The 144179-nt window shown below is 43.9% G+C and overlaps 1 protein-coding gene across 4 annotated transcripts; it reads right to left on the bottom strand.

Moving 5' to 3' along the window:
• Positions 1-64423: 64423 nt before the first annotated feature.
• Positions 64424-132700, bottom strand: POD1 (POLLEN DEFECTIVE IN GUIDANCE-like protein). 4 transcript variants are annotated; one of them, XM_087370071.1, is made up of 13 exons: positions 132597-132700; positions 131404-132327; positions 130976-131302; positions 103658-103809; positions 99896-100002; positions 99555-99643; positions 99316-99389; positions 99053-99203; positions 98726-98893; positions 98521-98618; positions 98072-98194; positions 80877-80945; positions 64424-64914 (listed from the first exon to the last, which is right to left on the bottom strand). In XM_087370071.1, the coding sequence occupies exons 2-13, from the start codon at positions 132152-132154 to the stop codon at positions 64711-64713; spliced, it is 2313 nt and encodes a 770-aa protein (XP_087226197.1). In that variant the 5' UTR covers positions 132155-132327; positions 132597-132700; the 3' UTR covers positions 64424-64710. The 4 variants fall into 4 exon arrangements, with proteins under 4 accessions (XP_087226197.1, XP_087226196.1, XP_087226194.1 ...); XM_087370070.1 differs by lacking the exon at positions 132597-132700 and having other exon boundaries at positions 131404-131716; positions 131807-132563; XM_087370068.1 differs by lacking the exon at positions 132597-132700 and having other exon boundaries at positions 131404-132563.
• Between the last annotated feature and the right edge of the window lie 11479 nt (positions 132701-144179).

Here is a 144179-nt window from a genome sequence, read left to right as displayed (position 1 = left end):
CGAAGGGCGATGCGTGTTGACGATTGCACGCGCCCCGCTACAGATATTTTTGTAACAAAAGCCATGATTCAAGGGGTGGACGCAACTCGCCAGCTAAATCTGCGGCACGGGAATCTAGCGTTGAAGGACGTGAGTTTTGTAGGGTTAACGCACACTACCCAGCTGGGTCTCAAGGTGAGATCTGAAAATGTCTTTAATTTTAAGAAATTAAATTTCAATTTTCAAGACCCCTTACATAGTAGCCCGTGCTTGGTTTGGCTCACTCAATCTTGGTTACGAGACAACAAAGTGCTTTAGTGGGCGATTGCACGGTGCTATTTTTGGTTGCATGGGTACCTAGTGTAACAAGTCTCTCTCATGCTCCTTGCAGTCCGCGTGTTTGGTTTTGAACACTGCCTACCCCCAAGCAAATTCAAGAGCTAATGAATGTGGAAGGGCCCCTCGAGGTAAAGAGCCACCTGTAGGTAAGCCCAAACGTAGGACTTAGGAAGCCGTTATCTTGCTGTCGGTTCAGCACTTGTAAAATCCTCCAAATTTGTGCTTGTACACGCGATTGGGCTTGCCAAAAATCTCAATTGCACATACGCAGACCAAATCAGAGTTCACAGACGGACCTCGATCAAGGACATTGTTTTTGGGCGGATATGGATGGCTCCTGAGTATGGAAACTTGGAATCTACTTCCGAACGAGCAATAAAGCAAAGAAGATGGGTTGTAACTAACGAAAGCCATGATATAAGAAGTAGAGCACTCTTTGAGGTTAAGAATTACCATGTTAAAAATGACCTTGAATTGTTTTGCGATCAAATTTCGAAAGTTGACATGTAAAGCAATGAGCTATTTCAAAAGTGAAGGGTATCCTTGCGCTTATGGATGCGCCCTTGTTTCTCTTTGGTGAGAGCTACGAAATCACAGGGTGTGGAGAGGTGTATTATCACTGTCTGAAATCGAGTACTGTTCTACAATAGTATTGGATCATGGGTAGCAGAGGAGGCCATTGAAGTCAAGTTGAATGCCCGATGGCGCAATTCAATTTGCATGAATGGATAAGAAGATGAAGCTCTATCCCTTAACAATACAATCGGCTAGCCAATTTTGTAGTCTTAAATGATTGTAGAATTCAAGGTCATTTATCTTTTTTTATAGGGACAGCTGCACATCCTCCCTTGAAGTGTTTGTATATTTGTACAGGGAGCATAGGACCGAGCTTCTAGTTTTAAGCCTTCACACGGTGCAGCCTTGTGTGTCACTGCAATGTCAGTTTTCACGTGGCCAAGTGAGTGCTTATCCTTGTTATCTCTTTACATTAGCTTCCCCTTCTTCATTCTTGGTTGAGACTTGAGCAAAAGATTGTATGTGAAAAATGGCAAGACTATCTAGGGGTGCAGTTTACATTATCTTTGGGAGGACTATTTTTCTTATTTATTGTACTCGAAGTTCATGGTAGTTTGCATGCGAGCTAAAGGCGCATGTGTGGTTTATATCTCATGACGTGGTGCTTATCTGAAGGGGTTCTTCTAGTTATGGTAGGAAGGCATGGTATACATGCCTTTCTTTGTGAGTCACCATCTATCCAACATTTGTGAACTAGAGATAATTTAAGGGACTGGCCTTATGGAGGTGGAAGTTAGCTTTTGTTTATCTGAAACTGGTTTATGCTAATCATCACCAATTATCCAACATTTAGGAATTGGAAATTTCCCAGGCTCACAAGCTAATGGACAAATTTTAAAAAAAAAACACAAATTCATACAAACAAAAAATGTTGTTTACAAACTTTCTATCCAAACAAAGCTTTTGACTAGAAAAGCTATTTGCAAATAGGGAAAAAAACCACAAGACAAAATCCACAAAAAAGGCAAAAAAGCAAAGAGCATACTTTCTTTCCAAAAAAGCAAATTCGCAAAACTATGTACTATCAAAAAAACTATTTACCAGCTATCTTGCAAACTTACATATTGACAATGTGCGGTGGCCATCGTCCAACCCGTGTTTCCTACCATTCTTGGTATTAGGTATTGTTTGTTCTCGTTCTTTGCATATTTTCTGCCATTACTTTTACCGAGAAAGCTTCTTCTCCTGCCTTCCTCCAAATGGTGGGTTCTAAACTTCTATTTTGAATGTATTTTTTGATGCTTGTAGAAAGTCAAAGAAATGTACGCGATTGGTGCATGCAAGGTATTGATTTCTCAAATTGCAATACAAATATGACTATTGATATTCATGTAATATGCTATTGTCCTATCTATTCAAAATATTTCTTTGTGTCAATCTAAATTGTTACAATAGTCCTCTCTTTTGATGCATGTTCTCGATGCAAGGCAAGATTTGGAATCAACAAGAGAGATAGCCAACTTGTTGGATGCAAGGTTGAAGGATGAAGTTCATATTTTTGTAGTCCATGACACAATATTACATAGGTTGCAATTTAGGATAAATTATGAGCTATTGGGAATGTAATTTTGTTCATGTATTTGTTGGGATTCAATTGCCAAAAGGCGCAAATCTTTGGACAGAACCAAGACAGTAAGAAAAGATTACCCCTGACATTTGCAAGGAGGATCGGGTCATGATGGACCCTTTGACGTGTCTGATGTTCATATTTTTTCTAATTCCCTTTTTCCCTTTAGGAAAATTTCATTAAATGGTAGAATCCAAGTTCCATTTTAAAGTAGTAGTTATGTGCTCCATGGCAAAAATGAAACTCTGAAGTATAGTGAGTGAGCAATGAATGAATTAATAAATACATACCAAGGACTGTGAAACATAGAGAGCCATCAGTGGGGCAATAAGCAGATTTAATCATCTCTTAGAGTATTGTGCTATTCAAAAAAGGCACTTAAAGGGCCCTACTCTCACAACAAATTGTGCACTTCATGCAAGTTTTCTAAGAGGCTATAGGGCACTTGAGCTTGCTATAGCAACAAGCTACAAGTTCCATTTTAAAGTAGTAGTTATGTGTTCCATGGGAAAATGAAACTTTGAAGTATAGCGAGTGAGCAATGAATGAACTAATAAATACATACCAAGGACTATGAAACATAGAGAGCCATCAGTGGGGCAATAAGCGGATTTAATCATCTCTTAGAGTATTGTGCTATTCAAAAAAGCCATTTAAAGGGCCCTACTCTCGCACCAAACTGTGCACTTCATGCAAGTTTTCTAAGAGGCTATAGGGCATTTGAGCTTGCTATAGCAATAAGCTAGGGGAGATTTTTCTAAATCCCAAAGCCAAAGGGGAAAGACAAATTAAGAAATGGCCATACATACCAAGTACATAGGCAATGGGTGTTTGTTACTTCAATAAATTTCATCTTGTTACATGCATTGAATCAATGCACCCAACAAGATGAATAATAACTAGCCTAATGAAATATTTTATTCTTCTGACACATTGAGGAGCAAAATATTCTTTTGACACATTGAGAAGCAATATACCATTCCCGCAACACCAATCCAGAGGTGCACAACATCAAAGTGGTGCCCATCAACTCTTTAACTACAAATTGGATTAAGTAGAGGCTACCTGCTTTGAAGTAACCTTGAGTTCTTTCAACTGTATGGATGTAAAAATTGTCCTTAAATTTCTCTTGGAAGATCAATGACTGCATACTTTGATATCTCACTACCAGTATACAAATAGAACACATGATCAAGGAGGTGGACAGCAACAAGGAGCAACATGACACTAAAAGACACAAAAGTAAATTATATGCTATAGTTGTATAAAGTAACTACTAAAGGAATTATCACAGCTTTCTTATTAAACAAAAGGCAGTGCTTATGCACACTTGTGCTCTCTTGTTACATGGAATTTTGATTTACCACCACCTAGGCCAAGGGGAGAAGGTGAGAGAGAGAAAGAAAGAAAGAAAGAAAGAAAGTTTATTAAAGTCTTCGGGAGACCGTGAAGGTCTATGAGACTAAAGATAACTGATACAATGAGCATAACGGTGGTGGTCTCAAAACAGGCCAACCAGCCATTTCTACAAAAAAGAGGTTATGAAGGACTGTGTGTCTAGTCCTGATACAAAAAATATGTGTCTACCTCCAGATGATACAAAGAAGAAGAAGGGGGGGGCACCAAAAATGGGGCAGAGGGGGGAGATACAGTATACATGTGCAGGTGGTGATCGTCAGAGACCAATCATAGAGGGGCCGTCAAATGGGAAGTCGAAAAAAACCCTGCGATAGATGATTGGCCTCTGACGTCACGCGGCCTAGTCGAGCTCCGGTCGTCGGGGGCGGCGGGTGGCCCTGTGGATGAGGGCAACAGTAACCCTAGTGGGGCGGCGGGCTGAGAGCAGAGACGAGATGTCATGGACCTGGATGTGTGAGTCTGTCCGCTGACGCAGCTGTCGTGGCTCTGGCTCTCGCTCACATCCGCGTCGTCGGCTAGACTGAGAAGAGGTATCCTGTGACTGAAAGAAGTCAGTGATAGGCCATTGGGTGTCCTCACGCTGTGTGTGTTGCTCGTGTCATCGTGCTCGGAGAGAAGTATCTCGGTGGCAGGTCATCTCATGTAAGAAAGCGGCTAGGCATCGCTCATCCGGGAATTGCAGCATGTGTGGGAGGGAGCCGAATCTGTTGCGGAAGAGGCAGTGGTATCGGCCTCAAATGGCATAATAGATAGGACATATGAAAGCAAAGTGCTCCTCCGACTCGATCTCCTGCAAGTCGCAAAGTGGGCAAAGGCGGTCCTCTCGTGGGATACCCTCTGCGCGTCCACTCTCGATCCGTAATCGGTGTGACGAGACCCTGAACTGACCGAGGGAGATCCGGAGCGCATGTGGTAGATGAAGTTGTGTGTAACCCGGAGGTGTGATGAAGCCCTCCTATGAGATCTGGAGGCAGTGTCGGCGGTAGAAGTCGAGCTTCACAGGAAGCTCGGAGTGAAGAAACCATGTCCGCTAGGTGTGGAGCTAGAGCAGATCCGCCCGAATGAGCCGGTTGACCTCCTGGTCAGTGGGGGAGAGAGGAGATGGTGGAGCGTCGAGGCTGTACTAAAAAGGAGGCAACCGGTCTAAGTCGAGGCTGTACTAAAAAGGAGGCAACCGGGTGAACCAACTAGAAAGACGACTATACCAGCATCGCTGGTCCCCATCAACGGATAAGGCCATAGAGGAGGATAGGGCTAACCAAGGTAGGCGGAGGCGACCATCAGCGGAGGAGCCAAAATCCCTGACTCTGTGGAGGTAGGTGATAGCCTGAAAAGCCGCATCAAGCTGTAGGGGTGAGGCGCCGAACTCTGCTAGAATGATCTGGTGTGGTACCGATGGTTTGCTACAGATCATCCGAGCAAACATCAGTATCTGTAGGCGCTCAACTCGAGCCCACTCTCTGTCTGAAAGGTTGACTCCCCACCAAGGGCTACCGTACATGCCTGCTGGGCGGACCAAAGAATAAAAAAGGAGAGACTTGGTCCGCGGCTCCTGGAAGTGGGAGTGGTAGCACTGTCGCTCCATCCTGGCAAGAGCGGCGTATCCCCGGCTGATCCTGGCCTGCATGGCCAGGCGCATCGTGAAGATTGGGCTTGAGAAGACAACGCCCAAGTATGTGTAGGAGTCAACTATCTCAACAGGGTCGCCGACGAAGAGGAACTGCTCTCGGTGCATAGCGGGTCTGGAAGTGTTGAAGATCATCACCTTGGTTTTCCCAAGGTTGACCTTCAAGTCTTGTGTATCACAGAAGACCTGAAGTCCATCCAAGTGTCGCTGAAGACCAGTAGCAGAAGAGGATAGTAGTACTACATCGTCTCCGTATAGGAGAATCTGGATGGCAGTCTCCGCAAGAGAGCAGCCTGCACCTCTGAGTGTCCTAATGGTGGTCTCGAGCTCGTCGATGTAGAGGCCAAATAGAGTTGGTGACAAGGGACATCCTTGTTTGACTCCGATAGTGCTCGTGATCTCTGGGGTCCAGCTGGTACCAATCCTGACCTACCCCGTCACCTGCTCATAGAGAGCTACTACTGCCCAGATAATCGTCGAGTCGTAGCCTAACTCCTGCAGACGTCTGATGAGTCGGGCACGGGGAACGGTGTCGAAAGCCTTGCGAAAATCCACAAAGCAACAATATACTCTCTGTCTCCTGTGTCTGGCCTCCTCAATGATCCCTCTAAGTGTAAAAATGTGATCGTAAGTCGAGTGATCCGTCCTGGCCTGTCCGGATGCCCTGAGCCCCTGTACCTCTACGCGAGCACTGACCTCGCCATCTAACACTGATGCATAGATCTTGGACATAACATGTCCAACCATGATGGTCCTGTAATTCCCTGGATCCATGGGATCTCCTGCTTTGTGGATGGATGTGATAGTTTTCAGGGTCCAGGCTCTAAGGAACCCGTGGCAGACAGCTTCATTGAACATCATTGCCAGGATGGGGGCTAGAGTTTTGATGCCATAGGCAACAAACTCTGTGCATAGGCCCTCATGATCCTTAGCTCGACCGTTATGAAGCTTATGCACTGCGTGGGTGACTCCTTGGGTTGTGAAGAGGATACAAGAATTGGGGCGAGGGGTGGCTGAGAGGTCGGGAGGAGGCTGATCAGGGATATCATAGAGTGTGCGTGCGTAGGTGTGCCAGAGGGAAGTGTCCGTGAGGGGGGAGGGGGATCGGCGTTCTAGAAATTTCCTCCAGAAATCCTAGGAGTCGCTACGAAACAAAATGTTCAGTAGCGTATCCTCATTCTGGCGTAGGAAGGCTAGCTTCTTGCGATGGACTAGTCGGCGATAATCCCTGGTGAGACGTGGGTTGGCCCTAGCATTTCGCTGGGTCGTGAGTCGGACTGTGCGGCGTAATGCTTTGCACTCGTCATCATACCATCTGTTGCAAGGGGTGGAGCCAGCGGGTGGAGGGCGGGTGGACCGAGAGAGAGAGAAGAGAGAGAGAGAGAGAGAGAGAGAGAGAGAGAGAGAGAGAGAGAGAGAGAGAGAGAGAGAGAGAGAGAGAGGCTCATTATAGGAGTTCAATTCTACCATATTCATCAATTGTATCATGGTCAAAGTTGAGTTGCATGATTCGTTTAGGATGGGTTAGCGACCCACCTCCATCAAGTTTCCTTGAAATTCTAGGTTTTATTCACAAATCTCAATATTTGAATCCTTCTATTGAGAAAAACATTTTAATAACATAGCATACAGGTGTATGTGTGGCATATATACTATATCTGTGTATCTGTATTTTTTTTTAAAAAACCTCATTTGAAAGAAACTTTTTTTTTAAAGTGTTAAAAATGGACATCTTTGTCGATGTTGTCTTGTTCCTACGGCTTCCGTAGGAAGAGTAGGGTTTTCTCAGTGTGCAGGGTTCCGAGGCTCTTTGTCACCTACAGATATATTCAGGTTGTTGTTTGTAGTATACGTGTAGCTTAGGACCTCGAGTCGTGTTCCATTCAAAGATGTAGGCTTAAGTGTGGTAAGCAAACATAGTGCATGCATGTGTAAAAGGAACATGTATCATCATGGTTGAGGTAGTGAAGGCTTTCGCCTTCATTGGGGGTTGCAGGGTTTAGGAGGAGTTTAAGGGTTAGAAGGAGGTTCCAGGGTTAGAAGGAGGTTCCAAGGTTTAGAAGGGGTTCCAAGGTTAGAAGGAGGTTCCAAGGTTCAGAAGGGGTTCCAGGGTTAGAAGGAGTTCCAAAGTTTAGAAGGAGGTTCTAGGGTTAGAAGGAATTTTAAGGTTTAGAAGGAGGTTCCAGGGTTAGAAGGAGTTCCAAGGTTTAGAAGAGGTTCCAAGGTTTAGAGTAGAGTACATGGTGGAGAACTCGTCTCCCTTGTAGATCATGGAGATTAAGGGTTGAGGAACTAAGGGTTTAGGGGGAGCATAGGAGTGGGAGAGGAACAAGGTGTAAGAGCATGGGGGAAAGAGGAGAGAGGAGGGAGGAGGAGGAGGAGGAGGAGGAGGGAAGAGGAGGAGGGAGGAGGAGAGAGGAGGAGGAGGAGGGAGGAGGAGGAGGAGGAGGGAGGAGGAGAGGGAGAGGATGGATTGCAAGGTTTGAGGAGAGGGGAGGAGGAGTTGCAAGGTTAGGACATGCTTTTGGACGTGGAGTGCAAGGAAGCATGGATACTTGAGACAATTGCTTGGAATACCAAAGTAGAACTCAACACAATGCCCCAAAGAGTGTGGGCTTCATTCCATTATGGGGTATTTATACAAGTTAGAGAGCTTCTCTCTCTGCATGTAGGAATTGTAACACATTCTCTCTCTACATGTAGAACTTGCATATAGAACTCGCATGTACAAGTCGTATGTAGAACTTGCATGTAGAACTTGCATGTACAAGTCATATGTAAAACTTGCATGTAGAACTCGCATGTACAAGTCATATGTAGAACTTGCATGTAGAACTCGCATGTAGAACTTGCATTTAGGAGTTGTATGTAGAAGTTGTATGTAGAACTTGCATGTAGAACTCGCATGTACAAGTCGTATGTAGAACTTGCATGTAGAACTCACATGTACAGCTCGCATGTAGAACTTGCATGTAGAACTCGCATGTACAACTCGCATGTAGGAGTTGCATGTAGAACTTACATGTAAAACATCCAAGTACAACTCACACGTAGGAGTTGCATGTAGGAGTTGTATGTAGAAGTCGTATGTAGAACTCGCATGTAGAACTCGCATGTAGGAGTTGCATGTAGAACTTGCATGTAGAACATGCAAGTTCGATTTCTAAGAGGGATTATTTCTAGCCTTATGCAAGTATAAGTGGAGCTTTGCCACTACTCTACACACACATTCTGTTCTACCTAAGTCCATGTTGGCACAAAGTCAACATACTCTCGGATCCATTTTATTACCCATCCTCAGGTTATGGCTTATTTTTATTTTGGAGAAGACAAAATCATTTGCCAGTAGATAGTGCCAAATTTTCTTTACACTATAAGAGCACTATACACCATTGCTAGGGCTTCTCTTTCTGTGGTGGTATAGTTGATCTCTGCATCATTGAGTTGTCAACTGGTGAAGTAGAATGGGTAGTCTTTCTTATGTTCACCAGGTTGACAAAGCACACTCCCAATTGCATACTTGGATCCTCTTAATCTTCCTCCACCTCCTTCACCTCTCCAGAGCCTCGCCCATGTGGAGTCATTTTCCTTAGACCCTCTCCTTACAAAGAATGATCATCAAGATCGCGCTACCCCTAAGAGCTAGTGGCAGGTATTAAGGGAAAATATGGTGCACACAATGCATGCCTTGAATGTTTTGGCCAACAAATCGATCCCTCCCTAGGTACTAGAACACAATTTATTCCTAAAGAGGAAGTACCAGGACGAGGTGATGTGGTTCTTTAAGGAGCAAACTGTGAACCTGCATCGAGCCGAGGATGATTTGTCAGTAGAATGCAAGTCACTATAGGGGCAATTAGAGGGTAGGAACATGATCTTGCAGCCATAGAGAGTTTCAAGGAGGCTATATGGCTTGATCAACTAGTGGGAGATTTGGGGATTCATACAGGTGTACTGACATTGCATAGTGATTCCATGAGTGCTATTTAGCTAGCACGGAATTCGGTCTTTCATGCAAAGACCAAACACATTGAGGTTAGGTGCTATTTCATTAGGGAGGTACTTGAGGACAAGTATATAAAGCTTGTCAAGATTCATATAGATGAAAACCCTGCAGATATGCTGACAAAGAGTCTACCTAGTCAGCGGTTTGAGTATTGTCGTGTATTGATGGGAATTGGATAGTATGCTCACTGGTTGTTCTCCCTTAAAGGCACATTGGTTTTTAAGTGGGAGGTTGTGGGGGGTAAAAAGGCCACTGTACCTTAACCCCAGTTATGTACAATACTAAAACACATATATATATGGATGACATAGAAGATTAGGGTGTTTTGCACCTACCAAAAACTTGTGTGGCTCTCTCTTCTGGCTCTCCCTCTCTCTCACCTTCGTCCATTCCGCTTCTATTGTTGAAATCTCTTAGAGCAATGCTTGCACTGAGATCCCTTCTGTTGCCTTGGTTTGTGAAGAACCTGCCCCTTCATTGGAGTGTTGTTACAACGTGCCCACCTACTTGGTTGGATTTACAAATTTTGCGCACCAGACTGGCCATTTGTGCCATCGTTGTCAAGTGGTTGTCAGTGAGGTAGCTTATCCGAGTGTTTGTTAGGAACTTGGAGGAGACAGATCAAATGATTGAGTTGACTATACCTATCTAGCTTGGCCTGTAGGTGTGGATTCTCCTTTAATGCCTGGCTTTCTGTAGTAGCCTCCCTTAGGTGCACATTTTCCCATTCCAAGGCCTCAAGTGAGCCTAAGGTACCTGCTGTTGTCGAGCGTCCAAGGTCTTCTGTTGCATGCACTACAAGGCATGCTACAGTTTCATGTTCTTTCCAGGGAGGTTACATCTACTTTGTCCCTACTCAAGAGTGTCTTCAATCTTTCCACCTCATGTTGCAAGTTGCCATAGTCTATCTTCACTCTTTCCAACTCTCACTGGAGGTTGCCACAGTTTGTCTTCAATTCATTGTGAGCTTGTTGCAATTTCGAGTGTTTTGAAGCATCTCTGTAGTAAGAAGGCTCCCCACAATCAATAAGCATCACATAGTCCTCACATAGTCTCTCCCTGGAACAAATCTCTCAAGCGGTCTAGACACTCTAGATCATCTTCTCAAGGGCATTTCAGCTTGCTGTCCCACTTGCAAATCAACCACATTTGACTTATCATTTCCACTAATAGATGATCCATCATCTGCCCTTGATTGTTTACTTGTGGCAATACTTGGTGGCATCATTTCTAGCACATTTGATGCATGGACAATTTGCTGTCTATCAACATGTGCAGGTGGATTCACATCCTAAAAAATGATTCTCCTCATTTCCACATCTTTCATGGGTGTCTTATGCATCTTCTTCTCATTAAAGACCACATCATTACTTCATATGATCTTCTTTGCTTCTGGATCCTAGAGACAATAGCCCATCTCTCCACTTTCACCATAACCCAGATTACACCCAAATATATGCAAATGAGAGTAAGAGGGGTTCTTCCCACTCCATGCCCCTTCAAGAAAACTACCATCCAATTTCTTACTAGGTGATCTATTAATCACACACAGTGCAGTCTTCATCGCCTCAACCCAAAAAGCACCAGAAAGTCTTACATTGGAAAGCATACATTGTAACATTTCCTGAATGGTGCGGTTCATCTGTTCTGCAACTGGATTTTGCTCTGAAGTATGAGGGGACATGAGCTCCCTCTTGATCCCACATGTATCACAGAAATGCTCAAAGTCATGAGAGAGATACTATCTACCATTTTTAGTCTGTAGGCATTTAAGTGTTCTACCTGACTGCTTTTCAACCAAAGCCAACCATTTCTGAAATACTTGGAACACATCGCTCTTCCGAGCTACATACTTTTCTAATTGCATCATCAATGAATGTCACATAATATTCAGCCCTGCCTAATGATCGTGTAGGCATGGGAGCACATATATCTAAATGCACCAAATCAAGCTTTCAAGCTCTTTCTTTCCCCTTATTTTATGGGCTTATTTAGTCTGCTTCCCATAAAGACAATGCTCACAAAATTCAAAGTAAAAAAAACTCAAATGTGGTACATAACCCAAACGGATTAAGAGTTTCATTCCATTCTGGCTCATGTGCCCCAACCGGAAATGCCACAAAAAAGTACCTGGTTGCTCAGCTATTGCAACAACATGATCAGACACCCCTGATACATGTAAGGGATATAATGTCCCACACTTGGCACCCCTTGCCAAAACCATAGAGCCTTTCTGAATTTTCCAACTCTGAAAGCCAAAGGTGGTCAAAAAACCAGCATCATCTAGCTAACCCGCTTTAATAAGACTCTTGGTCAGCTTAGGAACATGTCTCACATTTTTCAAAACAAATGCAGAGCCATTTGCAAAAGAAAATTTTATGTCACCTGCTCCCACTATGTCACATACATAGTTATTTCCAAGATGCACACAACCTGTCTTTCCACTGTCATAAGTGGAGAACCATTACCTATGGGGAGTAACATGGAATGTAGCACCAAATCCAAAATCCAATCTTGGGAATATGCATCATCTGAAGTGGTAGGCAAGTCTGCATGTAGACTAGACATGAAGAGAATGTTATTGTCACTATTATTAGTGACTGCATTAATCTCCTCGATCTTCATTTTTCCAATGTCCTCTCTTGGACTCTCTTCCTTCTTATTTGCACCCCAATTTGCATTCTTTTTCTTATCCTTTTGCTCGCTTTTTAGGTTATAGCAATCCCTTTTCATGTTCATGTTCCCTTGTTGCCACAATCATAACACTCAATGTTATGTGCCCTAGATTTGCTACGAGACTTCCCTCTTTCTTGGGACTTCCCCCTGAACTGTGATCTGCCCTTTTGCACATTTAAGGCTGCATCCTACTTGTTTCCATCCATAGACTTCCGTCTAATCTCCTCGGCCAACAAGATACCCACAACATTATCAAACTTTAGTACTCCACCAGGTGTAGAGTTACTGACAATTGCATGGAAGGTATCCCATGAGGATGGCAATGAACATAAGAGGAATATTGCCTTAGTCTCCGCATCAAAATTCATCCTCTAAGCCTAAAGCTTGCTAAAAATAATATTGAATTCATTCAAGTGAGAAGCAATGGAGACCCCTTCCTTCATCTGTAGCTCAAACAACCTCTTCATGAGGTAAACTTATTAGAGGCAGTTTCCTTCTCATAAGTGGCACATAATTTCTTCCACAAATCTTTTGTAGTCTACTCATTTACTGTGAAATAAATTAACTCTGCAAGATGAAGTCTAATAGTAGACTTTGCAATGCATCCAACTCATTCCAATCATCCTCAGACATATTTGCAAGCTTAGCTTCAAGCCCTGCCAAGGGTTTAATCTGCTTCTTTTGAATAAGCACATCCCTTATCTATTCTTTTCACAAAGAATAAAACTTTTCTTTGCTAAAAATCTCCTTTTCAGACATGGAAGAGGATGCCATGATGCAAATGAAACAAATTCCCAAATGCTAGTACCTGCAAGAGAGAAATCACACCAAAAACCAGGTGCAGCCAAATATGTCTACCTTAATGAAGGATAGTGTCACCAAAACTCAAGGCTCAAAGCATCAAAATGCATTTGACTCATGTGCATATACTATGCATCCATATGAGAAAATCTGGCCCACAAGAAAATGTCAACCTACAATGACAAAACAATGGCAAGCCAAATGCCATAAGAGTAAAATGCCTCAAGCATAAACACCGTCCATGGACACAAGCATCAATAATGTCTCATCCAAGAGAGCATAGCACTATGAGTGCATCAACTACAATGTGTCGAAGCTTTCCCTTAGCATAAAATAGCATCTGTGTGCTAAACGTCCATCAATAAAGCATCCCACAAGGCAATTCGGGCCTATTAGCGCATCCAAAAAGGATCACAATGCATCCAAATGTCTTGTAAAGCATCCACTGCAACCCAATGCAAACCACAAATGAGCACACATGGCTCATATTGCAACCAAACTAATCTACATAAGGTATATCCAAGAAATTATGGCCCCACGGCAATGACCGCTAGTGAATATAGAACCTAGGATGCCTCAAAACATGGGTGTCATTGCATAATCGGACTCAGCAAGACAATATGCAAATATCTCTCTTTTGCTGGAGCTCCAAAATCCCAACCGATGAATGGGAAAGGGGGAGTCAACCCTTGCAATTGACCTATAATGAAAAACTCAAAGGTTTGAACCTTTGAATGGATTTTTGACAGAGAAACATACGATTCGATGCCTCAGAGAGATGGAGCTTCTCCAAATCTCTACGAAATCATGCTAATAGGTAGGGGTTTTTGGGCCTCTGAAATGCAATGGAACAAACAGTTTTGGAAACCGTGGTCCCAATCATCAAGTCCAACACTCGGACCAAAAGAGGCTTTTGCAAACAGATCTATTTGTAAACACCATCAAAGTGCAAATGATGAGCAAAATAGAAGTTATAGGATGTCCTAAGTCCACCAGAAGAACTAACAAATCTGCGAATGGTTACTTCAAAGTCAAGTTACAACACACCGGCAGAAAAACGTTAAAGCAGAGACAATGAGTCAAAAATCCAAAAAAATGATGCCACATTCAAGAATAAACGTGTTTTTGAACTCTCAAAGTGCAATGGACATAAAAGGTAGGCAATGGTTGCCTCGATAGGTCATTCTGGACTCTCAGTCGCGTCGAAAGGAATAGGGGAATCCTTTTTTTGCTCCAAAACCACCCAAAGAACTTTCCAAAGGTTTTTGCAAGGTCTTTGTACACCGCGATGCAGGTAAAGTCACCCAACAGAGCTTCTCCTACCTCCCATAGAGCTACAGTAGAGCAAACTTTGGGCTCAACACACACTCTCGGGCTCAGCTAGAACACCCACGCTTTGATACCAGTTGAGAGATCTCAATAACGGAAGCAGATTGAAAGAAGATGAGAGAGAGGGAGAGCCACACAAGTTTTTGGTGCATGCAGAACACCCTAATCTTCTATCTCATCCATATATATATATGTGTTTGAGTATTGTACATAACTGGGGTTAAGGTACAATGGCCTTTAACCCCCACATGCTAAATGTTACATTCAGTAGGCCGAATGGAGGGCACCAAGCAAGCTACGCAGATCGACTACAATTCTAAAGATGCCACAGTGCACGTCACAATTCGGCAGATACAATTGACGTAGGGGTTCAGATAGTACAAACATTGGAAGTCAAGCCCCTTTTGCCATCTCAGGGTTCCCCATTGCAGTTCCAACCACGAAAGTTTTGTGTTGAGTTCCAGGTGGGAAGGAGATGCTCATTCATCACAATTTTAAAGATGTCACAGTGCACGTCGCAATTTTGGTGGATATAATTGACGTAGGGGTTCACACAGAGCAAACATTGGAAGACAAGCCCATTTTGCCATCTTAGGGTCTCCCTATTGTAGTTCCAACCATGAAAGTTTTGCGCCGAGTTCCAAGTCGTAAGGAGATTCCCATTCGCTACCAAGTATATCGACAAACTGAAGAGATGAAAATCTTTGCTCCTCCCCATTCTATGCACCAAGGCATTCTGGAACCGATGCAACTGGTGGTCTCGGTAGATGATGACTGAGCAATAAAGGCGTTCAACCATTTTGTTGAGTAACATGCTCAACACCAACATAATATTTTCAAAATTGAGTGTAGGTTGATCCTCGCCAGTGTACGCCAGCTCTCAAAGCCATCTATGCCCGAGCTACCACAACAATATTTTGTGAGAGCTCACGAAGCTAAAAAGTAGCCATGTGATAGAAGCTAATTCCCCTCTAATTCCATGCATTACAACATACGTGATTTGTGTAAGGATACCGGCACGAAGTGGTAGGAGTGGATCAACCAGGTCTAGCACTACAAGACAAATTTTGCAATGGTACTGGACATCAAAATGCCATCTAAAGATCTAGTAGAGACAATGGATTGGCTGACCAACCTCGAGCAGCCTCCCATGGATATCACTAAGATTTATCCTTGGCCACCTTGGGGGCACCGTTTGAAGTCAAGCCACCACATTCCCCTCCCCATTCTTCTACCTAGACAAGGATGGTCCATCACAACAACCGATTCTCATCCCCGACCTCCATCCATTGAAGGCATCATTGAGTGACCACAAGGCTTCAACCCTTGAGCTTCCACATTCGAGTAGTGACTTGTCCCTGCTAGTCAATGAGGACATGGCCAAGGGTAGCCGAGGTGAGATGTTAGCCCTCGAGGTAGGTTAACATGGAGCCACACATGGTCAGCAAGCGTCGACCTCAGTTGGAAGCAGTGGAGTCAGTCGAGTGCCAATTTGTATGAAAGGTAGAGGTGATCATGGTGACAAAATATGAAGAGGGGAGAGGAGAAGAGTGGAGATGAGGAGAGAGGGCCCAGCTAGAGAGCACACCACAAATGACTAACTGTACACTAGATTTAGTTGAAAAAATAGAATATATACAAACCTTTTTAGGGTTAGGGTTAGGGGATCTAACTCTTTCCTTTATAGCACTCTATAAGGTTAGTGCTATGCACATATGATCACATGATGGTGCTATGCACACATGATCACATGATGTTGAGCATGAACTCTCAACACCTTCCCTCAAGATCAACATCATGAAGTAGGCCTTCCCTCAAGATGATGATTCTGGGGAATCGAAGAAGGACTCAGCATTACATTCCATCACACCCCTCTAATGGGAATGTCCTTCCTCTACATGAAACCAAGAGCTAGTCGGTGTTTCTGAATAGCTCTTTATCGAGTGGTTTGGTAAAGATGTCTGCAACATTTTCTTTGCTATCACAATGCTGCAGTGTGATGTCACTAAGTAACACTCTTTCTTTGATGAAGTGCTCTCTGACATCAATGTGCTTTGTCCTGGAGTGATATACTGGATTCTTGGCCAATGCTTGAGCCGATTGATTATCACAGTATATTGTTGTTGGCTTTGACTCATCAAAATAATCTGTTTCTGACAATAGTCTTTTGAGCCATATAGCCTCACATGCACTTGTAGTGAGTGCTCTATATTCTGCTTCAGTCGAAGACAAAGAAACAGTTGGCTGTTTGTTTGACAACCATGATATAGCACCTTGACCAAGGAAAAATGCATATCCCTGTGTCGATCTCCTGGTCTCATGATCTCCGGCATAGTCACTATCATAGTATGCAACCAAGGATGACTTCCTCTGTATTCTATCCCAAACTGTCTTGTACTTGTGATGTATCTCAAGACTCTTTTGGCTGCATTCCAATGAGACTGTTTTGGATTTGCCATAAGCTGTGCTAGTGAGCTTACTGCATAACAAATATCTGGCCGTGTGATTGTCAGATATATCAGAGATCCAATGAGCTGCCTGTAGTATCTGTCATTGACTGTAGGATTTTCTAAATCTTTAGTAAGTTTCAAACTCTAATCCATGGGAGTGGCTGCAATCTTGCAATCTTCCATATGAAACTTCTTCGGGAGACTGTCAACATACTTGAGCTGACTCATGAATGTGCTATCTGAATCTCTCCAGAACTCAATTCCAAGACAATAGTGCATAAGTCCAAGATCTTTCATGTTGAACTCTGCAGAAAGTCTTGTTTCAATTTTCTGATGAAGCTATCCTTGCTTCCTGTCACACTCAAATCATCTACGTACAAAAGTGCAATAGTAATGTCTTCCCCTTGAACTTTGTAGTAGAGAGTATGATCTGCATTGGATTTCATGTATCCTAGATCAGCAAAATACTTGTCAATTCTACTGTACCAACTTCTGGGGGCTTGTTTTAAGCCATAGAGACTTTTCTTGAGATAGCAAACCTTATTCTCTTTTCCTGGTTCAACATAACCTGCTGGTTGTTGCATGTAGACTTCCTCGTCTAGATAACCATTGAGAAATTCATTCTTGACATCGAGCTGATACACATTCCATTTACTGAGTGTCGCTAGTGATATCAAGAACTGTATGGAATCCATCTTTGCTACTGGAGCATAAGTCTCATCATAGTCTTGACCATATTGTTGTGCAAATCCTTTTGCAACTAATCTGGCTTTGTATCTCTGAATACTTCCATCTGGATTGTACTTCACTTTGTATACCCATTTGTTTGCTATGGCCTTCTTTCCTAGTGGAAGGTCACATAATTCCCAAGTATTATTCTTATACAAAGCATCCATTTCTTCATTAATAGCAGTTTGCCATTCTGGCTTGTCTACTGCATCTTCGAAGTACACTGGCTCTTCTGTAGCCATGATGGTAGTCATAAGAGCATAGTTGGTGGTTTCCACCTGAATTGCTTTGCCTTTCTGAGCATATGTCAATTTGGCTAGAGGTCTGCTTTCCCTAGTAGACCATCTAAGCTGTTGCGGCTCTGCTTGGGGTGTTGCTGGCAATTCTTGCTCTTCTTCATCAACCTGTTCTGTAGATGACTGTGAAGTCGATGCTTCTATCTCCTGTGTAGGTGAGGTTTTCCATTCTGATTCCTCATCAAAGATTACATCTTTGGAGATAATGACTTTGCGGTTGATGGGATCATACAATTTGTATGCTTTGCTTTCTTCACTATAGCCAACCATGATGCATTTGCATGACTTCGCATCCAATTTCCTGCGATAATCATCATGTATGTGGGCATATGCTATGCAATGAAATATGCGGAGATGCCCAATGTGTGGCTTTTGTCTAGTGAATGCTTCATAAGGAGTCATACCCTGTATCGGTTTGGTAGGAAGCCGATTAAGCAAGTAGTTTGCTGTAGCTATTCCTTCTGCCCAATAATGATTTGGAAGATGCTTTTCACTAAGCATTGCTCTAGCACTATCTGCTAAAGTCCCATTCTTCCTTTCAACTCGCATTCTGCTGAGGAGTATCTGCACATGTGAATTGTCTTCATATGCCGTGATTTTTGCAAAAGTTCATGAATGCTAAAGACATGTATTCACCTCCTCTATTTGATCTCATGACCTTGATCTTTCTGCCTATCTGGTTTTCTACCATGGCTTTGAATTCTTGAAATCTGAAAAACACTTCAGATTTCTCTTTCAGAAAGTAGACCCAACAATATCTGCTGTAGTCATCGATGAAGGTCAAGTAGTAAAGTGAACCATTGATGCTGCGGGTTTGGGCATAACCCCATACATCTGTATGTATCAAATCAAGAATACCTCATGCACAAGAGGTACTTCTGACAAAGTTGGTTCGCTTTTGTTTGTCGAAGCAGCATGCTTTGCAAACCTTTCCAAGAAACTGTAGCTTTGGAATCGCAATTGCCATATTTTGATTCCTGAGATCTAACAAGTACTTGAAGTTGACATGACCATATATCTTGTGCCATTTTGCAGATAGTGGCATCTGTTGCATTTGAGTTGACATGGCATGCTTATCTGGTACTGTAGCTAGCATTCTATATAAGCGTCCTTCCTTGACACCTTTTGCTACTAGCTAACATCTTTTGGATTTGTCTCTAATAGTGCATTCATCACCATCGAAGATGACTTTGTAATTGTGTTCCGTCATTTGACCTACTGACAAAAGGTTCTTGCTGAGCTTCAGAACATAGAGCACATCTTTCACTAATCCTTTTGTACCAGTGAAATTGTTCATAGGGATAACACATGTCCCTTGAATTGGATTCGGTGAATTGTCTGCTGTGTAGATGACATTTTTCTGTCCTTCTAATGGCTTCATTTCTGTGAACCATTCCTGATGATTTGTCATATGAGATGATGCACCGCTGTCGATGTACCAAGGATCCCATTCCACTTGGTCGACTTGATAGCTGAAATCCTCTTTGAGATTGAAATCAGTGCCTAGGTACACTGTATCAGTCTGATGCAATTCCTCGCTTGCAAGAAACATATTTCCATGTTCATTTGCAAAATGACTGTGACTAGAATGTCCACCACAATGATTTCCTCTACCTCGAGAATTTCCTCGATTACTGCTGGATTGACCGCCTTGGTCGTATTGCTTCTTGCGGCAATCTCTTTCATAGTGTCCTTCCAGCGTCGGAATTTGCCGTTGGATGGCAATACTCTAGAGTAGATTCTCGTATTTCGTTGGATGGCAATACTCTGGACTAGTTCTGGCATCAAGATCATTATGAGAGAGATTGAGAGATTGAGAGAGATTGAGTGTTCTTTCACTTCCATTGAGTGATAGAGAAATTTCCGTCCATCGAAGAGGAATTTCTGTCCATGAGAGATTTCCGTTAATCTCCTTCCATTTGATTCATTGTTTCATTGAGAGATTTATTCTACTCTCTATTCCGTTCATTCTTCCGTGAGAGTGAGTGGTTCTTCATAGTGTGAGAGATCTATTGCATTGAGAGAGAGAGACTTTTTGCCCCCATTGTTCTTGTGAGAAAAAGATAGGGAGAGAGGATCAGAAACCTGATTTTGAGAGAAAGGTAGGCTTTAGACTTCTGTTATTTGTGTGAGAGAAGATTACTTTTTGGGCCTCCATAGCTCTACAAGCAAGCCTACAGCAGTCCTTCATCGACTTTCTATCTGTAGTGCCATCCCATATGAAGAAAAGCTTCGATCTTCAACTCCAAGGACCTCCAACTCCAACTATAAATAATGAGGCAAATTCAGTCCTGCAGCGGTCGGCAGCTCCTCCAAAGCCATAGATGAGCATCGCCTTCTACAGCCAAGAATTTAAAAAAAAATACCATTGGCTCAGCAACGTTCCAGGCTCTGGAGCTTCACCAAATGACACACACAACCATGTAGCAAGCGCATCACCAATGAGGCCGGATCTCCATTAGCCACCAAGCTACAATGCCCACTACCTTCTAAACTCCAACCGCCATTGCCAACGACTTCCTTGAGGCATCAGCAAGCTAGCCGACAGTCATTTCACAAGCTCCACAAAGCTCCATCTACAACAGAGCTCACGGGCTCCTGGGTATAACCTTCAATACTCACCAGTCGACTCTGAATCTCTCGCTGCCACAAATGGCTTCAGTGCCTTTAATCGAGTCTGCTAGTAAATCCTCTCGTCGATAAGGTTGCCTCCAATAGTAGCCCATGCCCGACTCCTTTACCACCACGATAGCTCTCCAATGAACGCCATCGTGGCCTGCAAAGCCTAAGCTCTGCCAATCCACCGAGAGCCACCATCCTCCTCCAATTTGCTCCATACGGCAGCAGCAATGCTCTAGCAGAGAGGCCGCGTGATGGAAAAATGATTGTTGAGGATGAGTCTGCGTCGGATTGTGGCTACGCACAACATTTAACACTTCGACCGCTCGCACCTGCGCATCCTGCAACACTCCGATCGTATTCAGCTCCAAGAACAGTCATCTTTCTAGTGACTGCTGGATCCTTCACTAGAGCCCAATCAATTCGGGTCCTTGCATGCCTCGTGCTCTTGGATGCCCTGAAAAGCATGATCTCGTGATCGGCCGTGGCTTTGTCATCGCCGTTCAACACCGAGTATCGTAGCTTCATCGTCGTCGTTGCCATCTCTCTGCACCTCTATCTCTCTCTACTTTTCTCTCTCTTGTTCTATGCAGGACACATGGTAGATAAGCTCTTACCACGGTTAGAAAGTAACCTTGAGTTTAGCATCTTTCTTGGTCAGCTTAAGCCACGTGGCACCCCTATCTTATCTACCACGTCAGTAGCCCCGTGAGGCTGCCACGTCAGCTCCGCTTGCCACGTCACCCCTACAACATCAGTAGTCCAGTCAGCTACCACATCACACTGACCTCTGCAGGCACACATAGTGCTTCACAGTCATTGCATGTGACCACTTCTACCACCTCAGAACATTGAGCACCATTTGCACTCCTTTTGCCCCTCCACCTAAATCAAGTCATATCTCTTGATCCAGGAAGAATTTGAGGGCGCTCCAAAGAGGAAAGTCGCTTGTTTTTTTGTGCTCTACGCGCTTGTCACATTGCATGCACATTTTGGCGCAAGTTACACTCACATTTGAGCCTCGCCGACAAAACCACATCCTTCACGCACATTTGCCTCTACATCGACGTATCTGACCTAGCACTTAAAAAGAACAAAAGAAAAGGAATTATTTGCTGTTCTTTCATCGATCGACGGTTGGTTTAGATCTAGATCAGAGTAGACTAGATTGCCATAGAGGGGACGCTTTGAATTTTCCCAAGTTGCCAATCTAAGCCATGCCCGAAATTCCCGACTAGTACCTACTCGGAGTCAATCCATACGCTCACATACGGTTTCACATCATTACATTACCTGAAACCTTACATTCATTAGTTCAGTGAGTAGACTTCAAAGTTCAGAGGCATTGCAGATTGTTTCAGTGGGTAGATAGCATTTGATTTCACACACACATGCCACCATTGTAAAGCCTATTCGGCTATCTCACGGCATCGTGCACATCATTTCAGCCTCGTAAAGCCTCTTGGCTATTCCCGACATCATTGCCACAAGCCTTGTAATACAGATCAGATTTTATATACTGCAGTTCTATCTTCACTTTTGAGTACATTTCTTGCACCATGTCGACTAGCAACCTCAATCTGGAGGCATCTGCTAAGTTAGACAACTCCAATTATGGTACATGGAAATACCGAATGGAGACCATTCTTGTGCTTCAAGACAAATGGGAGTATGTCGATGGGTCTACACCTAGACCATTGGACAATCCAGCCACCAGTAGCTCTACTCCATCTGTTGTCACAGCACTAGCAACGGAATCTACAACGGGATCTACATCTACACAAACAGTTTTCGCACCAGTAGCAGATCCTGCCATTGCCCAAGCTCAAGCAGAATGGGATAAGAAAGACAAGTATGCCTATCACCTGATCAAGCAGAATGTGCAAGATGTCATGCTAGGACAGCTCAACACAGTCAAGACATTAAAAGAAGCATGGGATATGTTCGCAGCTCTCTACGAGTCCAAGAACACATCCAGGATTCTCACATTGAGAAACCAAATCAACCAGAGTTTCTGCAACATCAGTAAAACCGGTCATGCTTATGTACTCCGCATAAAAGACTACAACAATCAACTTGCAGCAGCAGGAGAGACTATGGACCCCACAGAAATGGTTCAAGTCATTCTGAATGGACTAGGAGAGGGATACGAGAATCTAGTCCAGAGTATTGCCATCCAACGGCAATACTCTGGACTAGATTCTCATATCGTGGTGTCATAACCAATAAGCATATGGAGGTTGCCACACCGAGCACATACTCTTTTGGAAGTCGGTTCCTTAGGTAGTGATATGGATGTAATAGGTAGGGGAGAGAACAAGAGAACAGTGTGCTTACTTCTCTTCCTCTGACTTGAGTTTGCTAAGATAGGGAGGAGATAGGGAGTTTTCACTGCAAGCCGATGTGGCTTGGTTGTAATCAAGTTGGTTTGATTCAATGGAAAAGTGAATGATGATTGCTTATCCAACTCTTATGTTTGTACTCCATTTTCTAAGTGTTTGAAGGGGGAGGGTGGAGAAGGGTAAAGGGTGAGGGTGGAGAAGGGGGAGGTTGAAGGGGGAGGGTGGTGTGGAAAAGGGGGGGTGGAGGGAGAAAAAGGAGGTGTAGAGAGTGGTAGAGAGATGGTGGGAGGAAGGGAGAATGGTGGGGTGTAGGGAGATAGGGGTGGAGAGGGGGGGGTGTAGAGAGGGTGGGGTGGAGAGAGGAAGGGGGTGGAGAGAGAGGTAGAGAGATGGTGGCAAAAAGGGGATGGGGTGTGAAGAGAGGTAGGGGGTGTGGAGGCAGGTGAGGGTGTAGAGGGCGGTAGAGAGATGGTAGGAGGAAGGGGGATGGTGGGGTGGAGGGAGATGGGGTGAAGAGAGGTAGGAGGTGTGGAGGGAGGTAGAGAGATAGTGGGAGGAATGGGGATGGGGAAGTGGAGAGAGATAGAGAGATGGTGGGAGGAAGGGGGATGGGGAAGTGGAGAGAGATAGAGAGATGGTGGGAGGAAGGTGGATGGTGGGGTGGAGCGAGAAAGGGGGATTTCCTTAAGTTGTGGAGGTGGAGGTGATGGAGGTGGGGGATTTTTTATAGAAAAGTGATGGTGGACGAGGGGGATGGATGGAAAAAGGGGAGGTGATGGGGAGGGAGATGATGGAGGTGGTGGAGATGGAGATGGAGGGGGCAGCTTGATGGGAAAAGGGTGGCAGAGGGGATGGAGATGGTGAGTGGGAGGTGGAGGAGATGAATGATGGAAGTGATGGTGGAGGGGGAATTTTGGACGAAAAAAATAGTGGTGGAGGGGAGAGATTGACAGAAAAAGTAGTGGTGGTGGTGGTGGTGGAGATGGTGGATAGAAGGTGGAGGATGAAAAATATGGAGGCTTGAAGGAATTTTGAGATGGAGGAGAGATGAAAGTGGCTTGGAAAAGTGAGGAGAAAGAAGTGAGGGGGGGTGTTGTTGCTTTTATAGGATGAGTTGCATCACCCATCTACAATGGCTTAGAGGCCAGCTCCGCTGGGTCTCAAGGTGGGACAATAAACAATAATTCAAGTGTCAAATAACCCAATTTGCTCAACAAATGCAATTTGATTTATTGGGGGAGCTATATGTAGATCTATTGTATCTTTTTGAATTTGTTGCCTTTGCTCTATACTCAACAAACACAATTCAACTTATTAGGGTCTCTATGTGGATCTATTGGATCTTTTTGTATATGGCTTTGGAGGCTTAAATAATTTCTTTTGTATCATTGTGTTCTTTTGGACATCATTATGATCATGAGAAGAAGAAGAAGAATGTATTACTGTCCTCTGGGGGCCGAAATACTGACCCATGGGACCCATAAAAGTCACGATACAAGTGTCTCCTGAGAGTGCTCTCAACGGAAGAAGGAGAGAGAGAGACAGACAGACAGAGAGCCACACAAGTTTTGGTGGGTGCAGAACCACCCTAATCTTCTTTTTCATTCATTTATATATGTGTTTGAGTATTGTACATAACCGGGGTAAAGGCACAGTGACCTTTAACCCCCACAACCTCCCACTTAAAGGACAATGTGCCTTTAAGGGAGAACAACCAGTGGGCATACTATCCAATGCCCATCAATACATGACAATACTCAAACCCCTGACTAGGTAGACTCTTCGTCGGCATATCTGCAGGGTTATCATCTGTATGAATCTTGACAAGCTCTATGCGCTTGTCCTCAAGTACCTCCCTGATGAAATGGTACTTGACCTCAATGTGTTTGGTCTTTGCATGAAAGACCAGATTCCGTGCTAGCTGAATAGCACTCATGGAATCACTATGCAATGTCGGTACACCTATATGAATCCCCAAATCTCCCACTAGCCGATCAAGCCATATAGCCTCCTTGCAACCCTCTGTGGCTGCAACATACTCAGCCTCTGTGGTAGACAAAGCAACACACTTATGTGCGCGAGACATCCACGACACTGCACCACCTGCAAAGGTGAACACATAACCAGAAGTGGATCTCCTACTATCCACATGCCCTGCATAGTCTAAATCTGTGTACCCAAGTACACGCATGTCTCCTCTACCAAAGCAGATGCACATCTTCTTGGTACCCTTCATGTACCTCATGATGCACTTAACTGCCTCCCAATGCCTCTTTCCTGGATTAGCCATATACTGGCTAACAACTCCCATTGCAAATGCAATGTCTGGTCTAGTAGCTATCATAGCATACATAAGACTCCCAACTGCTGATGCATAAGGAACCTTGGCCATCATGGCCCTTTCCTCATCTGATTTGGGACTATCTATATGACTCAGTTTCACATATGGAGGCAATGGAGTACTCACTGCCTTCCCCCCCTCCATATTGAAACGCTGTAATACTTTTGTAACATACTCTTTTTGTGAAAGCCAAAGGAGTTTCCTACTCCGATCACGTGTGATGCGCATACCAAGAATATGACCTGCAAGTCCCAAATCCTTCATATCAAAGGCTTCATGCAACTTGGCCTTTAATGCATCTAGCTCATAAGTATTCTTGCTAGCTAATAGCATATCATCCACATATAGTGCCAGGATTATCATGCTACTATCCTTAGTCCTTTTAGTGTAGAGGCAGTGATCAATTTCACTCCTTCTAAAACCTTGGGACCGAATGAAAGCATCAAACTTTTGATACCATTCTCTAGGCGCTTGCTTAAGACCATAGAGACTCTTTTTTAGCTTGCAAACTAAATGCTCTTTTCCCTTTTCTTCAAAGCCTTCCAGCTGAACCATGTAAATTTCCTCATGCAAATCCCCATGCAAGAAAGCTGTCTTGACATCCATCTGCATAAGCTCCATATCCTCTACTGCCACTAGTCCAAGCATGCATCTAAGTGTGGTCATCCTCACAACCGGAGATAATATCTCATCAAAGTCCACACCCTTCTCTTGCTTGAACCCTTTAGCGACCAAACGGGCCTTGTACCTAGGCACATCATCACTGTGACCTTCATTTTGTAGACCCATTTACATGGCAATGCTTTCTTTCCATGTGGCAAAGAAACCAAGTCCCAAGTCTTATTCTTCATAAGTGAACTCATCTCTGATTGCATAGCATACTCCCACTTGCATTGATCCTCGCTCATCATAGCCTCTCTGTAGCAAGAAGGCTCCCCGCAATCAGTAAGCATCACATAGTCTACCCCTGGAACAAACTTATTAGGCGGTCTAGACACTCTAGATGATCTTCTCAAGGGCATTTCAGCTTGCTGTCCCACCTGCATATCAGCCACATTTGGCTCATCATTTTCACCAATAGATGATCCATCATCTACCCTTGACTGTATACCTGTGGGAGTACTTGGTGGTACCATTTCTTGCACATTTGGTGCATGGACAGCTTGCTGTCTATCAACATATGCAGGTGGATTCACATCCTGGAAAGTGATTCTCCTCATTTCCACATCCCTCATGGGTGCCTTATGCATCTTCTTCTCATTGAAGACTACATCATGGCTGCGTATGATCTTCTTTGCTTCTGGATCCCAGAGACGATAGCCCATCTCTCCACTTTCACCATAACCCAGAAAGATGCATTTCCTAGACTTAGGATCTAGCTTCTTTCGAAGCTCTTTTGGCACATGTGCATATGCCTCACACCCAAATATACGCAAATGAGAGTAAGAGGGCTTCTTGCCACTCCATGCCTCTTCAGGAATACCACCATCCAAACTCTTACTAGGTGATCTATTGATCACATGCACTGCAGTCTTCATTGCCTCAGCCCAAAAACCACCAGAAAGACTTGCATTGGAAAGCATGCATTGCAACCTTTCTTGAATGATACGGTTCATCTTTTCTGCAACTGGATTTTGCTCTGGAGTACGAGGGGATGTGAGCTCCCTCTTAATCCCACATGTATCACAGAAATGCTGAAAGTCATGAGAGAGATACTCTCCACCATTGTCAGTCCGTAGGCATTTAAGCGTTCTACCTGACTGATTCTCAACCAAGGCCAGCCATTTCTGAAATACCTGGAACACATCACTCTTCCGAGCTATAGCATAAGCCCACACTTTCCTAGTTGCATCATCAATGAATGTCACATAGTATTCAGCCCCGCCTAATGACCGTGTAGGCATGGGACCACATACGTCTGAATGCACCAAATCAAGCATTTCAAACTCTTTCTTTCCCCTTCTTTTATGGGCTGATTTAGTCTGCTTCCCATAGAGACAATGCTCACAAAATTCAAAATCAGAGAAACTCAAATGCGGTACATAACCCAAACGGCATAAGAGTTTCATTCCATTTTGGCTCATGTGCCCCAACCTACAATGCCACAAAGAAGTGCTCGGCTGCTCGGTTATTGCAACAACATGATCAAATACCCCTGATACATGTAAGGGATACAAAGTCCCACACTTGGCACCCCTGGCCAAAAGCATAGAGCCCTTCTGAATTTTCCAACTCTGAAAGCCAAAAGTGGTGTGAAAACCAGCATCATCTTGCTGACCCACTGAAATAAGACTCTTGGTCAGCTTAGGCACATGTCTCACATGTTTCAAAACAAATGTAGACCCATTTGCAAAAGAAAACTTTATGTCACTTGCTCCCACTATGTCACATGCATAGTCATTTCCAAGATGCACATAACCTGTCTTTCCACTGTCATAAGTGGAGAACCATTCCCTATGGGGAGTAACATGGAATGAAGCACCAGAATCCAAAATCCAATCCTAGGCATATGCATCATCTGAAGTGGTAAGCAACTCTGCAGATAAACTACACATGAAGAGAACGTCATTGTCACTACCATGTGTGACTGCATTGATCTCCTCGATCTTCACTTTTCCTTTGTCCTCCCTTGGACTCTCTTCCTTTTGATTTGCACCCCAATTTGCATTCTTTTTCTTATCCTTTTGCTCTCTTTTCAGCTTGTAGCAATCCTTTTTCATATGGCCCTTCTTGCCACAATGGTAATGAGAGTGCTCTCAACGGAAGCAAGAACGGAAGAAGGAGAGAGAGAGACGGAGAGCCACACAAGTTTGGTGGGTGCAGAACCACCCTAATCTTCTTTTTCATTCATTTATATATGTGTTTGAGTATTGTACATAACTGGGGTTAAGGCACAGTGACCTTTAACCCCCACAACCTCCCACTTAAAGGACAATGTGCCTTTAAGGGAGAACAACCAGTGAGCATACTATCCAATGCCCATCAATACACGACAATACTCAAACCACTGACTAGGTAGACTCTTCGTCAGCATATCTGCAGGGTTATCATCTGTATGAACCTTGACAAGCTCTATGCGCTTGTCCTCAAGTACCTCCCTGATGAAATGGTACCTGACCTCAATGTGTTTGGTCTTTGCATGAAAGACTGGATTCCGTGCTAGCTGAATAGCACTCATGGAATCACTATGCAATGTCGGTACACCTGTATGAATCCCCAAATCTCCCACTAGCCGATCAAGCCATATAGCCTCCTTGCAACCCTCTGTGGCTGCAACATACTCAGCCTCTGTGGTAGACAAAGCCATGCACTTCTGTGCACGAGACATCCACGACACTGCACCACCTGCAAAGGTGAACACATAACCGGAAGTGGATCTCCTACTATCCACATGCCCTGCATAGTCTGAATCTGTGTACCCAAGTACACGCATGTCTCCTTTACCAAAGCAAATGCACATCTCCTTGGTACCCTTCATGTACCTCATGATGCACTTAACTGCCTCCCAATGCCTCTTTCCTGGATTAGCCATATAGCGGCTAACAACTCCCACTGCAAATGCAATGTCTGGTCTAGTAGCTATCATAGCATACATAAGACTCCCAACTGCTGATGCATAAGGAACCTTGGCCATCATGGCCTTTTCCTCATCTGACTTGGGACTATCTGTATGACTCAGTTTCACATATGGAGGCAATGGAGTACTCACTGCCTTCCCCCCCTCCATATTGAAACGCTGTAATACTTTTGTAACATACTCTTTTTGTGAAAGCCAAAGGAGTTTCCTACTCCGATCACGCGTGATGCGCATACCAAGAATATGACCTGCAAGTCCCAAATCCTTCATATCAAAGGCCTCATGCAACTTGGCCTTTAATGCATCTAGCTCATAAGTATTCTTGCTAGCCAATAGCATATCATCCACATATAGTGCCAAGATTATCAGGCTATTATCCTTAGCCCTTTTAGTGTAGAGGCAGTGATCAATTTCACTCCTTCTAAAACCCTGGGACCGAATGAAAGCATCAAACTTCTGATACCATTCTCTAGGTGCTTGCTTAAGACCATAGAGACTCTTTTTTAGCTTGCAAACTAAATGCTCTTTGCCCTTTTCTTCAAAGCCTTCCGGCTGCACCATGTAGATGTCCTCATGCAAATCCCCATGCAAGAAAGCTGTCTTGACATCCATTTGCCTAAGCTCCATATCCTCTACTGCCACTAGTCCAAGCATGCATCTAAGTGTGGTCATCTTCACAACCGGAGAGAATATCTCATCAAAGTCCACACCCTTCTCTTGCTTGAACCCTTTAGCAACCAAACGGGCCTTGTATCTAGGCACATCATCACCTGTGACCTTCATTTTGTAGACCCATTTACATGGCAATGCTTTCTTTCCATGTGGCAAAGAAACCAAGTCCCAAGTCTTATTCTTCATAAGTGAACTCATCTCTGATTGCATAGCATACTCCCACTTGCGTTGATCCTCACGCATCATAGCCTCTTTGTAGCAAGAAGGCTCCCCGCAATCAGTAAGCATCACATAGTCTACCCCTGGAACAAACCTATCAGGCGGTCTAGACACTCTAGATGATCTTCTCAAGGGCATTTCAGCTTGCTGTCCCACCTGCATATCAGCCACATTTGGCTCATCATTTCCACCAATAGATGATCCATCATCTACCCTTGATTGTATACCTGTGGGAGTACTTGGTGGCACCATTTCTTGCACATTTGGTGCATGGACAGCTTGCTGTCTATCAACATAGGCAGGTGGATTCACATCCTGGAAAGTGATTCTCCTCATTTCCACATCCCTCATGGGTGCCTTATGCATCTTCTTCTCATTGAAGACCACATCATGGCTGCGTATGATCTTCTTTGCTTCTGGATCCCAGAGACGATAGCCCATCTCTCCACTTTCACCATAACCTAGAAAGATGCATTTCCTAGACTTAGGATCTAGCTTCTTTCGAAGCTCTTTTGGCACATGTGCATATGCCTCACACCCAAATATACGCAAATGAGAGTAAGAGGGCTTCTTGCCACTCCATGCCTCTTCAGGAATACCACCATCCAAACTCTTTCTAGGTGATCTATTGATCACATGCACTGCAGTCTTCATTGCCTCAGCCCAAAAACCACCAGAAAGACTTGCATTGGAAAGCATGCATTGCAACCTTTCTTGAATGGTACGATTCATCTTTTCTGCAACTGGATTTTGCTCTGGAGTACGAGGGGATGTAAGCTCCCTCTTAATCCCACGAGTATCACAGAAATGCTGAAAGTCATGAGAGAGATACTCTCCACCATTGTCAGTCCGTAGGCATTTAAGCGTTCTACCTGACTGATTCTCAACCAAGGCCAGCCATTTCTGAAATACCTGGAACACATCACTCTTCCGAGCTATAGCATAAGCCCACACTTTCCTAGTTGCATCATCAATGAATGTCACATAGTATTCAGCCCCGCCTAATGACCGTGTAGGCATGGGACCACATACGTCTGAATGCACCAAATCAAGCATTTCAAACTCTTTCTTTCCCCTTCTTTTATGGGCTGATTTAGTCTGCTTCCCATAGAGACAGTGCTCACAAAATTCAAAATCAGAGAAACTCAAATGCGGTACATAACCCAAACGGCATAAGAGTTTCATTCCATTCTGGCTCATGTGCCCCAACCTGCAATGCCATAGAGAAGTGCTTGGCTGCTCGGTTATTGCAACAACATGATCAAATACCCCTGATACATGTAAAGGATACAAAGTCCCACACTTGGCACCCCTAGCCAAAAGCATCGAGCCCTTCTGAATTTTCCAACTTTGAAAGCCAAAAGTGGTGTGAAAACCAGCATCATCTAGTTAACCCACTGAAATAAGACTCTTGGTCAACTTAGGCACATGTCTCACATGTTTCAAAACAAATGCAGACCCATTTGCAAAAGAAAACTTTATGTCACCTGCTCCCACTATGTCACATGCATAGTCATTTCCAAGATGCACACAACCTGTCTTTCCACTGTCATAAGTGGAGAACCATTCCCTATGGGGAGTAACATGGAATGAAGCACCAGAATCCAAAATCCAATTCTGGGAATATGCATCATCTGAAGTGGTAAGCAACTCTGCAGATAAACTAGACATGAAGAGAACATCATTGTCACTATCACGTGTGACTGCATTGATCTCCTCGATCTTCACTTTTCCTTTGTCCTCCCTTGGACTCTCTTCCTTTTGATTTGCACCCCAATTTGCATTCTTTTTCTTATCCTTTTGCTCTCTTTTCAGCTTGTAGCAATCCTTTTTCATATGGCCCTTCTTGCCACAGTGGTAACACTCAATGTTTCGTGCCCTGGATTTGCTACGAGACTTCCCTCTTTCTTGGGACTTCCCCCTGAACTGTGATCTGCCCCTTTGCACATTTAAGGCTGCATCCTGCTTGTTGCCATCCATAGACTTCCGTCTAATCTCCTCGGCCAACAAGCTACCCACAACATCATCAAATTTCAGTACTCCACCAGGTGCAGAGTTACTGACAGCTGTACGGAAGGTATCCCATGAGGATGGCAATGAACATAAGAGAAATATTGCCTTAGTCTCCGCATCAAAATTCATTTTCTGAGTCTGAAGTTGGCTGAAAATAATATTGAATTCATTCAAGTGAGAAGCAATGGAGACCCCTTCCTTCATCTGTAGCTCAAACAACCTCTTCATGAGGTAAACTTTATTAGAGGCAGTTTCCTTTTCATAAGTGGCACACGGTTTCTTCCACAAATCTTCCGTAGTCTGCTCATTTACTACTGTGAAATAAACTGACTCTGCAAGATGAAGTCTAATAGTAGACTTTGCTAATGCATCCAACTCATTCCAATCATCCTCAGACATATTTGCAGGCTTAGCTTCAATACCTGCCAAGGGTTTAATCTGCTTCTTTTGAATAAGCACATCCCTTATCTGTTCTTTCCACAAAGAAAAGTTTGTCCCATCAAACTTTTTAATGCTGAAAAACTCCTTTTCAGGCATGGAAGAGGATGCCATGATGCAAATAAAGCAAAATCCCAAATGCTAGTGCCTGCAAGAGAGAATCACACCAAATACCAGGTGCACCCAAATGTGTATGCCACAATAGAGTGAAATATCACCAAAACTCAAAACTCAAAGCATCTGACTCATGTGCATATACTATGCATCCATATGAGCAAATCTGGCCCAAAAGAAAATGCCAATAAGTGCCAAATGACTCAAGCATAAACACTGTCCACTGGCATATGCATCAATAATGTCTCATCCAAGAGAGCATAGCACTATCAGTGCATCACCTGCAATGTGTCAAAGCTGTCCCTCAGCTTAAAATAGCATCCATGTGCAAAGCGTCCATAAAAAATAGCATCCCACAAGGCAATTTGGGCCTATCAGCGCATCCAACAAGGACCGCAATGCATCCAAATGGCCTATAAATCATCCACTGCAACCCAATGCATACCACGAATGAGCGCACACTGCTCAAACTGCAACCAGAGTGATCTGCATAAGGTATGCTCAAGAAATCATAGTCCCACGGTAATGAGCGCTACTGAAAATAGAACCTGAGATGCCTCAAAACATGGGCGCCATTGCATAATCGGACTCAGCAAGAAAATCTGCAAATATCTCTCTTCTGCCAGAACTCCAAAATCCCAACCGATGAGTGAGAAATGGGAGTCAACACTTATCCACTGCCATGTGGCATAAATCTAAGGTTTCAAAACCTTAGTATGAAAAATGCATAACAGAGAGACGAAATCGAATACACAGAGATTTATAACTCTGAAAATCCTTCACCGAATCACACAAGAACTGATAGGTAGGGGTTTTTGGGCGTCCGGAACGCAATGGGACAGACGGTTTTGGAAACCGTGGCCTCAATCACTGGGTCCAACACACGGACTGAAAAACGTTTTTTGAAACAGAGCTATCTGTAAACTCCACCGGAGTGCGAATGATGAGCAACATAGAAGTTTTAGGACCTCCTGAGTCCACCGGAACTGACAGATCTGCAAATGGTTGCTCCAAACTTGAGTTCCAACACCCGGGCAAAAAACGCAGGAACTGACACAGTGAGTCAGAAATCCAATGAAATGATCCCAGATTCAAGAATGAAGGTGTTTCCAAGCTCCTGAAGTAATGTGGACACCAAAAGCAACCAATAGTTGCCTCTACAAGTCAATACGGAGTCTCTGTCATCGAACGGAACAGGGAAAAGCTCAAAAAACGACTTTTTCTTTGAAAGCTCTTAACAGGCTCTCAAAACCACTTCGTAAAGCCAAAGTGACTTTTCCAAAGGTTCCTCCAAGGTCTCTGCACACTTGGATGTAAGTAAAGTCGCCCACAAAGCTTCCCACAAAGCTTCTCCTTCCTCCCACAGAGCTGCTGAGCTTCCAAGCATTCACGCACGCTCAGCTAGATCACCCGAGCTCTGATACCAGTTGAGAGTGCTCTCAACGGAAGCAAGAACGGAAGAAGGAGAGAGAGAGACGGAGAGCCACACAAGTTTGGTGGGTGCAGAACCACCCTAATCTTCTTTTTCATTCATTTATATATGTGTTTGAGTATTGTACATAACTGGGGTTAAGGCACAGTGACCTTTAACCCCCACAGGTAACACTCAATGTTCCATGCCTTGGATTTGCTACGTGACTTCCCTCTTTCTTGGGACTTCCCCCTGAACTGTGATCTGCCCCTTTGCACATTTAAGGCTGCATCCTGCTTGTTGCCTTCCATAGACTTCCGTCTAATCTCCTCGGCCAACAAGCTACCCACAACATCATCAAATTTCAGTACTCCACCAGGTGCAGAGTTACTGACAGCTGTACGGAAGGTATCCCATGAGGATGGCAATGAACATAAGAGAAATATTGCCTTAGTCTCCACATCAAAATTCATCTTCTGAGCCTGAAGCTGGCTGAAAATAATATTGAATTCATTCAAGTGAGAAGCAATGGAGACCCCTTCCTTCATCTGCAGCTCAAACAACCTCTTCATGAGGTAAAACTTTATTAGAGGCAGTTTCCTTCTCATAAGTGGCACACAGTTTCTTCCACAAATCTTCCGTAGTCTACTCATTTACTACTGTGAAATAAACTGACTCTGCAAGATGAAGTCTAATAGTAGACTTTGCTAATGCATCCAACTCATTCCAATCATCCTCAGACATATTTGCAGGCTTAGCTTCAATCCCTGCCAAGGGTTTAATCTGCTTCTTTTGAATAAGCACATTCCTTATTTGTTCTTTCCACAAAAAAAAGTTTGTCCCATCGAACTTTTTAATGCTGAAAAACTCGTTTTCAGACATGGAAGAGGATGCCATGATGCAAATGAAACAAAATCCCAAATGCTAGTGCCTGCAAGAGAGAATCACACCAAATACCAGGTGCACCCAAATGTGTATGCCACAATAGAGTGAAATATCACCAAAACTCAAAGCTCAAAGCATCAAAAGATGCATCTGACTCATGTGCATATACTATGCATCCATATGAGCAAATCTGGCCCAAAAGAAAATGCCAACTGCAATGGCAATCCAAAATGCCAATAAGTGCCAAATGACTCAAGCATAAACACCGTCCACTGGCATATGCATCAATAATATCTCATCCAAGAGAGCATAGCACTATCAGTGCATCACCTGCAATTTGTCAAAGCTATCCCTCATCATAAAATAGCATCCATGTGCAAAGCGTCCATAAAAAATAGCATCCCACAAGGCAATTTGGGCCTATCAGCGCATCCAATAAGGACCGTAATGCATCCAAATGGCCTATAAATCATCCACTGCAACCCAATGCATACCATGAATGAGTGCACACTGCAACCAGAGTGATCTGCATAAGTTATGCTCAAGAAATCATAGTCCTATGGTAATGACCGCTACTGAAAATAGAACCTGAGATGCCTCAAAACATGGGCACCATTGCATAATCGGACTCAGCAAGAAAATCTGCAAATATCTCTCTTCTGCCAGACTCCAAAATCCCAACCGATGAGTGAGAAATGGGAGTCAACACTTATCCACTGCCATGTGGCATAAATCTAAGGTTTCAAAACCTTAGAATGAAAAATGCATAACAGAGAGACGAAATTGAATACACAGAGATCTATAACTCTAAAAATCCTCCACCGAATCGCGTAAGAACTGACAGGTAGGGGTTTTTGGGCATCCGGAACGCAATGGGACAGATGGTTTTGGAAACCGTGGTCTCAATCACTGGGTCCAACACACGGACTGAAAAACGTTTTTGGAAACAGAGCTGTTTGTAAACTCCACCGGAGTGTGAATGATGAGCAACATAGAAGTTTTAAGACCTCCTGAGTCCACCGGAACTGACAGATCTGCAAATGGTTGCTCCAAACTTGAGTTCCAACACCCGGGCAAAAAACGCAGAAACTGACACAGTGAGTCAGAAATCCAATGAAATGATCCTAGATTCAAGAATGAAGGTGTTTCCAAGCTCCTGAAGTGAAGTGGACACCAAAAGCAAGCAATAGTTGCCTCTACAAGTCAATATGGAGTCTCTGTCATCGAACGGAACAGGGAAAAGCTCAAAAAACGACTTTTTTCTTTGAAAACACTTAACAAGCTCTCAAAACCACTTCGCAAAGCCAAAGTGACTTTTCCAAAGGTTCCTCCAAGGTCTCTACACACTCGGATGCAAGTAAAGTCATCCACAAAGCTTCCCACAGAGCTTCTCCTTCCTCCCACAGAGCTGCTGAGCTTCAAGCATTCACGCACGCTTAGCTAGATCACCTGGGATCTGATACCAGTTGAGAGTGCTCTCAACGGAAGCAAGAACGGAAGAAGGAGAGAGAGAGAGAGAGAGACAGAGAGCCACACAAGTTTTGGTGGGTGCAGAACCACCCTAATCTTCTTTTTCATTCATTTATATATGTGTTTGAGTATTGTACATAACCGGGGTAAAGGCACAGTGACCTTTAACCCCCACATCTCCTTCCTTTTATGGAAGGGGGGGAGAACAATTATTTTGAAATACATTGAGTAATACAACATTCATGATATTTAAGAACCTTGGCAATATAGTTACCCAAAGTGGCTATATGGCTATGTGAGAGCAAGCTTGCTAGGGTGTCGTGTTCCATACTGTGTGCATGTAAGGAGGACATGTGCTTCTGTCTCTACTTGTTCTTGGTCACACAGCTTGCAAAATCTTTGTTCCCTTGAGACATCTCCCCAAGCACCTTTCTCTATCTCCAGAGTGTGTGATCGGGTGCGGATGAGTGCAATGCTTCTCCTTGCATTTGCAGGTATGGGCATAGTTATGCATTTTTGTGCATTTTCTTCCTCCTTGGAGTAGGTGTCCCAATAAATGGGATTGACATGCGTACAATAGTACTCATACTTAGCCCTTTTTTTAGTTGATTGCCATTTTTGCTACAATATTCCCAACAAAGCTTTATGAAATGCCTTCTCATCCATTTCCCCGGATGACATCTCCAGGTAGGATGTTACTCTCCATCTTTGGAACCATCTCTGAGTGTCTTGCCACCAACCAGATGATAGCATCTTGCTTTTGTTTGTCTTTTGAGGCCTTTTACTTGCTTCCCATGCTTTCATTGGTAATCTCTGCGACCCCATGGACTTGACCTTCTTTATGTATTTGAAAACCCTTCGTAGTGCTCTCAGTTCAATGGGCCTTGTACCAGTCTCAATAAGCATGATTGAGTATGGTGTAGTAATTTTAACTCCCAGATGCCGTCTTAGAAATGATTTCTGTATTTTTTCAATATCATTCCATTTTGATGCTGGGATGGTACCTCCCCATACTTCTACTGCATATAGGACTGTTTGCACCACATAAGCATCAAATAAAATCCGTCTGATGCTCCATCTCTTAGTGTCACTATTTCTGCAATCATTTTCAAAATGATAATATTTTCCCCACCCGGCATCAATCCTTCTGTGGACACAATCATTCCATCTATGATTTGCTGGCACATCTATTCCCAGGTATTTGAATGTGTTTACTCTCTCGATTTCCTACTCATTGTACATAATACTTGGGGTGTTTGCAGGCTGCTTTGTTTTTACTATCATCATTTTAGTTTTGGTGACATTTACCATGAGGCCGCTCTCTGCACAAAACTTGTATAGAATGTGCATCATCCGCTGCATATTTTCTGCTGTGTATGAGAAAAAGACAACATCATCTGCATATAACAATAGTAGTATGGTGAATGCAGAGAGAGAGAGAGAGAGAGAGAGAGAGAGAGTTCAAGGGTTTAGAAAGGGGTTGCAGGGTTCAGAAGGGGGATAAGGTTGAGAGAGCTAACTAGGAGTTCCAGGGTTTAGAGAGGGTTGCAGGGTTCAAGAGCAGTCCAAGGTTGAGGATTGGAGAGCTAGTCTCCTTCACGACTTCAAGGGGAAAAGGGTTGAGAAGTAGGATCAAGAGAGGAAGGAGCAGGTGGAGGGAAGAGGAGGTCGAGCAGGAGAAAGGTGGAGGAGGAGGAGGACAGAGGAGAAGAGAGGAGGAAGCGGAGGAGGAGAAGGGTGGAGGAAAGGGCAGGAGGAGAGGGAGAGGGCAGGAGGAGGAGGAGGAGGAGGAGGAGGGAGGAAGAGGAGAGGAAGGGAGAAGGATGGGAGATTGCAAGGTTAGCGCATGCTATCACATTAAGGGAGCATGGACCCGAGGAGAACAAGCACATCAACACTAAAGTGAACTGAACATTGAACCCCAAAGAAATTGAGCTTCATTCCATTGAGAGATATTTATACATGTTGGTCTCTACAATATCTGTAGGTACCTCCAAGGTGGGATCTCTTTTGTAGGAGACCTTTTGGATAAGAGTCCCTCCGATTTTTTGGGATACTTTTTGGGTCTCTACACAAAGTGGGGGGACCTTTTGAGTCTCTACAAAAAGTGGGGGAACCTCATGAGTCCCTACACAAGATGGGGGGATCTTTTGAGTCTCTACACAAAGTGGGGGAACCTTATGAATCCCTACACAAAGTGGCAGGACCTTTTGAGTCTCTACACAAAGTGCGAGGACCTCACAAAGTGTAGGCTTTTAGTCTCTCTCTCTAGTTTTAGTATTTCTCTCTCTAGATCATGTTTTTGCAAGTATGAGTGGATCTTTTCTAGAGAGGATGTTGGCTATTCTCACCCTTTCATATTCATCATACCATCTTTTAGGCTCAAGATATTACAAGCAGAGCTTTGACACTACTGTACACACGCAACGATCTCATCTTTACTACTCTACACAGTACCTTGTTGCCGTAGAGTGAACTCTGTGTGTGTGTGTCTCTCTCTCTCTCTCTCTCTCTCTCTCTCTCTCTCTCTCTCTCTCTCTATCTCTCTCTCTCTCTCTCTCTCTCTATCTCTATCTATCTATCTATCTATCTATCTCTATCTCTATCTCTATCTATATATATATATTCCTTTACTTGGAAAAAAGCAAATTCTATAGACTAAATGAAGATTACATCAGTTTACTAAATATAAATATAACTATAAATTATGTATATATAATATTTATATTTATATTTATATTCAATAATCCAATGTAATTTTCATTTATTCCATATCATTTAATTTTTTCAAATAAAGGAACACACACACACATATATAATTGTATATATGTTTGTATTCCTTTAATTGAAAAAAAATCAAATAATATAGAATAAGTGGAGATTACATCAGCTTAATGAATATAAATATAAATAAATTATATACATACATACATTTATGTGTGTGTCACACACATACATATATAAATGTATGTATGTATGTATTCCTTTATTTGAAAAAAAAGTAAATAATATAGAATAAATGAAGATTACATCGGTTTAATGAATCTAAATATAAATAAATTATATACATACATACATACATACACACACACATACTAGCATATATACATACATACATTTATGTGTGTGTGTGTGTGTGTGTGTAGAGAGAGAGAGTGAGAGAGAGAGAGAGAGAGAGAGAGAGAGAGAGAGAGAGAGAGAGAGAGAGAGAGAGGAAGTTAAAGCACCGTACACCCCTATTCTTTATTTACATGTGAATTATCACCCCCTACCTTCCAATTCATGAAGACAATAATAATACCAGTGAGGTGTTTGTTACAAATAAATGCACACGTTGATTCACCAACCCATAAGTGAGGCTACAGCACCAACTCATTGTGTGGGATCATACCCACCAACTCACTAGTGAGATAAGAGCCACTCACCAGGTGAGACCAAAGCCACTGGGTCATTGAGGGTGATCGAAGCTACTAACTCACTAGATAAGATCGGAGCCACCAACCTCACATGGATAGATCCAAGTACCAACTCTCATCATACCCTGATCTCCATGTGATCTTATGAAAAATAGGTCTCTTATGCATTGCAAGTTACTAACTAGTGGCCATGGATCCACTATCAACTTGTAGGGCACTAATTCATCACGTGATTCCTCTCACTAAGTCCATCCAAGACTTGGGACCCACTAAGGTTGCAGAGGATTTGAGTCATGGAGGATCAAGAAGACCACAGAAAGAGAGCATGTGGAGGAGTTAGAATATCACATGGACTAGTAGAGCATGCCAGAACCACAATGACTTGGTAAGAATATAGGAATATGATATGGTTCCATCGAAAACCCACACCTTGGTGAAAGACGACAAGGCCTTCTAGTGCCTCAGGAGATCTAGTGGTCATAAAGTAGCTATAAAATTAAACTCGATAGCAATAAAATAAAACGTCCACCAATGAGAGTTAACAAGGATATATTTACTCAACCAATGAGGAAGTGATGGGGGACAAAGAATATATCAAACCATGTAGATGTAGATGAGAGAGAAAGGGATGAGGCATTATACAAAGAGGAGTTAGGAGTGAGAAGGAAGGAGGCTAGAACCATGCATTTGCCTAAGAGAGAACTTGGGACAAGAATCTAGGAAAGTGACCTTATGTGAGACTCATGGACTTGGGATCCAATCTTGTAACATACCAAAAATGATGGCTTTGTTGATTTCTCATTGATTATCTCTATTCATTCTATGTGTTTGCTTTTTGTTCTCATGGCTATTGAGATAGCATGTTACAATCTTCAATGAGTTCTTTCACATGTTTTCCTTTTGTTTGCATGAGTATAGCCATCTTGAGTAATCCAATGAGAGTCAAATAAAAGGAAACTCATTGCATCAGTGGAATTTATTAATACTTTTGAAGGAATACAAGCACCCACCTAGACATAAGGTTTCTAAACCCCTACCTTAATCATAAGGTTTCCAAGAAGAGGAGGGATTGCATATCTTTAATAGCGATTAAAGAGCTAGAAAACTTAGCATTAAAGTGCTTTCAGTTGCTACCCATGTCTGTTCGAGACACAATTCTAGGCTCTCCTCTAATCAAAAGTTCATGCTATTTAGCTTAGACCTAGTGAAGTCACACGATAGAATGAGCTAAATCTTCATAATTTAGGTCATGACAAAGTTGGGAATATAGATTCGTGACAAGATTCCCATAACTTTTCCTTTTTGAATATATGTTAACCTTTGTGGTTTCTTTCTTTCTCTTGTTGACCTTTTAGGTTCTTGTGGTTCTTTAAGCTCTTCTCCTCCTTGGTCTTCTTGCTTTTTATTATTTGACTCTATGTATTTTGTGCTTGTTGTTACTATCAGATGTGATGATCATCTTGTTTTTGTACTAACACCTCTCATCATTAATATCATTAAAAACATCTACTTTCATTCACAAAATGTGGTAAGTATTTGACCAAGAATATACCACTTAATGTCTGATTTTTTTGTATGGTATACCGTATACAAAAATATATATCACATGGTAGTAAGAAAAACATGTTTTGATAAGCATAAATCAATCTACCAATCATCGAGAGAGAAAAATCCTTGATTGAGCGGTTTGTTTTGACAATTTTTATTTTAAAGATCGATTTAATCGATTGAAACCACCATTTTAAATTCAGCAATTTAAATCCCTTGAAAATTCTTCATCGTTAATGTGGACTATTTTAGCATAAGTGTTGCAATACTTGGTTTGACAGTCACTCTCAATGTTTCAAAGCATGCTACATTTGTTGCTCTATTTCTCAATTCCCCTCTAATGTGAAAGATTTTTGCAACTTGGTTGCCAAAGTGTCCTTGGCTCATGGTGAGGTACCTTTATTAGCTTCCTTAGCACAACCATTTACCCTCTTGGTTGATTTAGTTTTTGTAGTAGTGCTACCTTTTTTGAGAGTGATATCTAAATGTAGCAAAATCTCAAAGTTTCTTGTAAGGTTCACAACCATGATTGATTTACTCAATAGTCTAGGCTCAAACCACTGAGCTAGGATTACATTCACGTTTTCATGTTTGTATTAATGGGTTATTAATGTTTGTGAATTACACTCTAAAGTTGCATGAAATCAACGTGATCACATTGATTACCAAAAAAAATCACCAGGAAACCAAGTAAGACTACCACCGGTATTATTAACATACACAACGGATTCACATTACCGACGGTTATTATTACCATCGCTGTTATAACCAGTGGTAATCCAATATTACCTCATGTTGTCATCATAGTATTGCCGATAGCAGCTATAGTACCGATAGTATTGTTAGCTATAGATTCACAATTTCCCATGCAACTCGACGCTATATCTTGGTGGAAATCCCAATACATGTGCTTCATTCAATCTAATTGTGGTTCATATCCCAATAAACCATTGTGGACGTGGTTAGGATGGTGGCGCAGGGTCAAAGGCAGATAGAGGGAGCGAGTGGCAGAGCGGGCGTGTTTCGGGGTGGGTCGAGCATGTCTACGGTGATGAATCGATGGTGGGGGGTGGCTAGTCGCAAGGCCATCTTGGGCGCTACACCACCGGTGGTGTGATGTGGAGGAGACAATGCCCCAGCCATGTGGCACAGGCATGTGGCTCGATGCAAACCCAACGTGAATGCATGGCATAAAACCCGACAATTGTGGGTGCGCCATGGGCGTTGCACCACCGATGGGCCACAGACGATCGACAAGGATTAGAGGGCCAAGGATGGGGGGTTAGGGGGTGCTATGGTGGAGAGGGGGAGGTGGGAGAGGGGAGGGGAAGGGGGGGTTTGGGAGGGGGTTTGAGGGGTGGTGGTGGAGAGGGTGTTGGTGGAAGGGGGGGGGGGGTTGGAGGGGATGATGGTGAGAGAGGGTGGGGGGGTTGGAGGGGACTGGGGGGGGGAGAGGGTGGTGGTGGAAAGGGGGGGGATAGTGGAAGGGTGGGGGCTTTGGAGGGGGTCGTTGCCCACTTGCTCCATCGCTATTCGCTATCATCATAGATCCACTTTTGCACTAGATTGATTATTATACAAATTTTGGATCCATTGTTGGATTGCCCGCCGTCCTTGACTGATTAGTCTTTAATCACTCAAAACTTACAATATTGTTCTTAGAATGAAAGCGCCACTAGAGAGGATTACTCAATATGGTTTTAAGGTAATTCGAGTCACGGAGACTTTTCACTACCTAGGTTGAAAAGAAATTTTATGTTCTCAAGAGGGTGGTGGGGGTGGTAGTGGAAGGAGAAGGGGGGTTTGGAGGGGGTGGAGAGGGTGAGGGAGGGGGCGGGGGGAATGGTGGTGTGGAAAAGAGGGGGGTGGAGGAAGAAAAAGGGACTGTAGAGAGTGGTAAAGAGATGGTGGGAGGAAGGGAGAGTGTCCTCCCAAAGGTGAACTTCCATCTCCTCCATTCCATTGACCTTTTGGCTCCTTCTTCCTCCCAAAGCTTGCCTCTTGTCTTTGCACCTCCTCCCCTCTCCAAGCCTCCATCCAAGAGCTTCTTCTTGTGACACGTGGCAGGCTCTTGTCCTCCAACCTTCCATGTGTGCTCTCCTTTTTTTTCTCATGTCCATGGTTAATAGGTTAATTATGTGGGGGTTTAAGGGTTTATTTTGTGTGATTAGTGTATTAATGTACCTATGTAAGTCAACATTGTTTAGGATGTAAATCTCATCCTTTTGCACCTATTGGAAGCATTTTTTCACTCCTTTACCTTGAGGGATGTGTCTTGAATGGTTTTTTGAAGGGGGTTCACACATGCAAACACATACTTCACTTTCGCTTCAGGTGCTAACCTCCCTGACAATGGCACCAAAATGTTATCTTTGTCTCTCCCATGTCCAGGTTCCAAGGGTGTTGGTCACCTACAGTCGTGTTGTTGCTTGTTCTAGCATAGGTGTTCACAAGTGTAGCATAGGTCCCCGAGTCGTAATGCAGAGGTGTAGGCTGAAGCGGGGAAAGCAGCTCTCATACTCACATTGGTGAGAAAGAGGGTTGTATCACAATGAGGGGTGGAGGATCTTGCCTCCATGGGAGTTCAAGGGTTTAGAAAGGGGTTGCAGGGTTCAGTATAATTTATTTATATTTATATTCATTAAACTAATGAAATCTTCATTTATTCTTTTTTATTTGCTTTTATTCCAAATAAAGGAATACATGCATACATACATTTATGTGTGTGTGTGTGTTATTAGCCGGAAAAGAAATCAAGACCAGAGGCTAGAGGCTAAGCATGGCGACGCTCGAGGGCCATAGAGGAAAGGAGATCGTGAGGGCAAAACGTTATCATGGGAGGGGAAAAGGAATTAGAAGGGGAGGGAATGAAGAGGGAGACTATGACACAAGGGGAAAGGGAGAGGGGAAAGAGAAGCATGTACATGATAGGAGGAGGAATGTAAAGATGGAGACATCAAGGGAAGAGGACCATGCTTTATTTGAAAGAAAGGATGAGAGGGAAATATCGAAGTACTAGCTAGGTGGCTTTACAAGAATGAGCGTGTCTCATCAAGGAATAGCCCCCTCCTTTTATAGCCAAAAGAGGGGATCTCTCCCAATTAATGCATCCTCCCACATGCATGGTGTGTGTGGAAAAGTCTCCCATGTGGGCTAGGCGGTTACGCACTCTCAATTGTGTGCGACAACCCTTTGCCTCAATTTTCCACATAAATCAAGCCCCATATCTCAAGTCTATGATACTCCCTTGGTCTCTTCCCAATTTTATAATATGTTCAAACCTCTAGGAGGACAAGTGGAGGGTTGGGACAAGGAATCTTGCCACCTCATCCTACTTTCCCCATTATTTAACTGGCTCTCTTGGACCTTCTATACCTCCCCCACATGGGCCTATCCTATAAGGAGGGAATAACCCAATATAATATCCATCTCCACCTATTTTATATTACTTCTCCCATGGACTTTGAGCTATAACTCACTAAATGCAGCCTAGGTGGAGGGGTGGCACATGGAGGAGCCATGCCACCTTACCTTTTATAATATTACTACCATGGATTATGTACAACACACCTTATGGGTCCTCTTACGTGGAAGGGTGGCACATGGTCATGCCTTGCCACCTCAACCCTGGGCCCTATGCACACCATATTTTATTATACTATTGCCACATATACAAACACACACACATATTAATGCCTTTTTCCTTAGACAATTTTATCCATAATAGTTCCCCCCCCCAGGCAGGGAATGCACAGCATTTCCATGCCTGGGTCCATCACGCACAAAGAAAGGCTTGAGGTAACGCTTGTTGATCACCTTCTTGCCATATGGTTCATGCAGCTCCTGAACTTGTACAGACCCATTGCTACGTTCCTTGATGACTTTGTATGGACCAGTCCACAGTGGCAGAAACTTCTTGTCCATTTGGTGGTCCAATCTGTTATCAAAGCATAGCACAACATCCCCCTCAGCAAAGTGTCTTTCCCATCCCTTGCGAATCTTAGCATCCAAGTGCGCCTTTTGTCGATTCTTTTGGATCTCTATTTGGTGTAGTGCAAGGCGTCGAGTTTCATCTAACTTCTCAAGTTGTACCAATCTCGCCTCTACATGTTCATTTTCTGTCATCCTCTGTTCTTGTGTCAATCTCAAGGCCGGAATCTCTATCTCTAGTGGTAAAACTGCCTCAGTACCATACACCAACTCAAAAGGAGTGTGACCTGTAGATGTTTTATGAGTGATGTTGTAAGCCCATACGGCTTCAGTGACCATCTGATCCCATTGGCTCCTATTCCCTGTGACCATTTTTCCCATGGTTTTACAAAGGAGGCCATTGGTCTGCTATGTTTGACCCATGGATGTCGGATAATAGATGCTAGAAGTGTGATGATCAATACCCATGCGATCCATGAGTAACTCCACTGCTTCATTTAAGAATGGACTCCCATGGTCAGAGACAATCTCCATGGGTGTCCCAAACCTTGTGCAGATACGTTCAAATATGAAATTTGAAACTGCCTTACCATTTGCAGCGGGGAGGACGATAGCTTCAGCCCACTTAGTGACATACTGAGTGGCTACCAAAAGATACTTCTTTTTGCGGGTAGTCATGGGCAAGAGCCTGACAAAATCTATTCCCCACTTCTGAAACGGATGGATGGACATCACTGGGTGATGTTGCCCAGGATGCAAATCCTTCCTACCAAAGAATTGGCATGGTTCACAGGTTTTGCAATACAAAGTGACATCCTTGAACAAGGTCGGCCAATAGTATCCAGCATGTAAAATCTTCTTAGCTGTATAGTCACTGGCATAGTGGCCTCCACAAAATCCATCATGATAATGCTTCAATACCTTAGGCACTTCATCTGCATCAATGGCCCGTCTTAGTACCCCATCCATGCCTTGATGGTACAACACCCCATCAAGGAGGGTGTAGCGCCTACTATCTCTGCAGATCTTCTTTCTCTCATAGCTAGTACTTTCTGAAGGAAAGGAGAAAGCACTCAGAAACCTATAGATACCACCATACCATGGATCCCCAACTTCTATGGCCACTACAAGGGTTACATCAAGGCACTCCTCTAAATCAATCAAAGCATTCTTCAAGTTGGAACATCCCCCTTTTACAATTTTGAAAGAAAAATCATATTCTTGTAGAACTGCCAACCATTTGGCCAACCGGCCCATGGGATTTGGTGATTGAAGAACCTGCTTTGCAAGACCAGTGCTAGTGAGTATAATGAAGGACTTTCCAGCCACATAATGCTTAAATTTCTCAATGCAAAACACCAAAGACAAGGCATGCTTGTTAGCCTCTGAATAGCATCGCTCAGTGTCGAGCAATTGCAAATCGAACAGGATACATGAACCGATCCTCCCCTTGCTAGAGAAGAATACCTGCCAGAGTGTGCTCACCAAACCTAGGATTGATATAGAAAGTCTTTGACCAATCTGGATTGCGTAGAATGGGTTCTGAAGCCAGAGCATTCTTGATTTGTACAAACCCATGATCACAATCCTCATCCCAAGAGAAATCAACCCCATCTTTTAATATCATAGTCATGGGTCGTGTCAAAGCAGCATATTGATCAATGAAGCGACGATAGTATCCTACTAGATTGACAAATGAGTGTACCTGACGTTTGGTTGTTGGCAGGGAGAGCTTGAGGATAGCTTCTACCTTCTCGGGGTCAGGATTGACACCCTCGGATGAGACAATATGTCCCAATAACCTCCCTTGAGTGGCTCCAATGGTGCATTTCTCAGGGTTGAGACTGCCGTTTGCATCATTGGCCCTTTGGAAGGCCAACCTAACCTTCATGGCATGCTCCTTATGTGACGAGAATATACAGAAATCATCTAAAAACACCTCCAAGAAATCCCCCAAATAAGGAGCAAACACCATCTGCATAAATCTTTGAAAGGTAGCAAGAGCATTGGTGAGGCCAAATGGCATTACTTTGAATGCAAATGTCCCCCAGGGTGTGGCAAATGTGGTTTTAACCACATCTTCTTCGGCAATTCTGATTTGATAAAACCCAGAGTAACCATCATAGAAAGTATACATCTCATGACCACTTACCTTCTGAAGAATGAGGTCTTGAAAGGGCAGAGGATGATGATCCCTCTTGGTGGCTGCATTGAGTTTCTTATAGTCAATGCAGACCCGCCACTTGTTGTTTTTCTTTGGGGTGACTACCACTGGTGAAACCCATTCAGTATTGTGAACCGGAACAATAAACCCAGCCTCTACAAGCTTTTACAACTCTGAGCACAAAGCATCCATCTACAGGGGCCCTAATCTCCGATACTTCTAAGCCGCAGGCTTCGCATCACAGGCTTCAGCTCTATCTTGTGCTCTATGGCAGTCACATGGCGAAGGTGGTGGTAGCTAGTTGCAAAGAGGTCAGGGAAATCTTTGAACATTTCTAGGAACTCGTCTTTCTCACTTGGAGTGAGGTCTGGGGAAAGCATAGACTCAAGCTGTTGAGGACTAGCTGTTACCTTTTCTGTAGATGGTGAGGTCGGAGACACCGCCATCATGTAAACTTCTTTCTCTGAGAATTCCTCCCCCCATTCTGATTCTTCCATTGATTCAGACACTGAGGATGAGAGAGTATCACTGTCTTGCTCCTCTTCTTCTTCTGGTTCCGTGGCACCAGGTTGCACCGGGATCTTCTCCTTAGAAGCACCAAAAGACATGTGTCCTGTCTTCCAATAGTTGACTACATCACTCTTTCTCAACCATGGTCTCCCGAGTATGGCTGGGTAACTCCTGCCTGTATCTTCAATGTCCACTACATAGAAATTGACGGTGGTGGTCAACCCATTGACAGTGATGGGCAAATCCTCAATGACTCCCAGGGTGGCGAGTCGTCGACCATCTGCTACCTTGATTTGAGTGGAGGAATGCCTTGTGCATTTCAAATATGATTCGGGGCACCATGATATTACATGCAGCTCCCCCATCAACACACACATTTTTGACACGGCAATTATCTATGATGACATCTACTGTATGTGGGTGCCGATCAATTTCTTTAGAGATAGAAGATACCTCTCGTACCTTTCCCTTTTTCTTGCTCTTCCTTGTTGAGAGACCTTGCTGCAGCTCACGTCTCACCTTAGGGCTTAATGCTATTACTTGAGGGCGCGTGATGCTCAAAGAACGATGAGCAAGGTCCTGAACGACCGAAAAGTCTTCTTGCCCCAAGCCGATGGGAAAATCCAAGGGCGACCACTTACTCCTACGGGATCTTTTAGTCTTCTCTATTGGTGGGTCTGCCATTTCAGCATCTGAGGGCTCTCAGAAGGACACCTTCTTCCTAGGGCGGCCCGATCCATGGTTTGGAGAGGGGTCCGAGGTGGTACAACTTCTTTTCCCGAGGTCAAGGATCTCTACATCAGAATCCTCAGTGCCTGACTCACTTAGAAGATTCACCCTTGGAATATTGGGGCATTCCGTGCAATAATGACCCTTCTGGTGGCACTCGTAGCAAACAACATGCAAGGCTTGAGTTGCCTTGTAGATGTAGTCGAGTCTCATAGAGCAATGGGCCTTGATTGACTAGGAGATGGCTGAACCTTTCCTCGCTTGAACAATGGAGACTCCTCTTTCTCACATGGAAGAAAAGAAAAGAGACCTCTCACTCTCTTTTTCTTTGAACTCTCTCAAAGAACTCTCAAGTCCTCACAAAGAATGGAATAAACGGAATGAATAACTTTCGAAGGAGATGACGGAAATCTTTCACAAGAAGAATGAATCTAGATCTCTCTCACAACTCAAGAAACACTCTAAAGAACTCTCTAGATTTAAAACTAATCTTACATTCTGAAACTAATCTAGGAATGGGAGCAATCCTATTAATGAGCTAAACTAGGAGAGCTAAACCTGTGCTCCAATACCATGACAAAACATGTGTGCCTCAGGATCTATGGAGCACTCTAAGGTGGATGGAACGTATGTGGAAACATGATGAAGAGAGTGCTCATGACATGTATCTCAAGTCAATTAGGTTCCAAGATAGATTAGCTTGGACTCATAAAGAGAATCTTGAGATAGTGCAAAGTGCTTGATTGATATTACTTCAAATGAACCTATAGGTGAGAGTACTTACATTCATTTTGCTTACTCACATGTGGGATATCTCCTCCATGCCATGTGGCAGCTTTCCCTTTACTCATACCTTTGCTCTACAAGTGCTCATGGCACCACAACTCTCAACATTATGGCCCACACTTGACTTGCATTTGCGGCTATATACATCAAGACAGGCTTATGATTGGACCTTATCAACTATTTTTTACAACTATAGACCATCGGTAAAAAGATACTCACATATGAATTCGAGACTGTGAAAAGATAACTGGAGCCTCTTATGATAGTAAAAAGACACATATACTATAACCTATATCCATGAAGAGATCTTGTCGTATAAAGAATGAACTTGGGTCTTTTTTTGTAAAGAGGGAGGTGGATCAAATGTCGATATAAGTTTTTTATCGAATGCAAAGTCTAAAGAAAGTGTGGGATTTACATGAAAACGCTCATAAGGAATGAAAAGGCATGGAAGATGTACCGACTGAGTCAGTTGGGCTTCTACTCTAGCTAGAAAAATGGCTCCCATGATACCGTAGATACTTGCTAATCGTCTCAAGGCAAGTGCTCCTTCATCTATCACTTGCATCTATTTCCACTCCTCAACCACTGGCTACAGGCAGCATTCATTAGTCTTGAAGAAGGCAGGCTTCATAGCTCACAAAACTGAGCTATTGAGTACTTTTTGAAAGCTTTCACAAAGACTCCCAAGCTCACGGATGGGACATAAAACCTCCTTGGCATAGTAGCCAGACGTGTAGAAGAGTCAAGGTTGTAGGAGAGATACTACAGAACCTAAACAACTAGCTAACAAGAACATGAACATGATCTGGAGCTCATAAATCACGGTATGATGGCATGTTACATATGATATGACTGTCTATAGTCATAGAAGAGCTTGTTACGCATCTAAATGTTTCCAAAAAGCAATGTAGCTAGCACTTTGTATGATATACAGAGAGTAGTCGGAGGACGAGGCCCGCCGCTCTTCACAAACTCCATCACGGACACGGGCATTACCAGCTTACATGATTACTTCAACAACTTGATAACTACACACACAAAGTGAGAAGGAGGTTTCGCCAAAGATTTATGAACAACCGTGGAATGATCAGATTGAGGTTAGTCGCTCCCAAAGTTCCTCTATCAAAGCTCTGCATGCACATATCTTATTTTGGCACCGTATGTAACTCTATGTCGTCTGAGATGGCTCATGCACTCACGCGACTTACTAGGAAGGAGATCTCTGCACCCAAAACTAGGAGGTCGTGCTGGCTATCAACTTAATTGATAGCGCATGATCAGCAAGAGATGGCTCACGAAACCATCATGGTAAGAGCCACTGGCAAGTATGCCTGTTGAAGATCCCATACTATGCTGGCTTATACAGATCTAGTAAATTAGACCAACACCTCTACGCCGGGTATCAATAGTTAGGTGGGAATATTTATGGGTCAATCTACACTTGATATTGTCCGAGTCGGAAACACACAGAGAAGCATGGTACCTCCTTAGATAGCGGAGTCATCAATTGGTGACATAGCAAAAGATTCGAGTGACTAGTATTACGACTAGTTACTGTGTAATTGGAAGGTAAGACCTTACACTAGACCAGTATAGCTATATGGCTATTAATGGGAAGCTCTTGTTGTGGTTAAATATGAGACTAAAGTAGTTATTTTGCTATTGAGATAGCCTATAAGCGTACGGCATCAATACGTGGATAGGCAATTGTCCCGCAATTATCAGTGCTTGCATACTCACTCCTAAGGGCATGGATACTAAGTAAAGTTGGGCAGATTGAGAGAGTTCAAATCGTCTTCACAAAATGTGTGATTTCTTTATTGATGCATTTCTATCTATAAGAAAACATCGTTATGTGTCATTCTTTTGATATAAACTTTATGTGCTATCTTACCATCCTATTAAAGATTGGCTAAGGAGCACCATGGATAAGGGAAATTTATCCTAGCATAGTTTTAATATTGGATAATTTGTGTGTGTAATATAAAGTATGAATGAATTGGGCAAGTGTTTGTCTTATTGCTTTTAAGAAAACAAATACCTTAGCATTAACAAGCGTTTGAGGAAAAACAACTATGACTTCCACATAAGAATACTAGCAATATAGCCATTTTTCTTGGGAGAAGTTACCATTCAAAATATGATGTGAAGTCTATTGTGACCCCATACTTGGGAAATTTGTAATATGACATACCAAAAAGAAGGAATTACATACATCATTCACATGGAGCATCTGGATACCTGTGACTCAAATGTTGAGGTGCCACACGATGCACCACCATCCAAGGTCGATATATTTTACCATTATAAATGGCTTATGATGTTGTGACATCGATAACAAGTGGAGCTGCATTGTGAAGCCTGCACTCCCACAAGGACTCCCCCTTTAGGATGACTCCTCACCTTAAATATAAATATATATATATATATATATATATATTCCTTATTTTTTCCCTCCCATGTTTCCTCTACTTACCCTTCCCTACACTTAGCACTTTCCATTGACGTGGCACCAGCCCCCTCTTACACTCACCCTCCTCTCCCACCCGTCGGCTTGTGCTTGTGCTTTTGTGTGTGTGTGTGTGTGTGTGTGTGTGTGTGTGTGTGTGTGTGTGTGAGTGTCCATAGAAAACCTCTCCAACCTATATTCAATGCACTTGCGGCATTTTCATTTTGGGCACTTTAGTTATATTTTAGCTTTAACGCGTGCAAATTCTTAAGTTTTGTGATTTGTTGAGAAAAATGTTTTCTATGAACACGGACGTGTGTGGGAGTGGGTGCCATGGATACAGCCTCATGCCAATGAGCTTTGGCAATAGAATAAACCTCTCAAATGGTGGACAATATGCCTCATATGGATGAATTCGCTTCCTCTCAAGCAAAAGCTTTTCAGGTGGCAATGTCTACTGGCGGTGCTACCAATGGCGACCACATTGGCCCACCATTGTATTGCACTTGTGCATTATTTGCATTGCTCTTCTCCCAAAGAAACAATCCTCCATCTCTTATCAACTACTAAGGATCTCCTTGTGACCCTATTCAACGGCCTTCAAATTCACTTCCCTTTGCATAGTTTTTCTAAGCACTTCTAGATAATCGGGAGATTCCACTCCTCTCTTGCTGACTTCATCCCTTTCTTCTTGTGGGTTAGATTTTACTACATACTAGACCGTCTGGCATGATAGAAAATCATCGCCTGCCCTCTCATGCCACTTTAAGATACCTATGCATTCTTCGGGCACTCTTTGCATACATCCCTATATGATGCTTATCATATGGGTGACATTTCTCTACCTGCTTTAGAAGTGTTTTTCCATTGCTTCTAGTGCCACACTTGGTGGTGGTGATTTGTAAATTGCATTAATTAATTGAATTACTAGTTTCACACACAAAAAAGTGTGTGTGTACATGTATGCACGCACGCATGTGTGTGTGTGCGCATGGTTCTACCTATTAAAAAATTGTATGTGCATGTGTGCATGGATACATGTGTGTGTGTGTGTTTAAGATTTAGAGCCCCTCAAGAAGGTCCAAGAATATATGAATAACATTTTAACATCAAATGATATATGAGAGAAGGTATTACTAGAGACACAAATATATGGTTGAATCCTAAAAATAGAATATTTCTAGGATTATAAAGAAATTTTCCATGACAAAACCTTTGTACTACAACCAGCAATGCTGATACCTGCCACCATCCAAAAAGCTTAGGCTAGGAACCTAGCTTAAACCAAAAGGAAAGACAGGTATCATGGCATTGTTGGACTTGCTATCGATGTCCAAAGCAAAGTAAAAGATTAATCCATGGAAAATGAATGGATTGGAAAATTCCTTAATCCATGCACATAGAAATTACCACCACACATGCAAATAAATACAAGAATGGTCAAATAGAAAATGCCATGTCAAAGTAAAGTAATGCGGATACTAATCATCAAAGTGAGCAACCTCCATGACATCTTCAAAGGGGAAGAAGTATTTCCCTTCCTTTTTTTAATTAGAGTCATTAAATTACTACAACCACAAACTTTGCCAAGAATCCACTTTTCTATATTACCCACACCCATGAAAATAAGTATGGGAATAGTTAATAAGGGAATTATGGCCATAAATAAGAAAATAGCAGAGTGTAATATCCATGTCCGTATATATTCACAAAATTATCTATGTATATAGGATAATTTCCTTAAAAAGAATTACCATAAATAGCAAAATGGTGGAGTGCTCAGATCCTAAGCCTCTAGCCATGTGCATAGGAATGGTCATGTAAATAAGAGTGGCCATTATCCGTACTTATGTATTCACACCTATGTGATTAGGTTTATTGAATTCAAGTTCAAGCTTATGGAGTTGAGCCCAAGGGCTTGAACCATATGTTTGAAAGCACTAAGCCTATCCAAAGGCTTATATGACCAATTAGCCATGTATGCCTCCCCATACAGAGGTGACTATATTTTTATAACTAGCCACGTATGCCAAAGAAGCACTAGGCCTAAGGATCTTGTGGTTAATGCTTAAAGAGTATATAGATGAGCCACCCAATGAATAAGTTGACTGAAATGAGCATGAATGGCCTCGTGAGGCCGTATACACAAGGTATGATATAGGTAAACAACATTCTTGGTTGAATAGATCCCTAGCTCCAACCGCATGCCTCAGAAAGGACTAAGTCATGTAATTGAGTCCCTTAAAGTAAATAACGACTCTATAAAATTAGTTGTAACTACATATGTGCATAGAATATATGCATGATACTAATGCTTGCATGGCATACGTGATAGAAGCGGTGCAACAAATACATGTTTCCTAGTCACCTATGTAAGCCCACTTACTCACCCAAATATTAAGACCAAGTAGTTGATCACCGAGTACATGAGTTGCACCTCGCCATTCACTTCTAAACACATGATTTTTATTGGAAAGCCTTGAAAAATGATGTCCTGCCATGATAATGAGCCATGAGAAAAACCTAAACACCCTCCTCCTCAATCCAAAACTTCACTAGAATTGCCCATGGTTATGAAGTATGCAATGTGAAACACCACTGGCAACATAGCTTGTCACCCTTATTCTTGAAAGGTTGGAGCCCTCGATCGCATTCCTCTTTGGCTATGCTCGCAAAGGACCAAGGGAGATCAGGCCATTCCTCCCACCACACCATTCCCTTACATAATCGTTCTGTAGTTGCCAAACCTCTTGGATCCAAAGAACAGAATGGAAGGCAAAATATGTTACAACAATGAATCTCCAGAGAAGATAAAATTGCTTTTCATTTGCCAGCTATGAAGCTTATGCCTTGTCTTGTTCATAAACCACTCTAAATGCTATTTGGTAGAAACTCCTATCTCGATGAGGCAACCTATTTATCAAAAAATCTCCCTGACTCGAGCTACCTTAAAACCATATTGAGTAATCCTCTCTAGTAGCGCTTCCAGTCTAAGACTAGTAGTGTAAGTTTTAGTGATTAATTTTTGAGTAATCCTCTCTAAATTTTGTTGATCTGCTTGCATAAAGTTGAAGTTGTAGTCTACAAAAAATTGACTTGAGAAGACTAATCCATAAAGGAGGGGCAATCCAACAACGGATCCACAATTTTTATAATAATAAATCTAGTGCAAAAGTGGATCTATGATGATAGCAAATAGCGATGAAGCAAGTGGGCATCCGTGCCACAATGCCCGTTTCAGCGAAAAGCTGTTATAGAAATATCCACTTAGAGCCATAGTGGATGTTGCATAGTCAAATGGTAGAATCCTGTCACAAATCCCAATTCCCAACTTTGTCATCACCCAAATTATGAAGCTCCAGCTGATTCTATCATATGCTTTCTCTAAGTCTAAGCTAAATAGCATGAACTTTTGATTCGAGGAGAGCCTGGAATTGTGTCTCGAAGTGACATGGGTAGCAACTCAAAGCACTTGGGTGCTAAGTTTTCTAGCTCTTTAATCTCTATTAAAAAGATGCAATCTCTCCTCCTCTTGGAAATCTTATGATTAAGGGGGGGGTTTAGAAACCTTATGTCTGAATGGGCGTTTGTACTCTTTCAAAAGTATTACTAAATTCCACTGATGCAATGAGTTTCCTTTTATTTGACTCTCATTGGATTACTCAAGATGGTTTTAGTCATGCAAACAAAAGGAAAACATGTGAAAGAACTCATTGAAGATTGTAACATACTATCTCAATAGCCATGAGAACAAGAAGCAAACATATAGAATGAATAGAGATAATCAATGAGAAATCAACAAAGCCATCATTTTTGGTATCTTACAAAATTGGATCCCAAGTCCATGAGTCTCACGTAAGGTCACTTTCCTAGATTCTTGTCCCAAGTTCTCTCTTAGGCAAATGCATGGTTCTAGCCTCCTTCCTTCTCACTCCTAACTCCTCTTTGTATAATGCCTCATCCCTTTCTCTCTCATCTCCATCTACATGGTCCTATACATTCATTGTCCCCCATCACTTCCTCATTGCTTGAGTAAATATATCCTTGTTAACTCTCATTTGTGGATGTTTTATTTTATCAAGTTTAATTTTGTAGCTACTTTATGACCACTAGATCTCTTGAGGCACTAGAAGGCCTTATCGTCTTTTACCAAGGTGTGGGTTTTGGATGGCACCATATCATATTTCTATGTTCTTACCAAGTCATTGTGGTTCTGGCATGCTCTAATACTCCATGTGATATTCTAACTGCTCCACATGCTCTCTTTGTGTGGCCTTCTTGATCCTCGATGACTCAAAATCCTCTTGCAACATTAGTGGGTCCCAAATCTTGGATGGACTTAGTGAGATAAATCATGTGATGAATTAGTACCCTACAAGTTTATAGTGGATCCATGGCCATTCGTTAGTAACTTGCAATGCATAAGAGACCTATTTTTCATAAGATCACATGGAGATCAGGATATGATGAGAGTTGATGACTTGGATCTATCCCATGAGGTTGGTGGCTCTGATCTCATCTAGTGAGTTAGAAGCTTCGATCACCGTGAGTGAATTTGTGGCTTTGATCTCACCTGGTGAGTGGCTTTGATCTCACCAGTGAGTTCATGGTTATGATCCCACACACAGTGAAATGGTGCTGTAGCCTCACTTATGGGTTGGTGAATCGATGTGTTCATCCATTTGTAACAAACATCTCACTGGTATTATTATTGTCTTCATGAATTGGAAGGTAGGGGATGATAATTCACATATAAATAAAGAACAGGGTGCATGGTGCTTTAATTTCCTCTCTCTCTCTCTCTCTACACACACACACACACACACACACACACACACACTGTTATGGATAAAATTGTCTAAGGAAAAAAATCTAAAGAGTAAGTACATCTCTTTCTTTATAATGAATTAATTTCAAAACAAATCAATATTTGTTCATAGAAATCCATAGTAGAAGCCAAAATAGACAACATATTGGCATGGTCTTGATTAGGTAAACTTTCCTCTAGATCCAATGCAACAACTCAGCTAAATATTTATCAAATTCACATTTTGATGCATGAAACTTTACTAAATGGTGAAAAAGGTCATGATAATCGTCTAAATCATGCCTTGCCATTAGTTTTGATATGTGACATGACCCCATTTGGATTTGTAAATCCAAATATACACAATGTCAAAATTCTCATCTTTTTGGCCAAAAGAGGGAGCGCGTTAACTCGCTCCCTATTTTAGCCCAAAAGATGATGTCATGTATCTTTTGATGTACAAATCCAAATGGGGTCATGTTACATATCAAAAAGAATGGCAAGGAATGATTTAGATGATTATCATAACCTTTTGCACCATTTACTAAAATTTCATGCATCAAAATGTGAATTTAATGGAATTTTTGCCAATTTCTTACACCAAATTTAGAGCAAGGCCACCCATAATAGGAAGCATGTTAGAACTCTATCTATATATTAGGACAAGAACGATCAAATATTTTCAATGCAAGTTCTTCTGATGAAAATATATAGAATAGTTTTACCACGGTAGGCTTTCAATAATGTGTTCAATGTTGAGGTTTTTATTGAATAATACACTTCAACTAACTTCAACTATATACTACTTGTTGGTAGCCAAAGCATTTCTATGCAAGTTCATCTCATGAGAATAAATAACACTATCACTAATGTAGACTTGCAAGCTTATGTTTAAATCATCTTCAAAATTGTGGTGATACTATAGATCTTTATTAACGACGAGTAAATACATATAGTGAGGCTATATTTTTCTCAATCGGTGCACTTCGACTCTATAGTAGTTGTTGTTGATAGCCAAACTACTTCTATTTAAGCTCATCTCATGAGAATAAAGAATACTATTACTAATGTGCACTTGCAATATTATGTTATAATCATGTTCAATGTTGAGAAATCACTATAAATCTTTATTAATGATGAGTGCATACACACAATGAGATTATGTGTTGTAGCCCAAGCATTTCTGCTTCACTCGCTAATTTGGTCTTGCTCGCTCGACATTGCTCGCTTGATCGACTGCCTCTCTTTCTTTCTGCCTTCTAGCGCTTATTGGCATATGGCAATTTGGACTAGGGCACCACCAACATCATGCTATTTTCTGAGTTTTTTTAAAGCATTTTGAAATTCCTCCTCAATCAAAGGATCTGGCCTCTAACATTCTTCATTGTAAGATAATAATATACTTAAAATATCCCTACTAGTTACTTGAAAAGGTACTTGGTTTAGTGGTAGCATAACAATTTGCTAAATTGCAAGGTCGCAAATTCAACTCCTATAGAAAGCACACAGTGCCACACGGGTTGTCATGTCTTTTGATGATGTCATAAGATGCCACATTAGCATGCCACATCAGCAAGGGATCAAGGGCACTTCAATAGGCCATGTCATCAAGGATGCGACGTCAACAACATGCCATGTCATCAAAATAGTGCCACATCATCAAACACATGGTGGATTGCCATGTTATCTTTTGGCATACCATGTAAGAAAGATGCCACATCATCAAGGTCATGCCATGTCATCAATGATGCCATATCACCAATAATTACAACCACATCATCAAGGTGACACATGGCGATTAATGAGAAAGACACGTGGCAAAAGGTGATGGTGTGACGGGGTCCACGTGTCAAATATGAGGGGTGATGATGTGGCATAGTCGAGGCGGTGAGGTGGCACATACAGAGAGAGGAGGGAGGAGGGAGAGAGGAGAGAGAAAGCATGGGGAGAAAGAAGCAAGAGGAGAGAGAGAGAGAGAGAGAGAAGGGAGTAGAGAAAGATGAGAGGAGAGAGAAGGGGAAGTGAGAGAGATCAAGAGTGGAGAAAGGAAAGAGAAAGAAGGTGATTAGAGAAAGAAGAGGCAGAAAGGAGAGTAGTGGGCAACTAGAGATAGGAGAGAGACAGAGAGCGGTGTGCAAAAGAGAGGGAGTAGAGAGAGAAACAAGGGAGAGAGTGTGAGGATGAGAAGAGAGAAGAGAGGGAAAAGGGGGGTTTTAGAGAGATACGAGGAGACTAAGAGACTAGTGTGTGATGGTATGAGGTGAGAGATGGAAGAGTAGAGAGAAAAGAGAGAGAGAGAGAGAGAGAGAGAGAGAGAGCACAAGAGGGGGAAGGGATGAGGAGTTGTATTTTATTCTCTTTCAAAAAAGAAAACTCGAAGCGATGAATTTACAATGGGGAGAACATTTACACATGGGCTAAAATAGAGCCGTCCGTGGCGATGCGGTCTTCATTGCCATAAGCTGTGGAGATTGAAATCCCAGCAACCACACTATTTGTCATGTTTGGAAGAAAAACTACCCACAAGCTGACATATGCAAAGCATGACGACGCTCCATAGCCATGGGAAAAAGGGAGAGAGAGGGAGAAACAGATTACATGGGAGTGGGAAATGGAGAGAAGAGGGACAAGAAGGGTTAAGGGGCTATGGTACGAGCGGCAAGAAGAAGTGAGAAGAGGCGAGTATCCATGGCAAGAGGGAAAGGGGAGATTTGGACATCATGGAAGAAGGGGGCATGCTTTATTGAGAATGAAGGAGGATGGAGAATCAAAGTGCAAGGGTAGTGGCTATACAAGAAGGAGTGTGTTGCATCAAGGAATAGCCCCTCCTTTTATGACCAAAAGGAGGGGAGTCTCCTCATAAATGTATTCTCCCACATGCATAGTGTGAGTGTGAAAGCATCTCCCATATAGGCAAGGAGGATGCGCACTCTCAATAGCATCTCCCATGTGGGCAGTGAGGATGCACACTCTCAATAGCATGCGACAATAATTTTTCTCAAAAATCAAACCTTCTTATCCTAAGTCTAAGATGCCCCATTGCTCCTTCTCAATTTTATAATATCTAGGAGGACAAGTGGAGGGCTAGCACGAAGATTCTTGCCACCTCATCCTACTTTTCCCCTTATTGAAATATTCTCTCTTGGACTATACACAACCACTCTACATAGGACCAGCCCACATGGAGGAGTTGGTCCAAGATTCTTTGCCACCTCCACCTATTTTATACTATATATTCCATTGACCTTGGCCGTATCTCACTTAATGCTTGTATGGGACCGCCTAGATGGAGGGGTGGCACATATGGGGGTACCTTTCCACCTCATCATACTATATTATTTTTGCCGTTAACTATGTACAACACACCTATGGGTCCTCTTACATGGAAGGGTGGCACATGGACATGCCCTACCACCTCAACCTTTGGCCCTCAACACAATATATTTTATTCTACTAGTGCCACACATATACACATATTTTTATTTATACCATTTTCCTTGGTCTTTTTGGTCTATGACATGTATATGAAAGCTTTTTAAAAATTATGATACATACTTTGGATCTTAATATATTCTAATATATTTAAATATTAATATATTTTACTTAAATATAATAAATATTATACTTAAGTGCTAATTTAAATACTTTATATACATATATACATATCATATTAAATAAATACATCTAAATCTTAATTTAAATGAGAGTTTTTTAAAAATATTTTTATATCTGTGTAGACACACAAGTCACACATAAGATGCATGCCTTATGTGAGCATATGTAGGCACATAAGCCTCAAGCCTCACAAAAGGGAGTCTTATGTGCATATAAGGCTCAAAGCCTTATGTGCCTACATAATGCTTGAGCCTTATGTTTGCCCACATATGGCACACACCTTATGTAGACACATCAGGCATGTGCCCACATAAGGCTCTAGCCTTATGTTTAACATCTTCACATTTAGAGTTTTCAAAACACGTCTTCACGTTTTTAATCAAATTAAAATCACAAAATGAGGATTTAAAAAAAATGTTTCTTTGAATTTTTTTTACATTTTATACAAAAAATTCGAAGTTTTTTTAAAGATGTCTGATTTTTTTATCAAATTAATCTCAAAAAATAAAAGTTTCAAAAAATATTTGTAGATTTTAGTTTTTTTTCTCATTTTGTACCATAAAATTAGGATTTAGATCTTAACTAAAATATTAGTCTTTAGAGTTTAGATCTTAACCACTTAAATTATTTAATTTAGAAGTAATTAAATCATATTTTTCTCATTTTAATTACTAAATTAAATTATCTTTGTTTGTAATGCAGATATATTTTAATCTTTAGAACTTAAAATTAGCATTTATATCTTAACCACTTAAATTCTTTTAGAAGCAATTAATTATCTTTTTTATTTTTATTATTAAATTAAATTATCTTTATTTCCAATGCAAGATTTCACTCTTGAAGAGGGTTTAGGTGTGGTATTGTGTAGGAAGAATGAAGTGGTTGCCTTTGGGCAAATACTTAGTCTTGATCCCATGAGCTTATGTCACTGTTGTGGTGAGAAAGGTGTGTGATAACGATATTTTGTCCCTAAGTAGATTAAAGGTATCCACAAGGAGATTTTGAAACACTCAATGATTTATTACAATATCAAATTATTGATATACAAGCACAAAGAATTCCTTGGGATCAGGATGAGATCATTCCAAAGTCTCTTCTTCGTAATCATATTACATTTCAAACCTTTCTTTTGGAGTTTTGTCTTGCTTAGGAGAAGTACTTGGAGTTGGCAGATTAATGGACTATCTAATGGACTATCTTTACGATATACTCTTTATGATCAAGATTATGAAGTTGATAAGTAAAGGAATTATTCAAAGTGCAATGAATTATGGTGAATCACAGTTCCAAGTACATAATACTATCACTTGGGGGGTAGCATCTGTGAAATCCCATATTCTTTAGAAAGTATCTTTCAAGGTGATGAACAACACGAGTCTAATATACTACCAAAATAATGGCAGGCGACATTTAAAGGGCACCCAATCTAAAAATTCGAGATCACAAGAGCAAGGAATTGGTAGAATAGGTAATGCACAAACAAACGACGATGATATTGGTCATGTTGTTTGTGGGACAAGTGATGCCCTAATAGGGATCAATGATAATTTAGTTATACTGGTCATGAAGTACTTACTAGAATAGAGGATATTAATGCCGTTTGTGGAATAAGTGATGCAATAACTTAGATAGATGATAATAATATCGGCCATAAAATCTTTACTGGGATGGAAGACATAGATATCGTTTGTGGGAATTGGATTGATTCAGGCATTAGTGACATTGGTCCTAAGGGTATAAATAATAGACCAACACCTATTTGTGATATAGATAGACTTCATGTTTGCACTAAAATGGAACCGATTCAACAATACACTCAATTATATGCTTTTGGATTCAAACTATTGGCTTCAATAAACTTGTCAAAAGATTGCTATTTCCAAGGTATTACAAATCATCAAATCGTTCTCAAGGCCATTCAACATTTGACTTTACAAATGAAGATGTAAGAGAAATGCAATCTAAAATGGACAACGATGTCAGGTCCAATAGGAAAAAAAAGTTGCTAGGCTCAAAAAGAAAGTATGCAAGTATTAAGAGGTGACAAATCATGGCACCAATTTTAGAACCCAAAAGGCATGTAATGCTATCCGAACAGAATATATAAGAAACTATAATGAAAGTTTGCAATAATTAAATTTACCTTAGAAGAGTTACAAAGGAAGATTATGAGGCTATATGTGTATTTATTTAGAGCAAGACAGGGCCAAATAGACATAATCATCTTTTTCAAGAGTTTTCTTACTTCGACAACCTACAGTCAGCTTAAAAGCAATGCCACGCAAACGCCGATGATACCGACGGTTAATGGAATAGTCATTTGTAACCAAGGATACCAGTCGTTGTTAAGTAGATTATCACATGGTACCTACTGAGATCAAAGATAAAGTGATTCATATAGTTCATGGAAATGTATAAAAGTTAAAAGGACAAAGAAGCACCTTGAATGCAGCCGCAGCTTTAACGCAAATCTTTGAAGACAATGCATTGCCACAATTTCATCTTCCACAAACAATGCCAGATGGAATTATCGTGTGCCAATGCCATCGTCCTCTAGGACCACTGAAGCCATCCAAGAAGCTATATATTTCAGAGCCTACTACCTTTTCCAACACTGTTTCTGTTAAGGGTAGGGGATAGTGATCCCTAATTGTGGTGGCATTCACATTCTTTAAAATTACGCATATTCTGAGCTTCTTGTTGCGTTTAGGCACGATGACGATGGGTGAAACCCAATCAGTGTGCTCTATCTCGTAGATGAATCCGACATCTAGGAGTTTTTACAGCTCGTCATAAACCATGGTGCCATACTTAGGATTTGTGCAATAAATTGTGCTAGAGTCCCTTAACTCAACAGTCCAAGACAAAGAGGAGAAATTCTAGAGCTACTTTTTATAAAATTTGACGCAATCAATTTTGCAATGTAAAAACACAATCAAAGCAAAGAATGTCAAAATGCAAGACGTGATGAATTGAAAAATGCCATTGAGCATAGTAAATGAGAGCACCTTCGAGAAAAATATATAAGATGGAGAACAATCCATGTGCAACTTGCTAGAAACTTGTATGCTTCTTGGAGAGAGAAAGCTATTTCAAATATCAAGAAGTATATGTGCATCACCATTAATGGCATGGATTAGAATACAACTTTGCCTAGATTCAGACATACCCCATCTCCATTGGAGGAATAAACATGAACTAAAAACACACTTATCTGGAGTATTAGTACACAAATACTTACATCATCATGATAGCAATACGAAAGATCAAGGATGCACATGGATGTTTACCTCGCATCTTGCGTATATAAGCCGATAATGGAGAGAAAATAAGAATAGATACATTTTTTGTTTATTTTCTATGTTGTTTGATTTGAAAATATTTGAACAAGTAGAAGTCTTGTCAACCATACACACGAAAACATAGATCAAATATTTAGTGTTATCTCCACAGAGTTGAAGTCAAAGGATGTTAGACAATGGACAATATGAAACATTGAAATGGAAAAAAATTTATAGGTTCTTGAAAGGAAGAGTCAGAAGTGGCTATCTTAGAGAGGATGTTAGATTGGAGAGCATTCATAGAGCCACATTTGAAACAAGGAGATGATGCACTAATAGGACACAAAAATCCACACAACTTACGATTTAGCATGCATAACAACACTCCAGTGGTACAATGGAAAGCACTACTCAGTAGATACAAATCAATTATGAAGTGTGTCATACGATTTACTAGAACGAATAATCCCCTTGGAGAAAACTACATTCGTTCTCACAAAAATAAAAGCACTTGGCATGGATGAAATGAAAGACTTGCAAGCATTCATTTCTCATGTTAGGAGTATGATGCAAAAATACCTAGAGCAGTCTGAGAAAAATATAGAGATAATCACGACAATTAAATCTCTTATCAAATATCTAAAAGAACAATAAAATTTACCGAGCATAGAATACTCAAATCTATTTTAACCAAAATCCTCGTCATGTGCCCAAATGGCACAATGTCTACCCATACTCCTAAAGGTATCAAGCCCCATTGCACTCCTCATATGAGGATTAATAGGTGGGGCATTGACCCTATTTATCAGCGTTCTACCTTCCAAGCCACAAAGTTCTTCATAAGTTGTGACTTGCGACCACAATTCTCTACAACTATTAAGTTGAGCAAAGGTGTAGGACATTGCTCAAGCTTCTTGAAAAGGCCTAGACAAGAGGTGGACAATTCTATGGAGTATCCCACATTTGCAGAGGAAGTAAATATATTCCTACCTTGAAACCCTTAAGTCATGTCCTATGCCCCATGCAAAAGAAAATAGTGCAGTAATGGCATGTAAGATCCATTGTGCCAAGCACAAGAATACAATGTAGGATGCAAACATCCTAAATCCATGCGGAGAGATTAGCCGACTGTTGCTAATTATTCATTAATTATTAAAGGTTTTAAATTTTAGTCACGCAAGTCCCAAGGAACAAAAAAATTAAAGCTCACGCAATTGCAGATCATCATCATACATTGCAATTTCCAGGATTAGGAGAGGTGTCAAAGTAGCTTCACTCACAGACTAACTAAATTCTTATAATGGATGCACCAATCTCCTTTTCAAACACCGTACTGGTCAACCAATCTCTTTGTTCGATTCTTTGTTGTGACTTCATGCACCACGGATATTTTTTTCTTGCGGGTATACTCCACAAAATGAAATATTTTATGCATCATTCACATATTGGCATCTGATAGCAAATTTCTGGGAATACTCTTGCAATTTTACAACCAAAAAACATGCACTCCATGCTCAATGCATGTTTTAAGTGCCTTGTTTCTTCAATGAAGCCAAAACTGAGATCATAATTCCTCTTCAGTCAGAATGAAAATATTTTTCTTTTTTCTTACATCTCTCTACATACCAGTTTGCATGCTTCAGCAAGCCCAGACCAACTAAAACTTTCAGCATAACCAAAATAATATATGTTATAATACCACAAAGGACACTGCATGAAAACCGCAACACTGGTGCTGCAGGAAGGCAGGCCGCATATAGAGGGATTAATACTCGGATAACCTACAAAAGATGTACAGGTCAGGTGGGGTCAGTCCAGCTCGCAGAAAATAAGGGCAAAGGGAAAAACAGGGTAGAATGGAACAGATGCTTTTTAAGCTTTTACAATGAGATAGGTTTATTCTCGGCAAAAGAAGGTAGTTTTCAGTTACTCAAATCCTAACCCTATCATTCTTTCCATTGAATTCCTGCAACATGGCTGCTATTTCAATGTTTGCAGTAATAATATTCAATACACAAAGACCTTGCTGGAAAACAATTCTTTCTGAATACAGGACTCTCTACACCTAAATACAAACATCACATCGTGCACCCAAAAATATGTAGTCTAGGCCAACTTCCCACAGCTCCATGTCCAAATTTATTTTGCTATGAGTTGGAGCTGCAGCCCCCTCGCCATCACCCCTCCTCCCTCCTACTGTCCCCCCCCCCCGCCCCCTTCCCTCCGTCCTTCCCCCAACTCCTGCTACCGCATCTCCCTTCCACCTCCTCTTCCCCTGCCCCGCTCCTCCTCTCCCCCCATTCCACTCCCTTTCCCCTGTCCTGCTGCTCCTCTCCCCCTTGCACCACAGTCCGCTGCTTCTCTCACAGATTATTCGTAGTAAGCCGTCAGTGCCCCACCAAATCATCCAGGCCAAGTTTGGATCGTCCCCAATACAGCTTGACGCAGCATTTCAGGTCATCACATATCTATGGCATGTCAGAGGGTACGGAGACTATACTTCAGGACGTCGTAGACTACCTTGGCTAGCACTATCCTAGGCCCTAGCAGCTGCGGGTGATCAGAGATGCTGGTATGCACACGCAGACAGGTGGTTTGAGAGATTGGGGCTCCACATGGATAGATTCCTCCTTTCCTTTACAGCATTGACGCGCCATTTCTCCCACTTGGGCATCACGAGGTTAACCAGGTCATATGTAAGGACTTCCTGCGGCTACATACATTCCGGACCTGGTTGGAACCAAGTGAGCTCCCATTGAAGCTTAACTTCTGCAGAGATCACTACCTACGCATTTCAGAGGAGAGCTTTGTCGATCCTCCAAGGTACACTCGGATTCATCTATCTATTGGGCCGTTCATGGTCTCTTCACATTGACTCTGCATCCAGAGTGGTCGAGCTGAGGCGCATATGCACCTAGGGAGATGTAGAAAAGGAGTGGGGCAGATTTGGATAAGGGGGATAGAATAGCAAGAGGGAGAGAAAGAAAGAAAGAAAGTTTATTAAAGTCCTCGGAAGACCGATGGGTCTATGAGACTGTGAGAATCCTAATATAAACAAACTGTGAGGGTGGAGCTACTAAACGAGATGGGGGAGAAGGAGAGGGGAAGGGGAAGGAGAGAGAGAAGGATGAGGGGTAGAGAGAGAGAGTAGGGAGGAGAGAAGGTGAGAGAGCATGGGGAGCATGTAGTAGGAAAGAGGTGGGCGAGTAGATAGGATTAGATCAAAAGTGTACAATAAGGGGTGGATGGGGACTTAGATACTCCCTCCACATTTCCCACCTAAGAGGCCTCTAAAGGTCCTCTAAATTGGCCCCTTTTTCCCCCTTCATTACAGGAGAGGCGCATATGCACCTTGTGTGATCTACAGGAGATATAGTCGGAGGAGCATTTCATTTTCAAATTCCCCGTATACTATGAGATCCGAGGGCGCTACTTTTGTCTCTTCAAAGATAGCTGCGAGCTGCTATCCCGCCTTCTCTCTTTTCTAGACCAAAGATGTTTGGCCGCCTCCATTCATGAGACAGCCAAACACTGAGAGCACCTACTTAGATCACAGAGACAAGGACGGGACACACTAGTTGATTCTCTCAAAGTATGATCATTGAGTTTTTCCAACCGGACCACACAGGCTCTCGCCCCGCGGGGCTCCAACATGGACATGATCTAGAGCCAACGACACGACATACCCAATAGAAAACCGATGCACAGATTACACTCGGGGACATTCCCTCCATGTTTGCACAACCGACAGGGGTCACCATAGCCCTTGTAAACATGGGACCAATCAAATGCACAGATTGCATACCGACCTAGGAACCATTAAAGAGAATGTTCCCTGAGCTTTGGGTGTGGGCCTGGCAGCATGCCAAGAGTAATGGAGATACAAGATAAGACGACAAACAAATGAGCTCAGTATGGCTCAATTATGACCTTAGAGTACGTCAATAGATAGTCTAAGCTGTTAGGAACCCGTGGGTGCGATCAGAATTGAATTCTGACAACTTTGAAATTTTAGGGCTTTTGGGAGTGACACGTGGCAGACTGCCACATGGAATCTGAGCTGGCAGGTCAGTCCACCTGTCCCACACATGTGGCAGCATGCATGGCAAGTGGCAGGGCATGCAGGCCAAGTGTTTGGCCCCAAATCTAGTAGATTTAGGGCAAGTTGTGGGCTGTCCTCTTTGGGACTGCAGCCCACCAAAAATCTGGGACAAGTGTCCACCTTCCACTCTAGGCCCGGGGGGGGGGGGGGGGGGGGGGGGCTGAGCCTATAAAAGAAGGCCTCTCCCTTTCATTCCTCACATGAAAAATTCGTCACTTTTCTTCTCCCTCCTTTTGGATGATGCAGCAAAACCTCTCCAGCTCCTTGGGTGCAGCCAGCTTCTCCCCAGGCCATTCTCTCACCTCAGCAGCACTTTCTCTCTCTACAACAGCACATTCTCTCTCTACAGTTCCAGCCCCTCCTCTCCAGAAATCTGCCCCCTCTCAGCTCTTCTGGAACAGCAGCAGCATCCTCTCTCCTTCTCCTAGCCTGGAGCAGCCACAGCCCCTTTCTCTCTCCTGCTGCAGTCTTTCTCTCTCTACTGCAGAATTTCTCTCTCTACTGTTCCAGCCCATTTCCCTTGCAGAAATCTGCCTTTCTGTACAAATAGACGTCGCAGCCAAACACATTCAACTGTTGCTGTGAAAGCTGCCCTGTACTCAGCTTCACATGATGAGGTAGCCACTGTAGATTGTTTCTTGCTCAGCCAGGAAATGCAAGATTTACCCAAAAAGAAACAATTGCCGGACTGCCTAGTGTCATAATCACCAGCCCAATCTGAATCACAGTAGGCATGCGTCTGCAAGTCACCCCCCCTGGGAAATAGCAAGCCAAAAGACTTCGTGCCCTGCAAATAACGGAAGATGCGCTTGACTGCCTGCCAATGCATAGTTTTTGGGCTGTGCATGTACCTGCTCACCTGAGATACTACAAACTGAATCTCAGGTCTAGTGTTGCAGAGATATATGAGGCATCCAACAGCCTGACTGTAAAGTGTGGCATCAACTAATTCTCCTGCATCATGCATTGTGAGTTTCAGCCCCGGCTCCATGGGAGTGGCTATGGGCTTACAATCATGCATGTTAAATCTGTCCAAGAGTTTCTGAACATACTTGGACTGAGACATAACAGTGCCACGTGTCTCATGAGAGAACTGGATCCCCAAATAAAAGTGAAGCAGCCCCAAATCTGACATGTCGAAGTTGGTCTGCAAATCAGCTTTGAAATCTGCAATTTTGTCTTCATTGGACCCTGTGAGCAGTAAGTCATCGACATAAAGAAGGATGACTAAAATTTCCCCCCAATCCATCTTGATGTAGAGGGTGCTCTCAGTAGGACTATTGTGCAGCCCCTTGCTGGTCAAAAAGGCATGGATCTTGGCATACCATGCACGAGGGGCCTGTTTCAGCCCATATAAAGCTTTGTTGAGCTTGCATACTTGAAGTGCATTTGCTGTAATTTCAAAGCCCCGAGGTTGTTTGACATACACCTCTTCCAGCAAGTCCCCATTTAAGAAGGCTGTTTTTATGTCCAACTGATGAACATTCCACTCAAAATGTGCAGCCATTGCAATAACTGATCGGATGGTGGTCATCCGGGATGTAGGAGCGAATATCTCCTCATAATCTATGCCCTTTTTCTAAGCATAGCCTTTAGCAACCAGCCTTGCCTTATATCTGTCAATGGAGCCATCTGGCTTCCGTTTGACCTTGAAAACCCATCGTGTGCCAATGGCATGTTTACCCGGTGGCAAGTCTACAACATCCCAAGTCTGATTTTTTGCAATGGACTGCAACTCATCATGCATGGCATTCATCCAATGCACATTGTCCTTTGCCTCTTCGAATGTGGCAGGCTCCTCCTCATCAAGAAGAGTACCTGCATATGCTGATTCCACTAAATTAGCACCTTCCATGTGCCTTGCTGCACTGCGAGTCCTGCCAGGTAACGGAGCATCAATTTTACTCTCCCTGAGAGTCTATAACAGCCAGTTTGGGACTGTTTTTGCTGCATGTATGTCTGCAATTTCTTGCTGCACCACCTGTTCCACTGCCTGTGGAGGGGGCAAGACATCCTATGGCAGAACTAAAGCATCTGGAGGTTGCTGTAAATTCTGATTTGCATCAGAAATATCAGCAGCGGAACCCAAGGCAATGGGTAGCAACCCCTCAAAGACATCCTCTGAAGAAGAAGGCATTTGAAATTCAGCCTGAGTGTGAGCTGAATTTTCAGAAAATATCACATCTCTACTGACTATGATCTTGCGTGTAGCAGGATGGTAGAGACGGTACCCCTTGCTTTCTGCACTGTACCCAACAAATATGCACTTAATGGCTTTATCTGACAATTTGTGCCTAAATTCAACTGGCACATGAGCATAAGCAAGGCATCCAAAGACTCGGAAGTGATCCACTGAAGGCTTCCTATCATTCCACACCTCATAAGGAGTTTTTTTTTTTAAAGCCTTAGTGGGAGCCCGATTCAGAATGTAATTGGCACACATCAAACCCTCAAGCCAGAATTTGTGAGGCATGTGTTTGCTTTTCAGCATACATCTGTCCATCTCCATGAGAGTTCTATTTTTCCTCTCAGCTTTGCCATTTTGCTGAGGGGTCAGCCTGACTGTGAGCTGATGCACAATACCCTTGCCTTTCAGAAAAGCATTAAATTATGTAGACAAGTATTCCCCACCTCTATCTGTGCGCAATGTCTGTATCTTGAGTCCGGTCTCATTTTCAACCATGGCTGAAAAGTGTTTAAACACCGTGAACACTTCTGATTTGCGTTTCAGCCCAAAAACCCAAGTGAAATTGGAGTAATCATCAATAAATGTAACGAAGTAGAGATGACCACCCAACGATGGAGTCCTCATGGGACCACAGACATCACTGTGTATAAGCTGTAATTTGCGGACAGCTTTAACTGAACCATCCTTCTTGAAGGGGAATCTATGCATCTTGCCTAAAATGCACCCTTCACAGGCATGTGGAGGAGGTGGTGCAGCAAGAAATTGCAGACATACATGCAGCAAAAACAGTCCCAAACTAGCTGTTACTGACTCTCAGGGAGAGTAAAATTGATGCTCCATTACCTGGCACGACTCGCAGTGCAGCAAGGCACATGGAAGGTGCTAATTCAATGGAATCAGCATATGCAGGTACTCTTCTTGATGAGGAGGAGCCTGCCACATTCGAAGAGGCAAAGGACAACGTGCATTGGATGAATACCATCCATGATGAGTTGCAGTCCATTGCAAAAAATCAGACTTGGGATGTTGTAGACTTGCCACCGGGTAAACATGCCATTGGCACACGATGGGTTTTCAAGGTCAAACGGAAGCCAGATGGCTCCATTGACAGATATAAGGCAAGGCTGGTTGCTAAAGGCTATGCTCAGAAAAAGGGCATAGATTATGAGGAGACATTCGCTCCTACATCCCGGATGACCACCATCCGATCAGTTATTGCAATGGCTGCACATTTTGAGTGGAATGTTCATCAGTTGGACATAAAAACAGCCTTCTTAAATGGGGACTTGCTGGAAGAGGTGAGAGAATGGAGAGTGAGAGAGAGCAAATGTGAGAGAATGGAGAGTGAGAGAGAGCAAGAGAGTGAGAGCTGAAAGCTGAGTTGCAATAGAAGAGTGTCAAGAGTACAACTCAATCAGTGAGAGATAAGGTTTTGTCCTAGTGACAAAACCTTAGTAGTCACTAACCATAGTTAGTGAACTAACTGCGGTTAGGGGGAAAAACCTCTTAAAGAGGGAAAAGTGCCCCTAACTAGCTTATTATATTACATTGGTCACTACTGAATTATATCTATAATTCTAGCAAACTCCTCTTTTGGAGTTTAGCTAGACTTAACCTCAATGTATTCTTTGTGCACTTGGTTATTTGTCAGGGCCATAAGCAATAAGTAGTAGTTAGCATAGTCTTCTATTATGGACACTAGTAGTAGGTGTGTGTGGGTGTGGGTGTGGGTGTTACATTAGACGATGTGTGTGTGTATGCGTATGTGTGTGTGCAGTGTGGGGTGTGTGTGTGTGTGTGTGGTGGGGAAGGGGGGGTGGGGGGAAGGGGGGGGGGGGTGGTGGTAAAGCTTCGTGATGGAGCCTGAAGCTCCTGCTGCATTTTCTCCCGTTACATCTTCTGGAGAAGTTTCATCGCTGCAGGGCTTCCCTCATATCCACGCTACCTCTGCTGTGCCATGTGACGACCATGTTGAGCTGCCTTTTCAATTTGCTGCTCCTCCTATCCTCTGCTCCAAGCGCAAATCTGCAGTGGACCCTAAAGCCCCTAAAGCCTCCAAAGTTTCTACGTTTTCCTTCCCCTCGTCTACTGTGCCATGTGATGACCTGGAGTCCCTCTACGCTGCTTCCTTTCAACCTACTCTAAACTCGTCTTCCACCTCGGTACTTCAGCGTCATCTACCTCACGACGGCTTGGTTTCTTCTCTGCAGGACGCTCAAAAATTTGGACTTTGTATCTATTTCATGGGCGCAGTTCTGACAGAAATTCGTTTGCGAGAGTGAGTTTGTGACGCCACTGGTGATGCTCAAGCTATTACTCGTTTTATTTTCTTGGGAAAGGCTTTTACTATGCCCACTGTGCTTCCATTGATATATTTCAGTCTCTTCTAGTCAAAGGAGCCTTTTCTACTCCGGGTTTATTTGCTTATGTTCTGCCATGGAATGCTCGGTTTGACCTTGCTACGGAGTTTCTCTCCTTCTGTCCAGTCTGGATCAATTTAAAATCCCTTCCCGTTCCTCTCTTTCCTCATGTACATGCTATTGCAGCTTTGTTGGGCTTTTCATCCCATGTTACAACAGGTTTTTGACCCTGTGATTCAGAAATTTCGGGTGGCGGCCTATTTTAAGAAGAATCACAAGGGCAAAAAACAGCTTGTTTTTATTGATGGTGTGGTTTCTACACTACATCAGTTTTTACAAAGCAATAATATGAAGCTGGAGGATGTTGTGTTTGATCCTCCTCCAGCTCGATATATAACTTTTTACTTGGTTGCCTCATGACTTTTGCTCTGAGGCTTTACTTGTAAGAAATTTTCTTTGTACTTATTGGTGGGTTTTTACCTCTTTTTTGGGGTTTCCCACACAGAAATATAAGATTTCACTATTTAAAAAAAGTGTGTGTGGGGGGTGTGTGTGTGTGTGTGCACGCGCGTGTGCGCGTGTGTGAGGTGAGAGAGGGTGAGAGTGTGTGTGTGTGAGAGAGAGAGCTCCGACTATGGCGACGATACCAGCCCCTAGCCGGCCCTGTTGGTGATCCCGACCTGTCCCTACTGCTGCCTACGGTCCGTTCATCCTCCTGCGCTTGCTCGCTGTTATCAGCCACCTTTCTAGAGCTCCATTTGGTCTCTTTTCCACTTCGTTTCAGCCTCCTGCAGCTCCCCGTTTGTATGTGTGTGTTCCCTGCAGCTCTCCATTTGTGTATCTGTGCGCAAAACGATCTGCTCCATGTTTCCTTTGGACTGTGTGCAGCCTGTTCGCAGCCCTTACCTCTGCTCGTTGAAATTTCGTCACTTTTTCGCCATCCTATGTGCCATCTCAAGCCACCTTAAGCGCCTCGTTACTAGTTTCCTCTCAGACCTTGTCCACCTTTCCAGTGCGTTGGATTAGCTAGTTGTGTGTAAGGCGTATCCCTGCAAGCTTTCTGTCGCAACAGGTTCCCGTGTCCTCTCGTGTGTAAGGCAGTATTCCAGCAAGCTTTTGTCGCAACAGGTCTCGTGCCCTTCTATCCAAATCCCGTGCCCTGCTGATATAGCTTCGCCGCCTTTTTTCTTATTTGAATCTTCCTACTGAATCGACTAGCTTCAATGGCAGAAACAAATAAGTATTATGTCAAGAGAGCGCTCTCTCCAGAACCTAAAAGACAATCAAGGGAGACTCTGCCCCCCATAGCTCCTTCATCTGAAGATGCTTCCTATGTGTTTGACATGTTGAATGAGGAATTGCAACGAAGTAGAAGAGAATGGATGCTACCTGCTTCGGAACGAACTTACAAAATGAAGTTGCCTTCTCTTGTGCATCCTCTGAAGAAGCTCTCTCAAACTGCAGTCATAATCTTTTTTCCAGGTAAAATACCCTCGGCTAATGATGTAGGACAATGGGTGAATTCCCTCCTAGGTGGATGCTATGTGGAAGGAGTCTATTTTGCCTCCCAAGGATTTTATGAAGTTCATCTCTTGGATGCCTTGACAAAACAAAAGATGCTGGAAATGCCTCCTTTAATTTTTGGTCGTCAAATGGTGCACATCATGCCCTAGTCTCCTAATAAGGACTATCACAATCTCATCAAGCATCATTGCCCGGTATGGGTTGAAGTGGTTGATTTTCCAGATTACATGAGAACAGAGCTTCTTGGCTTAGCGATGACATTGGGACAAGTGCTCTGTCCCCCTCGTCCCACAGGTAATAAAAATCGTTTTTGCATCTTATGGGGTACTGATAGACCAACCCCTCCTTCTATTGCAGTTGAGATTGAAGGTGTTAATTTGGGAAAGAAATATTTCACTTTGAAATGGGGCATTTTTGCTGGAGCTTGTTTCTCTTGTCACAAGTTTGGGCACCTAGCTTCTGAGTGTCCCTCTATCCTCCATCTGCCTCCTCCAGCTGCCATTCCTCCGCCATCTAATAAAGGAGGTCAGAATACATATGTGGAAAAGACTGAAGCCAAAGGAGCAAAGCCTTCAGTTCATACACGGAGCCAAGCCAATTCAGCTCAAAACAAGGATAAAGGAAAAAGCAAGCTAGTGGAAATTAATTCATCTTCTCACGAGGGTTGGCAGACTGCAAAGAAGACAGTGCCTCTCAAGCAAAGACCTCTCCAATCTCGTAATTGGGATGCTTCTGCTCCTTCTCCTGGTCAACGATCTACCTCTTCAGACAGCCCCATCTCAAAGGCATGGGTTAATGCAGTCAAGAAGGGTATTCCGCTTTGTGAAGAAGATGATCTACTCAAGGAATTGGATTCTGAGGGTCAGCAAGACCCTGAGGCAATGGCAGAGGCCTGATGCCTCCCTTTCTTGTTGAGGACTGCTCATTTCTTGTACATATTTTCATGCATGCTTCTCTTAAATCTGTTTCTTATAATATACAGGGCCTCTGCAACCAGAATAAATGGAGGCTCCTTTGGCACTATATAAATAAAACTCATCCAGATGTTGTGTGTCTGCAAGAGCATAATCAGCATTCTTTTGCTAGCCAGCATGGGTTCTTTTCAGGATATGATATATTTTATCCAGAATCTCATCAATTCTTTGGGTTGTGCATTCTAGCCAGACATGATTTGCAGCCCTGGGTAGCATATAATGATCTTTGTGGCCGATGGATTATTATCCAATGTATGATCAATGGAAAGATTTTTAAAATTAGTTCCTTGTATGCCTCTCAAACTTCAGCTTCTAGAGCTCAAATGTGGGACTCCATAAAGCAATATCATTGGTCCACAAATGCTATACTTTGTGGTGACTTCAATAATTATCCTCACTGGCAGGACAATACCACACATAAATCCCATATGCTGCCCTCTGAATTTCAGCAATGGGAACGTATGATTTCATCACTTCGTATCGCAGATTTATGGACTGCAACTCACCCTTCAGTTTTGGGATTTACATATCATCATAATGCTTTTACAGAATATTGGGCCAGGCTTGATAGATGGTATCTTATTCATGCTAAGCAATATGATGATTATACATGTCAAATGTGGACTGACTATTCTCAACAACTATCTGATCACACTCCACTTTGGCTGAACTTTTCATTTGGCATGCCTCTGGATGACATGCAGCTCTCTTCAGCCAGACACTTACAGGTCAATCAATTATATCTTTCTCATGAAAAATTCCAGCAAATGATTTGATTGGCTTGCAGGCCATTGTTATGTCATGCTCAAGAGGATCTAGACTTTGCTTGGAACTCTTTTGTACATCGTATTCAAAATGTCATCAAGGAATATGGAAGATGGTACATGGCAAAAACCAGGCAGCATATCCAGTGGACAAAATCTTAGGCAGAAACCAGGGAGCATATCCAGTGGGCAAAATCTTACAAGCAGTCCTTGGTACAGATTAGCCATCAAAGGTCCCTTTCTGCTTTTGAGCAGAGTTCATTGTCTTGTGCTTCTTCCATAATGCAGCAGGATGTTCTACTCTTGCAAGTAGATATTACAAAAGCCTTTGACACACTTCAATGGGATTTCATCTCGCAAACTATGCGAGCTTTGGGGTTTGTACCAAAAATGCAGCAGGTTATTTACTGGCTTTACAGAGATAGCAATGCGGCTTGCATTCTTTCTGGGGATATCTCTGATGAGTGGACTCTTCGTTGTTCGGTCCGCCAGGGATGCCCTCTCAGTGCTTTACTGTATGCCATTGCTACTCATCCTATGCTGCAATATATTGATCATCTTGTGGCTACAAGATCACTTCATGGCTTGGAATTGGATGCTAATCGCAGCATGGTTGCTCAAGCTTATGCTGATGATTCTTTCTTTACCTCAAAGAATACGCCCCATGATCTTGGTGCCTTGATGCAGGCCCTCTCTGTTTATGGTTTGGCAGCTCGCCTTCATGTTAATTTTCAAAAGTCTAAGCTGCTCCCTTTGCATTCCAAAGACTGGCATAGTCTATCATGGCCCAGGGATATCATTCCACCCACTCAGTTTGTTCGTCATCTTGGTTACCCTTTGGGGTGGAAACTCACTCGCCGACAACAAAATGATTGGGTTTTGACTAAGCTTCGGAAAAAGCTTGAGTATTGGAAACTGGCAACCTGGCCTTTGCACGTTCGTCTTCGAATAGTGCAGTCCATCCTTGTGGCATATATTCAATTTTACTTGCCATTGATCATGTTCACTAAGGCAAATCTTACATCTTTCATGTCTGTCTTTATGGAAACCTTCTAGCAATCCAAACATGTCAAAAAAAGTCTCAGGCTGCTTTCGATGCATCACATTTCTCCCAAGATGCATGGTGGATTGAACATCACGGATATTCATGTGCATATTCTTGCCCACAAGGGGAAAATGTTGCTGCAATTTCTGCAAGGTGATCAGCCTTGGGCTCTTATGATTAGGACTCTGGTCACTCATATCAGTATTTCTGTGTTTGGTCATTGGCAACTCGATCAATGGGATTTCTTTTTTGGCTGCACTGATGGCACTTTGCCTGGCTGCCGTTTTGTCTCCCGCCTGCTTCTTGACTGGAAGCATGTTCTTTCTCATCTGGAATGGAACGGATGGCAATCTTTGCTTGGGAATTCTTTGAGAGCTGAAAGCATTCACTAGTCGAAAGTCTTTAAGCCTCCCTTGGCTTTACAGGAACCTCGATGTTTCTACTTTGTCTCGTTTAAAGGCATCACCTCGGTTGTTGATGTTATAGATGATGCTAGTACTGTGCTCCCCTTTTCTCTGGCAGCCACCAGATATGGATTGGGCTCTCATTATTGTCCTTTGTGGCAACAAATTACTTCTATGCTTTCGCCTTTTGTTCCGATTCCTCCTTTGGAACTCCAGGACCGGCTAGAAGATTGGACTTTGACTTCTCCAAGGTCCTCTTCTCGTCCTTTGAGGCTATCTCAGATTACTGTATCTGCATTGTATAAAATCCTTTTGCCTCAACCTTGGGTTTTCAGAGAGAGGTGATTCTGTTTAGCGAATGCATCGCTCAGCCAAGTGGTGGAGGAAAAGATTACAGCAACTTTGGGCCTATAAAGTACCGCTTCGGCAACAAGTTTTCTTTTGGCGAGTTCTTTTGGGAGTGTTTCCATCTAGACAGCTATTAGTTCATCGACACATTGTTCCTGCACTTTGCCACAGATGTTATGCTTCTTCGGAGACTGTGCCTCACTTGTTTTGGCATTATCTGTGCTCTCGTGAGTTTTTTGATCTACTTCGACAGCGCCTGCGAGCGAGATTTCCATCTGTTCCGTTTGGGAAGTTCTTCTGGCTATTTGGGTTTCATCCATCCAAACCGGAGTTTCATCTTTTCTTCGTTTGGGTTCGCTACTTGGCACTATGGACTTTATGGACATATAGGAATTATAAAGTCTTTGGTGATCCTACTTTCTCTCTGTTTGGCTTTTTCTTTGATTGCTTGCAGACCCACTGCATAGATCATGAGGTCTTTTTGGCATTTACTAAAATTTTCAGTTGATGTAATTGTAGCACCTTGTTTTGAGGTTGCTACTCATTTAATATAATCAATCAAAGATTTCACCCCCCAAAAAAAAGGTGGGTGTTACATTAGACATAGTAGGTTGGTTACATGCATACATTCTATCGTGTCACTCCATAAGAAAGATTCCTTTAACATCTCATATTCATCAAATGATTGTGGCTCCTACAGAATTGAGCCCCAAGCATAGCCACAAATAACCAACCCACTTGAAGCCATCCTAGATAAAAGTTGTCATAGTTGTTAACCAAATTTGTTCTTGTTGTGCCTCTCTAGGGAGCATCACTCAACTCAAGGATCTATAAGGAATTTCTTGTGGGGTGGCCTAGATGGTTCACTAGAAACCTAACCAGAGTGGCTTGGGAGACTCTAATTGTCCCCATACAAGAAGAAAGCCTCAATATTATTGATCCGAATTTGCAGTGCAGGGCCTTTCTTTGCAAGTTTGTGATCAGGGAGCTTTTGCCAAGACATGAGCCTTACAAAGATTTCTTCATTCATTGCATATAGTCGTGCTCTCCTTCCTCGGCTAGGGATTGGATGGATGGTACCAGGTCTATTTTTACCTCGTCGCATATTAGGGTTCCTTCCCTCTTATGGCTGCCATCCTAAAAGCTTGGAGCAGCTTTGGAATGAACATTTGGAAGCTTGGAGCAGCTTCAGAATGAACATTCGGAAAATCCCTCCCCCTTCTTCGTAAGAGATTGATAGGCAGCCTACCACTTGTATGATAGCATATTGGATGATCATGGCAGACCTCTTGGTACTTTCGGTTACATGGCGTGGTCCAAATGGTAGAGAGGACTCGCTTCCTCAGTGTTCTGCAAAGGATTTCAAAAACCTTCCGGATGATCGTAAGCTTCAGTTGGCAAGTCACCTCAAAGGAAGTGAAAGAAGATTGAGCAAACTGATGCAGCCATACCCTTGGATTGGGTTTTCACAGATGGCAAGCCTCACCATCGCCCTACATGGCTTGGGGCTTTTACGAGATCAAATATCTCACTTCGAGTCATAGGGCTTCGACAAGGTTCAAACGTGGATGCCTTGGTTTTCTATGTTCACTTTGGGGCCAAGTTACCCAGGTCCATGGATGAGGATATCCTTCTAGACCTTATTTTATAGCTTGTTAGGGTTTTCGGTCATGTAGAGCATTGTTTTTGACTTTAGGGTGGTACCCAGACCCAAACCTACCTGGATACATAGAGGATTTGGCTTTATGGAGGTGTTTCCCATAAAATATTTGCACTGGGACCCGAGGAGTGGGAATGGCTTAATGCAAGGAAATATGAGAAGAGCCTCCCCTTGTTTCGCTACACGGTTAGCAATGCCAAATGGTTTCAGCTCAGTAGGGGCTGGAAACGCACCCGAGCTCCTCATTGGGAGAATTTAAAGATTTCTACAATCTTGCATAAATCTTAAGACTCTAGAAATCCCTCGGGAATAGAAAATTTTGGCTTTCTATTCATGCAAGAATTGCAGTAAACCTATGGAGGTCCAGCTTTGGGTCAGGCCCTACTTGCCCTCGTTGCCTTTCTCCATTCAGAAGCGAGGGTTATCTAGAAGGGGAGTAGAGACTTTTGAGTACTTTTATCCCCCCCCCCCCTCTTCATGACCTGGGACTCGATGGCTTGGCTCTCTCCTTCGGGGCCTCAGATCTTTTATGAGAGGCATGAGTCATGCTCTCTAGATGATCTTCTCCACTCTCCTTACAAACCTGCACGTGCCTCGATGGATACTTTTTGGGGGATTTTAGCAAGCATTTCAACATGGCATATTTGGAGACCCAGATGCACAAAGATTCTTGGTAACTCCCAGGTCCACCCTTCTCACGCATTGGCTGCCAAACGGCTCTAAAATTGGAGTCATATTGAGTGGCATATGGAGAAAAGGTTACGTTAAGTGATAGATCATTGCCTAGGGGTAAAAAGGGACTAGAATATGTAGAGAGAGAGGTCAAGGAACCTTTAAACTCTAGTACCTAAAGTCTAACGACTAACCAAGGTCTTAGAGAGAATTGAGAGGGCACATCCTATCTTCCACGTCTTCCATCAAAGGGACTCACCACTCTTTGAATGTGAAATGTATGTGACAGCTTAGATAATAAATGATAGCACTTGTAAAATCAAAAGATGCTTTGCAGTTGGGCAGCAACAAGTTCAAGGGGCAGGACTTCCAAAAATCATTTCCTTTGAATGTAGAATAACCTTTAACAACAAAAATGAAATAATCAAATGTAAATAAACAAGAGGAAAAGAACGCACAACGTATGGTGTATTGGGAAACCCCAACCCAAAGGGAGTTTTTGCTTGGCTGCCAAGTAACCACACCGTAGACCACTTTGCAATTGGAATTACTATCACTTTGCTTCAGCTGGATTGGCACATAATTGCATGAGCCTTCCAATATATCTTTTGTCACCACAATCTGTCCTACGGATCTTTATCGGATGCTTGCTATTGTAAATTGATCGATAGCTATTAAAATTGAATCATGGTGTCACTGTAGATGCAGCAAGTCATAAGAAGCAGCAACTTGCTGCAGTGGATACTTGTATCAGGCTGCTCCTTCTCTGCAGACTATTCCATTCAAAAAGGCAGAGGATTGGAGAACTCAGGGATAGATAATTTAGGCTGTTATAAGCAGGTCAACTAGCACGATAACTTCTTTGGTAAGGAATTAAATGTCCCTTACATACAACATCTAGGACTGCCAACCTGACTGTTGGGTTAATAAGATGATATATACCTCTTTTAAATGTTAATCCCCTACATCATGTCCATATGTCCTACTAAGGACCCTGGGTTAAGTAACGATAAAAGGAAAAGGTAAGTCAGGGACATTTTGCTCCCTGAATTTTCTATGACTGACCAGGATAATGCCAACATCCACCTTATAACTGTGGAATGCATCAAATTTATCCGTGTGTTTAATATATGTCTAGATTCCATTCAGAATAAAAGGTCAACAATCATCTTAATTTGAACAAAGGGTCTTTTGGCCCACCTAAGAAAAAGTTTTGCACATACAATATTTAAGCTCATATGATGAATAAGGAACCTAGGTTGCCTATGGCTCCCAACATCATAATGCATGTATCCCCCATCAATTTGCCCCAAACTTCAGTGTGTATAGCATAACCCATCAATCAACACATCTTAAGACATGCCTCTCTGTTACATCAACGAAAGTAAAATTTCTGAAGCATTTATATATAGGAAGTTAAGATTCAGTTTGATACCAACCCTGAACTTAAGGGCAATAACTGATGCTTATCCACAAATTCCATTTCCATCATGACACAAAAAATGTAATGGGGTTCTTTAAAGTCCACAATGCCAAAAATAATCACTTTACTTTCATGTCTATTTTTATTTTATTTGTTTTCTTTCCATGTGATCTGTCTTTATCTTAATCAATTCACCACAAATAACAGAGACAAAATACACGAACATATCTAAAAGCCCAACATAAACAAAGATACCCACTTCAGATTTGTATTACTTACCACACAAGCTGGTGCCAATGGGACAAAAGACATTGTCTTGTGCACTTCATGTGACTGAGAGTTTAGAGTCTACAGCAGACAGAATACAAGCCATCAGAATCAGCACGGCCGTAGAGAAGGCTGATACAATTGACCAAAAGAATACAATACAAGACATTGTCCCATACTCTGTAAGAATCTCCTTTTTTACAAAAACATATTCAACATGTGTAACATGTAACCTTTCCTTAAAATAATTTCTTGTCAAACAAGTAAAGCTCACACACCATGTTCATTCTTTTTTTTTTCGTTCAAGCAAGTAACATGATTGCTATTTTTTGAAGTACTTAGCTCATAAGCTAGAGAAAGGAAGCAAGAAAAAAAGAATGTTTATTAACATCTACGACAGACCAGAGGGTCTATGAGACTGATAAAAAACTAGATACAATGAAAGCTAAGGGGTGGGGCCACTAAAAGGGCATCCACAACCAAGGCTGGTGATGAGAAAATAAATGCATCGTGATGTAGCTATGAGAGAGAAAAAACCTCTAAAGGACATCCAGAGGAAGCCCCTCGCCATCCACTAACCCATCCAAGTGATTGGACCTAGGTATGCTATCTGTGGGACGGTTCAGCTTTTGATAGACAAGATGAGCTCGTCTGAGCGGCTCTGGATCTGGTGAGTGATGGCGTCATCAGGGAAGAAAATCAGTGAACAGCATGATCAGTCTGTCCAAGTGTCCTCCTCTATAATCTGCAGGTAGCCCGCCGTTTGACAAGTGCTACCGTCACTCCATTAATCTCTCGTCGAATAGAGAGGAGGTCTCTGCAGTCCTCCTGTGAGTGTCCATCCACAGGAGGTCTCTGCAGTCCTCCTGTGAGTGTCCATCCAGAGTCTCTGCAGTCCTCCTGTGAGTGTCCATGCATTACTCGAGTCTCTCGAGTAATGCATGTCTCTGCACATTTAGTCCCCTGCTGGCCTGGCTCCGGAAAAGTCAGTGAACATCCTCTGACTAGGTTCATACAATCTCTCATGGCTCCCCTATACTCACACGAGTTGATCTCTATGTCGATGGGCCTTGAGGAGGAAAGTTGTCCACACGTCACTAATCAAGATGTGCCAAGAACTCTCTGAGTTGGCCACAACCACTGCTGAATAGAAAGTGATGCCGTCCACAGATCTCATAGTAAACAGGGCATCTGACTGCAAAGTGCTCCTTTGTCTCTATCTCCTGCATATCACATAAAATGCAGATCCGTTTGTCAAGTGGAATGCCCTCTGCCCGTCCTATCTCAACCCGTAGCCTATGAGAAGATACCCGAAACTGCCTGATCAAGATCCTCAATGTATATGGGAGATGGATCTAGGTGTAGCCCAGTGGTTCAGTAAACCTCTCCTCTGAGATCTGCAAGCAATAATCCCTATAGAAGTTGAATTTTACCGAAAGCTCAAGAGGCGCTAGCCAAGTCCTGTACGTGTAAAGCTACAATAAATCTTCTCTAATGACCTGATTCACCTCATGATAGGTAAGCAGAATGGATGGAGCCTCAAGGCTATACTGGAACGGTGGCAGCCTATCCTTAAGTAGTCCGAAGCTAGCAAACCATCTATGTGTCTTCCCCTCTGCCTCCAATACGATCGACGAAGTCAAGGCCACGCATGGCAATCTGGTCCGTCCACATGTCATGGTACCAAGTCCCTGACTCTATGGAGATAACTGACCACATGAAAGACTGCATCAAGCTTGCAGAGACCCTAAGCACGTGGGCTATAGCTCGACTCATCCATAGGCCCATAACTAACCCAGGCGTCTCATACCACACGATCCCGTCCCGAAGACCCTCGATACGTAATCCTATGATTGTAGATGGCCAAAGTCTCAGCCTCAAGTCCAAGCCCGACCATCAATTGAGGAGCACTCAATCGAACTACCACAATAGCCTTGGCCCTGGCTCCTCCCCTATAGAAGGAAACCTTAGCATGACGCTATGAATAGCCCCCTCCATATAAAGCGAGTACTATATATAAAGCAACCTCCATATATAGCAATCTCGGCTAAAAATAGCCACCCAGCAATTTGCTATCCCTTGACCCACGTTAGCCTAATTCCTAACCCTAGATACACCATGCACATGACATACTCCCCTTCCTCTAAGAACTCACTCCTGAGTTCAGTCTGTGATGGGTACCACATACTGTGGATGGTAATTAGACCGGTTCGAGTTAGGTGTACTTGTCTCCCATGTTCAACTTGTAATCTCTAACATATGGCATCTTGCGTAGGCAAATTTGCCCTCAAGGTAGAACCAGCATTCATCTATGGTGAAAATTTGAAAATATGTGAAACCCTGGCCAAGCTTAGGCATTTGGATGCCTGCCAAGTGCATCCTTTGGTGTGTGGGTGTTGTTGGGAGCCATCTTTGTGACAATCTGATATGGATTGCTGCAAAGAGACCCCCCAAAATGGCAGCCCTTGCAGTGCCGCAGGTTGTAAGTGCTTACTTAAGCAATATAGGGGCTATAATAGTTCCAGTAATAACCCATCCTGTTCAAAGGGGGGGGGGGGGGACCCATCACTAACTCAAGAGACGTCGCCAACCCTTGAGGACTCTCCACTCAAATAATGTGGGTGTGTAAGCCCCCTCCAAGAAAAGGACAACCATTAGCCCTAAAATCTCGCTAGGAATTAGCAAGTCAATTTCTACCATATTGTACACATACTCATAACGATCTAAATCACTAAGGCCCTTCATGTAATGATATTTCCTTAAGGATCAATTAATATATGTAGGCTATCTCATGGGCTATCCATAGATGCCACTTATACCTTGGTATGAGCCTTGTAGGCCTAGTTAGAGCCAGTTAGGACTATTGGTACAGTTACTTTATGTGCCATCTACGTCAATTTGGACACTTAGTTCAGTTAGGGCAGTTAGCCCTAGGGTTTTGTTATGTTGGCTCTCCCTTGCTCCACACTTCAGTTTTGCAGCAATCTATTATAGCATCTCGTTCTTCTCCATTGTGCTTCCATTTTTTAGCTTCCATTGCTTCCAACACCCAACAGTGGTATCAGAGCAAGTCGGGAATCCATTCCCTCAGCCATTGACAGCTTTCTCAAGCTGTTTGGCAGCCTTTTGAGCCCTCATTCTTGCTGATTTGGTCAGTTTTTTTAGGTTTTCTACACATCTATGAGGATCTGTGACGTCCTCCAGCAATTCTATTGCGGGAACTTCACTTTTGACGCGAAAAATCGGTGTTTTGGAGCTTTTTCTGCTGAAATCAGTGCATTTACTGCACATTTATTGCTCGCAGCATCTGTACGGAATTCTGTACACCTTGTACGGACTGTACGGATTTCGCACGTGCGAAATCCATGCACCTATGCAGACCTGTCAGACTGTTACGAATTTTGTACGGCCCTGTCAGACAGCATTTAATGCTGTGCGGGATCTGTATGGGCCTTTTTGCCTGCATTTAAGGCTGTACGGAGTGTGTCGGACCTGTCGGCTGCATTTATTGCAGTACAGATTGCGTCAGCAAGCATTTACTGCAGTACGGAGCTGCCTCAGGGTGCGTGCAAGTTATATTGAAGGTTTCTCAGCATTTCGGAGCTGCCTCAAGCTGCGTGCCGGCGTTTGGAGTGGAGCGACTGACTTGAGCCGGAGACTTCTCTTTGTGCCCTTCCCTCCTCATGTGGCATCCCTTTGCCTCAGGCTGTGAGCTTCTCTCCATTGGATCTCTTTCTCTCCATTTCTACGTGCTCTCCTCCTCGTGGGAGCACTTCTTTTGCTGTATTTCTCATTTCCAGCCCTCATTTGCTCACTTTCAGAGCCTGTCACTGCTGTACATTATTGGGTAAGCCGTTGTTGCATTGGCTTTTTCCAATTTCTACTTTGTTTACATTTTGGAAAGGCCTCGTGTTGCCTTTGGGAATTTTTCTTGCAACAGGTACACCTTGGGACAGCAGAGTCTTTTGCAGACATAAGCTTTGAAGCTTGGGCAAATTTTTGGCACTTGATTCTGAGAGGTTTCCTTTCTCTCATGTGCTTTGCCAGTTGGTGCATTTGCCTTGTATTTCAGCACCATGTCTGGTGGCGAAGATGATTTGTTTGGGCTGATTGGGGCTGATGACAAGCTTAATGGCACCAATTACCCCATGTGGGCATACATGATGGGACATGTTTTGGTTGCCAAGAATCTATGGCATATTGTTTCAGGTTCTAAGGCCAAGCCTACACGCACTGTTACTGGTGCTACACCTGCAACCTCTGCTTCTTCAAGTGATGGGTCTTCACGTGATGGTTCTACTGCTACAACCAGGACTCCTGCACCTCCTACTCCAAGTGCTTTGCCTCCTTTACAGGAGCAAATTCAGTGGGATGGTCGTGAGGCCAAAGCACATGCCTTGATTGCTCTTTCAATGAAACGGGTTATTATCCCTCATATTCGGTCTTGCAAGACAGCTAAGCAAGCATGGGATCAGCTTGCATCTTTGTATTAGGTGTGGAATGAGGCAAAGGTTGCCTATCTCCGCAGGCAGTTGAAAGATCTAAAGCTTGATGAGGGTGGCAACATGGATGCCTATCTCACTAATGTGAAGGATTTGAAAGAGCAGTTGGCCAACGTTGATGAGATTATGCCTGATTCTCAGCTGGTTTCTAATATCCTTGATGGGTTGCCTGATTTTGCAGATGTTTCTTTATGCTTCAAGCACTTTATTGCCTTGGCTGAGAATGAGAGTGGGCTGCACATTGCTCACAGTAATGCAGACCGGGGAGGTGAATACATGTCGAAGGAGTTTGCTGGTTTTTTGGCTTCCCATGGCATTAATCATCGATGCACGGTGCCTTGTACTCCTCAACAGAATCCCGTGGCTGAGCGGAAGAATAGATTAGTGATGGAAATGGCCAGATGCATGTTGAAAGGCAAACATTTGCCTAATAAGTTGTGGTTGGATGCGGTCATGCATGCAAATTACATCTTGAATAGATATCCTACAAAGGCATTGCAGACTATCACACCTTATGAGGCTTGGACAAGCCTCACATTTCCCACATGAGGACTTTTGGATGCTTAGCTTATGCTCATGTGCCTTCACAGAGACGCACTAAGTTGGATGATAAAGCTGTTAAATGCATTTTTCTTGGGTATAGTTTAGAGAGCAAGGGCTATAAGCTAAATCAGCCCCACATTGCAAGTGTTTTGTTAGTCGGGATGTTGTGTTTGATGAATCTTCCACTATGCCTTTGCTGGACTGTCAAAAACAGCCCGTTGTTGATGCCCCAAACAACAAACTATCTAATGATTGTATCAAACATGCTAAAACAAAATACGAATGTCACTAACATCAGCACATATACATGGAGAGAAGGGAATGATGATATTTCACTGTGAGAGTCCATCCCATGATAGGGAGAATAGAGAAAGAAGCTTCCCGCTCAAAAGAAAGGAAGAAGTATTTGAGCAAGAAATTTTCAAAATGGCGGTCAAAAATGATCTAACAGACCACAATGTTTTAGAGGCAAGGCTTAAGTGTCATACAGCCACGCAACCCTCTATTTCTAACTTAGACAGAAATCAATTAGAAGCAGTTTTTTCCCTTGAAGAGCTCAAAGAGGCTGTTTTTGCAATGTCTGATGGAAAAGCCCCTGGAGAGGATGGACTTTCTGCTGAATTTTACAAATTTTTTTGGGATACTGTTGGTCCTTCTCTACTAGAAGTCTGGAATGAGAGCATTCAATTGGGACTGCTCCCAGAGCATTTAAATGGGGGTGTCATCAAACTTATTCCAAAGAAAGGGGTCATAACAGTGTTAAAGAACTGGAGACCCCTAACCATGCTTAACTATTCTTATAAGATATTTGCTAAAGCAATGGCCTTGAGACTAAGACACAAGATGGACAAGTGGATTCTAGAAGAACAAAAAGGATTCATAAAGAACAAGGATGAGGAAGAGAAGTGAGAGAGAATGAGGGGAGTGTGGTAGTTAAATGGGAGGATTTGGTTTTGTCCCTCCTCCATCTGTTGGTCATTTGCAGCCACATGTGCAGCTAGAAATTCAGCCTGATATGCCTATCATTGATCAGGATCGTTTGCATAGGGCTCTTGACCAGGAAAGAGCAGAAATTCAGGAGCCTAAAAAGGTACCCCATTGGCTCCTTGACACATTAAAAGACAGCAAACAAGACACTCCTCTGCCAGCCCGTACGAGAGCAGCTTTCCGGAAAGAGCATGCTAGTTTTGTTGCTTATGGTTGCTACAGCATGCAATGAAGAGCCATTAGGTCATCAAGATGCCTTTCAGAATGATTGTTGAATGAAGGCCATGCAAGCTTAATTGGATTCTATCCATCAGAATGACACTTAAGAGTTGTGTGATTTGTCTTATGGCAAGAATGCCATTGGAACTAAGTGGGTTTACAAGATCAAACGGAAAGCTGATGGTTCAATGGACCACTACAAAGCCCACCTTGTTGCTAAGGGCTATGCTCACCAGCATGGCATTGACTTTGAGGAGACTTTTGCTCCCACTTCCAAAATCACTACCATTCGCATTGTTATTGCCTTTGCTGCCCACTTTCATTGGCAGATACATCAGCTTGATATTAAGACAGCTTTCCTTCATGGGCATTTACAAGAAGAAGTCTATGTTTCCCAACCTCCTGGCTTTGAGGTTGAAGGTTCTGAAAGCAAGGTATGCCGCTTGAAAAAGGCCCTCGGCCCTCTATGGATTGAAGCAGGCACCTCGGGCTTGGTATTCGAGAATTCATTCTCATTTGCTCACACTTGGCTTTCAGAACAGCCCTACAGAGGCTACCCTTTACATCCGCAAGTGTGGGACAGATTTGCTGATTTTAGTCCTTTATGTGAATGACATACTTGTAACTAGGACACATGCTCAGCAAATTGCAGATTTTAAAATTGATTTGCAGCAGACATTTGCTATGTCTGATCTTGGTCTTCTGCACTACTATCTAGGCATTCAATTTGCTAGCAGTGAGGGGGGCATTTTGATGTCACAATCCAAGTACATTGGACAGCTTTTGCAGCGTTTTCAGTTTGAGGATTGCAAGCCAATATCCACACCATTAGAGATTGGTTTTCACTTCTCTTTTGAGGATGGTAGCGGTACATGTGATGTCACTCTCTATCAGTAGGCAATTGGTTGTTTGATTTACCTATGCCATACGACACCTAATCTACAGTATGCTGTCTCACGGTTGAGCAGATATATGCACAGCCCATCTATGCACCATTGGCATGCCGTGAAGCGTGTTTTGAGATATCTTAAAGGCACTCAGCATTTAGGCCTTCTTTATGGGGCTGATACTTCACTTGTCATGCATGGGTTCACTGATAGTGATTGGGCTGGTTGTTCTGACACTCGTGTGTCAATACTGGCAATTGTTTTATGCTTGGTACTTCATGTCTTTCTTGGTTCAGCAAGAAGCAGAGTACAGTTGCTACTTCTAGCTGTGAAGCTGAGTATAGAGCGGCTTTTACAGCTACAGTGGAGTGTGTTTGGCTTCGAAAGCTACTTCCACATCTTTGTGCATGTCAGATTGCTCCTACCGTCATCTTCACTGATAGTCAGAGTGCTTTGGCTGTCACACGGAATCCAGTTTTCCATGCTCGCAAAAAGCACATTGAGATTCACTATCACTATGTCAAAGAGCGATTATCAGCAGGTGATATTGAGTTGTCTTATGTTCCCACTGAAGACAACTTGGTAGATCTTTTTACGAAGGCTCTACCTCAATCTAAGTTTGAGGCTTTTCGACAAGCTTTAAACTTAGTACCTTTTGTAACTTGATTTGTTATACTCTGTACAGTCATAGGTTGCTATATCCTACGGGACGAACATGTACAACCATGACACTAGATATTTAGGTATCCTGAGCCATGTCCAGGATACTTTAGCCCATACCATGGAGGGGGTTTGTAGGCTATCTCATGGGCTATCCATAGATGCCACTTATACCTTGGTATGAGCCTTGTAGGCCTAGTTATAGTCAGTTAGGACTATTGGTACAGTTAGTTCATGTACCATCTAGGTCAATTAGGACACTTGGCCCAGTTAGGACAGTTAGCCCTAGGGTTTTGTTATGTTGGCTCTCCCTTGAGCCTCCACACTTCAGTTTTACAGCAATCTATTACAGCATCTCGTTTTTCTCCATTGTGCTTCCATTTTTTAGCTTCCATTGCTTCCAACACCCAACAATATGCACATTACACTACCAACATCAACGTAAATAAAGCATAAGCAGGCACGATGTGCACATGTGATCAACTAATGTCAAAACATTTTGTATGCAAGATAACAGCCTAACTTCATAACATTTGAAGGGGGACTATATATGTCTTCATAAGACCACAAAATCCAATCTTACCCGTAACTTTTATTTTTCAATCAGTAAGAACGTTGTTTGCCACCTCAGAAGATAACTTCGTGTAGCCGAAGAGCTGGCCACCATTTGGACAAAAAATCAAAAGATCTTGCATGTCCACTGAAAGGCTAATAGGTCCCCCCAAATTGACTTTAAAAATCAAAATGTACTAATTAGTTGAAAAGGGAGGGGGGAGGGCTAGGAAAGGCAATGGGAGGGGTGAAGAGGAGATTGATTAATTAGGACATCCCTCTTATTTATGAGGGTAAGAATTTAAGCCCTTTTACTATACTTCTTTCACAACATCTTCATGAAGCCTACAGGCTAAAGGAATTCTTGAGTTCAAGTCCCCCCTTTGCATTTTGAAGCTATCGCTTTGACGTTAACTTACTTTTTCACAAAAAAAGAAACTTTCCATTGATGCTTGGAAAAACGAAACCATACAAGTCAATTGTCCCAAAGGCACCAACCAAAAAAGAAAACCCTCAAGCCTGGCGAAGGCTTGCCTGCCTCTCGAGAACCCAGCTCACTGCCTAAGGGTGTCTCATCGAGAAGGGCTAACAACTAGGGGGAAGGCGAGAGAATCTCTCGCGACGTGAGAATGTAGAAAACTCCTGCATGCTTGCCTCTCGAGAACCCAGCTCACTGCCTAAGGGTGTCTCAACAAGAAGGGCTAACAACTAGGGGGAGGGGGAGAGAATCTCTCGCGACGTGAGAATGTAGAAAACTCCTACAAGCCATGCCTTGCAGAAACGCTCCCACCTTTTGGCGGTCGCTCTAAAGTCTGATGCCCCGCGCCCCCAGGTGGCACACAAAGTATAGATGATATCTTGCCAAATAGTTACCAAAGTGGTGGTCGGTGGAGCCCGATGTCCCCCCATCAATAGGCTGCAACGTGCAACCCAGATGTTCCACGTCCTGATGCTGGCCACTGTCTCCCACACACCATCCTCCGAGCTAGCACGGTCGCCTCATGTTAGCTCAATGCGACCAGAAAACACATTTTGGGCATTCGAAACATGTAGAAATGTTTCTACCTGAAACGTTTCTTAGAAATGTGTGAAACGTAGCATTTAGGGCGAAACATCCTGGGTACAACATATACTATTTACACTGTTTTTCTGCGCCGATTTGATTCGCCTCTCCCTTGCTTGCTCTGCTGCCTACAAAACACTGTACTCTTCCCAGCCTAATCCCTCTACTCTATTTTCTTGCCAAGCCCTCTACTCTACCCAGCCTAAGCCCTCTACCCCATGCTCGAGCATCTACTTAAGCCTGCTGCCTAAGCCCTCTACCCCCTTGCTAAGCCCTCTACTCTATTCCCTTGCTGAACCCTCTACTTTACCCTTCCTTGCTAAAGCCTAGATGCAGTATATTATGAAGTATATATAATATACATAAAATACAATTGTTTTACGCGTTTCTAGGCAGAACAGCTGCCAAAATCTAGAAATGTTTATTGTGACACTGTGTTAGCTCGATGCACTGCCTATGTATCTTGTAAGCTGGGGAGACCTCATCAATGTGGAAGGCATGACCCCCCTCTATCACCTAGGCCGCCATGCCCCAGGTGAAGTCTCAGTGGAGAATCAGCATCCGGGCTACAATCCAAAGGGATCCTAGCCAGATCCTCTAGTCACTCAGGCAACTCCAAAGGCAGTGCTGGACTGTCTCCAACACATAGTCCAAGCAGCAATGACAGCGCCCATCCACCCACATCTACTCCAGCCAAGGGCCTATGGATAGGCCCCCATGGGTTGTCAACCAAAGAAGTACAAGATCGTCCGTGGTCAAAAGGTTAGACCAAAGCAACGTCCAGAAACGTGAATGGAACTCTTGAGATACCTAATGCACTGCCCAGTGTCTCTCTCTCAAAGTGGTCCAAGATGATGCCTCCATCTGTAGTCGTCCTATCCGAGTCGTGAGGAGAAGAAGGGAACCTCCTCCACTCTCTCTATGTAAAAGAACCTAGTTGGCTACCAAAGCCCTACCTGCTAAAGAGAGTTTGGCTAAGCTCTAGTATAAGAGCTTTCACCGGTCACTCACAAGAAACGGGGCAATCTGTTGCTCTGATGAGATGTCGATCTCTACCTGACAACCTATTTGCCTCGTTGTCTGACCCCTCGGATTCACTAAAAACAAAAGATGACGCCCCAATCCTGAGCCTCTTGGATTTCCTCTATCCAAGTGAAGAAGCCAATCGACTTGGTCCAATTGATCCGAGCCCCTGAGGCCTCCCAATAGATGGTTGAGGCTCCTCTAACTGCCTCCAGGCTCGCTGCTCATCCCTCCACATACAACGTCGTATCATCTGCAAACTCTAAGTCCATAAGCTCCTCCTCCTGTCAAATCAAAAGTCTTATCCCACTCAATCAGCACGGGTGATGATGCTCGTTTAGTAGGTCCACCCTTACTGTGATTTGTATCAAGTTTTCTTTCAGTCTCATAGACCCATCGGTCTTCCGAAGACTCTAATAAATTTTCTCTCTTTCTTTCTCCTCACTCCGCTCCAACCTCTCTCTCTCTCTCTCTCTCTCTCTCTCTCTCTCTCCCGCTGATGTCCCCCCTCGCCGCTCTCCCTCGACGCCCCCTCCCTCGACGCCCCCTCGCCGCCCCCTCCCTCGACGCCCCCTCCCTCGCCGCCCCCTCCCTCGCCGCCCCCTCGTCGCCCCCTCGCCGCTCTCCCTCGCCGCACCCTCCCTCGTCGCTCCTCCCCCTCGCCGCTCCCCTCGCTCCTCCCCTCGCCGCTCTCCCTCGACGCTCCTCCCCTCACCGCTCAGCTCCCTCCCCTCACCCTCCCTCGTCGCTCAGCCTCCCCCTCACCCTCGTCGCTCCTCTCCTCGCCGTCCTCTCCTCGCCGCTCCCCTCGCCGCTCAGCTCCCTCCCCTCACCCCTCCCTCGTCACTCAGCCTCCCCCTCCCTCGTCTCTCCTCCCCTCGCCGCTCAGCTCCCTCCCCTCACCGCCGCTCAACTCCCTCCCCCTCACCGCCGCTCAGCCCCCTCCCCCTCACCGCCGCTCAGCCCCCTCCCTCGTCGCTCGGCCTCCCCCTCCCTCGTCGCTCGGCCCCCTCCCTCGCCGCTCGGCCCCCTCCCCCTCCCTCGTTGCTCAGCCCCCCCCCTCCCACCCCCTCGTCGCTCAACCCCCTCCCCCTCGTCGCTCAGCCTCCCCCTCCCTCGTCGCTCGCCCCCTCCCTCGTCGCTCAGCCCCCCCCTCTCCTGCAGCTCTACTCTGCCCCCCTCCCGTAGCTCTACTCTGCCCCCCCCTCCCGTAGCTCCACTCTACTGCCCCCCCCTCCCGCAGCCTCTGCACCACCCCCCCCTCCCGTAGCCTCTGCCCCACACCCTCCCGCAGCCTTCCCGTGGTCTGAGGGCCCTTGTCTGCTGCAAGCCTTGGCTTGCCACTGGCCTTGCGCAGGCCTGCGCACCCCTACAGCAATGCTGAACAAGATCTGCCTCCCCTGAAAATCGTGCACTTGAACAAGTCCTACAATGGCCCACAAACCCAAACAGTCTCCGAAGCCAATTGTGGGAGAGATCACAAAGCGCATCTCCAGGAGTGGATTAGCAATTGACAGCCAACCAGCCCTGAAAACATCGGGTGCAATGGACACCAATGCAGTTCTTTCTCCCGTAGCCATCATCTCTACTCCAATCACTGCCCCCCCCACCACTGTACCACTCAGCCTGCCCCCCACAGGAGAGGGTCACAGTCCCTCACCCCCCACACAGCTTCCTTCTGTCTCCACCACTCTTATGTCCCCCCTTCCCCTCACCCAGCAGCCTTTCTCCACTCCTCTGCCATATACAGCTAGCCTATCGCCCACGCCCCCACAGCCATACGCCATGTCCCAGTTCGCACCCCCCCGAGTCCCACCTGAGACAATAGATTACATCTTTGCGGAGCTACATCGACTACGGGATCACACCGTAGCACAAGACCAGCTTATTCAGAGCATGCGCCAGGAGATCACTCACCTCCGTCAGGAGGTTGTCTCTCTCACTGCTACAGTCACAGCGGCCCCGCGCACTACACCAGAGGTAGAGGAGCGGATCGCTACTATCCAGACTGCTATTCGCAGACTACCAGATGGGTGGATGTTGCGAGACGGGCACCCAAAGCAGCAGTCTCAGCCACCATCGCCGAGCAGGAACAGAGGGCCAGTAAGGCTCTCAACATCCGAGTACGAGGTATCCCTCGCGCAGATTCACTCACCCCCTTAGCGGACGCGACTGCTTTTGTGACCTCTACCCTCGGCCTCGTCGAGCATGGGATCAAGCATGCATGGCGCACAGGACGGGACCCCACGCGTCCACAGCCACTCATCATCCGATTCAGGGATACTCAGGCTCGACTTGCAGCACTCAGGCAGCGTGCTACACTACGGGACCACCCTACTATCTTCATGGATGAGGATCTCACACCTATGCAGGTGGAAGAGCGGCGCACCCTGCTTCAGCAGCGAGATGTAGCCCGTCAGGAGGGGAAGTGGGCTATCGTTCGAGATGGCCGCCTGTTAGTTGGCCCCCGCCACCGAGCCCCACCAGGTACTCCAGACATGGTAGCAGACTCCCCCCCCAAATAGGGAGACATGGTCTATGAGACTCAGACTCAGCACACAGTACCCTTGGCATGCACCGTATGGAACTGTAATGGTACCCTATGGTCTGACCCTGGGAACTTCTCAGAGTCATACACTGGACGCGACATCGTTTTCTATACAGAGACACATGAGAGCCCCGAGCGCCCTCTCCCCTTGGTCAGTGGCTATACCTGGGAGTCAGTATTCCGTGAGGAGACCAAATATACTGGGGGGGTCCGAGGGTCAGGCGGAGTTGCAGTACTCCTTCGCTCAGCGCTCACGAGCTTGACATTCGTGGTTAGACGGGATGCCCATGCCCGTTACCTATGGCTCCGATTCCGACGCCCCTCCACACGCGACCTCTTTATTGCAGTCTGCTATTTTCCTCCTGAGACGTCACATTTCGCACGGATGCTTCGAGAGGATACGGGGGTATCTCCCTATCTACATCTCTCCAGACGCGGAGAGGTCCTCCTAGTTGGGGATTTCAACGCAAGGACAGGTGCACGTCAGACATCACTCCTGGATTTCCGCTCAGATCCGGTCCTATTACCTGAGATGGACACAGAGGACTCGGGCTTCCCTCGCTCCTCGGCTGACAGTCGCGCTCCCGTTACTGGGTATGGGCAGGCTCTTTTGGACCTTGGACGTATACATGATCTGGTCATCTACAATGGACTAGATCGGTGGCCTACCTCCTCTGGTTTCACATGTTTCCCACATGGCGGAGGAGCCAGTGTCGTCGACTATATTCTGGGATCTCCTGCTTTAGCCCCACAGATCACTGACTTCCGCACTGCACCCTTACCCCCAGGAGCTGATCACACTTACTTTTCTTTCATATACTTGCGTCCCGAGCCCCTCCCAGCCACACCCCGCACTCTACTACCTATCATGATATACACTTCGATCATAACCTCTCACCTGATTACTCAGCCCACCTAGCCTCCCTCCTCAGACACATAGGCACCATACCCTCTCTAGATCACCGAGCCACCCTTATCACCCACTCCCTTCACAATGCAGCCCGCCACATCTTTCCTTCCACTACCCGGTCCACCCGCCCTCCACCCGCTGACTCTACCCCTTGCAACAGATGGTATGATGACGAGTGCAAAGCATTACGCCGCACACTCCGACTCACAACCCAGCGAAACGCTAGGGCCAACCCACGTCTCACCAGGGATTATCATCGACTAGTCCGTCGCAAGAAGCTAGCCTTCCTGCGCCAGAATGAGGATACGCTACTGAACATTCTGTTTAGTAGCAACTCCAAGGATTTCTGGAGGAAATTCCTAGAACGCCGATCCCCCTCCCCCCTCACGGACACTTCCCTATGGCACACCTACGCACCGGATCACTCGACTTACGATCACATTTTTACACTTAGAGGGATCATTGAGGAGACAGACACATGAGACAGAGAGTATATTGTTGCTTTGTGGATTTCCGCAAGGCATTCGACACCGTTCCCCGCGCCCGACTCATCAGACGTCTACAGGAGCTAGGCTACAACTCGGCGATTATCTGGGCAGTAGTAGCTCTCTATGAGCGGGTGACGAGGCAGGTCAGGATTGGCACCAGCTGGACCCCAGAGATCACGAGCACTATCGGAGTCAAACAAGGATGTCCCTTGTCACCGACTCTATTTGGCCTCTACATTGACGAGCTCGAGACCACCATCAGGACTCTCGGAGGTGCAGGCTGCTCTCTTGCGGAGACTGCCATCCCGATTCTCCTATACGCAGACGATGTAGTACTACTATCCCCTTCTGCTACTGGTCTTCAGCGACACTTGGATGGACTTCAGGCCTTCTGTGATACACATGACTTGAAGGTCAACCTTGGAAAAACCAAGGTGATGATCTTCAACACTTCCAGACCCGCTATGCACCGAGAGCAGTTCCTCTTCGTCGGCGACCCTGTTGAGATAGTTGACTCCTACACATACTTGGGCGTTGTCTTCTCAGGCCCGATCTTCACGATGCGCCCGGCCATGCAGGCCAGGATCAGCCGGGGATACGCCGCTCTTGCCAGGCTGGAGCGACAGTGCTACCACTCCCACTTCCAGGACCCGCGGACCAAGTCTCTCCTTTTTTATTCTTTGGTCCGCCCAGCAGGCATGTATGGTAGCCCTTGGTGGAGAGTCGACCTTTCAGACACAGAGTGGGCTCAAGTTGAGCCCCTGCAGATACTGATGTTTGCTCAGATGATCCGTAGCAAACCATCAGTACCACACCAGATCATTCAAGCAGAGTTCGGCGCCTCACCCCTACAGCTTGATGCGGCTTTTCAGGCTATCACCTACCTCCACAGAGTCAGGGATTTTGGCTCCTCCGCTGACGGTCGCCTCCGCCTACCTTGGTTAGCCCTATCCTCCTCTATGGCCTTATCCGTTGATGGGGACCAGCGATGCTGGTATAGTCGTCTTTCCAGTTGGTTCACCCGACTGGGGGCCTCGACTTAGACCGGTTGCCTCCTTTTCAGTACAGCCTCGACGCTCCACCATCTCCTCTCTCCCCCACTGACCAGGAGGTCAACCGGCTCATTCGGGCGGATCTGCTTCAGCTCCACACCTGGCGGACATGGTTTCTTCACTCCGAGCTTCCTGTGAAGCTCGACTTCTACTGCCGACACTGCCTCCAGATCTCACAGGAGGGCTTCATCACACCTCCGGGTTACACACAACTTCATCTACCACATGCGCTCCGGATCTCCATCGGTCAGTTTAGGGTCTCGTCACACCAATTACGGATCGAGAGTGGACGCGCAGAGGGTATCCCACGAGAGGACCGCCTTTGCCCACTTTGCGACTTACAAGAGATCGAGTCGGAGGAGCATTTTGCTTTCAGATGTCCTATCTATTATGCCATTCGAGGCCGATACCACTGCCTCTTCCGCAACGGATTCGGCTCCCTCCCACACATGCTACAATTCCCGGATCAGTGGTGCCTAGCCGCTTTCTTACATGAGATGACCTGCCACCGAGATACTTCTCTCCGAGCACGACGACACGAGCAGCACACAGCGTGAGGACACCCAGCGGCCTATCACTGACTTCTTTCAGTCACAGGATACCTCTTCTCAGTCTAGCCGACGACGCGGACGTGAGCGAGAGCCAGAGCCACGACAGCTGCGTCAGCGGACAGACTCACACATCTTGGTCCATGACATCTCGTCTCTGCTCTCGGCCCGCCCCACTAGGGTTACCGTTGCCCTCATCCACAGGGCCACCCGCCGCCCCCGACGACCGAGCTTGACTAGGCCGCGTGACGTCAGAGGCCAATCATCTATCGCAGGGTTTTTTCCGACTTCCCATTTGACGGCCCCTCTATGATTGGTCTCTGACGATCACCACCTGCACATGTATACTGTATCTCCCCCCTCTGCCCCATTTTTTTGTGCCCCCCCCTTCTTCTTCTTTGTATCATCTGGAGGTAGACACATATTTTTTGTATCAGGACTAGACACATAGTCCTTCATAACCTCTTTTTTGTAGAAACGGTTGGTTGGCCCGTTTTGAGACCACCACCGTTATGCTCATTGTATCAGTTATCTTTAGTCTCATAGACCTTCACGGTCTCCCGAAGACTTTAATAAACTTTCTTTCTTTCTTTCTTTCTCTCTCTCTCCTCCCTGATCCCTCTCCTCTCCCCTCTCCCTTCTTCTCTCCCACTCCCTCTCCTCTCCCTCCCCTTCCTCTCCCTCTCCCCTTCCTCCCTCTTCTCTCCCGCTCTCCCTCCCCTCTGCCTTCCCTCTACCTCCATCGGCTTAGTGCCACCGTGAGTATTTATAGACCTCGCCCTTCTAGATCCTTCGGCTTCTGGAGACTTCTGATAATCGCAAATACTTAGGCTTCTAGAGACTTCCAATTAATCGTGCCATAAACCTTACCTTAATCGATGTGCAGACTGTTTCTCTCCCTCCGTCGTGAGCTGAATTAATTAATACGGACTTTTTTCTCACTGGGGGACCTATTTGGTCTACTTACTTGACATTAAGCAGTCAATTTCAAGGCTACAATATATCGAATCTTACAAACTAGTCTTTTTTTTTTATAATAAGTAAGATATCCACCCTCAAAAGATAATCCACGGTTGAAAAGGTACTGGAGAACTTTCTGTGAAAATATAATATCTAACTGATAGAGAAAATGTAGACCAAAACCTTTGGAGCCATACAATTTTTTCTTACAAAAGAGATTTGCCCACATAAGTTAACAGTATACATGCACGATGCTAAATCCCACCTGCTTGCACAGGGCTTGAAGGAACTCGGAATAAGCTGCCGGTTTTATTTCATTGAACTTGGCAAGGAAAGCATGCTTAATGGAATCCACAAGGACCTCACACAATAATACCATGCCCGCATTCTGGGAAAAATAGAAAAGATTAGCCAAAAAGTTTTCAAGGAGGTCTGAAACAGTAAGATAATATTTGTTTCAAATTCCCTGAAGGCAGCTTGTGTAATTATCTTTTCACAGTTTCAAAGATGGACCTAGGGCTCCCGATATTCACAGAGGAATAAATTCATGTCAACAGTGGTTAGACCCTTGGCAAATGAATCGAGGTGCAACTTTTGGGGCTGTCTATTGTCCACATTATATGAGGGATCAACCTTTGCCAAAGGCTGATATGTTAGCTGTTAAAAGAGTATATCTCCTATCAATTAATCAAACCGAGTGTGCTCAGCACTTACAGAGGCAAAAGCAAGAAGCCAAGGTTCATTTGCTGCTAAGAGATTCTGTGCCAGAACAAAAAAAAGGTGTGCTACAATATGAAATCGCTCCACTGTATCTGAAACAAATACAAAGAACTGAGTCGACAATCTCAAAGCTTTCAATAGTTGTTGCTTCAATCTCTTCATTGTCTTGAAAGTTGAACATGGCTGCTGCACAACATACCAAGGTAAGCCAACTTGTGGAGATTATCCGTTGCCAGACGTTTGAAGACATTACTCTTGATCTCCGCAAAATTGTTGGAGATCAAAAGAGTCAATAGAGCATTGTTGTGGGATCTTATGGCTGCTGATACTGTGATGGACTGAGCCAAAATTATCAGCGAATGAACAAGTGAGGCAGGGTTAAGAAGCTTCCAGTATATCTTTAAGTACATATTGGATTCTGAGCAAGAAACAAAAGCAGGGACGACAGGAGAGGGCATCAATATAGCAGATATCACAAGACATGCTACACTTTACCACTAACATGAGCTTCCTCAGAAAAGGATATTAAAAGAAAAAACAGCTATGCTCTGATCCATAGCAAATCGGAATGATTCAAACAGCAGCAGATCACTGGAGCAAGTTGCAACACTCTCTGCAGAGTTCAAGACCACTTGCAGCACATCACTGCCAAATGACTGGCACAGCTTGTCAAAAATCTGCAATGTGTATTAAAAACTTTATCAAGCATCAACAGAAAATTTACCCATGGGTCCCCTAACATATAGGTACATCTGTTATATGCAGATTCTCACAGCAAACATTGCTTACCTCCAAAACATTGTACACAACATACAACTTTATTGTAGCCTGGCTCCTTATCATGTGATATATATAACTGATATCTGAAATGACTCTCAAAGTGTGAGTCAGCATGGTAAAAAAGGTAATTTCATGCATTGAAATTATTGTAGGATCGCTTGCAAGACAAACTATGCATCTAGGAACATATATGGAAAAGATCTAACAACCCAACCCTTGAAAGAGCAGCTGAAATTAGAAACGATCACCTGCTTGCTGCAATAAAGTCACTCCAGACACCAATACAAGCAGACAGCCCAGATCAGAAAGCTCATCTGCGTGTGGCCTTCGAAACTGCCTGCCAAGGAATCATCAGAAAGCTCCACAACAATCTTCCAGAACTTCCTCATTGGAAAAGTGAACGTAAACATAAGGAATATCATTATATAATCTGTCATTCGAAACTTTGGTGTTCATTTGATACCCGAAGTCATCACACTCAAAAGAAGCACAAATCATTTCCCACATTCCCCTCCAGGGCATCAAATAACACCCCTCACACAGCAACCACGTTCCTAGGTTCTCCTAAACAATATAGCATCATCCTTACCTTCTATCAGTAAAGCACCTCCGAAGGAACAAGATGATCCTTAAAGGCATCACTGTCAGCAATGACAGAAAGGAATCCAAGCACACAAAGAATCCAACGATGATAAGCTGCCATAACAGCACAAAAGCACACGTCAGCCAGATAAGACCAACATGGAGGTCAACCAATCTCATCCACCATCAGTTCAAGATTCTAATGCCTCATGTGTAGAACAAAAGCTCCTAATACTATGAGGAAAAACCATAAATCTACTGGAAACCAGGAACGTTTGAAAAACTATTTTATTTCACAAGAGGATCTTAAAGCAGCAAACAAAGGACCTTATAGTGAAAAACGGTGCAGTATCCTTTATGTTCAAGCATGACATGAAGCAAAAGATTTCCATACACTGAACGTCCCCTCAACCCTGCCTGCAAAGCCCTCCATGCCCCCCTGTTGGGTACTTTCCTCAACCCCTAAAGGGTCCCCCTCTTTATATTCAGAATCTTTCTCAGATTTCCCTCTTTGAGATTGACCATGCACATATGCATAAAGCGCAAGCAAGGATACACAAGATTAGCACACAAACCATGCAAGATGCTCCCCCAAGGCAGGCTAAATACAAGATTGTATGAGTGTTTATTTTTGTTGCAATCCACGCTCTTTGGACTAGTGGTCAATAGCGACACAACTCCTACAAGTGATAGAGGATTTAATTAGGACAAGGGATGCAGTTATTACATCACCAAAGGGGCTAACCATAGATTAACCTAGGATTGGATGATCTAGGGTTAAGGCTTGCCGAACCCAAGATCTAGAAAGATCTGAAGCTTAAGGTTGGTCTACCCCAAGTATTGGTAATTCACAAAGTTGAGACAAGGCTAACCTAGTATTTGATATAGGACGAGGGTTAGGGGGTACTCTAGCTAAAGGTTAGGAAAAACCCAAACTAGCATGGATAGAATTTGTGACTAGAAAAAGCATTTACACAAAGCAAGGCTAATCCGAAAAAAGCTAGCACGTTAGGGCATAACCCTTGTAATCATGGCGCAATGCCAAATACAATAGAGCTGCACTTAAAAAAATCCAAGGGCTCATTATTCGGGATGTCTTGGGGTAACATGGCTCCCAAACACGTGGAGCAATTGGCAAGGAGTAGCAGTCTCATGGAAGCGGCATATGGTATGGGACACATGCGTAAGTATTAAGTGGAATAGCTTCCTCGGCTATGAAGGCCTCAAGCTTTGAGATAGTACCATAGTTAGGGGAAACGGAAACGGGGAAACGGGGAACGGAAATGTTTCGAGATTTTTGGGAGGGCTGAAACGGGGAAATGCCACGTCAGCAAGGGAGGGGAGTAGATGATGATGGAGGGCTGAAGCAGGCTGTAGGAGAGAAAGGAGAGGAAAGGAGTGAATGGGGCTGAAGGAGGGCTGGAAAACCTTGAGGATGGAGAGAGTATGAGGCTGAAGGAGTGGAAGGAGGCCAAAATCAAAAGCAAAAAGACAAAAAACGGGGCTGGCGGCGGATTTCGCGTGATTTTGGAGACCTAGCAGCCTGTGTTGTCTGAAACAGCACGTTTCAGGGCTCTGAAACGCGTTTCAGACTAGCTGAAACGTTTCAGACAGCCGTTTCAGAGTCCTGAAACGTTTCAGACTCTGAAACGCGTTTCAGGAAACGGGGCTTCTTTGAAACGGTGTTTCAGACCTGGCTGGGCTCTGAAACGCGTTTCAACGTAACTGTGTGAGATACAGAACCTATCATTCGGTGGTGAGCTCCCTATCTCGACCCTTAAGCTTCATTGTTGTGTTGGTGTTTTGTTTGCAATAATTTGGCACATGAGTAACTCTTGCTCAAGGTTGTTATCCAACGTCTGGAAGTTAATACGTAACCTATGGAAGTATCAGAGCTAGTCTTAAGATGTTTTTTAAGCTTGCTCTTATCAATCTATAGAACCATTTGTTCTTTCGCTCTCTTGCTAATCATCATCTTGTTTGAAAAATCAGCCCAAGATCAACTTGCATATATGATAATTTACTAGCCTTCATGCTTGTATGCAACAGAAGTGATTGTTTATCAATTCTTAATCAAAGTACAACAAATTTGAAGCACAAACCCGCAAATCCTTCACACCACGCAAAAGGGGCAATCTCTTGCTAGATTTACTACAATTTCCTACACAATTGCAAAATGGGTGTCTATGAAGACTGTAGAAGTTACCACAACAACTAGAAAATTCGAATGGAGAGTTTTTGAAGAATTATACTTGTGATATTCAAGTGAAAATAAGTCGCCATATCTTGGTTTGTTTTTGTTTGTGAGATTGCCATTTTGGGTGCTCTTTGGTCAATAAACGCATCTAGGAAAAGTATCTTGTTATTTCACATGCTAAGATATATGGACTATAAGGCCACACAATGTTACATGAATCTCTTTTATGAGGATACATTTCCTAATGGAATTCCAATATTCAAAGATGCTGTAAATTCAAGTTTTCCACATCTATGACTGCACAAGACTATATATTATGGCAGGCCCTTATAAACACATTCGTGTTATAGGATAGGAGGGCAGTTCCTTTCCTTATAAATGGATTGAGGAGATTATGAGATTGAGGGGAATAAGAAATGATAGTGGTCGAATCTTTCTAAACTTGAGTTTCCAAAGTTTGACAACCTTTTCAGGACAACTTGCGTATTTACTAATATTACTTTCTAAACCCTGAACCATTCAGGAATTGCAAGGTTATGTTACATCTGTAGCGAGACTCAGCTTGAAACCTTTCCGAAATTTGTTGAAAGCTATCAAAGCCCGATCAAGTATATACCAATGTGTACGCATATCTTGAAACAATTAAAATATGTAATCTCGTTTGCAAGATCTTATTTGTGCAATGCTTGTAAACTTCCATGTATAACATATATGTACATATGTAATCGTTCCAATGACAGCTTTCTCCCCTCCAATCAAAATGATTGCAAATGTTTGCCCCAAAAATCCCTTGCTTGCAACCATGGTCACTTGGTGCTGCTGTTGTAGTACATGGTCTGGTTTCTCAATGACGGAAGGCAATCTTCATCACTTCTTGAGTCAAACATTTCCTAAAGGCAAAAAAACTCCCTTCATTTCGAAACGAGGTTCCCTCAAGTGCCTACACCAAGTGAGCTGAAAATCACCCAAATGTAGACCTGCATAAACAGGTAGAAGCTGCAAAAGACTTCAAGCTTGAAGCCACTTATCCAGTTTATACGGGGCGCTCATATTGTCCTTGAACTTCTAGCAATTGGGCAATGAGTAACTATCCTTAATTTTGCAGAGCTTCTAACTTATGTCAATCATTCAGCCTTTCACCTCTAGAATGAACTCCAGGATGCTTGGGTATGGAAGAAGCCCAATAGATAAGCTAAACAGTAGCAGCAAAAAAGAGACTTTCTAACCTTCTGATCATCAACCAGTTGGTTACAAACCAGATCTAATTGTGCAGAGAAACTCATGCACCCCATACCCACATACTTAGACACGACCATGAGTTTGTATACGAAGGCTTTTGTATAAACTCTCTATCAAGGCTCTGGTATGGCAACTCTCTATCAAGGCTCAGGTATGGCAACCTCAGGCACGATGAAGGATAGCAATAAGAATTTTCCTTCTTCAGTAACTTAAAAGTCGAACTGATATAGTGAAGGGCTTACTCAAAAGAAAATTTAAGGCATAGAAGTTAAGGTCCATGAAAAACACTACCATACAGCATGTGCAAGATCTTAAATCATTCTGCTTGCTTACCAGTTCACACCTCCATGGCACATGAAACATTGTATTATATACATGCTGCCGCTTTTTATCACTCTCAGATGACTGTGTAGTCTGTAAGGTATGTTCCCGCATAACTTCGCCCAAAAAGTAGTGTAGAGGAGACACATTGCTAGGCTGAGAACCTGGTATCAAATCCAAACGATACTTAGCATCCAAATTTCTACAACATGTCTGATCTTCCCAACAAAACAGACGAACAGGATACATCACGTGCCAGCCAAAACAAAAAAACAGTTACCAGCACACTCTCATCCTTTAAAAACTGAAGCTGTTAGAAATTTCTAGATGGTTTCATCTAAAGGACTTATATTCCCTGAAGCTGTCTGAAATTCCTAGACAGTTTCATCTAAAGGACTCACATTCATCCCTTATATAGTTTTCTAACTAATATAAGAAGACTCTATGGCACCCTTCATTGTTCCTGCATTTTCTATCTCATGGACCCTTTGGATGGGAAGAGGTATGCTCAATGTCAAAAGTCTCCTACAGGCAAGCCTAAGCAGAGAATAGATAATCTTCAAGCATCAAAAGAAGGCAAAGTAAGTCCATCTTCCCTAGGACAATTTTCCGGCAAGATGGGCCACAAAGCCTCAAGCATATTCAATTGTAAACCAGGCCTCCACCCTGCCCCTCATCTCCAAAGTGACCACCAAGAGCACCTGGGCTCAAATCTCAGACCTGCTTGCCTCCACTTGCAGGGAGGACAACCCCACCAGAAAGAGTTGCCAATAGAAGTCAGTAATCATCTCTACAATTTCATGCAAGTCCAAGTGCATTTGGCTCCTGGAATCCTAGGCATTGGATCTGGATACCTACAAAACTATGTTCTGCAATTTTAAAACCACTTCATGTCACTGATCGTGTAACAGGCATTGTAGGCTCAAGGAAGCGGAAGGAGGTACAAACATGGAGCAAAGAGCTGAAAGCCGTCACATCAACAACTAAACGAAATGAAAGTACAGAGTACAATAAAAGGGAACCCTAGGACCTAGTGTCCTAGTGATACCACTAGTACTAGGTGTCATAAGACACTAAAAGTACTAGGTGACCTAAGTGCCAATAACTAAAGCTACATGGCACATACCAGGGCCCAGAGGGCATCAATACAACCGGGAGAAGATGGCCTACAAACCCCCCTGTCACAATCTGTGACGTATTCCTTTCTCTATATCTAGACTTATGGATGGTTTGATGTATGGACACTTGTGGAAGGGTATGCCCTTTCGACGGGACACTTCCTATGAGGCACAACCCTTCACAAGAGACATTCTATGGAAGAGACACTTCTATTGTAATGTTCCCTCTCATCAAGGGTCACACCCTTCACAAGGGGTACACACCTCTTCATGCACATACATTTTGGAGTACACACCTTTTCTTTTCATGTGTGACTCTTCACTCTCTATATAAGTGAGGCCCAATTGTATGGATGACACAACAGATACTACAGACACTCAAGCAATACAAATATTCCTTGTTCTCTGCTATTTCAGTCTCCTTTTCTGTTCCTTAGCACATTTCTAAATATAGTAAATCTAGGATTTCTTACAGTGGTATCAGAGCAAATTTCGCTCCTGCCTGTAGGAAATGCCCCCCATCTTCTAGCGCCTATCTGATACATCTCTTTCCGCTAGAAGGATATCCATGCACATTGTGCATGGAAGAGATGGAGAGAATGAGCGTAAAAATTTTTAGCGCCAACCCTGCCTAAAGTCATCAATGGCCTCTCCATCTCCCACACATCACGAGTTGATGTGAATGGACACGACAAAAATTGTGCTTTTCATGTACTTGGGCTGTCCCAAAACCAAGGGACGCACCTTTTCCACCATCGGACACACCTTTTGATGAAGAGTTTTGACTCCTCACCCAAGGGACACACCCCATCATAGTTACCAGCCGAAACGGAAACGGAAGAAACGGAAGAAACGGAATTTCCGAGCCCCGCCAAAACGGAAACGGAAGAAACGGCAATATGATACAATTTATGTATAAAAATTTATCAATAGAGTGCAAATCATATAATTATCAATAGAGTGCAAATCATACATAATACAAATTACAATTATCTATACTTGAAGCTTCAGCCTTCAAGCATCCATGCATCATTCATGCCTCTATGATTCTAAATTCTTGAATGATGCTTCAATAATCTGAAATCAACATGTATCATGAGTCATGACTAACAAGTTTGGCATTACAAGAATCTGAAATTTAGAAGTTTGAAGTACTTTAAACTTAGCACACAAGTTGAAACTTGAAACTTGAAAGTATCCAATGTCCAGACTCCATAGATGATCATGATTCATGATCCACAAATTTCATGATCATGACTCATGAGTCATGCAAGACTCAAAACAAAAGCACCCATGGATGATATAAAAAAAAGCAGCAGGACTACTGATCCAAGAGCAAAGGATGGAGGGATGGAGAGAGCTTAGAGAAGATGGAGAGAGCAGCAAGGATGCACAGGAGGAGTGGAATGGGCGGGAGGCGGCGAAAGATGGAGCCAGGCGGCGAAATCACACCTTTTGGGGTTTAGGGCAAAAACAGGTTTTACAAAACCCATTTCCGTTTCCGGCCACGAAACGGCCGTTTCGTGCAACTATGCACCCCATCGTGGAAAAAAGGACACACCTCCTCATGTGGGGACACCCCTTTTAAAAACAAGGTCACACCCCTTCATGAAAAGGTACACCTATTCCAAGGGTCACACCCCTTCGAATAGGCACACCTTTTGGCACCAAGCACCTTAAAAAGGGTACCTAGAGGGGCTAAAAAGGAAAACCCAGCCCCATACCTTAGGTCTTACCCTAGACTACCCAAGGGTTAATTAAACCCACACTTTAATTTTTGGCAACCACCCAACCTAGGCAGCCACACACAAAATGACGATTCACGTTTGACGCCATACGGAAATTCGTCATTTTGGTTCGCCTCCCTACGCAGCCCTCTTTCCACGCCATACGCAGCCCCCCCCAGCCGGTTTGCTGCCCTGGGTTCCTGCCAGTCTCTCAGCGCCAGATCAGCGCCAGATTCCCTGCCCATGCTGCCGCGAATCAGCCCCTGGAAGCAGGCAGCAAGCAGCGCCTGACGCAAGCTGTCTCTGCCAGCAATTTAAAAAAAAGCCTGGTCCCTGCTGCGCATAGCCTATGAACAGCGATTTTTGGCAGCCCTCCTTTTCCGTCTAGCCAAGTGCGGTCCTCATCTAGTACCCTACAGGTTTCAGCGCAGTCCATCTTCGCCAGGCTACGAACTTCCACGCAGGAAAAGTTGCGCCAAATCTCATGCGATCTGCAAAACACCTCTGCCAACGTCCCTTCTGCCTCGAAAGCTTCGCCAGGAACTTTTTGTTTGTTCACGGTACTCTCCACCTCCTTCAGCTCCTAGATATCCTCCTATACAAGTTGTACCTTCCCCAAGATAGTATTTACACTCTGAAGGCACTCCTTCTCCTAGATATCCTCCACTTCCGACAGCAGCTCCTTATCCCTTCTCAGATCAATGGACTCTGCAACCTACCCCTGTACTCTCACGAGCAGTAACACCCATTTCGGCATCACCAATGTTACCTCAGACAGGACCTCCTTTACCAGATTTCCACGGCTGGTTCCATCCTGCTTCTCCTACCCCCTCCAACATGAGCAACCTCAGGGAGCAGCCCGAATCTTCTTCCAGGAATGGTACAAACTAGAGCGCAGGTTCGTGCTTTTCTCACGGGGACCTCAGATATGTTGCAACGCCTGCGTGCAGCCTCTCCGGAGATAAGCGACTCAAGTCCAAAAAAGACCCCTGAAGTCAACTTACAAGGCAAAGCACTACTTCAACTTCAAATTTCCCAGCTTCAGGACAACATCTCCGACTTGGTCCAGAAAGTCCAACAACTCCAAGATTCTCGCAGTACCACACATACAGAGGATGACGTGACACAACCAGACGACTATGTCGACTCATTCCCACCAAAGGTAGAAAACACGAAACTCTGTGCCCTCTACCATTTGCTCCAAGCTTCCAAAACTAAAAGACTTGACATTCAACTTCCGGAAGCCTACACTGGTCAACGAAATCGCCGAACAGTTGACCAATGGCTCGCAAAACTGCGCATGTACTTTGATACTGTTGACCTCACTGAAGGCAAAAAGATTGCCTTGGCAGCATCCCTCCTCAAGGATACAGGTTTTCTATGGTGGCAACGACGCTTAAAGGACGGCAAAAGTGTGTTAACTTGGGAACGTTTTGAACACGTGCTCCGTAAGCAGTTCATACCTGCCAATGTGGACTTCCAAGCACATTCAAAACTCTGACAGTTGGAGCAAACAGGCTCCTTGTCTTCCTACATCTCTCAGTTCACCACATTGGTGCTGGAGATTGATGGTTTAACTGATGATGATCGCCTTCATGCTTTCATCTCAGGCCTAAATCCCTCGTTACGCATTGATGTCCTTAAAGCAAACATCACCACCACAGCTGGCGCTATTGCTTACGCAGAGCACATAACAGATTTCCAAAACACAGGGAAGCAGAGTGCTATTCGAACACAGAACTCTACTATGGCCAAAGGTGCTTGCCCTCAAGATAACCCCAGGTTTAGAAAAAACTCGGGTAATCAAGGTCAGCGACAATCTCAAGATCGCCACAAGTCTCAGAAATCATATGCTGGATTCCAACAGAAGCACTCCTCCAAGGATCGCGCCTCTTCTTCTTCACAAAGTCATCACCGTCATCCCCAACATAAAGGTGCGGCCACTGACAAGAAGAACAACTCCAGCACAAAAGGACTTTGTACCATCTGTACACGCGACCATAGATGGTTCGATTGTCCCAAGCGACCAAAGCAAAATTCCAATATGCAACCTAGCACTTCCCAAACAGTTCCCAAACAGAAGATGCTACCCCAGCACAAGACAAGAAAGGCAAAGCTGTTCGAATGGCAAATACCATCCACCTGAGCCTTGCCAGCAACCCCGAACCTTCCCTGGCCACTCAAGTACTTTGTGTTCAAGGATCGATTCGTGGAACAACGGTCACTATCCTCATCGACAATGGCTGCTCTCATAACTTCCTAGCTAGTTCTATGGTCAACAAACTTCAGTTGACCACCAGTCCTAGTCTCATGGACTATCAGATTGAGCTCGCAAATGGAACTACCTTCTTGTGCAACACCAGGATCAAAAACTTGTCTTTTCGCATCCAACATTATACGGACAAGTTGAACTTCGACATCATGCCTCTTTCTCGATACGATGTCATACTTGGACAACAGTGGCTCTACGACTATGATCCATCAATCAGTTTTCGCAGCCATACTATCCAGTTTGTCCACCAGGGAAAACTTATTGAGCTAACTGGTTCTAGGGACTCTCCTTCAACCCCAGTTGCCTCTGCCCTACAAGTAAAGAAGTGGGTTCTAAACGTCAAGTAAAGACTTCACTTCTGTTGGTTACGGCAGTAGAGGAGACACCAACAAAGGATCCTCCTGAATATCTCAACCAACCCTTTTTCCAGCCCTACCTGGATATTTTTCCACAGGAATTGCCAAAGCAGTTACCACCTCGACGACCAGTGGATCACCCAATCGAACTTATTCCCGGGTTTCTTACACTCAAAATGAAGAAATCCAAAGACAGGGGACCGAACTACTCGACAAAGGCCAGTCGCAGCCCTTTCGGATCTCCTGTACTACTTGTGGAAAAAAAGAATAAGTCAATGCGCCTCTGCATCAACTACCGAACCCTCAACAAGCTCACTATACAAAACAAGTATCCATTGCCTCGCATCGATGACCTCTTCGATCAACTTCTACACACAACACAATTCTCAAAGATTGATCTTCGTTCACATTATCATCAAATTCGCATACGAGAAGGCGATGAGTACAAGACAGCTTTTCGAACAAAGTATGGACACTATGAATGTTTGGTCATGCCTTTTGGGTTAAACAATGCCCCGGCCACATTCATGACACTAATGAACGACATCTTCAGGCCTTTCCTCGATAAGTTCGTCATCGTTTACCTCGATGACATCCTCGTTTTCAGCAGATCCCTACATGAGCACAAACAACATCTTCACCAAGTTTTTGAAGTTCTCCACGCAAATTCTCTCTACATCAACATTGAGAAGAGTGAGTTCTTCAAGACCCAACTCGAATATTTGGGACATGTTATTTCAGCGCTATGCATCTCTGTGGATCCCAAGAAGGTCGAGGTAATCCGAAACTGGCCTACTCCTAAGAATGTTCATGAAGTCCGCTCTTTTCTCGGATTGGCAAACTTCTACCATACAAAGGTCTATCAACGCTTCCGACATCGCTACAGGAGCAGTCTTGATGCAAGAAGGCAGAGTTATTGCTTTTGACAGCCATAAACATTCCGATATCCAAACCCAATACCCGGTTTATGATAAGGAGTTTCTTGCTGTTGTACATGCTTATCGCTCTTCGAAACATTATCTCATGGGAGCCGACTCGGTGGTCAAGACAGACCATCACTCCCTAAAGTATATCTTTACTCAGCCAGTCATGAACGCTCGACAAGCACGCTGGGTTGAGTTTCTGGCCAACTTTCACATGACCATTGAGTACATTCCAGGACTACGCAATGTAGTTGCAGATGCTCTCAGCAGGTTAACTCTAGCATCAGCTATGGTAATCTCTACATTATCTGTGGATGTTCCGAATTCATTCAAAGGGAAGTATTTCAATGATAAAGACTTCGGCACAACAGTACAAGTTCTTTCAAAAGATCAACCTTCGACTTCCGAACAAAAGATTTTCTCATCCTATTCTTATACGGACGACCTTCTGTATTATCAAGATCGCATCTGTGTACGACATGACAAGGATGTTCTCTTTTGTTAAAAGAGCATCATGTAGTTCCTTATGCTGCCCATCCAGGCATCAACAAGACTTATAGGTTACTCAGTGCAACATACTACTGGCCTCAGATGAAAAGCGACGTCATCAAAATGGTTACATCTTGCTTATCTTGTCAACAAATGAAAGCAAGCCGACGACTTCCAGCAGGACTTCTTCAGCCTCTTCCAGTTCCAACTGAAAGGTGGGAAAGTATTTCCATGGATTTCATTACAACACTACCACGATCCTCCAGAGGTAACACTCAGATTATGGTAATTGTTGATCGATTGTCCAAAATGGCACATTTTGTTGCTTGCAAAAGCAGTGCACAGGCTCCGAACATCGCCAAACTCTTCATACAACACATCTTCCAACACCATGGATTGCCCAAGAATATCATATCCCACAGAGATCCTAAGTTTACCAGTTACTTTTGGATTTCACTATTCGAATCTTTGGGTACAACTCTACTGTTCAGTTCAGCCTACCACCCAGAATCAGATGGCCAGACTGAAAGAGTCAACCAAGTTCTCGAAGAAATGCTTCGACATTATATTCAGTCACGCCTAGCAGCTTGGGAAGAGTATCTACCACTCCTTGAGTTTGCTTATAATAACTCTTTCCATAGTGCCATTAGCATGACTCCATTTCAAGCAGCTTATGGACACACTCCGATTGTACCAACGAATTTTATACTTCAACATCGAGGGGCCCTAGCTGATCAACTGGTTCAAGAAATGCAAGACATTCTACTCCAGGTCAGGGATCAAATGCGAAAAGCGCAAGAGCGGTATCAATGGTCAGCCAACAAACATAGACGTCACCTAGACTTTGACACTCGTGACATGGTGCTATTATTTGTAGCCCCACATCGCTATAAGACAGTTAAGTCTGTGTTTCCTAAGTTGCGACCAAGATACTATGGCCCTTTCCGGATCGTCAAGAAAAATTCACCTTTAAGTTACAAATTAGAATTACCACCATCATGAGGTAAAATCCATCCAACATTTCATATTTCTTGGCTAAAGACGTACATTCCAGGCGATGAAGCAGTTCCTCCTGCAGGTGATTATGTCCCAGAAATCGAAGATGATTATGTTCTCCTTATTCCTGAGCGTATTCTGGACCATGACAACGAGAGACTCGACATCGACTTATCACAGAATTCCTTGTTCTTTGGCGAGATCTGGACGACTCCGACGCTACTTGGCAATCTGATAAAGACTTACAGCAGTACCTTGACATTTTACAGTAGTATTTTCAGAATTTACCGTGATATTTTCTACATCAGTTCATTATCTCCACCAGGGTCTTATTTTGAGTGGGAGGGGATGTCACGATCTGTGACGTATTCCTTTCTCTATATCTAGACTTATGGATGGTTTGATGAATGGACACTTGTGGAAGGGTATGCCCTTTCGACGGGACACTTCCTATGAGGCACAACCCTTCACAAGAGACATTCTATGGAAGAGACACTTCTATTGTAATGTACCCTCTCATCAAGGGTCACACCCTTCACAAGGGGTACACACCTCTTCATGCACATACACTTTGGAGTACACACCTTTTCATGTGTGACTCTTCACTCTCTATATAAGAGAGGCCCAATTGTATGGATGACACTACAGATACTACAGACACTCAAGCAATCCTTGTTCTCTGCTATTTCAGTCTCCTTTTCTGTTCCTTAGCACATTTCTAAATATAGTAAATCTAGGATTTCTTACACCCCCTCCATGGTATGGGCTGAAGTATTCTGGAAACGTCTCAGAATACCTGGTATTTTCTGGTCATGGTGGCACATGTTCATCCCAAGGGATATAGCCACCTATGAATGTACAAGGTATGCCAGATCATGTAACAAAGGGAACCAAGTGTAAAGCCTGTCGAAAGACTTCGCACTTGGGACGAGGAAGTGCCTTTGTAAACATATCTACGATGTTGTCCTATGTGGAAAGATAGAACAACTCTATGTCTTCTGCTGACAACCGCTCTCGAACATAATGATAGTGAACCTCAATGCGCTTGGTACGCGCATGAAACACTGGATTACGTGCAATGGCCAAAGCACTCTGGCTGTCAGTGTAGACCATAGTGGAGGATGTCTGGCGGATACCAAGATCTGTAAGTAACTGTCGAAGCCAGACACACTCTACTGTAGCGGTGAAGGCTGCCCTGTACTCAGCCTCACAACTGGATGTGGCAACTGTTGGTTGCTTCTTGCTGAGCCAAGAGATACATGAACTGCCAAGCAAAAAACAGTTGCCGGTATGTGACACTCTGGTGTCAGAACAACCTACCTAGTCACTATCCGTGTAAGCATGCATGGTAAGTGAACCCTGATCACTATAGAAGAGGGCTAAATCCTGAGTGCCTCTGAGATATATGAAGACTCTCTTCACTGCCTGCCAATGCTATGAACTAGGCATGTGCATGAACCTGCTGCGCTGGGATACTACATACTATAAGTCAGGTCTGGTGTGGCACAAGTAAATGAGACATCCAACAACTTGCTGGTAAAGAGTAATATCACATGGTGGGCTCCCATCATGAGCTGAAAATTTGAAGCTAGGGTCCACTGGAGTAGATATTGGCTTGCAATCCTCAAACTGAAAACGATCAAGGAGCTGTCCAATATACTTGGACTGTGGCATCATAATACCCCCCCTCAACGTGAGCAAATTGAATGCCCAAATAATAGTGCAGCTGTCCCATGTCTGACATTTTAAAAGCTTGCTGCAAATCAGCCTTGAAAGCTGTAATATGCTGAGTATCACGGCCTGTGATCAACATGTCATCCACATATAAAATCAGCACTAAAAAATCAGATCCATTCCCATGAACAGAGCTATTCTGAAAACCAAGGGACAATAAGTGTGCATGAATTTTAGCATAACATGCCCTGGGTGCCTGCTTCAAGCCATAAAGGGCTTCTCTCAACCGGCATACCTTGTTTTCAAAGCCAACAACCTCAAAGCCAGGAGGTTGTGTCACATAAACTTCTTACTACAGATCCCCATGAAAAAAGGCAGTCTTGATGTCAAGTTGATGCACTTGCCAATGGTGATGGGCTGCAATGGCAATGACACATCTAATAGTAGTAATCCTTGAAGTGGGAGCAAAGGTCTCCTCAAAGTCAATGCCTTGTTGTTGGGCATACCCTTTTGCAACAAGACGGGCTTTGTGTCGATCTATGCTGCCATTAGATTTCCTTTTTAATTTGTAGACCCACTGAGTACCAATGGCATGCTTGCCAGGAGGTAGATCTACTAATTCCCATGTGTCATTTTTGGCAATAGATTGTAGCTCAGCTTTCATTGCATACATCCACCCTTTGCTGTCAAAAGCATCTTTATGGCACAAGGGTTCTTCATTGCAAGCTGTAGCAAGAAGTGCAAACTCAAGAAAGTGACCATGCATCTGTCTATTCCCTGATCTTGTCCGGGCAGCAAGAGGTTATCTTGTTTGCTGTCCCTCAATGTGTCAAGAAGCCATCTGGGAACTTGCCTTTGCTGTCTATTGACAGCTCTTTCTTCAATCACTGCATCATGAATATTGGGATCATTTTGTGCTAGAAGAGGAACCGGCAAATCGGCATGGGGTGTTGACTAATCATTGCTTGTTTGAGGGCCTGCAAGAGGCTCATGTTGCTGGTCAAAGTCCTCTCCTGAGGGAAGAAGAGGTAACCAAGAGTCAAAGGCATCAAACATGTCAACTTCTGGCTTAGCTTTGCAGTCCACAAGAGGAGAAGCTGAATGTTCAGCAAAGATTACATCTCTATTGACAATAATCTTCGCAGTATTTGGTTGGTACAATCGATACCCTCTGCTCTCCTAGCTGTAACCAATAAATATGCATTTGATTGCCTTATCATCAAGCTTATGTCTCAGCTGAGATGGTACATGGACACATGCAAGAGACTCAAAAACTCTCATGTGTGAAAGTGAAGGCTTCCTGCCTTTCCATGCTTCATAAGGTGCAACAGTCCTCAATGCCGTTGTAGGTGATCTATTCAGCACATAGTTAGCACACATAACTGCATCAAGCCAAATTTTATTAGGCAAGGACTTGGCCTTAAGCATGCATCTGGCCATCTCCATAGTGGACCTGTTCTTTCTTTTAGGAACAGGATTATGCTGAGGAGTGTAAGGAGAAGTGCATGAGTGAACAATGCCCCGTGAAGACAAAAATGCATCAAACTCCTTTGACATATACTCTCCCCCCCTATCTGTGTTGAGGGTGACAAGCTTGCATCCTGATTCATTCTCAACCATATTCAGCCACCTTTGAAAGCATGAGTACACTCCAGATTTGGCTTTTAAAGCATATACCCAGCAATATCTTGTGAAGTCATCAATTAGAGTCATGAAATATTTGTACCCCCCAATGGCATTTGTCCTCATTCGGCCACAGACATCACTGTGCACTAGCTGCAATTTCCTTTGTGAGAATTTTGGACAATCTTTTTGAAAAGAAAACGGATGCGTCTTACCCAAAAGACAACCCTCACACACATCTCCAATTCCTTTTACAACATAGGAAGCATTATTAGCACATGTGAAAGTCCCCCCTCAAGGTGCATTAGCCAAGGAATGAAACAACTGTCTGCAAGAGGTTACGTGCTTGGAAGCACCACTATCAAAATACCAAGACTGAGCATCATTAGCAAAAAAGAATGCATCAACTTTAGAGGGATCAAAAGAGCAATGGGCAACCCATGCCCAATCATCCTGGAGAGCATGTGCATGTGAGGCATCTGCTGGCTCATGGGATTCAATTGCATGTGAGGCATTTACTGTCAATCCTGCTTTCTTCTTCTCCGAAGCAATGCGCTTCCTGCATTCTGAAATTTCATGCCCTGGCTTGCGACAATAGTTGCATCTTTTCTTCTTGGACTTATTTGCTGTATTTTAAGATACACTGGAGGAATTGACACTGTTAGGCAAATATTTAGGCTTGCCCATAGGCTTGGAAGCCTTGCCTTTTCCTTTCTGCTGTGAAGCAAATGCACGATCAGGAATAGTAGCTTGCCTATTAGCACGACCTTGCTCTTCCTGCAAAAGCAAATTGACTAACTAATCAAATGAGTAGTGATCAGGATTTCCATTGGCTACAAGTCTAAGGGTTGTAGCAAACCCTTGATATGTGTCTAGCAGTCCATTCAATGTAGTGCTAACAAGCTAAGAATTGGGCACCACTTCATCAATATTTGCAGGCTGCTCCATGAGGTCCTTGACCTTTGTTAAATATGTATCCATTGAGTCACTTTCCCGCATGCTGAGTTCCTACAATTGTCTTCTCAAATATGCAACCCGTGCCTCATTGCAAACCTGATAAAGAAAAGCTAGCTTATCCCAAGCATCCTTCGCTGTTCTGCATGACCAGATTATTAGAAATGACCCAACAGAGGGTACACACAGCAGAAGACTTGTAGTAATGCCCAGGAGCTCACACAGTGTAGTGTGGGTGTGAAATCACAAACTTCTTTACTTATGTGCATTCAATAGATGTGCAGACTCATCAATAGACAATGAACCGGCCAAATAGAGAAACCACCAAAATATATATTTCCGTCCAAAACTATGGACACAATACAAGAGAGATAGATCCAGAGTCCCACCAATGGTGTGGTCCTCTGATCTTACCACAAGTTCCTTCTCCTATCTGCTGGCTATCTCTAGACTCGAGCCCGCGTGCTCCACCTCGAGCTTCTGTAGACTTTCCGTCCAAATCCCTTCCACCTTGCTGTCTTTGCACCAGCCTAGGTGGGCAGCACTCTGAGCTAGGTGTGCAGCTCTACAGCTCTCTTGTCTCCTTCTGGATAGAGGCCTACAAGTAGCTGATCTGCTGCTCCTTCTGCTCCCTGAACTGCTGCTCCGAGTGATGATGATCTCAGCACCTTGCTGCCCTAGAAGACAGCCAAGGTCCAGCCCTTCTTGGCTAAGTCTGCAGCCCTTGTTGCACTCTCTCACCTCCTATAGATAGGCCCAAAGAGTAGGCTTCCTGCTGCTCCTTTCTGCCCTGGAACTGCTGGTTGCTGGATATGAAATGAGGCCTGAGGCCTCTGCTTTTATAGGCCCCAAGGGGCTGGTAAAACCTACGGACCCAGGCCCCTAGATCTGGCCGACCTGGTCAGTTCTTCCTGCCCTAAAAAACCGACCTGGTTGGCTGCCCCTACCAGCCCAACCAGGGCCCTATATAAGGGTCTTTTCTAGGCCCTTTTTCAGCCTTTGTTCTAGGGATTCAGCCCCCCTGGCCAGCCCATCTCCAGGCCTGATCTGCTGGCTCCAACCAGACCCACCAGCCTCAGCCAATGGCCGACCCAGGTGCTGCTGCTCCCTTCCATGGTTGTGCCACCTGTAGGCTCTGTTGCAGGCTGTCCATCTGCACACAAATGCCCTCCACATAGGCGCCTTTGTCTGTGCAACCCCGTGCCATGTCTGCTGCCCCTGACTGACCTCCTGCCAGGTTAGATCCAGGACTTGCTGTCCCCGCCTTCTACTCCTTCCACAAGTTGCAGCCATGCTGGTCTCTTTGATGTGAGGTGCTGCCCATGTGGCAGCCCCCTCTCTTTCTTCTCTCTTGGGCACATCCTACCCTAGGTCTCCCTCCCCCACGCTCTCCTCATTTGGGGGCTTATAGATGGGGAGGTGACCATTCCAACACAGATGTGTGGAATAATGATTCTATTGCATGATAAGGCAATACATGAGTTTGCATTTGCATCTCTGGAGTCCCATCTAATCTGATTTTGAGTAGGAGTAGTAGTGATAGGAGTACTAGAGGAAGAAGAGTCAAGAAGATTCTCCCTTAGACGAGTGCCAACAGTAGGGGCAACCACTTGAGCATTGGCTAGCGTCAAATCAACACCTGAAACAATATTCCAAAAGTTTCTGGCAACTTGAATATGCTTCATAAGGTAAGACCACATAGGATAGCTGGTGCCATCCAACTTATCATCTTCACGGAGAATGCCAAACAAATCAAAAAAATGCAAAGCAAAGAGCACTAACTGACAATATCCAGTACAAGTACACAACTGTCCACAAGCCTCAAGGCTTTCAACTGCAAAGTGCTTGGAATCAGCTGTCCACAAAGGTGCACTATCTGAAGGTATATTCCTGCAAGTAAAAAATATCCAAGGCAACACAAGGCCTTCCAAGGACCCTGCTTTGTTTGCAGTGAACCAAAAATGCCCAAAAAAGAGAGGATAGTGTGCAGGAATAATTTACCTCAGAAAAATAGTCAAGAGTGAAACCAAGGATGAGCTGGCAATGGAGATAAGTACACAGATTGTGAAAAATCAACTGTAGAGCTGTCCCGAGCTCTGGAAAATGCAATAGAGAGCTTCAAACAGCCAAGGGAGTTAAAGGGTACCAAAAGCCCTTTGATTTTATACAGATTTCAGTGAATTGCAGCTGAGGTACTTGAAATGTGGCAAAAGCCCCTTGTTGGAAAGACCCTTGAAGAAGTCGGGAATGTCTGATTTTTGACAATGGACAGCAGCAGTTGCAGCTCCCGCGTAGGTATGGACAGGTCCGTACAGATGTGCGGCAGTACGGCAAACTGGAGCAATGTCGTACGGTTGTACGGCAGACTAGAAATCTGCTAGAGGCGGCTTTCTTGACGTTAACTTGCAGTTAGGGGTAAGTCTTGAAATTAAGTCGCCAATGCCATGTAGATACCCCGAACTGCTACGAACTTGCTGGAAACAAGTTCTAGAGCAGTCGCCTGTTCTTGAGCAGCAAATAGGAAGTCTTTTTGTCGATGAAAGGCCGTAGGGTAATTGGAGGAGCTCCCATGGATAGGCGCCCAGCTGGAAAAGAGCTCAAATAGCCTCGAACTACAGGAACAGCAGTTGAACTTGCTGAAAATCCCTTCTTGAGTAGTCGCCCCAATTAGAACAGCTTCTAGAGGCAATGCTTGGCAATGAAGAGCCTCGAAATTAGTCGTACCAGCTCACACGTGTGGCGACGAGCTGTAGAAAATAGGCGACCAGCAGATTTACAGCTGTTTTGAGGTTGTGGAAAGCTCAGAGAAGTTGGAAACGGCTGGAATCAATGGAGAAGTCCTGCTCTGATACCACTGTAGGATCAAGGAAGCGGAAGGAGGTACAAACGTGGAGCAAAGAGCTGAAAGCCGTCACATCAACAACTAAACAAAATGAAAGTACAAAGTATAATAAAAGGGAACCCTAGGACCTAGTGTCCTAGTGGTACCACTAGTACTAGGTGTCAAAAGACACTAAAAGTACTAGGTGACATAAGTGCCAATAACTAAAGCTACATGGCACATACCAAGGCCCAGAGGGCATCAATACGACTAGGAGAAGATGGCCTACAGGCATGTGAGCTAAACTACTCTCACTAGCCCATACGACTACTGATGAGAGCAAAATCATACCTAAACTAAAAGAGACTATATCACATATGCTTGCATGCAGGGTGCAAAGAAGATCACTAGCTGTAACAGGCTGTTAGAAATCGACCAACAAAGCGTACACACAGCAGAAGACTGATAGAATAGCCAAGGAGCTCACACTCTGTGTGTGTGTGTGTGTGTGTGTGTGTGTGTGTGGAATCACAAACTTCTTTAACTTATGTGCATCACATAGATGTGCAGACTAGTAAATAGACAATGATCCAACCAGATATAGAAACCACCAAAAGAATATATTTTCGTCCAAAGCTATGGACACAATACAAAAGAGAGAGATCCAATTTCCACCACAGCGTGGTCCTTTGATATTACCACAAGGTACTTCTACTATCTGCCGGAACACTAAGCCCGCGTGCTCCACCTCAAGCATATGTAGACTCTTCATCCCGATCCCTTCCACCTTGCTGTCCGGAAGCCAGCCTAGGTGGGCAGCACCTGAGCTAGGTCTGCAGCTCTACAGCCCACTTGTCTTCTCTTGGATAGAGGCCTACAGGTGGCTGATCTGCTGCTCCTTCTGCTCCCTGAACTGCTGCTCCAAGTGATAATGAATGAGGACCAGGAGGCCCTCCTTTTATAGGCCCCCGAGGGCTGCTGCAAAAACCGACCAAGCAGCCTCATTCTGGCCGACCAGTCTGCTGCTGGTCCAGCCCTTTAAGGGCTCTCAAACTGGGGCCCTTTGGCCCACACTTCTACTTTAGCCCTCCTTTCAAGGCAGGGTCCCAGCCCCCTTTTTCTGCTCTATATAAGGCCTGGTTGGCTGGCTCCAACCAGCTCCTCCATGTGGCCAACCCTATCTGCTGGTCTGCCCTGCCCTGTTGCGCCATCTTCAAGGCCCTACTGCAGGTCATACACCTGCCCACAGACCCGCCAAACAGCTCACCTCCATGGCGCCTATATCCCAGGATCTCTTTGCCATGCTGCTGCTCATGATTCAGCTCTTGCCAGACCAGATTCAGGAGTTGTTGCCCTCGCCATCTTTCCTTCTCAAGGTCGCAATCTGATGCAGCCATGATGATCCCTCCTGGTACATCTCTCTTCTCTCTTTGATTCTTGCCCACTTGGCAGCCATGCTGCTGCTCATGTGTCAATCTCTCAAACCCTAGGTTCACCCCCCCCCCATGCTCTCCTCATATGGGGGCTTACAGATGGGGAGGTGACCTTCTGAACACCCCCTCTCACCGACACATCTAGGCCCAATGCCAACACGTCGATGATGATACTCCGATAACTCCCTGGTTGTAGTCCTCTGGAATATTTCGATGTCGAAATCATTTCCTGGCTTTTCATCCAGTGGCTCCTGCTCCACTAGGTCTAGTTCCGCTTGCGCACACCATCCTCGTACACAGGTTCATCTCTGGTAGCACCTCCTGGCACCACCACCTTCAATCACGTTCCTGCCTTTGAACTCGAGCAATCCAACTGCCACGATCTTCCAATTGTCGCCCTCATAATGAGTGAACAACCTGGAGTCTTCCAGGCACCATGCTCTGAGGGTCTGTTTCAACCCGTCCTTCCTTTGGCAAGGTCCGCAACAAAAGAACCATCTCAAGAAATGAAATCCCAAGAATATTTCCAAATAGCCTAGACCAGGAACTCTCACTAAGCTCTCAAGCAGGTACTCTTATGGCTTCAATACACCATTCCTTCCAATCTCGCATTACCTGAGACATATGAAGAGCAGATTCTCTCCCAGCATGATATAAAGGCTGACATTAAGAACATCAAGTACGTACCAAACCGTCGTATTGCCTGTGTGCTTGCCTTAAAAGCAAACCATGCACCTCATCAAGGCACATACCAAGAACCTGTGTAATCCTGTACTGTCCCCTTCTGAAGTACAGCAACCATCTGAACATGAAACCCTAGGGCACTCCATGGAATCCACCCTCATGTCAATATCAACAGCCACGCACCTGGAAGATACCAAGCACTCCATGCTGTCCTTCACCTTCACAAAGGTTTCTGACTCCTCGTCGACCCACATCTCAATGTCAGACATCATCACTGTGGTTTCTAGGTCAGCATATCTGACCTCAGTAACACACGGAGATGTCACCAAGAACAGCTCTTCAATTACCACATTAGCTCCGAAGACTTTAATAAACTTTCTTTCTTTCTTTCTTTCTCCTTCATGTTCACACTCTTGCTCACACCCTTTGCTCACATATATCCAATCGTACAAATTCAGATTTTGTTGTTCTAAAGTCAAAAATAATGTTTAGCCTGTTGGGGCTTCTGCACCTACATAAGATATTTCGATATAGTTGGACAACTGACCACCACTTGGACGAAAATTCAAAGAATTTGCATGTCCACTAAGGTGATAGGAAAATATACCTTTGTATGACTAGAATACATCCAATCGTACAAATTCAGATTTTGTTGTTCTAAAGTCCAAAATAATTTTTACCTGTTGGGGCTCCTGCACCCGCATAATATATTTTGATAGAGTTGAACAACTAACCACCACTTGGACAAAAATTCAAAGAATTTGCATGTCCGCTAAGGTGATAGAAAAATTACCTTTGTAAGACTAGAAATATATCTTAGTTGTTCTAAAGTCCAAAATAATTTTTACCTATTGGGGCTTATGCACTCGAGTAAGATATTTCGATAGAGTTGGACAACTAACCACCAATTGCACGAAAATTCAAAGAATTTGCATGTCCCCTAAGGTGATAGAAAAATGTACCTTTGTAAGACTAGAATATATCCAATCATACATATTCAGATTTTGTTGTTCTAAAGTCCAATAAAGTTTTAGCTGTTGGGGCTTCTGCACCCGCCTAAGATATTGATAGAGTTGATATATATCTAGATGAATCGAGGCAAGAATTTGCATGTCCGCTAAGGTGGGGGCTTTGATAGGCTGCTGTCCCCCTCTTGCTGTAACTCAACCTGGAAGTGGCCAGCTGAAAAGGTATGCAGACCTGGTTAAGGTGGCCAACCTATTTGGAACAGGCCAACTGTGCTACTGTAGCAACTACAACGTTAACCTGCAGATCCCTGAACTGATACTGCTGTTGCAGTCCGATGCTGTAAGCTACAGATCCCAACCTGTTGCATCACTAGGTGCAACTGGCACCCCATCACACAATATCTGATATATTGACAATGCCGAAAGGCTCAATGTTATAACTGTAGTGAGGGATGGAACCCTCTTGAAGGATGGAGTGGAGAGATGCGGACTGCACCTCCTCTCCAACTTGCTACAAGGCTGCAAAATGGGGCTTTGCTGGCACCCACTAAAGGCCTGCCGTTCTGAAGGGCTGAAGGCTGATGGCTGAGGCTGGATGATGTAGAATGAGAAGTCTGGTGGGTGGAAGTGCCACACACAGAAAAGCCAGCTCTCAAAACAAAACAAAATGTAGAATGAAGAGGAGGGGGGCTTTTATAGCATGTGTTGCTGTAACCCAACCTGGAAGAGGCCAACTGAACAGGTACACAAACCTGGAAGAGGCCAACCTTGATGCTAAGATGACTGACCTATTCGGAACAGGCCAACTGTGCTAACAAAAACAACAACCTGCAGATCCCTGAACTGATACTGCTGACTCAATCAACTGCCATATTGCAGTCCGTCTCTGTACAGCTGTACATCCTGACTTCTAGCTGTTGTCAGGTATTGTGCCTGCTTCAGAAGTGTCCCACAAGTAACCTGGCAGCCTGCACGGCTGCCAGGTGCACTTGTAAGTTGCTACATGCTCCTACGGCAGCTCCATGGCTGTAGTCCACCGTTGGATGCTCTTGGTGCCATGTAGGCAACATGCCCATGGACAGGAGGTGTATGCCAACAATACTGCCTTTTGCTGAATCTGAACCAAGGGAAGACTGAAAGCCTCCTTATACGCTCCAAGGAGGTGAGGATAATCACAGACAATCTATATATATATATATATATATATATATAAACAGGGTGCCTTCTGGGAGGAGCCCCAATGCTTGAACTTGCACACAAGCATTGGCAGTTGGCAGAACCCTTCTTCTTAAGTCTGTGAAGTAACATCTGCTTGGGCTCAACCACCTCTGTCGTCGACATCCCCTGCTTTTGGCCAGCCTAACAAGACCATCTGCAGTGGGCTAACCCTCTACAGGTTTCAACTTTAACATGTTCTGCAAACCCATGCTTGGTCTTGAGCAATATGTTAGTTTTCACCTGGAACCTGTTACATCACCCAGGGATCTGCTCCCAGTTTACGTTTTAGGTCCACGAGTGAGTCTAGATAAATTGCAAATTCAACAGGAACCTTTGCTACAATTGCAAGTGTGTTTTTGCATACACATTGTGTTAGAAAACAGAAGGAAAGAATCACTCTAACCTCCAGCCAAGACCTCTCCCACTCTAGCAACACTCAACTCAGATAACTGATCACAGATACAATACTCACTCAGAGAAAACTTAGGCAGAGAGAGAATATATTCATCCACCGGATGGTGGGCAGAAAACTGGCTCCAGGAGAGCAATACAAAACTCAGCCAAGTGCTGAGACAAACTGCAGAAATTCTCTCTGTCAGAAAATGCCAAATCTGAGTGCACAGCACAGCCCAAATCAGAGGCTTTCTGTCCTGCACTGGATGGCTGAAATGAAGGGAAGTGAGGGCCTTTTATAGGCACTGCCCAGGCCTGTTGGTCTGACTGACCAGCAGGGTCGGTTCCCTGACTGGGGAGCGACCAGGTCAGTCAGTAAAACCGACCAGGGTCGGCCCTGGTCGGTGGCCCTAGTTGGACCGACTGGTCCTGCAACAGGGCCCTATAAAAGGGCGCCCTGTGCAGCCAGTCCTTTGCCTCTAGGTAGGCATGGAGCCCCCCCAGAATGGTGCTGTTTGCTGAGTCTCTCTTTTCCCATCCCATCTTACCCTCACTGCCCCTTGTCCCCACAAAACGGGGGCTCACAGGTGGGATCAGTGAGTCTCTAACACCCCCCCTCAATGTCACAACTGTGGGCCAATCCCCATGCGTTTGATGAGGTGCTCCATCTGTTCTCGAGGGAGTGCCTTTGTGAAAAGGTCGGACAAATTGTCGGCGGTCGGGCAGTAGATAAGCTCGATCACGTCGTCGATGATGAGCTCTCGAACAAAATGATAATGAACTTCGATGTGTTTGGTCCGCGCATGGTACACTGGATTCTTTGCAATAGCTATGCAACTCTGATTGTCGCACATCAGCACTGTCGCATCCTCCTGACACACATCCATGTCCTCCAGAATCCACCGCAACCACAATGTCTCACAAGCGGCTGTACACGCGGCTCTGTACTCTGCCTCTGTAGATGAAAGGGATACTGTGGGTTGCTTCTTACTTAGCCAAGAGATGGCTCCAGATGCAAGTAAGAAACAATATCCTGTCGTCGACCTTCTGGTGTCCACATCACCTGCCCAATCACTGTCACAGAACCCGCCTAGTTCAATGCCTTTGGTGTAGCTGATCCCAAAGGTGCAAGTACCCTTCAGATACCTCAGCACACGTAAACCTGCATTCCAATGATTCTTCCTGGGAGAAGCAGAAAACTGACATAATAATCCAACTGCATAGCAAATATCCGGGCGCGTATTGGTAAGGTAAAGCAAACTTCCTACCAATCGTCGATACAAAAGAGTATCAACCAGCTGAGATGTGTCGTGAACACTTAGCTTCAGCCCGACCTCCATGGGAGTAAAAGTTGTTCTGCAATCCTCCATCTGAAATCTCTTCAGAATTTCTCTGCAGTATTTCTCCTGGGAAATGAAAATCCTGTCTTTAGCCTGCTTTACTTCAATCCCAAGGAAGTAATGTAATAATCCAAGGTCAGTCATCTCAAACTCAGACATGAGTAGCTCCTTGACCTGTGAAATCTTCTTGACATGATCACCTGTCAAGATAAGATCATCAACATAGAGGATGAGTACCAATCGCAATCCCTTCTCAATGAACAAGTAAAGGTTTGCCTCAGAAGGACTCCGACTGAGCCCAATCTTCTGAAAGAATATATCAATCCTTTGGTACCAAGCTCTGGGGGCCTGTTTCAGCCCATATAACGCCTTCTTCAACCTGCAGACCTTTAATGGGGACACTGGATCCTGAAAGCCCGGTGGCTGCTCCACATATACCTCCTCCTCCAGGGTTCCATTAAGGAATGCAGACTTCACATCCATTTGAAAAATAGGCCACTGGAAATGGGCAGCAAGGGCAATCACTGTCCGGATAGTAACCATGCGCGCTGTGGGAGCAAAAGTTTCATCAAAATCCATGCCTTCAGTTTGAGCAAAACCTTTCACAACCAACCTGGCTTTATACTTATCCAAGCTGCCGTCAGATTTGTATTTAAGTTTGTATACCCACTTGGTGCCGATGACTTTCCGTTGAAGGGGCCTGGCCACTAAGTCCCATGTATGGTTCTTCAAAATAGCATCCATCTCTGCCTGCATGGCAGCCTGCCATTCGGGATTGTCTTTCGCCTCCGCGAAGGTTCTTGGCTCAACAATCTGAGCCACCAAAGCAACATTGAGACCGACGCAATCCGGAACTGCTACTCTCAGGTAACGAGGTGACACGAGACTCTTCCAATGTCCGAAGGTACCATTGGGGCAACTTTTTCTGCTTCTCGGGAACCTCTGCGGGAACATCCTGCTCTTCCTGTGTATCGGGTGGAATATCAGCTTTTGATTGGGTAACCTCTTGAATGGTCAATCTGGGACGGGGTGGGATCGGGGGTTGAACAATCTCCTCCTCCCCAATCTGAGGCTCCTCCTGGGGTTCAGGTTCTTTTTCCGCGAAGACAACATCACGACTGATGAGTATTTGCTTCTTTACTGGATCGAAGAGGCGGTAGGCCTTGGATTCTTCACTATACCCAACAAAGATACATGGTCTGCTTCGGGAATCAAGCTTGGTCCTATCTTCCTTGGGCACATGCACCCACGCGTTAGAACCAAAAATGCGGAGATGAGAAATAGAGGGCTTCTTACCATAAAATGCCTCATATGGAGTCTTGTCCTTGACGGCCTTCGTCTTGGTCCGGTTGAGAATGTGTACTGCTGTATTGATAGCTTCACTCCAATAGGCTTTAGAAAGATTTCTCCCTCGGAGCATAGCAAGCCCTGTCTCAGTGGTGGTTCTATGCTTTCTCTCGGCTACCCCGTTTTGTTGAGAAGTATGTGCCGTGGTGAGTTGTCGCTTGATCCCATGCTTGCGACAAAATGTATTAAACTCACTTGAGGTGAATTCTCCCCCCCTGTCTGTGCAAAATGTCTTGACATCTTCCCCTGTCTCCTTTTCAACTCTAGCCTTCCAGTCTTTGAATTTCTCAAAAGCCTGAGACTTTTTAGCCAAACAATATACCCAAGTCATTCTACTGAAATCATCCACAAAGAGAAGTGAATACCTGGATCCTGCCCATGATGCAGTAGACATTGGACCACAAATGTCGGCATGAACCAACTCAAGTGGTTTGTTGGCCCGAAACGAAGCTTCTTGTGGGAACTTATCCCTGTGCTGCTTGCCTTCAAGACAAGCCCTACAGACATTATCCTTGCCTGTAATGGGTGAAGTCCATCCACCATCTTTGATTTTGACATTTCAGCCAAGATTCCATAGCTGACGTGACCGAAGCGCTCATGCCAAAGTTTGGACTTTCCGTGATCATCATGAACCAACATTGCACTGAGACGGTACACTCCATTCTCTTCAACACCCTGTGCTACCACTTGCCCACTCCCTTTGGATGTCACGGTGACCTTGCCATCTTGGAAAAGAACTGCCATGTTGTTTTTGTCCATCTGACTTACAGATAGTAAATTCTTGCAAAGGTCGGGTACATAAAGTACTCCAGAGATATCCTTCTCCTCACCCGCCGTGGAAATGAAAGGAATGCTACCTATGCCCTTCACAGGACATGTCCGGCTATCCCCAACAGAAACTTTGGAATCCGGGTGTGTACTGTCCATGGTTTTGAACCACGTCCTTCTGTTGGACATGTGCTTAGAAGCACCACTGTCAACATACCAACCTTCTTTTCCTTCACTAACTGCATAAGCTGAACAATGTTCACTGAGTAAGAATAACTGACCAGTTGTCACATTGGCAGAATCACTCTTAGGCTCTTCTTTGTTTTTGGCTTCTCTTTTCCGCTTTTGATCCGCCTTCTTCTTCCGATATTCTTTGGCAGAGTGGCCAAGCTTTTCACAGTAAAAGCACTTCATTTTCTTCTTACGTTCAGCGTCCTCTGATTTCTTGGAATCCTTTGACTTGCCTTTGCCAGGCTTGTCTTTGGCAACCAATGCCTTTTCGTCGTTTTGCGTAAAGAGTTTCTCTCGGGCCTCCTCCTGAAGTAGGAGTGGACAAAGCTCCTCAAAGTTGATTGGCTTTGTCCGTTGACCCGCAGTGACCGTAGTCACAAAACTTTTGAAACTCCGTGGCAACTTGTGGAGTGTGAGTAATGCTAATTGACTCGAGTCCACCTTCTGACCAACCGCTGCGAGCTGGTCCCGCACAACTTTCACCTTCGTCAGATGATCATGAACACTGTCACCCTCATTCATATCAAGGTTATAAAGCTGATGCTGCAATGTGATGATACGAGCTGTATTATCGGTTTCATACAACTCCTTCAGTATGGTCCATGCCTCTGAAGACGTTTTTGCCAACTGGATATGAGGAATAACAGAATCTGCTGTCGTGCCTATAAGCATTGCTAAGGCCTGAGCATCCCTCTCCTCCCATGCACAGAGTTCATATGCATCTGCTTCAGCTAGAACTTCACCTCTCTTGTCCACAATATCCTCCGGCTTTTCTTCAGTACCATTGACAATCTTCCACAACTTCCGTGCCAACAGATGGCTTCGGATCTTGACTTTCCAGATTGGAAAGTTTGTACCATCAAGCTTTCCAGCTTCACCGAAATTAGGGATAAATGAAGAAGGAAGATGACTGGAGAAGGAGGAAGGACGAGCAATGGATGTAGAGGACATGTGCTTAGAAGCACCACTGTCAACATACCAACCTTCTTTTCCTTCACTAACTGCATAAGCTGAACAATGTTCACTGAGTAAGAATAACTGACCAGTTGTCACATTGGCAGAATCACTCTTAGGCTCTTCTTTGTTTTTGGCTTCTCTTTTCCGCTTTTGATCCGCCTTCTTCTTCCGACATTCTTTGGCAGAGTGGCCAAGCTTTTCACAGTAAAAGCACTTCATTTTCTTCTTACGTTCAGCGTCCTCTGATTTCTTGGAATCCTTTGACTTGCCTTTGCCAGGCTTGTCTTTGGCAACCAATGCCTTTTCGTCGTTTTGCGTAAAGAGTTTCTCTCGGGCCTCCTCCTGAAGTAGGAGTTGGACAAAGCTCCTCAAAGTTGATTGGCTTTGTCCGTTGACCCGCAGTGACCGTAGTCACAAAACTTTTGAAACTCCGTGGCAACTTGTGGAGTGTGAGTAATGCTAATTGACTCGAGTCCACCTTCTGACCAACCGCTGCGAGCTGGTCCCGCACAACTTTCACCTTCGTCAGATGATCATGAACACTGTCACCCTCATTCATATCAAGGTTATAAAGCTGATGCTGCAATGTGATGATACGAGCTGTATTATCGGTTTCATACAACTCCTTCAGTATGGTCCACGCCTCTGAAGACGTTTTTGCCAACTGGATATGAGGAATAACAGAATCTGCTGTCGTGCCTATAAGCATTGCTAAGGCCTGAGCATCCCTCTCCTCCCATGCACAGAGTTCATCTGCATCTGCTTCAGCTAGAACTTCACCTCTCTTGTCCACAATATCCTCCGGCTTTTCTTCAGTACCATTGACAATCTTCCACAACTTCCGTGCCAACAGATGGCTTCGGATCTTGACTTTCCAGATTGGAAAGTTTGTACCATCAAGCTTTCCAGCTTCACCGAAATTAGGGATAAATGAAGAAGGAAGATGACTGGAGAAGGAGGAAGGATGAGCAATGGATGTAGAGGCTTCTGATCGCTGATCCATCTCGGTGAATAGCTACAGAACTTGAAAAACTGAAACAGAATTAAATGAACTGACCTTCTGTACTGAACTGAGCTGAAAACAGAGTTGCCTTACAGCCAAGGAACTCCTTCCTTCAGAGAGTGATATTTATGAGGAAGAGTCGGGAGCCTATGGCTCTGATACCATGTTAGAAAACAGAAGGAAAGAATCACTCTAACCTCCAGCCAAGACCTCTCCCACTCTAGCAACACTCAACTCAGATAACTGATCACAGATACAATACTCACTCAGAGAAAACTTAGGCAGAGAGAGAATATATTCATCCACCGGATGGTGGGCAGAAAACTGGCTCCAGGAGAGCAATACAAAACTCAGCCAAGTGCTGAGACAAACTGCAGAAATTCTCTCTGTCAGAAAATGCCAAATCTGAGTGCACAGCACAGCCCAAATCAGAGGCTTTCTGTCCTGCACTGGATGGCTGAAATGAAGGGAAGTGAGGGCCTTTTATAGGCACTGCCCAGGCCTGTTGGTCTGACCGACCAGCAGGGTCGGTTCCCTGACTGGGGACCGACCAGGTCAGTCAGTAAAACCGACCAGGGTCGGCCCTGGTCGGTGGCCCTGGTTGGACCGACTGGTCCTGCAACAGGGCCCTATAAAAGGGCGCCCTGTGCAGCCAGTCCTTTGCCTCTAGGTAGGCATGGAGCCCCCCCAGAATGGTGCTGTTTGCTGAGTCTCTCTTTTCCCATCCCATCTTACCCTCACTGCCCCTTGTCCCCACAAAACGGGGGCTCACAGGTGGGAACAGTGAGTCTCTAACACACTGGTCCAGAGTACGTGCAAAAAGTTTTTAGTATCGATTTGTTTGTTGGAGTGCTTTTGGTTGCTGAATTTTCAGTTTTGCTTTGTGTGGCTTTGGATCTTGTTCTTGGCCACGTGGCAGCTCTCTCAGCCCCAATCTCTTGCAGCTGTCCTGCCCCATAGTCCTCTTTATTTGGGGAATCACAAATGAGGTAGTAACCTACTATCCCAACAGATCAGCCCAAGCATCAGCTCAACTGTCGTGGAAGATATCTGAAATTCATGCAAGATACTCTTCATTATTAAAGCCAGCTTATGGTGTATGCATTCTTCAAGGAGGGCTAGACAGCAGGGCATTTCTATTTGTGGAAGCCAAACTTGGATGGAAAGTTGGGGAAGACGCTATCATCCTAGCTTCACCACTGAACATTTCCACGGATGATGCAATTCTGCTTCTTCGACAGCAAGTAGAACGGGGAATTGAAAAGATGGAGATAAAACACTAGCCCAAAGATGATCTAAGAGCACTAAAGAAGCGTGTAAAGGGCCCACTGGAGGATCTGAAGCAGAAATTTCATTGTAAAAGAAAGTCGGGTGTCAATCTAGAGAAGGAAATAAAACACAATTGGATGATGAACAAAGGATGAGGAAAGACCTGGCTCTAATTCCTTAAGATTGGTTTACAAAAAAAGATGATGTTACTCCTACAATGGGATGTATAGCCGATAATGTTTTCAGGTTTTATAAAGGTACTCTAAATATAACGGAGTTTCGCAATACTTGGGAGTTGCTATGGGCCCTCCCTAAGCAGATAGTACTACATGGGTTTTTTTTGTCCCATTGACCTGTTGGTCTCCCATGAGCATTAATAGACTCTCTCTCTCTCTCTCTCTCTCCAGGCTATGTATTTTGATCTTGAGTTTCAGTACTACTTTGTTCTAGCTTAGTGCTTAGTACTCTGCAAAGGGTCTTCACGTTAATACATCTTTCTTTCTCTCCCTCACGTGTTAAGATTGTACAGTCGATGTATAAAGCTTACGCTCTCCCTTTAAATCTAAGTACCTTGTACTCTGTTTGGTCCCTATGGATTTTCTGTGGATGGCAATGATCTCTCTCTCTCTCTCTCTCTGTGAATGCGCATGCTATATATGGAAAAACCCTCTGCTTGTATTCGCCCCTGGCTCTCTTTCTGCTCAAGTGTATGCACACGGATGTTTTCGATTTGATGAACAATGGGGAGCATCCAAAACAAACTCACAGGAAGAGTTAGCTGCCATCAGCTGCTCCCAATTCAAGAGTTGAGGGGTCCCATGATGGACAATTGAAACTCGAGTTGGTACTTCAGGAGTTCGATCATTGCGCTCACATCCCTGGCCGTCCCTTGTATCAATTCTAGTACTAGTACATTCAGAAGAAACGTTACTGGTAGCTTCATCCCCAATTTTGGGAAGAGGATCTTTGTTGCTTTGAGATCTGCAAGTCTCCTCTTCCAAGACACGTACAATGCGCTGTCTCAGCTCTGACCTGGGCACTGACCAAATGGCGCTGCCACCATCCATGGCTCTGTTACTTTCCAGGCTTAAACCTGCAAAAGAGGACGCAAGTAAGATAGCTCTAATTTCAAGAGAAGAAAGATTTGTTAAGGGTGGAACCCATGACAAGAAAGATGGAATACAAAGCAGGCACCTGGTGAGAGTAACTCTCCCGCAGCTTGTCTACTATCCTGCGAGACATCCCCATTAGAACTGCAACCAGGATTTGCCTGACTCGTGGAGACTTCAAGAGGAGAAAGTACTCCTGAAATTCTAGCTTCATCATCAGGTAAAACAGCAGAAAAGTTGCGAGGACACCCTAATTGCGCTTGTGGACACTCCGCCGACGATAACTTGTCGCAGACTTTATCTTCCCCGCAAGAGGAAGCCAAGGGCCTGTCGGCAGTTTCAAATTGTTCACTGTGTATGGGCTTTGAGGACCCATTGCATGCTTGCGAAAGATCAAGCTGTGACAAAACGACATCACCAGCTTCCTGCGATTTGTAAGAAGAAGGTAGAGAACCGTTTGATAACTGCCTATCCCAATTAGAACTAACCTTGAAAACATGATCTCCCGGCACCACCGTACAAGGCTCGGAGCAAAATGAGGAACTCTGACAGAGAGCTTTTTGATCAGATCCTAGGATTGCTCCTTCCAAGCTTGAGAGGGGAGACCACGCAGATGAGGGTCTCTCCTCATCCTTTGAATTAAGCAAGTCCAAAGTTGGATGCAACGATTGGGTTTTCCTGCTTTTACTCTTGCGACGCCTCCGGTGAGCATTTCCTGCTCTCGCGTTCTCACTTGTGGGGGAGTTGCCCACATTGCTGAGATTGTCTCCATCGCCAGAACAGTCGCAACGCAAAACGCCAAAGGACACGCTTCTTCTGGTCGATCGTTGATCCATCGACACAAAAATGCGGACTCTTTCCTCGTCTTTGCGCGCCAGAAGTAATTCCAGACTGCCGAGAATGCGCGGGAGATAAGCCAAGCCGTTTTGCGCTTCCAGCAATTGATTAAGGAGGCCCAAAGCAAGGCGGTCCAAACGCGTTAAACTTGAGAAGTGGCAATGGGTGAAACCTGCAAGAGAACAAATCCGATAAGTCGCGCAATTGCAATGAGCAGGTATACGGGCAGAGAGGAAGAGGGAAAGGCAAGCAATGAAACGAGCAGGCAGGGAGGGGAATGTCATACGGGGAGGGAGGAGAAAGGGGGGATGAGGGAAGCAAAGATCGATGGGAGAGGGGGAGAGGGATGGAGGGGAGAGAGAGGAAGGAAAGGAAGGTGGGAAAAACGAAGGAATTGAGGAAGAAAGGAAGGCGAAATGAGAGGAAGAAAGAGGCAGAGACCGCCATAGCTAGAGCTTCGTCAAGCTCTCCACTCTAAAAGGCAGCGACCGCCATAGCCGGAGCTTCGTCAAGCTCTCCATTCTACAAATTAACACATCTCACAACAACGACGGCTGATTTTGTTGCCTCTCTCTCTTGTCCTTGTGTAAACGGACTTCCCCTCTCGGACGACTCTCTCTTTTTTTTCTTTTTTTCTTTTTCTCTCATTATTTTTTTCCTCCTCTTTTCCCTTCCCTACACTTGGCACTCTCCATTCAGCCTTCCCTACACTTGGCACTCTCCATTGACGTGGCACCAGCCCCCTCTTACACTCACCCTCCTCTCCCGCCCGCCGCCGGCCCGTGCTTGTGTCTCTGTGTGTGCGCACACGTGTGTGTGTGCGCACACGTGTGTGTGTGTGTGTGTTTCTGTATCACAAAAAAAAACAGTGTGTCTGTGTGCGCGCGCATGTGTGTGTGTCCTCGGATCTTTTCATTTTATTTTATTTTTAAGTGTGTGTCCTTGGATCTAGAGTACTTTTATAAAAAGATCACAATTACTTTAGCACCTTCATATTTGCAAGGTTAGCATATTTACTCAACCCCTATGTGGGTACCCATGTGGCACTTTGGAGGCTTGCACTTTGGCAAGGTGGACATATCTTACACAACCCAACCTGGGTACCCATGGTGTTCTAGTTGTAGTATTATGGTGCCCTGAACATCTCACACAACCCTAAGAGGGGTACTTTGGGAAAGGAGTGCACATACTAAGGATAGCCATGGGCATGGTATGCCTTTTAGAATGCTCTTCCTTCACAAGCCAAACAATAGCTCATGTGGAAAGTTGTGGCACATGCTAAAGATGGACATGAAGAGTCTACTCATTTTTTAAATACTCTTTCTTGGTGGATACAGTTTCTACACAAGGCCTTTGGGAACTTGTATCTAGGAATGGTTGGCTTGAGATTTTAATTGCCCTCTTCCCATGTGGGCCTAGAATCAAAACTTGCAAAGAAACAAAAAAGTGGAACCAAAAGGAATACATAATTATGATTAGTGCTTCAATTGCTTAGATGTGGTGGGGTTTTGAGCAGCAGGGGCAGAGATAGGGACCCCTTCATCTTAGCTCCACAATCTTTGCGATCATACTCCTCACAACCAATGGAATTTTGTACAAGTGAACCTATATAGGTCACTCTAACTAAGAGATTATACACAACAATGCTTGCAATTTAATCATAATGTCACCATGCTTCTTCTTGGGCTAGCGATGGCATCAGTGGAGTGCACTTTCTAATGTTGAACACACCCTTTTAGGGACTTGGAAAGTGGAGGCCTTTCGTTTGTTTATTTCTTTAAAAAGCAAACATGCTCCCCTAGAATTCCCAAGCAAAGGAAAAAAGGAAAATTTTAGTTAATCTCCCTACATCATGTAGTTATTGTTGCAAAGTTTGTTGGGTACCTAAAGTAATGCATTCAAAGAAACTTCTATAACTTTGTTGGGTGCTTAAAGGCTTGCAAACGTTTGTTGGGTACTAAAAAACAACTTGCAAGGTGATAAAGGCTTTTATAAGGGAGTAAACTCCAAGACACTCAAACGTGTGATGATCGTGCTTGCTAACTTTTTGGTTAGCAATCATTTTCGTCCTAATTTAGTTTATATAACTTACTTCAAGTAGAAATAGCAAGCAAATGAACGTGCCCATCAATATTTGGAATCAATCGTTTGTTCTCTTATGTGTATGAGTATGTCATAGAGATATCTAGACACAACTTGCAAAGTCTTCTTCTAGAACCTGACAATGGAAGAAGCTTTTGTGTCTCATTAATTTGCTTGCTTACAACATCCCACAAAAAAGAATAACTATTTGGGTAATCTCACTTCATATAAGCAAGATGTGTGCAATTTTGATGCAACATAGGTAGAACAATGTAGTCCAACTTAGATGCAACATACGTAGAACAAGAAGCTAATAGGATAGTAATTTGGATGCTCCCCTTACCAACATAAACAATACTACTAGAAAGCACTTATTCAATTAGGATATTCCTTGTGTAAAGACAAAGCATGATAAGGCCCTATTTAGGAGGTACTTGCACTAGTAAAATTGATGTGATCAATGTACCTAAGTGCCTTGCGTATCTAAGCAAATAACCGAGCACTTTATTTGTATTCAATGAAGAATCATTAAAAAGTATTTATGTATGGAATACACAATATATTTCAAAGTCATTGAAGATAATTCCAATTTAATTTATTTCTCTTAAAACTGATCATGCTCTTAAACATGATCATTTTATGGTAAGAGTAAAAGATTATACTATAGGGAAGAATACAAAGAAATTTGAAAAAGCAACTTCTACAATGCAAGACTCAGAGCCTTTGTTGCTAAGGCAAATACATCATCTCTTCTCAAGAAACACTATAGAAGATCTAAAATCCCATGCTGCACCTGGCTGCAAAAGTTCAAAGGGAGCGAAATATGGTAGAAGACTAAGTTGTTCCAATTAATCCAACCTATTCTAGTACAAAATCCCGAATCAAGTGCCCTAGTCGCATTTGAGAATCATTCATTCTGCCTTTATCTCTTAGAATTACTATTTTCCACGTAATATTAAAGTGGAAATGCGCGACAAAGAGCCATCATTGAATGCATCGCTACAGCCTGTGAATTACAAGACAACCCCAAAAGAGGTGAAAATAATTCTCCAAATCTTCCTGACATAGTGGGCAAAGGGGTATGAGTCTATCCTTATTAGGAAGTTTACAATGTAGTACCCTCCAAAGCACAAAGTTAAGCCGACAAGAAGGGGTGAGATTCCATAATATTTGTGTCCCCATCTCCGCCATAAGTCTAGAGAGCCCACACGAGCATATCTCTTCCAAGCTAGTTGAGTTACGCGAACGATGTCAGCACTGCTTGTGGCTCAAGTGTGATATATCCTTCCCAAAGTAGTTAACCCATCCACAGAGGTCTATGGACCAACTAAATACATTACTTGTTAGCCACTTTGGCTGGAGCCTAGCAAAGGTGGCAACAATGAGTCTTCTGAGTCCTGACCCTAGGGGAAAGATTGAACAGAACTGCAATCGCCTCAAGGGACAAAAGCAATGGGTTTGAGAATCTCATTCTGATAGCCAAGAGTCAATTCCTCTATTATAGAGACACCTCCAGAGTCTCAGGATCATATCCACTCCATTGATGTAAGCCCACTTACTCACCCAAATATTAAGGCCAAGCGGTTGATCACTGAGTACATGAGTTGCACCTCGCCATTCACCTTCTTCTAATACTATATGCCAAATAGGGATGAACTTCTGAACACTTGATTTTGACTAGAAAGCCTTGAAAAATGATGTCGTGCCATGAAAATGCGCCATGAGAAAAACCCAAACACCCTCCTCCTCGATCCGAAACTTGGCTAGAATGTAAATGCCCATGTAATTTGAAACACCACTGGCAACATAGCTTGTCACCCTTATCCTTGAAAGGTTGGAGCCCTCAACCGCCTTCTTCTTTGGCTATGGTCGCAAAGGACCAAGGGAAATTAGGCCATTGCTCCCACCACACCATTCCCTTACATAAGCGTTCCATAGTTGCCAATCCTCCTTATGGAAAACGAATGATTGTGGAGCCAAAGAACAGAATGGAAGGCAAAATATGTTACAAAAGTGAATCTCTTGAAAAGATAAAGTTGCTTTTCATCCGCCACCTGTGAAGCTTATGCCTTGTCTTGTTCTTAAACCACTCTAAATGCTATTTGGTAGACACTCCTATCCCCATGAGGCAACCTAGGTAGCGAAAAATCTCCCTAACTCGAATTACCTTAAACCCATATTGAGTAATCCTCTCTAGTGGCGCTTCCAGTCTAAGAACAATATTGTAAGTTTTGAGTGATTAATTTTTTAGTCCTCTAAATTTCATTGATTTGCTTGCATAAAGTTGGAGTTGTAGTCTACAAAAAATTGAGCTTAGAAGACTAATCTGTCAAGGACGGGCAATCCAACAATGGATCCACAATTTGTATAACAATCCATTTGGTGAAAAAGTGGATCTATGATGATAGAGAATAGAGATGGAGCAAGTGGGCATCCGTGCCGCAATGACCACTTCAGGAAAAATCTGTTATAAAAATATACATTTAGAGCCATAGTGGATGTTGCATTGGTCAAATGGTAGAATCTTGTCACAAATCCCGATTCCCAACTTTGTGATTACCCGGATTTTGACGCTCCAGTTGATTCTATCATATGCTTTCTCTAGGACTAAGCTAAATAGCATGAACTTCTGATTACAGGAGAGCCTAGAATTGTGTCGCGAAGTGACATGGGTAGCAACTCAAAGCACTTTGGTGCTAAGTTTTCTAGCTCTTTAATCTCTATTAAAGAGATGCAATCTCTCCTCCTCTTGGATTAAGGTGGGGGTTTAGAAACCTTATGTTTGAGTGGGCATTTGTACTCTTTCAAAAGTATTACTGAATTCCACTGATGCAATGAGTTTCCTTTTATTTGACTCTCATTGGATTACTCAGTCATGCAAACAAAAGGAAAGCACGTGAAAGTACTCATTGAACATTGTAACGTACTATCTCAACATCCATGAGAACAAAAAGCAAACACATAGAATAAATAGAAAAAATCAATGAGACATCAACAAAGTCATCATTTTTGGTATCTAACAAGCTTGGGTCCCAAGTCCATGAGTCTAATGTAAGTTCACTTTCCTGGATTCTTGTCCCAAGTCTCTCTTAGGCAAATGCATAGTTCTAGCCTCCTTGCTTCTCACCCCTAACTCCTGTTTGTATAATGCCCCATCCCTTTCTCTCTCATCTTCATCTACATGGTCTGATACATTCATTATCCTCAATGAATTAGTGGCTTTGATCTCACCTGGTGAGTGGCTCTGATCTCACTACTGAGTTGGTGGCTATGATCTCACACAGTGAGTTGGTGCTCTAGCCTAACTGATGGGTTGGTGAATATGTGTGCACCCATTTGTAACAAACACCTCACTGGTATTATTATTGTCTTCATGAATTGGAAGGTAGGGGGGTGATAATTCACATATAAATAAAGAACAGGGGTGTATGGTGGTTTAACTTCCTCTCTCTCTCTCTCTCTCTCTCTACACACACACACACACACTTACGCATGTGCATACATGATTTTGGTTGGCGAGACTATCCTTAATGGACCCTGATGGGTTTTTCTTCATGATGTACAGCTAATAGAGAATTGATTTCGAGTATGACATGGGTGTACATCAAGAATAAGTTTTATAGATTAAGGCAAGGTTTATGTGACAAAACATGTGTGCCTCAGGATCTATGGAGCGCTCTAAGGTGGATGGAACGTATGTGGAAACATGATGAAGAGAGTGCTCATGACATGTATCTCAAGTCAATTAGGTTCCAAGATAGATTAGCTTGGACTCATAAAGAGAATCTTGAGATAGTGCAAAGTGCTTGATTGATATTACTTCAAATGAACCTCCCTTTTATAGGTGAGGGTACTTACATCCATTTTGCTTACTCACATGTGGTATATCTCCTCCATGCCATGTGGCAGCTTTCCCTTTACTCATACCTTTGCTCTACAAGTGCTCATGGCACCACAACTCTCAACACCTCCCCTTGGTGCCATGATCCTTTGGCTACTGCAAGGTGGTCAGATGTGAGGCTACAAGATCAAATCCTCCCCTGGGTGCCTACATGGCTACTCTTAGGTGGTCAGGCTTGATTTACAAAATATAGGCAGGGTTGGCAAGGTTTTTGCTTTTCAATACATGTTGTTCCTATCATTCTGCTCATGGCTTGATGATGACTCCACGTAGTTGACTTGTTGGTTCTTCAATCTGCAATCTTCTTGTGTCCCAGCTTCTTGCAATGGTGACACTTTGGTTTGTTCTTCAATCTGCAGTCACTTTGATAGTGACCCATCCTTCCGCAACGGTAGCACTTCGTTGATGTTTTGCTGAATAGTGCTTGTTCTTCATTATAGCTGTTGTGTGTTGATGTCGATGTTGATGTCGATGCCTTCAACTCTCTTTCTTTTTCGAGAAGAGAGGATACACATTCTTCAAACTTTGGATCTAGCAAATTCTTCAAAGTGGTTGTCAATGCACTATACTCTGCAGGCATGCTTTTAAGGAGAATTGCAAGTGCATCTTTCTCTCCTACTTTTGCATTTATGCCCTCTAGTTGAGTCATAATGCTTTTGATTTTGTTGACAAATTGTGCCATGGATTCATTGAAGCCCATGTGCATACCATAGAATTCAATCTTAAGATGGATTTCTTGGTTTTTGGCTTTTGCACCAAACACTGTGTTCAACTCATCCCATGCATCCTTGGCATGATCCTTAGAGTCTATATGATGAATTATGTTTGGACCCAAGTGCAATCCAATGAGTGATAGTGCTGCTTCATCTTTTTCCTTCCAAGCATCATTTTGTGCAGTGGGTATGTCTTCTTTTACAGTCTTCCAAAGCTTTTGGTGCATCAGGAGATATCTCATTTGTGTAGACCATGTGTGAAATCCTTCCCCGGTGAACTTCTCAACAGTTGGTGTGCGGATTGCCATTGCAAAGGTCTTACCAGTTGATGATACTTTCAAATCTGGCAGTGTCTAATTGCATACAATGATTCTGATCTGACAGGTGCATAGAGCTCGAAAAGACGATCACTTTTCCTTTTTGGAGCGTGTGCAAATTCTTCCTGGATTGCAAGTTATGGCTTGTTGAAGCTTTTGTGAAGAAGAGGGGCCTTTGATGATGTGGCACAGGGATTCACATGCTGAATTCCATACTGTGCTTAACAAGAGGCTGTGTGCTTAGAAGGCACTACTGACTATGCATGCTGATGTGGCTTAACTAACCCTATCTACTTGCTGACCAAGGTTAATTCTACCCAAGTTAAGTTAACCAGCAGTCAATGACCACACCCAACTAACCAAGGTTAACTGTGGTTGGATTAACTTAACCACAGTTAAGCCTTATCCTGCCACGTGGCTTTTTGTGGGAACCTTAGCAAAGAAATGGAAGCTTTGAAGCTTCTCTGCTGCAGAGACGACGACGACGTGCGACGATGAAGATGCTGCAGTGCTGGTCCACCGAGGCGGAGCTACCGTGAGTCACTGGCTGCAACTCTTGGCTGTCAATGGCTAAGAGCTTTTCGTTGTTGGGGAACAGGTCGATGAAGCTTGGGCTTCGCTATTCCAGGTCTATGGTGTCGCTGTTCGGGCTGCTGCTGACCGGTCGTCGGAGATGGCGTAGGGAGTTGCAAGAGCCTCAAGTTGGCTTTGTTGAGGGAGGCGACTCACTTGAAGGCGGGGCTGTAGAAACCGTTGGTTGAGAGGCACCGTTTGGGCTATTCGTTGTTGCAAGTCGTGGGCTCTAGATCAGAAGGCGTCGAAGTCTTCTGATGGCTAGAAGCTACGAACAAAGTTTCTCGTTGAAGGTTGCTGGGCGAAAGAGCTTAGCCATTGATGGCTGTGAGCTGTGAGCACTAGAGCAGTCGAGAGCTTATAGTGGAGTCCGTTCATTGTGAATGGTTGCTGAAGTAGAAAGGAGGGGAGCTCGTGGGCGAGGCTAGGGAAATCTTCGAGGCGGAGGGTGAGAATATACACCTTGTTGAGGGTAAGCATCTAAGGGAGGACCATACATTTAAGGTGGAGGCGGTCGATACATCCCTAATGAGGGGTGGGGATATGCCCTTGAGTTAGACCCCCCAGGTTGTTGTTGCAGGAATTGAGGGGGTTGCGGAGGGACAATCGTCTTCTTTGAAGCGGGGTCAGACTAAACTTTATCAAACTTTTGAGCAATCTCATGTGCTAGCACCATAGTTTCTGGATTCTCTCATTTAAGCTTGAGGCGGAATTCATCACTTGCTCCTGCTACAAGGTAGCCCAGCACATGCTGAGTCATTCCAGCTCGAAATCCGGCATTGTCCTCCTGTGTGGCAATTAAACGGTCCAAGAGCACGGCCGCTCAATCCACATATCAATGCGCCGTCTCACCTTCTGACTGCTTCAAGTTTGCCACCTGCAAGTACACATTCTCCGGCTCCTCTTCTTTGCCGAAATACTCAATCATCACTGCTGTCAACCTTGGCCAGCTTTGGCGGATGTCTTCGGCCTGCTTCTCATACCACACTTGAGCCAAACCCTCCAGAAATGTGGGAAGAACCAACAGTCATCTGTCTTCAGTAAGAAAGTTGAGAGAAACACAATGGCGCTTGAAGGCCACCAGATACTCATTTGGATTTTCTTCCACTCGTCCACAAAACACGGGAATGTCAGCCATGCTTGGAAGATGGAAAAGAGAGTGGCAAGATGAGGCTTATCTATGGACAAACAATAGAAAGAGGAAGCTTGAACTGAAAATCGGGTGAAGATACATCCACAAAGCACACATAGGCAGGGTAGGGTGTGACTGGTGTATTGTGAAATACTACACGGGAAGAATCTTCAGCATAAAATAGCACATAGACAATCTTAAAAGGACCAACCCTCATGATATCACATCCATCTTTACAAGCGAGGGTTAGAGACGCGGCGCTGCATGAGGTTGTTCATCAAGGCAAACAAGAATGCCATGACAAATGTCAACAGTTGGAGAGCTTGCACATCACCTTCAGCTTCTTCCAGTTCTTGTAGTCGCCATGCTATTTCTTCAAGGGGTGTGCGGTCTGGCATCCTTCTTTTGAGCAATGTCCTTGAGGACCTTCCTGATGATCTTCCGAAGTCGGTGAACTCGTATCAAGTATGCCCAACACGTAGTCTCATGATGACCACAACCTTTTCATTCCTTACAAATGATCACCCTCCTTCGTGGCTTGCGGCTTTGTTGGGGTGGTGCTTCCACTCGCGTCATGCGTGATTGAAGTACAAGCTTCACATGCCAAGAAATCAGCAATTAGATTTCGAGTTCGAGGGATATGCTGAATTTTTACCTCTTCAAATTGGTTGCAAAGTTCCAATGCTTGTTGATGTCGTGGAACCAAGCCTTTGCTCCGCACCTTCCACCTTCCACTAACTTGTTCACACACTAGTTGAGAATCTCCTTGCACTTCAAGTTGCTTGGCATGATGTTCTTGTGCCTTTTGTAGCCCAAAAATGAGCACCGAGTACTCAACTTGATTGCAAGTACTTGCAGGTGCAGACTTGCTGTAACAATGCTCCTCACCACCCCGTGAAGTGAGCTTCATACCCACGCTAGCAGCCTTGGTCGAAGGTTTGTAAGCTCCATCAAATTGAAGGATCCAAGATGTCATCACACCAAGACTGAAATTCCGACATCCCAAGTTTCTCGGTAGTCCAGGATAGGTAGAAGGAGAGGGTGGGAAGAATTCAACACTTGAGCCAAACCTTCAGCACCAAATAAACTTGCAATCCTTTGTTGATAGTTTATCTTTAGACCAAAAAGAATTACAACTTGAAGCTCGAAATGAGGCACAAAAGGTTGATTAGGTACAAATGGATTCCTTGGTCGAAACAAGAATGAATAGAGTTTCAAAAACCAAGGATTTGCACATGCATGTAATGTGGACTATTCCATTCAAGGAGTCCCAGGAAACTTTTGACTTGTGTGGAAGATTTCATTGGTGATCTCACTTATGTTGGTGGAGAGAGAGAACTTGATTATGGAAGATTACCAAAAATTGAATGATGAAAATCGAGTGAAGATAGGGTGTGTCTTTACTAATGATACCTTGGCAATGAAATAGGTCCAACTCTCTCATAGACATTTGAAGAACTTAGCTAGTTTTGCAACTAAAATTTTTCAATCTATTATTGTTTTGTTTTGGCTCCCTCGTTTTTTCTTGCTCACTTTTTTTGGTTCACTCACTTTTCCTTGCTCGCTTTTTAGTAATCCTCAAAGATTATGATTTAGAAAAGTGGGCCAAATCTTTAGCCCATCGAGTGTACAAAAGGTTTAAACATGTGTGTGTTTTGGGGGTTCATGAAGCCAGAATCGGTACCCCGTGAATGGAAGCGGACGGCTCGCATGAGGGTGGTTATTTGTAAATATTGCGGAGCATGTGGCCACTCTGAGACTAAACTTTGTGATTATCTCACACGCATCCTTCGTCTTAAGGAAATCATCAAGAAAGTTCTCCAACGAGTTGTCCAGAAGGATTACTAAAAAGTGAGCAAGGAAAAGTGAGTGAACAAAAAAAAGTGAGCAAGAAAAAGCGAGTGAGCCAAAAAAACAATGACAACAAAACAATAATAGATTGAAAAATCTCCTTTTAGTAGCAAAACTATCTAAGTTCTTCAAAAGTCAATGAGAGAGTTGGACCTATGTCATTGCCGAGGCATCATTAGTAAAGACATACCCTATCTTCACTTACTTTTCCTCATTCACATTTTGGTAATCCTCCATAATCAAATTCTCTCTTCACACCAACATAAGTTAGATCACCAATGAAATCTCCCACACAAGTCAAAAGTTTCCTAGGACTCCTTGAATGGAAAAGTCCACATTACATGCATGTGCAAATGCTTGGTTTTTGAAACTCTATTCACTCTTGGAACAAAACCCATGTTTTTCTCTTTGCAAAAACATCCCTCCCTGATGAATCACTCTTACATACCGCCAATCCAACAAAATTTAAAGAGTAAATACATCTCATTCTTTCAAATGATTTAACTCCAAAAAAAATCAATCTTTGCTTATAGAAATCCATAGTAGAAGCCAAAATAGACAACATATTGGCATGGTCCTGATTAGGTAAACTTTCCTCTAGATCCGATACAACAACTCGACTAAATATTTATTAAATTCACATTTTGATTCATGAAATTTTACTAAATGGTGCAAAAGGTCATGATAATCATCTAAATCATGCCTTACCATTCGTTTTGATATGTAACATGACCCCATTTGGATTTGTATATCAAAATATACATGACATCAAAATTCTCATCTTTTGGGCCAAAAGAGGGTGCGTGTTAACACGTTCCCTATTTTGGCCTAAAATCTGACCCCCTATATCTTTTAATTTACAAATCTAAACAAATGGGGTCATGTTACATATAAAAAATAATGGCAAGGCATGATTTAGATGATTAACATGACCTTTTGCACCATTTAATATGCATCGAAATGTGAAATCAATGGAATTTTTGCCAATTTCTCGCACCAAATTTAGAGCAAGGTTGCTCGTAATAGGAAGAATGTTAGAATTCTATCTATATATTGGGAAAAAAACAATCAAATATTTTCTATGCAAGTTCTTCTAATGAAAATATATAGAACACTTTTACCAAGGTAGACTTTCAATAACATGTAATGATCATGTTCAATGTTGAAGTTTTTATTGAATGATACACTTCAACTATATACTACTTGTTGGTAGCCAAAGCATTTCTATGCAAGTTCATCTCATGAGAATAAATAATACTATCACTAATGTAGACTTGCAAGCTTATGTTATAATCAACTTCAAAATTTTGGTGATACTACAAATCTTTATTAACAATGAGTAAATACATAGAGTGAGGCTATATTTTTTTCAAGTGATGCACTTCAACTATATAGTAGCTGTCGATAGCCAGAACATTTCTATTTAATCTCATCTCATGAGAATATAGAATAATA

The sequence above is a fragment of the Dipteris shenzhenensis genome, chromosome 31, assembly GCF_047967505.1.
Source record: "Dipteris shenzhenensis isolate YYH24624 ecotype China chromosome 31, Dip_SZ_1.0, whole genome shotgun sequence".
Taxonomy (NCBI): Eukaryota; Viridiplantae; Streptophyta; class Polypodiopsida; order Gleicheniales; family Dipteridaceae; genus Dipteris; species Dipteris shenzhenensis.
The sequence above is the reverse complement of the archived record's forward strand: the minus strand, read 5'-3'. Positions and strand labels throughout refer to the sequence as shown.

Bases quoted from the DNA above. Each gene is read 5' to 3' on its own strand.
- POD1 (XM_087370068.1), bottom strand. From the start codon at position 132,439: ATGACATTCCCCTCCCTGCCTGCTCGTTTCATTGCTTGCCTTTCCCTC. The intron at 131,303-131,403 runs GTGCCTGCTTTG...CCTCTTTTGCAG, and splicing joins GGGAGAGTTACTCTCACCAG to GTTTAAGCCTGGAAAGTAAC. The intron at 103,810-130,975 runs GTGAGTTTGTTT...ATTTGATACCAG, and splicing joins GATGGCAGCTAACTCTTCCT to GTTCTCAGCCTAGCAATGTG.